Source organism: Telmatherina bonti (genome assembly GCF_933228915.1).
Source record: "Telmatherina bonti genome assembly, chromosome: 7".
NCBI classification, from domain to species: Eukaryota; Metazoa; Chordata; class Actinopteri; order Atheriniformes; family Telmatherinidae; genus Telmatherina; species Telmatherina bonti.
The window spans coordinates 30656550-30789943 of NC_136625.1; the positions used below are offsets into that span (position 1 = coordinate 30656550).

Sequence of the window (133394 nt, forward strand, 5' to 3'; positions counted from 1 at the left end):
TGTTCGCATTCTAACTCCGAACTATTTAATTCTTCTGTTGCTACCTTTACATGGGAGTTTTAATTCTTGTTTAATTCTGAATAAAAGTTCATTCCGCTTTTAACTGATATGAATAAGACAGGATATGACATGAGAGACTGGCCAAGAACAACTGAAACTAAGAGGTAAAGTGCAAAGAACACTAACCAGACACAGGTGGAATGACGGAGCTAAATGAAACCAGGTGAACTAAAGAACAGGAAAATGGGAGCTAAACAGAAAACACAAGGGAGGAAAAAGTGCATAACAGAAAACCAGAAGTAAGGACTACAAGAACTACAAACCCAACAGAAACTCAAAACTTTGACACAAGAGATTCAATCCACCAGTACTGTCATTGTAGTTCTATTTGTTCTTTAAAAGTAGAGCTGACAAGAGTTAATGTGTTCAATCAGATTAATTCATGGAATTAACACAATATTTTTTAACACATTTATACATGCAGGATGATTCATATGATAAACCTCACAATTAGCCACTCCCCAGTAATAACTCCTCCCCAGAATGGATATAAATAAAAATATTTAGGTTTCATCTGGTTTGGTTTTTGTTTTGTTTTTTTTATTTGTTTTCTAACCAGGCTGTCAAATACACAAAGTGCGTTCTTTCAACAAAGAAATCTATTGTGTTTTCTTTCAACTTGCATTAGTATTAACTTTATTGTTGCATGAAGACAAACAGGGCTGCTGTGTTAGCATTTAGCCGGGCTTGGTGTGCATGAGAAATGGTAAAAGGAAAATGGAAATTAGAAAAATGCAAAAACATGAACAATAATTTCCCATGCTCATGGTAAGTCTTTTTATCAAAGATGATTTGCAGGTGGAAGAATGGAAACAGCTTTGTTAATTGTGTCCAACGCAGCAAAAACTATGAGATTTACCAGATGCTTTTAGTGCGAATAAGCCAATCGTAAGCTCATATTAACAAGTAGAACCTTAACAAAAATTATATCTCATATGATCCCAGAGATCAAAATAACTCAGCAGGAAAATTTTTCTCCATTTTATTGAGTATTTGTTGCATTTCCATTTAGGGGGACTACTTCTATTTGATTGCAACCACAACCATTGTTGCTTAAAACAGCTTCATGTCTACCTAAAATCTGATCCAGATTAATTTTTTTTTTTACTACTTTTAAAAACATCATCTTGTGAAATAAAACCTGGTTATTCATTTCTGTTTAAGATCTGCCGTTTAGAAAAGTCAGCTGGAATCAAATTGATTAAATGTAATTAATGTCATCATCATCACTTTGTAGGAATTCTTTTTACTTTAAGTTTTAGCAGGCGAATAGACTCTTTTTTTTAGAAGTCTGTCGGAGCCAGGTATGTTTTGGAGACTGCGCCAAGCAACAGTGGCGCTGGCAGACAAGGCTGTCCACTCTCCCCCTCACTTTTTGCAATCTTTATTGAACCCTTAGCAGCTAGGATTAGACAAAACAAAGGCATTTACTGTAGAAATATGGAGCATAAGACCAGTCTTTATGCTGATGATGTATTAGTTTTCCTTCAAAACTCAAAATTATCCATCTGTCAGACAATCACACTCATCAATAAATTCTCATCAATTTCTGAATATTCCATTAACTGGTCTAAAACCACCGTTCTACCCATCAACTGCTCCTTCCATAATACTCCTGACACTGCTTTACAATCAGGAAATATTAAATACTTGGGAATAAACATCTCACCCAGACTGTCAGACCTTACAAAGCTAAATCATGTCCCTCTGCAACAGTTGAGGACGATCTCACACGGTGGAAATCTTTTCCCATATCACTAATGGGAAGAGTTGCCACTATAAAAATGAGGATTCTACCTAAAATCAATTATCTGTTTTCAATGATCCCCATTAAACCTCCATCCACCTGGTTTAAATCGCTGGATTCTCATGTCACTAGATTTCTCTGGAAAGACAAACCACTACGGATTAGTCTAAAAACACTCCAGAAGACTAAAAACAGCGGTGGCTTAGACTTGCCTAATTTCCAAAATTACTTTATAAGCAACAGACTACAATACATCTCTAAATGGCTTAAACCTAGCTATCTAGATGAACCGTGGCTTAATATAGAAGAAGCTATGTGTGAGGATATGGCAATTTCAGACCTGCCATTTATCAGTACAGCTGTCAAACGCCAAAAATGCTTTAAAAGCATTAATATCAGCTCCTCACTAATGGCCTGGTGGGAATTTCTTAAACTAACCAAGTCCTTGCTTATTCCATGCAAACTTACACCTATTTGGAACGATCCTGACATCCAGCAAAACCGGAAAATGATAAACTTCCCTCAGTGGAAGAATAAAGGAGTAAAACAATTAGAATATTTAATGGAAAATGGAAACGTTCTCCCTTTTGATATAATTACTTCACGATATGAAATCAGCAGCACAAAATTCTTAGAATACCACCAACTTAAATCTATTATAGATAAGAAATACACCCCTGATCAATTAAACTTGCAGCTACCTATTAGGATTGCAGAATTTTTAAATCTCAATGCCCTGAAACTGTCATCCAAAATAAATAGATTACTATCGAAGCTAGACGATTCCATATGTCTCTCAACTTCTAAATGGGAAGCAGACTTATCCAGTAACTTTGACCAAAATGAATGGTCACAAATCTGTTCAAATACATTTACAATGACTAAGAATTCAAACATGCAACTAATACAATTTAAAATTCTGCATAGAACTCATTATACAGGACACCGGATGTTCAGGATGGGTCTGTCACAATCAAACATCTGTCCACACTGCACTGGCAACACAATTGACAGCTACTACCATGCTTTGTGGTCTTGCCCACCTGTCCAGGAATTCTGGTTTCAGGTATGTAAAGATCTGTCAAATTGCTTCAAATGTAACATCCCTACAAACCCCAGACTGGGCCTACTGGGTCACTCGGGTGAAATTAACATAGGATTTAATCCTGCAAACTTAATTCTCACCAGTTTATGTATCGCAAAGAAAACTATCCTTCTAAACTGGAAAAGCAAACAAAGTCTGTGTATCCAGCAGTTCACAAATCTCTTATTAGATCACATCAGTATTGAGATGATGTCTGCCTCCTCAAGGGATCAGTCGGCTGAACTTCATTCCCTCTGGTCCCCTGTGATCAGCTCCATCACTTAGTATGGGGGGAGAGTGTGACCTTATTGCACTCGGGGTTGGTGGCCGGTTGGGGGTCTCTGGAGGCTGTGGGTCTGTGGTGGGCTCCTGGGTGGGGATCTTGACTGCTTCACTGCTGGGGTGGCTAGGTTTCTAGCCCTACTGTGGACCTGGATTGGCCAGCGGCTGGAGTTGCCATGCGGCGGCGGGGCGAGGTCGCTGGCGGGTGCTGGGTTGGCGGGCTTGACTCCGTAACGGGCGCCTGTGCCACCGCGGGGTGTGCTGGGCGGGCTCCGGGTTGTCCCCCGTCTCTCGGGGGTGGGGGGTCGGCTTGTGCTGGGCGGGGCTAGGCAGACCTGGACCTGCCGCTGCGGCGGCGGGCAGGTACATGCTCTGGTGCCTGGTTGCGACCCTGGGACTTGGGGAGTGGGGTGTTTGATAGTGTGGATGGGATGTGTGTGTGTGTGGAGGAGTGTGTGTAGGGGGTGTGTGTTGAGGACTGGTGGCGGTACATAGGTGTGTGGGTTGGGGAGTGTGATGATGCGTGTGTGTGGGGAGTGGCGGTGGTGCATGTATATGGGTGTGTGTGTGGGGGGGGTGATGCTTGGATGTGTGGGGGTTGGGTGTGTGTGGGAAGGAGTGTGGTGGTTGTGTATGTGTGGGGGGCAGGGGTGTATCTATGGGGGAGTGCGTGGTGCATGTGTGTGGTGGGTTGGTGGATAAGTGTATATGTGGTGGATAGGGGTGGGGGTTGGGATGGAGGATGTGCCGGGGGTAGGGGAGATTTGGATGTGATGTGGTGGTCAGGAAGATGGTTTTGAGGGTGGGCTGAATGTGTGGCTGGGTGGACCTGAATGTGTCGGGAAGTGTGTGTGTGTGGCTGTAGGTGTGTGTGCTGAGACAGTGGCGGATGTGTGTGAAAGTGCCGATGTGTGGACAAGGGGGGACTTCAAGTCCCCAGGTGGGGGTGTCCTCTGTGAGTGAGGGGGCGGTGGACCATCGGTCTGGGATTCCCCTTCTGCCGCCCCTCCTCTTGTCTGTCCTCATGCCCCCCTTCTGCGTGTGGTGAGTTGGTCCCCTCTGAGGTCGGTGGTGGCTCTCTGGTTAGAGTCGCCGAAGGCTCTGGTTTCGGGGATGGCAGCCCCTGGCTTGTCCTGGTCCTTGGGAGGCCCTGGGATGGGGGGGCATGCCTAGTGCTGCTGGCAGCTCTCCTTCTGGAGGAGGGTGAGCTTTCCTCCAGACTTAAATCCCTCGACCCCTTCCTCCCCGCTCCCCATCACACACAGACAGGGTATTGGGAGGTGTGCACGTGGCGCTGGGTGGTGAGAAAGGCCATCAAGGTGGTCTTGATCGCTGCACCCAGCCTCGGCTCACCTCCCAGTTTTAATTACACTTAGACATCAAAACACCAAAACACTGACAACTCACATGATTAGGGGGAAGAGCATGCGGTGTATGGTGGGCGGGGCTGCTTAGGTGGTCCCTCTCCCAACACCGCGTGGCACTTCCCTCAATTTTATACACAAACTAATACACACTTCACAATCATTCATAAGCGGGGTCCTCTCATGCCCCTATTCTCGAGGCTTTGCTGGGGAGGAGGGGGGGGGGGGGGGGGGGGGGGGGGGTGAAGAGTGCCATCCATTAGACCTAAGTCTAGGCTGGAGGGTTGTCACTGGCCCTGGGGGGGGTGCTGGGTCAGCTGTATCTGTGGGATGGTGGGGGCGACGCTGGGAGTGGTGAGCGGTAGTTATGGGGGCCCTGATCGGGGCCATCCTGTCCTCTGCCCCCTCTGGGTCATCCCACATGGGACATGATAGAGGGGTGAGGTGAGGATGTGTGGGAGCAGGTGTATGGGATTACAGATGGATGGTGGGATGGCTGGGGGGAGGATTAAGGTTGGGGATATAGGTGGATGGGGGGGTGAGGGGATAGGGATGTGTGCGGATGGGTAGATGTGTGTGTGTGTGTGTGTGTGTGTGTGTGTCTGTGTGTGTGTGTCTGTGTGTGTGTTTGGAGGGGTATGTTGGTGGGTGGGTTGTATGTAATGGGGTGTGCCTGTGCTGGAGGGGTGAGGGTGTTTGTGTGTGTGTGTGTGTGGGGGGGGGGGGGGGGGGGGGGGGGGGGGTTATATGCTGAGTGGGATGTGTGAGTGAGGGTGAAGTTTGGAGGGGGGGCTGTGGGTGGTGGAGGGGTGGAGGGGTGGAGGGGTGTTTGGTGGGGCATGTGTGGTTGGGTGGAAGTAGAGGGATGGGGTGGCGGGTGGGTTGGGGTTTGTGTGACTTGGTATGGGTGAGTGAGTAGAGGTGGGGTGGGGTTGTGTATGTGATGGGGGATGTGTGTGGATAGCGGAGGGGTGTGTGGATGGGGGTTGAGAGGGGAGTGCGTGTTGGGGGAGGGAGGGTGTGCATGTATATGTGTGTGTGGTTTGGTGGTGGGGCGGTGGTGTCCTGTACCCGGGTAGCGCAGCTGATGCACTGGGGGGGCGACCTGGCTGCCGCTAGGTGGCGGTCTGGGGATCCTGGTCCTCCGTCGGTGAGGGCTATGTCCTCTGCCTGCGGGGGCGGGGGGCTGCTCTCGGGCTCTTGGGGCCCTGGGGCCTGCGCTCTGTCTGCCGTGGGTGGCTGGTGCCCGGCGGGGTCGGCCCTTGCCGTCCTGGGCCTGCTTGGGCCTTTTCTCCCTGACTGCGGGGGACTCTGGTTGGGGACCTCCTTCACCACCTCCTGGGCGGATGCATGGCTGGCTCCGGAGTACGGTGGTTGGGGTCTGTGCCTGGGGGTGACTGTCGTTTGCCCGGGTCTCTGGCTTCTCCTGGCCTGCCTCTAGCCGTGGGTGGGTGGGGTCACATTGGCATGATCACTCTTCTCTGAACACGTTCCACTCTGAATGTTCTGCATGTGTCACAGTCACTGAGTCATCCAGCAAGTTTATTCATTAGCAGCAGGTAGCTCTCTTTCTGTCTTTTTAATTTAACTTGCTAGTTTCTGGTCCTCCTGACAGTCAATGGTTTTGTGTGTGTGTGTGTATGTGTGTGTGTGTGTGTGTGTGTGTGTGTGTGTGTGTGTGTGTGTGTGTGTGTGTGTGTGTGTGCTCTTTTCTGTTCTCTTTCTGCCCCTTTTCTATCCTTTCCGGTCAGGTCCAGCAGCGTAAACTCTGTAATACAAACTATTATCCAAAACAAATAGGAAAATAAAATAAGAATCAAGAAATACAAGGGGATCATTACATCTATAAAAGTTCCCCTTGGCAAAATAAATTTGCTCAGCAGAACACAGCATCCAGAACATCAGTCTGCTTGCTTAAATGCTGGACAAGACAAAAAAAAAACAAAAAAAAAAAACAGTGGCGCTGGCTCTGACAGTGGATTACAATGTGAATTATTTTTTTTTCCTGCAGCAGTGTTGAATTGATTTAGACAGCATGGCTCTAGATGTCTCCAAATTAAACCAGATCTATTCACTGCTATGATAACTAACATTACAGGTGCCCCCTCTATATGACCACTAATTTTTGTCATCATGTCATCTGATCTCATCAAAGGAAGTTAATAAAGTGCTTATTAACCAGTATAGTAGCTGGACAAAAATATGACTTTAAGTCCCAGATTGTGTGTTTAACAACACAATGTGCCATCTTTCTATGCTGCAGGCTTACAGTGTTACAAACAGTGGAAAACATGCAAGCAAGTATCTGCCTGTTGAAGTGCCCTTGAGCAACATACTGACATTCTACCAGCCACTGACCTCTCACCTTGGTGTAAGAGATTCATCCTGCAGAAATGACTAAAACACAAATACTGTTTTTCAGTTTACATTTTCCTATTCAGCATAATTGTGTAGCTTCATATTCCACCAGCATTCATATTATTTTCATCTGCAGTTCAACAAGACACATGTTTTATATTAAACTTTCACAGCAAGACTGGAGCAGAATTTCAGAGGAATTGCTTTGGTTTCAGAAACCATCCTGCTGTTTTCTCCTTTGATCCTTTTTTAGCAGCTTATTCAACCTTGTCTCTTTGCATTTGTGTATGTCTGTGTCCAGCTGTTGAACTTTTTGATACATTGCTTCCTGTGCTGAAGTCAGTTTTGAAAGTTTGCATCCAAAACTACACTTATCAGATCTTCCTATCCTAAGCCTCAGTGTGTTTGTGTTGGTGTGTACATGTGAATGGGTGTGTCCGTTTGTGTGTTGATTCATGTCTCTGTGCATGATTTGCAGCATGCATGCATGCATTTATATCTGTATGCATGTTGCTATGTGTTTATGAGGGAATGCTCTTTGGAAATTTGTCTTGGCTGTGATGCAGCTTTTCTGCAATTTCCTCTTTCCGCTGGTTTTCTGAAGCTGTAGTGATTGGACCTCTACCATTTTACTCCCAGAACTCAGCATAACCTTTTTTCCAATGAAATTCGTTGGTAACAACATGTGGACTTGACCATAAATTTGCATGATGTGTGCTAAGTCTGAAGTGTGTGTGTGTGTGTGTGTGTGTGTGTGTGTGTGTGTGTGTGTGTGTGTGTGTGTGTGTGTGTGATGCTTTGAGATAATGTCTCCCAGCTGTCTTGTCTGAACAGAAAGCACATTTAGCGAAAAAGAAGCAGAAAAATGGAGTCAGTGTTAACTTATCGAATGTTTTATTGCAGTATTTGGTTATTCTGCTGTTATGTGACTTCTTACATTCAGGACTTGGGCTGGAAAACATCACTCTCATACACAAACTGTCACAGAGAGAAAAGTGCAGCAAATAACCTTTGCAGCTGTCACTTTGTGTATCTGTACTACATGTAGATATGAACAAAGACTTGCAGCTTGAATAATTGGACAAGTATATTATTTTTACCCACTTTTGTTGTCAATTTGCCAGTCTTGGTGTTGGTTCACACACACACACTTACACACACACACGCACATACACAAGATTTTAAGCATTTTCTTTGGAACGGTAAAAAAGAGTTGCAGCTATATTTTTGGAGTTGAGCCGTTTATATTTCTGGAACTTATGGAGAATTTCCCCCAGAGACTCTAATGTGCTTTTGCTCCACATGGGAGTTTTTTGTTTTTTTTTTTTTAAAAAAAATCAGTTTTAAAAGAAACAGAATAAAAGAGGATAAGTGTCTTTTCAAGAGAAAAAGAGAGCGAAAATGGAAAACAGAGGCAGAGAAAGGAAGGTCATTCCTATTCCATGAGTCACAACTTTAAGAGAGACCAGAACAACCCCACACCCCAACCCACCCAAGCTCCCTCCACATCTCTCCATCACACATACACGCTCTACTCCTCTGTCCTTCTCTTTGTAAGGAAAAACCCTTCCCTAGCCAAAACAGAGAAAGAAGCTTCACAGTAATAACTCTGGTCAGCAGCTGGCCTTCTCTTCCTTCTCCCTTCTGTCGTAGCGCTTCTTTTCAGCCTTACATTTAGTAAAATCTCCCACCTCCACACTGAGCAGTACGACTCATTTAGATGGAGTTAAAAAGTAAGGGGTACCTATTCAAAAGTTTCACTGAATAAATGTTATAGCAGCAGGGTCTAGGGTCTGTCGACATGCTATGGGATGTTTTTTTTGTTTTTTTTAAGTCAGTTCATTAAACTAAGTTCATTCATCCTCTGTAAAATGGTGTATCATGATGGGAAAACTTGTGGCTAACATGCCTACAATTTTCTGGATTGAATAATATTCCAATGGTAGCCCAAAGCACTTAATCAGCAGTGATGAAATTAAATCAAACATGAAGGGATGTGCATGCAGATACATTAAGCCACTGTAAATCCTTATAAGGGGAGACCACCAACCATGTGCACAAATGCTTAAACACATACAAATAGGCAAACTGGAGCACTTACAAATGTATAAACATGGTGAGGAGTCATGGCCGGGCTGCAAGTGTTTACACCGGCTGTAAACTCCTCTCACTCGGCCTTCTAATTGCAAGCAGACCACCAGATATTCAACGACCAGTTCACGTGTGTCTTGGTGGGGGCTAAGTCTGCTTTATTTTACTCTGCACCTCCACATGTTCGAGATGAACTACAAATACATCCTAAATGCTGAGTGTGTCCTCAGGCCTGCCATGTGTTCCACTAAGAGCCACATCCATCAGACGGTCACATCTCCTGATGCTAAACGGACATGGGGTATAATGCGTTCTGAAAGAAAGAATAAAGCTACTCTTTTTGGCATCCTTGCGTTTTGGCGCACGCACGCGCGCACACACGCGGGCTCCAGCGGAGCCACGGCGCCTCCAAGCGGACAGAAATGCGCAATGAGGTGCGTGGAGCGCACAGAGGAGGAGGAGGGATCAGGGCTTGTCGCTTGGGCTGGACCGGGACAGGAGGGCGAACGGACGGCTCTTCTACGGGAAGGAAACGTGCATCCACGGCTTTTCTTTTGCACTCTCTCCTCCCGTAACCCCCTTTTTCTCCTGCGGCCTTTTCTCCAGTGGAAATGAGGAGATAATCAACTGAGAAGCTGCCGCTTACAGTCTTGAAGTTCTGGTAAGCTGCGCTTTTTACGCACAATAATTTTTGGAGCTATTTTAAGTTTTCTTTCCTCTGCTTAACTCATCTCTGTCTCTTCTCAGTTTTCTTTTTGTTTTGTCCCTATACACCCCCGATGTAGTCCAAACTGTTGTGTGAACAAAGTTTGGACAGGCTCCACATCTCTTAAGAAAACTTGTTGAGAATATCCACAGTGCTGTTGGTCTGCCGTCGTTGTATCTAATGCATGATATTAGCCTGTGCAGTGATGAAATGCTTTGAGGACTTCCACTGACTCTTCTGGCGTGGACAGTGGAAGAAGAGCGGGCGCTTGTGCAGGAGCGACTCCTCCGCAGCACACTGCAATGCGTCCGCTAGAGGGCGCCACAGCAAAGAGTGCGGCGGATGATACTTGGGGTGACAATCAGTTAAAATGGAAAAAGTGGTTGTGTTGAGGCTGAAAACTTTCCAAGCGGAAATATCTGGTTAAGTGTATCACGGATGCAAGGGTTCTGCCACCAGAATATTGCTCAATTTTAGGAGATAATATTTGTAGTTGAAATTATGCTATTTATCTTTATTTTTAAAAAAAAAAGTTTGTCTTCTTTTTTATTTTTATTCTCTTTGTTTCTTTTTTTATTTAGACATCATAAATTCAGTGTGCCGTACAGGGCATGATTTGCTGGTATGTGGTACTTCTCAGTTGTAAGTTGTGTTTGATGTACCATAATGGATGTAAACCATTTCCTTTTATACAGCCAGCATTTAAAGGACAAGGGTTTTGTCCATGGTGGTAGACCATTTTGAGATGCTGAAAGCTCCAACTGCAATACATATCATGAACTTAATCTAGTCAAAGTTCAAAGGTCATCAGACAGTAAGCTACAAGGCTCTCATGTCAGTTCATGTCAGTTCATGTCAGGCTAAACTCACCAGAACATGTTTGTGTTCCCATGATGTTCCCATGATGACTCAATAATTATCCAATCAGCCCCGTGTTTGAACAGATGGACAAAATAAGATTATTTAAGAAAAGAGAAGGCACATATTTTTACAAAGAACAGCCCCAGCCATGCGTGCTGTGGAGAGTAACAGTATGTCAGTGCTTCCTATAGGGTAAATCTGGTCTTGACAAGCAGTAAACACATATTTGCTGTGAGTTTGTTGAATTTTTCTTTGAAAATAATAAACTGAGGTTTTGTGAAATCTTTTAGTTTAAAGCCAAAACTTGAGACATATTAATTTTAATCAACAGCCTTTTCTTTTCTCCACACATGCAGCCAGAGTCTGTTTATTTTCATCTCACTGACCACAAAATACCTTTTCCTTTTTTTTCTATGAAGTATGAAGTGTTTTGTTGTGATAGATAACTAGTGCCATATTTCAGCCTCAAACATTTTTTTGATCAAACTCCACTGTAAGTCTGTGTTATTCTTAGTTCCAAACAAGAATTGGAAAAGGCTTATTACTTGGGCAATGTTGGTCTATATTTGCTGTATTCATTTTTAAAAAAAAATCTTTTAAGAACGTAACAAAAAGCCATGTTTGACTCCTGTCTTTGGAAACCTGTTGCATAACTGTATGGCAGCCATATTTGTCTCTGGGGAGCAAAGCTGCTTTAGTTGATGGTATTTTTTAGTTTATAACAAGTGCAAAAGATTGAAAATATATCAGCTGACATGCTATGCGGCTTTATTTCAAATATTACTTTTTGTCTCTAAAAAGACTTACTGGTGCACCTTCACCTACACCTTCATATTTTCTGTATTCAGTCTCTTTGATTTTAGAACAAGAGAAATTTGTGCCAAAAAATTCATGCAACGGTTTTGCCTCTGTGTGTCAGACAGGAGAAGAAGATGCTTGGATTTAAGGTCACTTTGCTCTGTCTTCTTTTTGGAGCCCTGACTCGTGCCCAGAAAGGAGAGTGCACCAGTGAGTGCCATTAAACTGAACTCCTCACAGCAATAGTAACACTGACACAACATCAGCATTTTATACATTTTCATACTCGACTGAGATTTAATGTTTGTTTGTGTGTCTTCCCTGCAGAGAAGAATGCATGTCCAATAGATCTGTACTTTACCATTGACACATCTGAGACCATCGCTCTGCAGGAGTCGCCCCCTGGATCGCTGGTGCAGAGCATCAAGGTTCCACATTTTTTACAATTCTATTTGCCTTTTTCAGCAGCAATCAATTTAGCTGGTCAAAGCTAAAAGAGCACAGACTATAATTCAGAATTTTAGAAGCCTTGTTCTTCAGGGTTTAGAAGGTTAGTTTTCAATTGTAAAAGCTGAGAACATTTTTTCTAACCCTGTAAAATATAATAGGTAATCCATACAAATGACTATTTTTAAGTAATTTAACTTATTGTCATTGCTTCTGATATTAAATGTCGTGACATACCGTAGTTTGTAACATTTGCTGACATGCAGCAGTCAAGTTGGAAATAGCAATCACCTCTATTCAACCCACCATAAAATAAGAAGCTAACACATGTTGTGAAAAGACTTTGGAGTCTAGCTAGGCTTAGCTTCTGCTAGCTCAGGTATGTGCTAAGTCCCAACTGCTATACTGTCCCAGTTCGACCCAGTTCAAAGTCTTGGCTGCTAGCAAGACCTCATTATTTTTGATAGTGGCCCAGTTGCTAGCTGCTAGTCCAAAAACCCACCACTAACTTCCTAGTGTTAGCGTCTCATTTCATCATTTCCTCGCACTGCACACGTAATAACACGCTCGCCTCGTCCAACTCTTCAGGATGAAATAATTGACTTTCTGACCTCATCTTTCTGTGTAGAGTCAAAGAAATTTGTTGCAATTGCATCCATGGCTGATCTTGCTCATTATGGAAAAAATACAACATATTAAGACTTTTTAACAGGGTTAGAAACTTGATTTTTATCAGAGGGGGGACTTTAAATTTAAATAATACATAAATAAATGTAATCTGTTGGATAGGACTGTGATTCTGTTCATTTATCTAAAAAATGTTTTCCTAGGTTTAGGCATTTGTATCTTGACAGCATTTTCACAGCATGCAAACAAATAAGGAGCCAGTTCACTTAGCTTAGCACAAAGTATGTAAACTAGAGAGCAAATGTCAGCATTATCATAGTCATAGTATTATAAAGGAAAGAAATTTAGCTTAAGTCTCTATAATTTACTGTTCTCAACTAAGATATTTAGGTTTTTAATGCTGATGTCATTTTTATAGCAGGCAAACAACCTTTACATTGCACGCAAAGGTTATAGCTTATTAGTGGTTACAGAAAAATTATTGATTTTATATATTTTAAAAAGTATTGATTTTATTGATAGGCAGTATAAATTAAATTAAAATAGGAAGAAAATAATTCCCCATAAAACATATAAAAACTCTGTGAATTTAGAATAAAGATTTTTCCATAGGTAGAGCAAAGTTCTTGTAATACATGAAGCAGTGAATGATTATGTTGGTGCATCACCAGTCAAACAACAAAATGGCGTGCTATCATAGTCATAGTATTATAAAGGAAAGAAATTTAGCTTAAGTCTCTATAATTTACTGTTCTCAACTAAGATATTTTGGTTTTTAACGCTGACCAATAGACTGTTGCTTAATCTTAAAGCAATACTTGTGAAACAGAAGAAATTAGTTAAACCATAAGAAAAGCGTGAATAAATAGACATTTTAAATGTTATATAATGCAATTTACAATTCTCTGAAATTACTCATTTTAGTTTTGGTGTATATTTTTTTGCAAGTAACTTGAATAAATTACATCTGTATCCGTTGTATATTGTAGTCTATTTACATGTAACTGCAACCAAACGCTGTTATACAAAGGCCAATGTGAACTAATTTAGTCTCACCTATGTTCTTATGGCCATGGGAAGTCAAAATGTGTGCTAAGAAAAGCTCTGTTACTTAAAATAGATACAGATAGCCATTTCTAAATGTAAGTTGACCATGTTGACCAAATTAACCATGATGTGTAATGTTGTGCATCTTCTTGTTGCAGGATTTCACTGCACAGTTTGTACAACGTTTGGAAGATAAAGAAATCAGAGATGTTGTAAGAATTAACTGGAACATCGGTGGACTGCATTTCTCCCAGAAACAAGAGATTATCAGCAGCATCGGACCCCGAAATGAGTTCCTCAATGTGAGTACACACACTTATGAGGCTATCCTCAAAAGTAAGCCATTGCATTTAATTAATTTAGCTTTGGACAACCTAATGCTAACATTTCAGTAAATATTTGTAAATTATGTAAACAATATGTGAGTGACTGAACACGATGTTATGTTGTCTTGGAAAAATTTGTAAACACTGTTGCTGTTAATGACATTAACTAAGTCTTTATTAATAACATCTGTGTTTGTCTACTAAGTCATGCCAAAATGACCAACTATAAAAAAAAAGAGCAAATAAGGCCCTATTTATGTTTGCACAAAGATATCCATCAATGTCACCCTCAGCATCTAAGGACTGGTATGAGCAGTCCTACAAAAAGCCGACAGCTAGATTTTGGAAAAGATGTTACACAGCAATTGATGGCTGATTAGCTGAAAGTTGCCTCAGGGTACAAAGGGACAAACAACAGCTGATTTCAGGAGAAAGAGCATGGAGTAACATGTATGATAAATCGCACAAAAGTACAAGTGAAATATAACACAGAACAGCTGTTCTGAACAGTCTTCAGTATTAAAAACCATAATTTCATTCCACCAAAATTAAGTATTTGTTCACTTTGATTTATGTCTTTTTCAAAGTACATCAAAACTTGAGCATCGCCAACAGCAGAAATGAAACTAAGAGCAATCCTTAGCTCAAGCTGTGTTTTGTTACATAAAATGGTAGTAAAACATTATAACAGATAGAAACATTTTTAAAACTCACAGAAGTTTCCTTGCGTTTTAAAAATGAGTCCACAATCTGGCAGAACAGTTGACACAACTTATGTAAGTTAAGTACATATGAAACAGGAATTAACCTGTCTGCTTATCTTAGCATGAAGACCATAATTAACTAGCAAGATAGCACTTCTAACTCTGTTCAGCTATAACAAAACCACCTAGCAGCACTTGTAAAACTGGTTTGTGTGACCCACATAAGACCTATATTGTGAAAGGTATTTATCATTGCTTTCCAGAAGGTGTTATACCTTATTAGTTTTTAGCTAGCACCTGCAGTGTCATATTATTTCTACTTGCCAATGGGAAAGCACATGGTTTCCACACCACAGTTTTTGTGCAGAATGAACATTAGTGAATTGGTTTTTGGGGCTGCACGGTGGCGCAGTGGTTAGCACTGTGGCCTCACAGCAAGAAGGTTGCTGGTTCAATCCTTGGCTGGTTTGGTCAGTGGCCTTTCTGTGTGGAGTTTGCATGTTATCCCCATGTATGCGTGGGTTCTCTCTGGGTACTCCAGCTTCCTCCCACCATCCAAAGACATGCATGATAGGTTAATTGGTCACTCTAAATTGTCCCTAGGAGTGAGTGTGAGCATGAGTGTGGTTGTTCATCTCTCTGTGTGTGGCCCTGCGATGGACTGGCGAGCTGTCCAGGGTGTACCCTGCCTGTTGCCCAAAGCCAGCTGGGATAGGCTCCAGCTTCCCCGCGACCCTGAATTGGAATAAGCGGTTCGGGAAATGAATGAATGAATTGGTTTTTGGTTGTAGGGCTTTATTAAATGCCAAAATATGAGACTGATATAAATCCTCTCCAAATCCCAAAGGGTGAGAAGTATTCTTTGTTGTTATAATCAACCCTTGATGACAACATTTTGGTTTTTACAGCGTCTCAATGCAATCCGTTACCTTGGCATGGGCACCTTCACCGACTGCGCCCTAAAAAAAACATATGAAGAAATGCTGCTTTCACCGACATACCCTTCAGCCCTCCGTTTTGCTGTGATCATCACTGATGGCCACGTGACTGGAAACCCATGCGGAGGTATTAAGGTGGCAGCAGAAGAAGCTCGTGAAAAGGGCATCCGGCTCTTCGTTGTGGCAGCATCTACAAACATTGAAGAGACGGGACTGAGAGAGATTGCAAACTCGCCAGCTTCTGTCTACAGGGATCAATTCATGGCTGTGGATCTGAGCCAGGGCCGAGCCAGAATACACACAGAGACCATAGATCGCATCATCAAGACAATGGTAACACACAGACATGCGCACAGATTAAACCATGCTTTTGACCCCCTGATTAAGCTTTGTTTCGTCTGTTTTCACAGAGCCACATAGCATATACAGAGGTAAGACTGAATATCTAAAAGAAATACCTTGAAATTGGATGTTTCTCTATCATGCATTCTTTTGCTCTGCTGTTATGTTCACTGACTTTTCCATTTCTTGCATAATACAGTGTTACAAAGTGTCCTGTCTAGAAACAGAAGGGCCTCCTGGTCCAAAAGGCCACAGAGGACAGAAAGTAAGTTTTACACATTTACAACATTAACCTGAAATGCACATGTCACGCATTTCTCACTGTTTTTATCTTTTAAACTCACTGACTGCAGGGAGCCAAAGGAGACATCGGTCTACCAGGAGATAAAGGAGAGACAGGTCGCCCAGGAGATCCGGGTATTGAGGGTCCTATCGGTCAGCCTGGTATTAAGGTACGAGGATGGGTAATTACCCATCATCCAACACAACAGAACAAACTTGGCATTGTTTGAGACTCTATTTTAACAAATTTTTCCTTTTCTTTCTTTGTAGGGAGAACCAGGCCAGAAAGGCGAGAAGGTGAGGCTTCAGCTTGCTTTTTTTGTTCAGTTTCTTCTGTTTAAATGTACAGGTGATGTTAATTAATAAGCATTTGCTGATATTTTGTGTGACTACAGGGCGAGATAGGAACTCAGGGGAAAAAGGTGAGTGGTTTCATTGTTCTTTATAAAAGTTTAATGAATACATAAATTCCTGAAAGAAATTGATCTTTGTTCTCTGTTTTCGTTGTCAGGGTGTGGCAGGTATTCCAGGACGCAATGGAACAGATGGACAGAAGGTAAAATTGGGGGGATTATTTTTGTTTTGCTCTTTTGGGAGCATCTAGTTTTCAAAATGGCAGCTGGAGTTCTTTATTAATGTGTTTTGGTTGTATGTTTTCCTTCTTTCAGGGTAAAATTGGTCGGATTGGCGCTCCAGGCTGCAAAGGAGACCCAGGCGACAGAGTACGGCATTGATCGTTATCTATATCTGTCAGAGTATCTATAATGTGCTGTGTTATTGTATACTTATGGCTTGTTTGAATTGGTTTTCAGGGTCCTGATGGTCATCCTGGAGATGTTGGGGAGCGTGGTACTCCTGGAACTGATGGAGAGAAGGTATGTTGTAACTTCACCAGTAACTCTTAACACCCAGTTCAACAATTATCTTGTCTATGGTTAAACTCTGCTTAATTATCTACAGGGTGATCCTGGACGCCCTGGAAGACCTGGACCACCTGGCCCAGCAGGAGAGGTTGGACCAAAGGTAAATCAGAAAACGGGGAGAGGGACAGCTGGTCTTTAGTGGGACAAATTAGGACCCTTAAAATGTTTTAACAATGATCAAAGTGTTGGAGGCAAATCGCTAAACTCTGGTGTTTAATCTGCAGGGAGAGAGGGGAAGTCCTGGATCACCTGGCGATCCTGGACAAAAAGGAAACCCAGTACGAAGCACCACTGCAGACAAAAACATTTAAATATACCCAAAATTTCTTGAATAAATTGATTTATCTATGCCTTTTTTTAGGGAACCCCTGGAACTCCTGGTGCCAAAGGCGAGCTAGTAAGAATGCCTGATTCTTGTAACTGAATTCGCTCACACATTTTTTGTCCGTATGGTGCCTGATGGTCTCGATGGCTGATGTTTTTCAGGGAAGAAGAGGAGACTATGGGCCAAAGGGGGCACAAGGGCCGGGAGGCATTAAAGGCGAAAAAGTATGAGTTAATGTACACCATGACACAATATTGAAATGTCTGTATTCATGTTTACACACAATTTATCTCCAGAGAGGCTTCATTGTTGTGTCAATGGGGGGCTAAAGGCTGATTTTGCTGTGTTATAGGGTGAAAGTGGACCTGAGGGCCCGAGAGGATTTTTAGGAGAAACAGGGGCCAAAGGGACAAAGGTGGAAAAAGCTATTCCATTACTATAATCAATGGTTTGAAAGACAATATAAAGTCCTTATAGCTTTAAAAATCTGTTTTTGCTCCAAAACCTCTGATGGAAACAGGGAGACAATGGTTTGCCAGGACCTAGGGGGCCCCCAGGGGCTCCAGGAGAGCCTGGGCGAAATGTAAGTTCAAAATGAACTTAGGTAATCATCATAGTCTCACAAAAAATGTTATCTCACTTGCTTTAACGCTCTTTGAACTTTAGGGTACTACAGGTGATCCTGGTGATGCTGGACCCAGAGGAGAACCTGGATCACCTGGACCAAAGGTTAGCACCTCTATGCACGGGTCTCCTTCTGGTTGCATCATTTTCAGTCCATTTCAGGTCGATGTCATTCTTTGTCTTGACTGTTGTTTTGTCTCTTCAGGGAGACCTTGGAAGACCTGGCTTTAGCTATCCAGGATCAAGGGGACCACCGGTACCAAACTCTAACTCAGCTGACACTTTCTGGCTGGAATGAAACACTTTTTTGACGCAAGTTTCCTCTGCTGATCTGTAGGGTGAAAGGGGAGAAACGGGCGATCGCGGACCTCGTGGCAGCAGAGGCGACTGTGGTCAAAAAGGCGAGCCTGGAAATAAAGGAACTCCTGGAGAACCAGTAAGTGTTTATCGATGTGTTTAGTTGCAATCTCGCCCTCATTGGAGGTTACAAGTCAGTAATTTCTTTCTTTTCAACAGGGTGAACCAGGGCCTCACGGGGAGCCTGGACCAAGAGGACAAAGAGGAGATCCTGGGCGTGATGTGAGCTCACAAAGACATACCAAATAGCAAAACAACACAGAGTGGCAGGACATTAGTTCACATTTTCTTTTCTACAGGGTGATCCTGGCCCTGAGGGAGATCCTGGCCTCACTGTGAGTACTTTTCCTCTTATCACATGTCAGTCATTTCAACAAAGCACACAGGGGATGTGATGAATTTGTCTTTTTTGAATACATGTAGGAATGTGATGTCATGAATTACATCAGAGAGACCTGTGGCTGCTGTGGTGAGTTTAATCGCCAGTCTACAACAATTCCTGATCTGACAACACTGTTAAAATGTCGGTTCCTCATAGTCTGCGTTCTTATGTCCAGATTGTGAGAAACGTTGTGGAGCCCTGGACATTGTGTTTGTTATTGACAGCTCAGAATCTGTCGGTCTCACCAACTTCACCCTAGAGAAGAACTTTGTCATCAACACCATTAACAGACTGGGATCCTTTGCCAAAGACCCCCAGTCAGAGACAGGTAGATAAACCTATCACAGTGTGTGATGTATAAACTTTCATGATGACCAACTGTGTGTCTAAATGTTTAATATAATAAGTTGTGCCTTGTGATGGACTGGCGAGTTGTCATGGGGTGTACCCTGCCTCCCACCCAAATATTGCAGGAATAGGCTCCAGCTTCCCCACAACCCTTAATTGGACTAAGTAGTTAACAAAATGAATGAATGAATGAATAACTCAGTTGCTTTTTTTTTGCAGGCACAAGAGTTGGAGTTGTTCAGTACAGCCACAGCGGGACCTTCCAGTCCATCAAGCTCAATGACCCTGAGATTGACTCACTGGCTGCATTTAAGGTCTTATGAGGACGCAGAAACAAATACACACAGATGCACAGAGAATCAAAGTTTATTTTAAGCACAGACTATTCATCTCCTTTTAGACCATGTTTCCTAATTAATCAAAGCTGATTAGGCATGTCTGTTTACATTTAGCAGCACAAAGTCGTCACTAAGTCTATGTACTGTTGACATTTATCAGCATGTACAATCCAATATGAAGATGTTTGACTCCCTATTTTACTAGATTAGAAACCAACAACATCCTAAACACTTCATTTCTTTTTAGCACTATATTTTGATGTACTTGATATTGCAGATAAAAGTATTTACCAAAGCATTAGTTTTCTAATGTATGCTAATAGTTGCCCTTTGTTGCCTTTGAGAGACATGCTTCAGAATTTGATTACTCGGGTGTTAGATTAGCTCCGTGAATAAGTGCAGTTGTACATGTTGTTCTGTCTTTCCTGTCCTCTCCACCTCAATCAGTTGAGGCAGATGGCTGCCCTCCCTGAGCCGGGTTCTGCCGGAGGTTTTCTTCCTGTTAAAAGGGAGTTTTTTCCTTCCCACTGTCTCCTCGTGCAGCTCAGGATGGGGGATTGAATTGAAGTCATGATTTGATGCAATCAGTTGGTTTCTATTATAGGATATGTATGAACTGGCTTGAAGTGATGTGTATGTAAAGTGCCCTGTGACAACATTTTTGTGAAGTGGCGGTGTACAAATATAGCTTAAATCTAATTGAATTTAATTAGACTTTAGACATAGTCAGTAAAACTGGGCTTGAGACTGACTAGCAGAAAAATTGATTGGGGATTTTTTTTATTTTTTAAGCGAACACAAAAACAGAGAGAAAACAGTCAAACAGAATTAAATGTGTAATTAGTTTAGCTAGAGTTTGTGTTTTTAGATTATTTAAATAGATGTTTCTTTTAGTCTTTCCATTTCACATTTTTTATTTGATTTTAATGAGAAATATCAATCACAGTTCTGTTGCTAAGATGAGCTAGTTATAACAAGCTAGTTATAGAAGCTCTGTGGGACCCACATGCAAAAATTGTTGTTGTTCAGGCAGAAAATCATTGTTAGAGCTTAAATTTATAATTACAAATTAGTCTGGGAAAATCAGGTCCCTGCTTTGTCCAAAAGACTAAAATTGAGTTTGAACACCCAACAAACCATGCTAGCTTGTCCACGACTTTACTGCAGTGGTTTCCTTAGAGTGTCAGGATATTTCTTGGAAGAAATATTCAGGACATCTTTCTTTTGTTTGGCACAACATATATCCATTGCTCACATCCTGCTCTCTCCGTTGTTTAGGAAAAAGTGAAGCGTTTAGAGTGGATTGCAGGAGGAACATGGACTCCATCGGCTCTGAAGTACGCCTACGACGTCCTGATCAGGGACAGCCGCAGAGCCAAAGCCAACGTCACTGTTGTCGTTATTACTGATGGACGATTTGACCCAAGAGATGATGAAAATCTGCTCAACTACCTGTGCAGGTGCGGCATTTTGAATTTTGAGGCACAACTTGGTGACAAAGAAAATGTTTTATGTCAGTGCTTGTATTTATGTTGTATATACTGGTGCATTTGAACAGTGATCCCAGTGTCGATGTGAACGCTATTGGCATCGGAGACATGTTTGCGAAAGTTGAGGAGAACGAGAGCCTGCAGAGCATCGCTTGCCAGAGGGAAGGTAGAGTGATGGGAATGAGACGCTTTGCAGACCTTGTGGCAGAGGAGTTCATTGCAAAGATAGAGACCGTACTCTGCCCAGGTAAACCCAATGAAAAGAAATATAGAAACAAACAAACTTTTTCTTTGTTCGAATTTTGTTTCTCTGACATTGTCTCTGTCTTTACTAGATCCCTTCATCGTATGTCCTGATCTGCCTTGTAAATCAGGTAAGGTTTGAATGCATTCCTCTGTTCTCTTGGTTGTTTTCTTTGTTAATGTTCAGCTTCAGTATTAAGAAAGGCTCAGTAAGCTTCAAATGAAGTGCTTCTCAAACTATATATGAATACTGGCTTCCTCTTGTCAAGACAGTTTTCAAGTCTTTGTGTAATATGTTCTCTTGGTTTTCATTACAACCGATTAAAACAGGATGAATGTCATTGAGAAGGACTTTAAACCTTGTTTGTATGAGTCAGACTGTCCTACACCTCTCCATGGCAGCAGTTTTTTGGCCATATCACAGAGGAGCCCACTCAGAAACTACAAACAGTGAACATAATGATCTGTTTGCCTACTCCTTGCAGAGTAGTTCCTTTGAAGCATATTGACGCCTTCTAACTTTGCATTCATGCTTAACCCAACAAAGTGGTAACCTCACATTTCCATTGTGACTAAATCGTGGGGATGTAAGTTATTAAAACCAAACATATTTTAAAGCATCTCGATGTGCCTCCGGCATCATAATTGGCTGTATTGATGCATCTGTGGGACTCTGCCCACAATGTTGTTCCACCCACTTGTTGCAGGAGGGGGCATCACTGAGGGTGAAGCCCCGTCCCCCTGGAAGCCACTGGCCGAAGAAGGCAGCCCCTCATTGGTTCCCACCTCCTTGGACGGTGTTGCCGTCCTGCTGAATGGGCTGAGCGAGCAGCAGTACGGGCTTGGCATTGCAACCATGGCATACACTGCCCAGAGAGCCAAACTGAGCCAGGGAGACGACAGGCAGCAGTGGACCCAGCTCTTCATCGACTCCTTCAAATATGTCTATGGAGATATAATGGGAGACCCAGAGAAAGCCCTTGGGCTTTGCTAGTGCTAACATGCTAACCATGCTACCTCGCCATTAAGGATGCCAATAATTAATAAGCTTTCTGCTGGATATAGAATATATTTTGTCAAATAATGTGCCTTTTTTGTGTTTTGTTTTTTTTTAACACTGCAGGTGCAATACTCATCTTGTTTAATGCATGAAATGAAGCTGGTTCTTTCATAAACATTTTAGAGGAGTCTCAGTTTTAAAAAAAAGAATTCTCCTCAAAAAACATTTCAGGATGTCTCAGAAAATAGTGTTAACAACACATACATATCAAATCTTCCATCTAAATGGAGGAGCGTTTTTTTTTAAATGGAAAGTGACTGTCATTCCTTAATTTGGACGCAGATTTGACTGTAGAACCAGTCATCTTACTTTTGTACAGTCGCTCTGTGATCAAGACTCATTTCCACTGTGAATCACAAACTCACTGAATTACTCTGACTTTTCTCCTTTTTTTTGCTGTTTTGCACATATCCATGGATACGGCCTGTACTTTTTTCCCTGTGAATGATTCATGATGGTTAAAAGCTATTACATGTGGAAAATATGTGGTTATAAACATACATTTCACAGTATTCTGTGTTTGAGTCAGAGGCTGGTGTACCCATGTGCATGGTTGCTTTGCTGACTTACCGTGAAGGAAATGTTGTACGTTATGATCTTGGCTGGTGCATGTTTTCCCTGTATGTGGCTTGGTTTGTAAATTAGGATGAAGAGAGAGAAATCTCCACATTCTGGCTTTAACCAGCTGTTGTGCCATCAGCTCTGTGACTGCAAATATCAGATGTGAACAATGTTATCTTGCATAAAATGTGATGTGTTTAAGTTTTTATTCAAGTCTCGAGAATAAAATAGTAAGGGAAACGTAAACGTTTTTGTCCTGATGAAACCGATGCTAATCTCAGAAGATTTAGAGGAAATCAAACATCTCAACCGCTGCATGTATGGATAACCAGTATGTTTTCTTCCTTGACTTTGACTTTTGAACATCTGTTTTCCAGCTGTAGCTCACTGAATACCACACAATGCGTTTATGTGTGTTTGTTTCAGAGCCTGCTGTGGCCAGTTGTGTTCAGCGGCCGGTTGATGTGGTGTTCCTGTTGGACGGGTCTGAGAGAATGGGTCTGGAGAATCACCGCCGGGCCAAGGAGTTCATCGAGAACGTGGCTCGCCGCCTCACCCTGGCCAGCGGCCCAACAGACGAGAGGAATGCCCGCATATCTTTGCTTCAGTATGGCAGCCCTGCAGAACAAAAGGTGGAGTTCCCGCTGACACATGACCTTGCCGTGATCTCGGACTCACTGGCAACAACGACCTACATGGATTCCTCTTCGGCTTTGGGCAGCGCCATCATCTACGCGGTCAACAATTTGGTGATCAAAGCGGTACTGTCAAGTAAATTATTTGAGGCTGTAAAGCTACATGACTGTTCTGAAACACACCACTGTTGAAGGGAATAATAATGAAATCTGTTCTTCAGCCAAATGAATGCTGGATTCTAAAGCGCGATTATCGCATCCTAACTGTTGGGAATCTGGTTTCTAGCCCATGAAAGCTTACCAATCAAAACATCATGTCACTTTTTAAAACCTTTACTGAGTTTAACTGGGTAAAACAATCCTGTATCAGTGGCTTCCTTGGTTTCTCCAGGTTCCTCATAAACCTCATTGTCTTCAGCAAATCACTTCTACTGGGAGACTGTGGATAGCATAATATTTAGATGGATTACAGCACAGGTGTCAGACTCCAGTCCTCGAGGGCCAGTATCCTGCAAGATTTTGCTCCAACACACCTGGCCAAAATTCACAAATAGATTGACAAGAGGCTGCTAGATCCATTTGATTTGTACCAGTTGTATTGGTGCAGGGAACAACAAAAACCTGCTGGATATTGGCCCTCGAGGACTGGAGTTTGACACCCCTGGATTACAGTCTGGCTATACTTCATCCTTTTCACCCAGTCTGCAGGTTGTAGCTTGATAATCTCTGTACTTTTAACAGAATAACAGTTTGTAATATATACAATATAATATATATTGTAATATACTCAGAACCAAATAACACAGAAAGCAAAAGTCCAAACTGTTTGGAAAACAGCAGGCACTCTCACTCAGTACGTGGTAGGGAAATCCAAATCAAACTCTTTCACATCCATTGAGGGGGAGAGCAAAAACATCATTTCATTTCAAGAAAAACTTTTACTGATATGCACTTCTTCATCTTCTGAAGCAGAAATACTTCCAGCTCTGATATAAACAGACTGTAGAAGCATCAATGTTATCTTGTTAAGGAGCCCAGATTATTTCCATCAAACTGAACTATTGCTTCATGTTCTTGCAGAATAGACGCTTGTCACGGCGCAACGCTGAGGTGGCCTTTGTATTCATCACTGACGGCATCACAGCCAGCGAGCAGCTGGATGAGGGTGTGACTGCCATGAAGCGAGCGGAAGGTGTTCCCACGGTGATCGCCATGGGAGGCGACACAGATGAAGATGTGCTGCACAAGGTTTCACTCGGGGACAGGTCGGCCATCTTTAGGGGAGATGACTACACCATGCTGAACAGTCCTTCATTCTTTGAGCGCTTTGTCCGCTGGATATGCTAGTGAGGAACTGTAATGCTCTACAACATAGAGTTAGAAGGCATAGAATGACCAAAGGACCAGATCCTTTCAGTGTACACGTAAACACTAACAGAGGCGCCAGACTCACCTCTGTGATTATTATCATTCCTGGATATAAGGCACTGAGATAGTCACATGTCCTGTTGTTGTGGATGAGAAATTTGTTTACTGAAGCCAAAAGAAACCCATGCAGGATCAACACAGACACATACATGCCCACACACACTCACATACATGTCTAGAGAGTCATACAGTGTCACTTATATCACTCTAAATCTATTGTCAGAATGTCGAACCAAAGATGCTCTTAAGTATCCCGAAGGAGAAGTTTATGATTACTGAATGTGTTTTGTTTTGTTGTCAGTTATACTAATAATGTTCAGTCATCAGGAAGTTATTTCTTTACATGACTCAGTCTCTCAGTCTCTCTCTCTGTTATCCACACACAGATCTTTCTCCATAAAGATAATTTTTCCTTTAATGGTGCTAAAGTAGAAAAAAGACATATGAGTCCATTCTTTTAACATCATGTTATGCTGTAATTATCAGAGCTTATTCAGGGCAGAAAACCACATAGAAGCGTCTTCTGTGAGAGAAAGACCTCACATTTAAGACCCATATTCAGCCATACAAGATTCCCAGACAGATTCACATATATGCTGTGGTTATTACACACTGATTGATACACAAACATGAAAAAACTAAATCTGTATGCAGTAAGTTCAAATAAAGCCTGAAGTTGTGACCCCCGCCCCCTCCCCACCCCTGCATCACTGTGTTTTGTGTTTGCTAGATATATACTGCATATAGACTGTAGTAGGTTTGTTTTTTGTAACTCAATAATATTAATTACAATAATAACTTTTTCAGCACATGATTTAAATGAAACCTATGTTTTTAATGTGAAAATCTGGTACCAGTTAGTTTTTTAAATGGATTATCTGAATTGAGGGTCAACTTGTCTCCCTCTGCTGGACAAAGTAGGTCAACGCAATCTAACCAGTTGGTATTTGGTTGACTCGGTGGGATAAAGACGAACTAGTCAAAAGCAGATGGCAGCCAACCATGAGGTTTTCTATTGTTTTGTCACTTTTATCTCCATAAAGTACAGAATAGAGATGTCTCTCTTACAAATGTGTGACAGGCAATGTTATCCTAACAAATCTGTACTTGATACAAGTAAAAATTTAATAAACAGTTCAACCAGAATGCAATGATTTGCAAATCTCATAAAAAAATATATTTTATTCCCAAATAACATAAATAAAAATAGATTTTGACATTGAGACATTTGAGCAATAAATGGAAATATTAGCTATTTTTTATTTAATGACAGTGATACTTAAAAAACTCTCAGACCATTGAAACAAAAAGCTAGACATGTAATTGGCATAAATACAAAACAACTGAAAGAACATGAAACAATTCAAAGTTAATTGTAAAATAGGTCAGCAACTTTATTAAAAGTATTAAAGGAGTATTTCAGAGAAGCAGAGGCTTGCTACTCTGCAACAAACTGTAAATATTGTGGATCAATATCAGAAAATGTCTTTTATTCAAAACAAACTTTATTTATAAAGCAGTTTTTGTACAGATGCATTTCAAAGTGCTTTACAACATAAAAACAATGGGGCAAAAGACCATCATTTCTTGTTAATAAAGCACTTCTCATTTAAAAAAAAAAGTAAAAGTAACAAAAAGTTGTCAGCAGTGGAGAGTTCAAAAGCCCACACCTCTCATGGTTTGGGTTTACATTAGTGCCTTTGTCAACAGCTTCATCAATGCTGAATTGTACATGTTGCGACATCTGCTCTTGCATCCATATTTGCAGGAGAGGAGTCCAGGTGGTGAACTCACTGCAGACCTTTTGCCAAACATTTAGAGCATCATGAAATAATAAATCTGGCAACAGAAGCCCAGGACAGTTGAGCAACTATGATCCTGCATCAGACCAGGACTGGACTTTTCTCTCCTAAAACTTCATCCACTGATCTCCTCACTTCATTCAGCTGTAGATTTGCTACTGTGATTGGAATCATTGTCCTTTTAGATTATCCAATTTCTTCTCTTCTGCTTTCAGGAAGATTGTCTCATAGGTCACTCTAACATGCTTTTGTGTGTGAACACCTGGGGATATTAGTACATGTCTTGAAAGTTTGCTTCTTGTGAATATTCTTAATCATTGTAGAATAATGGGCTCCAAATATTTGCTTTATAACCCTTCTCAGATTGAAATATGGAAGCCCATTCCTGCCGCTTGAAATAAAAAAAGTCTTACAAACAATCTCATAATTATGAGATTGAAAGTCACAATTATGAGATTGAAAGTCATTATTATGAGATTGAAAGTGACAATTATGAGATTGAAAGTCATTATTATGAGACTGAAAGTCATAATCATGAGATTGAAAGTTATTATGAGATTGAAAGTCATAATTATGAGATATAAAGTCATAATTACGAAATGAAAACTCATTATTATAGGATAAAAAGTCGTAATTATGAGATAAAAAGTCATAATTACGAGATAAAAAGTCATTATTATGAGATAAAAAGTCATAATTATGAGATTAAAAAGTCATAATTATGAGATTAAAAGTCATAATTACGAGATAAAAAGTCATTATTATGAGATAAAAAGTCATAATTATGAGATAAAAAGTCATAATTACGAGATAAAAAGTCATTATTATGAGATAAAAAGTCATAATTACGAGATAAAAAAGTCATTATTATGAGATAAAAAGTCATAATTATGAGATAAAAAGTCATTATTATGAGATCCCTTTGCACTTGGACACAGTCCCCTTCAGAGGCCCTAGTGTGCTGTTGTTCTTGGACGATCTTGAAGTGTTTTCGAAAAGGTCGGTGTTATAATGAAGTGTAATAACATATTTGTACAAATTATGATTGAGCGATTCAGCTTGCAATAGAGGTGACATTTCCCAATTCGGCTTCCGTATATGTGAATAAGTATCCAGGCGTATTTGTTAACTAGCTTCGTCAATTAGCATGTGAGTTGTGAGTATAATAACAGCATTTGCAGGTTCTTGGGCTTTTTGTATTCATATTCATATTCTGAGGGAAATGCCTGATTAAAGAGCAGTGATTTATGAAAGCTAACGTGAGCTGGATGCTTGTCATCAAGCCCGTTTTATTCTTCTACAATTTGCGGAGGGTTTGTAGATGTATAAACCATTGTCTGTGTAAGTGTGAATTTATATCGTTTTAAAAATAAATAAAAGGATTAGGGGCCGTGTCCATCAAGTGTCTCAGGGTGACATTTTACTCCTACGTGCTGAGAATTTGTGGATTTTAGTCTTTTTTTTTCCCAACTCAAGAATAAAAGCTATTCATCAAAGTTCCCAAACCTACGTATTACTCCTCCTCCTTCAAATATTTAGTGTCCTAAGTGGTGATGAGTTCCTGTAGAGGATGGAACCGAATATCTCTTGAATATCAAACATGAAACTAACTTTACCTACGCTGATGTTCCGGAATCTTTTGGCTTTATGTCATGACAAGCAGCTGATCAAGCTGTATCGTTTGAACAATGCGGATATGACGTAGGTTAGAGGTTTTAGGGACGTTTGTGCGACCAGTAAGGAACCGTAGAGCGTTACCCAAATAATAAGGACCTTATCTCCTCATAGCTTGATCATTTATTGTAAAAACGTGAAACGTATCACGTTCTTATTCCGATCAATTTTATTGTAAAAACATGAAACACTAAGTTCTGGATGCATGTTGTTTCGACCCAGAAGTATCGGATCAACATAATTTGTCTGGGATTAGTATTCCACTCTGATTTATTGTCCACACAGGAATGTGGATAAATATAAGCAACACGTCACCTGTCAGCAGCAGTCAGATGGCGCGTGGATGTGTGTTGCTTTTTGTTAACAATCGGTGTAGCTGTCTTCTGAAAACTAAAATTAAAATGATAAAGGTTTAATGCAGTGCTGGGACTGGGAAGACAAAACCTGTCTGGTTTATCACAGCGTCCTCCAGCATCGCTATCACAATATCACATTACAACGCAATAGTTTTATTCCAAAACATAAAACTTATCTCGTTAACATGATAAAGTCACTTTTTTTTTTTTTTATTAAGAAGACAGCTACACATCCAGTAACCATGTGCAAAATTGTACAATTATTTTTTTTAGAAGTAAAATAATTACAATAAAAAAAACATTTTTTTATTAACTGCAGACGTTTATTAAAATTTTGTTGATTTATTGTCTAAATATACACTCCTATTGTCCATTTAACAGTTCACTGAGATGTCTCTAAAAGATATTTCCATATTCATAAATAAACGTGCCAATCAGCGATTGGTCAGTTTAATGAGCTTGGAAGTAATATTTAATAAAATAAATTTTACAGCAATGGATACTGTCATAATCCTGCTCCGAGACAGATGCACAAGATTCAGTCCTACACCTTGCTAAAAGTGTGAGTGAGACGCTTGATAAGTAGCTTTTATGTGCAACTTTTTTTTTTTACTCTTCAACTCTTAGTGTTTTTTAGAATATTTCTAAAAAGTTGGATGAACTCCTGGTCAAATCAAGTCTAAATTTCCCCAAAGAAGCACAGGAATTGTTTTTTTGCATATCAGAAAATGGATAATGTGAATCGGAAGAACATTCATTATTGTGCCCAGAATTTAGTAGTGGTAATACACAGAAATGACACTTCTTGCCACTTTGTTTTTACTTTAAAAAATAAACAAAAATGAAAAATTACGTGTTTGTTGATAAGGAGTATCTAATAAATTCTAAGTTATCTAAAGCTGATAATAATTTTTTTCAAATTCATTTTCAAATTGTATTTATATTGAGCAATTAATCCAAACATATACTGTTATGAAGTTCAATGTCAAAACTTTGTTCAGTTTTCCGTACAGCACCCAAAGACATGCTTACAGACGGAGGGAATAATTCTTTAGCCTGGATGTAATTAGATGTAAATGTTTAGGAATGTTCTCACTGCATTATCCCGTGTTTTTTAGTTTTTAATCCATAAATTTAGTTTGTTTTTGTTCGTGTATAGGCTATGTATGCTATAATGGTTTATTTTCATTTCTCTTTCTTCAATAATCGCAATAAAATAAACTGCAGTGATGTAATAACTTAAACTGTTCTTGACAAGTTTTGTCGTATTAGTGAAATTTTACAATATTTGATTTTGAGATAATTCTGTTTAGCTGCAGAATCTTGACATAATGAAGAACTGTAAAGTAAGCTACATCTTATAAAAGCCTGTATTTTAATAGCCAATATTTATTAGATATTTGTGTTGAACAGGATGGATGAGCTATATGACTTCTTAAGGTCAAGACATGTTTCAGAAGAAATCATACAGCGACTGGAGAAGGATAAGGTAGTTAGCATGTTAAGGGAAATGCCAAATTTGATAAATATTCATTATGCACAAATATTATAATATGGATAAAAAGGTAATTTATTGTTTTTCTACATTCAGCTTTGACTGTTTATGATCATGTGCACTGATTGTACTAAAATGTTTATTTTGTTTCCACATATAGATTGACTCCAGTGTCATACTGCTCATGACAGATGAACAGCTAAAAGAGTATCTACCATCATATGGTGACTGTCTGGCAGTCCTTGGACATTGCAGATGGAAGAGCACTTTACTTCTCACTTTATACTTATTTCAAGAAACTGTTCAAGACTTGTTGAGTTTCAGTGTAATGACTGCATTAAAGTCAGAAAATAATAAAACACCTGTTGAATTAATCGGATTTTCTTTCTTCATAAGCCATGAATCAACATTACAATTTATTGATCATGATGCATCAAGTTACAATTGTGTTTTTATTTGCCACTACAAAAGCATTAAGTTGACGTGATTACACACCACGCTAAGCAACATTGCCAGTTATTACACAGTAAATTGAAAAGAAATCAAAAGGTAGCTTTTTGTATTGGTGACCTAACATAACCTAGTTAAAATAAATCATACTTTAATACTTTACAAGTATGACAAAAAAACAAATGTTTTGTTGATTGCTTAGAAATCAGATAATTTTTTCTCCCTAACAATGTTTCCTTCAACCAGTAAGACTCTGGCTTTGCCACAAGTTTGAAGTTAATTCAGTTAGTTTAAAGAAAAGATGCAAAGCTCAGTTTGGGTGAAAATTATCCACTGCTGCAACCAGTCACTCCAAAATACAAATGTTGAACAGTATGTCAATCTAACAGGAACTCAAATGTTTCACTTTCAAGGCTCCAGCTCCAGCTGACTGGTAATAAGATTTCTAAGTCTTATGTAAAGATCAACCCTTGCATACACATCATCTGTTACCTCCAGATTATGCTCTGAAATGAGGTCCACATATATGCTAAACACATCTTCATCACATGGGAAGTCTTTGAATACACAGTGTTCCAAGCAGATTTCAACCTTATTCACATCTACACCATGCAGATATTCTCTGGATCCATACAGCTCAGGTGCTCCATGCATGATAAATGGACGATCATGAGGGCTTTGTGAGTTGTGCACTGGGCGTATCCTGTGGTTATTCCATGCTGAAGCAACCTCGTTTAGATTTTCCTAGAAAGCAAGAAATACTCAAACTAAATGTAGACAAAAAATGAAATGATTGAATAAAACCTGCATATAAAAGCTAAACAAAAAAAGCTAGGTGCATACTAGCTCACAGGTTATGTCCAATCACATCATAGATATTCATGTATAAAAAATTAAAACGTTATCAAATATTACAGTGAATGCAAATGCTAAATGGATCCATCTGATAATAATTTTGAAACTCACCTAAACTCGGTTCATATCAAATTAATTTCAGAAAGATTCAGATTAATTTCAGCTTGAACATTTTGCGTTTTAATAAACCATGGGAAAACCAGAAAAGCCCTGGAGAACTGGTACGGCCTAAAGTATAAAGCAATTTAGTACTAAAGTGTTAAAAGTTATAAAAACATTTAAAATTTTAATTAGTTCTGTGAATTGTCTGCTATTCCGGAATGTATTCTGAAAATCATATGATCACACACCATTTGTGGCATTTATACTTTAAAGAAATGTACAACCTTGAAAATTCTGCCGTGATTTCAATAAAAGGAACAAATTCCATGTAAGTCAAATTACCCAAGCAGTTATGCTTACCTGTATTGTGTGAAGAAAACAGAACTGGACCAGTGCTTTGTCTAAGAAGGTGTCAGAGAAGTAGCCATCCGCTTTCAGTTTATCAAACAGGTCCATCCAAAATTGGATACATCCACTTCGAAGGATCAGCCACCATCTTTCAATTCGCTGATTTCCAGTGCTTGGACCAAAGGTTACACTGTCCGTTTCAGGTTGATTATCTGAAATATGCAAAAATCTTTGCATGTCAGCTACGTGAACATTTTCTGTCCCAAAATCCAGTCTTAATCTTTGAGGGCAACCCTCAGCCTTAATAACTGCATCCATGAAGTAGCTAGCAGTAATTCTCGGATCATTATTTGTTTTGTAAGCCTCAAGCCATATAATGCTCCGAGAAAAGCCATCAATACAACCGTTAATTCCAATTCCAATCTGCTACGTCTCCATCTAAGAGACGTAGCAGAACCCTAACTGTTTCCCTATCTGTTACAAAACCATTCATCCAGCATTTTTGGTGCATCCACCTATATCCGTGACACTGTCCAGAGGTTTCAAGTTGCTGTTGTATGAAAGCTGCCACTTCAGCCACATCACTCTTGTTCTTCCTGCGCCAAAGTTTCTTATTTCTTAGAATCCTTTCCAGAGTCCTCTTACTTAGAACAATCCCATGCACTTCAGCCAGTAAAGCAAGGATTTTATCATTAGTTAAGCCACGTCTGAAATACTCTTCAATGAGTTCACAATCCATTATAAAGAGAAAAAGGCACAATATTCACGTGTTAAATAAAATCAAACACTTGTTTGTCTTATCCCTAGACATATAAACATGGAACATTTCTCCTTTCTATTTCACAGTTATAACTTTTTATCTCATAATAATGACTTTTTATCTTGTAATTATGACTTTAAATCTCATAATTATGACTTTTTATCTCATAATATTGACTTTTTATCTCAGAATAATGACTTTTTTTTATCTCATAATTATGACTTTTCATCACATAATTATGACTTTAAATCTCATAATTATGAGATTTTATCTCATAATAATGAGTTTTTATCCCATAATAATGAGTTTTCATTTTGTAATTATGACTTTATATCTCATAATTATGACTTTCAATCTCATAATAATGACTTTCAATCTCATAATTATGACTTTCAATCACATAATTATGAGATTGTTTGTCTTTTTTTTTTTTATTTCAAGTGGTGGGAATGGGCTTCCATACACACAAGACAACTTTAAGTGTTTTAAATAAAATATCAAAAGCATTCATACAAAAAGCAAAAAAAAACAACAAAAAAAAACAAAAAAACCAAAGTGAGACATGAGTAATAAAACAATCTTTAAAAAAAAAAAAAAAAAGAAACAGACATGCAGTAAATTACATGTGATGCAAATACAGGAATTAATAAATCTATCCGGCCGGTCCAGGTGTCCTTTACAGGAACATTTACATAACAACATAGATAAACTATATAAAAATGATAAACACGAATGTGTTCAGGTGTTTATTAGAGCTGTTAGTTTCATCTGGTTTAGCAGAAATACAGAAACAATGTCACATGAGAGAAAACGCGTTTTTCATTGAGGATTTTTGACCCCTTGACGCCGCCGTAATAAAATCACTACAGGTATTTCCACAAGGAAACGCGTCGATCTGTCTTCTAAAGGTAAGATCCTGTTTATACTCCAGTTGTTTCTGCCTGTCGTGTGAAGCCTGTTGTGTGTTGCCATTTACTTTTGCATGCATGTTGCTGTTTCTGTATTTATCGTTACTTTTTGCAACACTAACAAGGAACTTTTCAAATCCCAAAAAAGAGTTGGCAAGGTTTAAAGGTCTGTATCACACAATCACAAGCAATGCTACACTGCACACAGCTCGGTTAAAAATGTACTTCTGTGCTTATTTGTTTAGGGAATGAATTTATACATTTGCATGATTGCTGTTGCCATTATTGCGCTGTTGTATAATGTATTGACCAAGTCATGCGCAGTAATTTAATTGCATGTGAAAAACCAGCTGTCTGTCCAAGCATATATGTGTGTAAATGTGTTGTGGTACTGTCAGTATGGAGGGGGAGCCCCTCTCAGCCCTGTGTACCCCTGCCATGGTGGTGGATGTGGACAAAGTGAAGAAAAATGCCCAGAAGATGATCGAATGCTGCCAGAAACTGGGGGTCCAGCTTCGCCCACACATGAAGACTCACAAAACCCTGTATGGACTCATACTCTCTCACACAGGCACAGTTCATGCACACAGAACGCCCTTAGGTGAGAAAAACTGATCTGTTGTTTGTTTGTGTGTGTATTTGTGTAGTGAGTGTGCTGACATAATGACGGCTGGATCTCGGAGATGCATTGTGGTCTCCACACTGGCAGAGGCCTGTTTCTATGCTGACCATGGATTTGATGACATCCTTTATGCATACTCTCTTCCCTTTGATAAGGTTCTCTCAGCTCACACTAAAGCTGTCCCCACATTGTGTTTTACGCATCAGCTCTTTTTCTACAAAGTGCTAGTTTATCCTTATTTTAGTGTAAGTAGGACGTACAAGGGGAAAGAGAAGTAACAGTGGTGGAACTGGTTATGTAAGCTAAATTGTAGGTGCAGTATCATTAATAACTTCTTTATGATTGTGTGTCATTAGGTTGAGCGTTGTGCAGCCTTGTCGGAGAGGCTGGATCTCTTCCAGGTGTTGTTGGATCATCCTCATGCTCTGCAGCAGCTCGAAAAGAGGCCTCTGAAAGATGGTCGGCAGTGGCACGTCTGGCTGAAGCTCGACTGTGGCAATGGGAGAGGTAGGCATGCTGGGAAACTATAGCTTCTTGAAAAAAATGAGTTCAGAAGAGACTGAGGATGGTTAAAGGTGGCAGTCAACAAATCACCATGATCAGAAAAGAAATGAGAAATATAAAACACAACAACCAGCCTGTGCAAATGCATTATAACATTTGTTATAATATAACTCTACATTCATCGTTCCTATGATGAGCTGAGGACTTGCTGCTTCTGTGTTTGCTCTTTGACATAGCTGGCGTTCTGCACTCTGAACCTGAGGCTCTCAGATTGGCCCAAGCCATCGCAGAGACGGACGGTGTGGAACTAACAGGGGTGTACGCCCACTGTGGAAATACCTACAGCTGCAAAGGTGTGGAGCAAATACAGACTGTTGCCCAAGAAACAACCAGTTTAACTCTGCAGTTTATGGAAAAGTAAGTCAAAAGCAACAAGACAGAATTTTATAGCTGTAATTTACTTATTTGTTGAGTATTATGTTCAAATTTAATACAGTATGTGAACTTATGGACTCAGTTGTTCATTTTAAAATGAACCTGGAAATGTGATTTTAGTAAAAGTGAAAGTTATTGGTGAGTCTGCACACTGCTTTATTAAACAAATAGATCTATATCTGATGTCTGAGTACATTTCTGAGTACATCAGAAAAGAAAAAAAGAAAGATCAGTAGACTCATAACAACAACATGCAAATAGAAATATAAATAAAAGGAATTCAGATAGTTATAAAAGATTTTTTAAAAACTAAGAAAGAAGCATAAAAAAGGCTAAATAAATTTGTTAATTACAAATAAACTTTAACAAAAGGTTTTAGGTTTGTGTATTCCCCAGCTGTCTGCTGGTTCCACAGGAGAGGAGTGGCTAGTTCCCAACAGACGCCCCTCTAATCTTGCCAGATGTCTGATTTTATTATTTATGAATGTACCGTTAGACCGGAGATTGTCTTCAAACATCTGTGTGCAAAACAGGACTTTTTTTTTTTTTTTTTTTTTAAAAGAGAACCTTGCTGCCCCTCTGAAGTTCAGATTATGTGGACAGTCCAGCAGATTATAAAACCTAACTGTTTAATGGGCAGATTTGCAAAATAAGGAAAGAGCAGGTCAGATGCTGAATTATAGAAGTGAATTCGGAAGATTCGTAATGCAGCAACACACTCTTAAGATCACGTCATGAAGGGTTTAAAAGGAATAAAGCTAATGTCTGACAATGGTATTTTTTTGTTGTGTGTTTGGCAGACTGAAGGCTGTTGGCATCAGCTGTAAATCCAGCATTGGTTCCACCCCTTCGTGCAGTCATCCAGTTAAAGACATGGCCAAGCTGAGCGAGGTGCATCCTGGAAACTACGTCTTCTACGGTGCATTTATGTGTCTTAAGTGTTTTAGTTGTTTTAAAACTGCAGTTTTGATCATAAAAAACAAACTGATGCACAACTGATTATTTTGAATGTATCTTGGTGGCGGTTAGATGTGCAGCAGTCTGGGATTGGCTCATGTTCCCTGGAGGACGTAGCTGTAAGGGTTTTGACAAGGGTCATAGGACACTGTCCACACAGGAATCAGCTGCTGATAGACTGTGGATGGAGTGGAATCAGGTTGCTTGATTGATATTTTTACTTCCAAAATGTTTAACTCAATTTCTTTATATTAAGAATCCAAACATTTTATTTAATCTGGATTATAAATATGTGGTTTAACCCTAGTTTCGCTGTCGCTTGTCCCTCCCAGTTTAGATGGAGCTGGAAAGCTTCCAACAGGATATGCAATGGTTGAAGGACATCCAAACCTCAAGTAAACCTTTTTATTTCTCTCAAAGCTGAACTTAAGTGTGACTGAGTATCTAATGAATGATGTTTCCGTCCAGGTTATTGTCTATGACTCAGGAGCATGGAAGAGTGGAGCCTATCTCAGGTCAACTGGACTACATCAAATACCCTCTCGGCACTCTGCTCACATTGATTCCCTACCATGTTAGTACCAATAAATATGACATTAAAGGGCCAGTGTATAGGATTTAGTAGGTTTCTATTAACAGAAGCCACACAATGGTTCTGTACCCTGCACACTGATCCTGCAAAAATAGCACTGTGTCAGTTGTATTGTGTGGCTGTCCTCTTGTCTTACCACCATTTTTTAATTTATTTCTACAGTCATGTGCAACAGCCATGATGCACCATGTGTACCATGTGCACTCTGGAGGTCGTCTGCTGGGAACGTGGACACCCACTCGAGGGTGGTGAACGCCTTCCAGATTGTTAGGATGGATGCTCGTGCAGTTCGACAAGAATTATTTTAGGAAGCTATCAAACCTGAATTTGGTTTTGTAAAGTGATGAAAGAAGACAATTGTAGAATATTCTTTCAAATCACATTTGGAATTTGGTATATTAGACAATGTAGAGCTGTAGAGCTATTATTATCTGAAATGGCTAAATAAATATAGTAAGTTTAAAAATCCACACATTTTATGTTGTCAAAATAAAAGAATTTGCAGAACTGTCTTGTCCAGTCATCATTTCATCGAATGATGCATTTTGTTATTTATCATTATGCTCATGGATTGCTGTTCATGCACATCCACTAAACAGCAAAATGTGTACGGTATCTAGGTCTGATACTTTAGAGATTTTTAATAATTTTTATGAGGGTAATTTCACTGTGATCATAGAGACAATCAATAGAATCCTTTGCATTTTTCTTTTTTTTTTTAAAATATTTGTTTGTAGTATAAAATATCTTTGTCTTTATTACTGATCGTCATTAGTTATTGCCACAGTAACAACTAGTCTTCCTGGGGTCCAAACACAAGAAACAACACATACATAATAATTTAGTATATCATGAAATATAACATAGTACAGAATAACACTTTAGATTTAGACCTACTAATGCACAATCAGAAGTATATTTTGTGTTATTTTTAGGTGGGACTGTAGTCACTATACAACAAACTTATTTATTTATTTATTTTATTTTTTTATTTATCTAAATCCATAATCAGATTTAATCTAAGAAGTCTCAGGTCAGAAAAGGACATCTCAAGGAATTTTACACATGTATTTCAATACCTGTCTTGTTTTCTCCATGTAATAACTATTATCATTACTTGAGGTATTACTGTTGTCGTAGAACTATTCAGACTTAATCGATCTGTAGGTTAATAATATGAAATATGAATAAAATATTTAAAAAGCGCCAATGTACAGGTTTTACGCTGTAGTTTAAAATGCATGCTGGGAAATGTAGTTTTGACTAAACCTTGCGTTTTCATTGGCCATTATTTGACCTTTCACTTATCACGTGGTTTAAAGACTTCAGCAGGATGGCGCGGAAACTTGTCACACCGTCAGCACACAACTACATTTAGTTTGTCCAAGTTTTGTTGACCTTTTTTTGTTCTTTTGATGTTGTTTTTACTCCGCTGGCTTGTGTGACATATTCAAGTAAGTTATGTGGGTTTCTACAGATTTTGTTCTCATTCTGCTTCTACACGATTAGACGCTGTGTGTTACTTCTGACTGCATACATAGCTCAGTCCAGTTAGTTATATGACTAGCATCGATCTGAATAAAACTTGTGGTAATAATGTGTCGTCAAGATGTGTTGTTATTAGACCCAGATGTGTAGCTACAGCTGACATTGTGTGTGACCCTAGATATGAGTGTGTTGGAGGTGAAGTTCATCGGGGATGATGATGTTTTGGAGCACATCGTGGACAAACAGGAGGGTATGAGCACCACTTTAACATTTATCTACTGGGTTGTTTCCTTTCTGTCTCAGTCCATGTTTATATTGTGTCTTTTCCAGGTGTGCAGAGTAAAGGTGCGTCTGCTCAGAAGATGGTTACCTTTAAGAGCTCGGCTGGACGGAGGGGGTGCAAAGAGGATGCAGAGTCTGATGTGCATGAAAATGGAGTCCATGATGAGCTGAATTACATCCAAGCTTTAGGAACAGACAACACAGATGGTAAGTGATGAAGATCTTGGAAATTTTGGCTTGCCTAAAGCTAAATCAGATGCCATAAAAAGAGCTGTTATGTATAGAGGCATTAAAATATGGAATTCACTACCGTAGCACATTAAATTAACCACTGACCTAAAAAAAACTTTAAAATATTATTAAAAGACTATTTTTCAAAATTACAGGTATCTATATAAATCATAATGATAAGGGTTTGGTTATAAAAGTATAATAAATACAAATGAATGTGTAATAGAGTAAACAAATTGATAATGTGGATAGAGGTGTACTAGAAGATTTGTATTAAAGATAATCAAATATATAGGTTGATATTCAATTATGAGTAAGTGTATTTTTGTGAATGAATAGTTTATATGATACAATGTAACATGAATGGACATGACATGCTTGCATTTAGTATGTAAAAATGGATGTAATGAGATGGATTTGAACATGTAAATAACTTGTATTCCAGGATTGAACTGAAGTGCTGATGTGCTGTGTAACTTTTTACAAGTTTTTGTTTTGATGTTATAATTGTGCCGGACCCCAGGAAGATTAGCTGTAGCTTGCTACAGCTAACGGGGATCCTAAATAAAATAAACTAAACCTTAGATGGTATTGGAGCCATTTTCTGTGGGGGTATAAAACTGTTGCAACAAAGACTTTTAGTGATTTTGAGCTTAATGATCTGTATTACTGCAATACATTGATTAGTTTCGAAGTACTTTAACTTGCATTAATATCCTTATCCATTGTAATTGTGTAAGAATTAGATTTCATGACTGTCTTGTGTAAGTTTTTTTTTGTTTTTTTTTTTACTTCTTTCACCAGTCAGTTTTTCCAGCAACCGTAGAGGCAGCTTACTTCTGGTTTGCACAATCATGATCCACAATCATGAAGCAAAAATGATCAGGACAAGTGATTGAACAATAACAGAATTGTTTTCTTGGCTTTACAGGGGATGAAGATAATTTATCAAGAGTTGCTGGCTCCTCTATTTTCACTTTCCAGAAAGTCAAACGTAGTCACAGCATGGCCCAAACTGGTGAGAAACTCCAGTTCATGTTTTTTATTCTTCGTCTTCAGCTAGACTGAGCAAATCACCACTGATTTAGTATGCCAACTGTATGTTTTGTGTTTCTGTGTACAGCAAGTGAATTGGCTCGGACGCCTGGGAAAAGTGTGAGCTTTAGTACGACTCCAAACACTGAACCCTCCACCCCCAGTCGAACGGGCCGGAGTGAGTAAAACAAACCCTTTCCAGCTTTTTGAGCTGTTTGTATCTACAATTAGATTTTAAATTATTGTTGGTTTTTTTTCTGCTGCTTCTGATTGTAGACCAGAGAAGTGATAACAGGACCCCACAGAGGGTAAGACCACAAATGGCTGTTTTATTCTCAACATCTGTTGACATGATTTGTTGTAGACTTTGTACTTTTGTATGGTTAGATATTTGACTTATATTATTTTTATTTTCCTTTAAACCAGGGTAAGAAGGTCCAGTTTGTTTCAACGACACCACACAGGCTCAGGAAGAGACTAACAGGTCAGTCTAGTCCATTAAAGTTAGTTGAATTGTTTAAATTTGATTTAATCTAAATTTGTTTGAACATTTTCAGCGCCAAGCCTTCGGTCAGACAGCGACAGCGAGCTCTCACCCTCAGACTCGGAGGAGGATGAGGTGGAGGAGGAGCAGAAGCTGAAAAAGGGAGACAAGGAGAACCTGAAAACACCAAGAACTCCTAGTAAAGGTTTATCTGCAGCTCTCTACAAGACTCCTGCCAAGAAGAGCAAGAACGTGCAAGAACTTCCGAACCAGCCAACCATGATCGAGGAATATTTTGAGGCTCATGGCAGTTCTAAAGTCTTGACATCAGACCGCACGCTGGAGCGCTTGCACACCCCTAAACTTGACAGGGTTTGTTTCCAGCTATTTTTAATGAAGGCACCACATGAACCGATTTCCTTCACATTTTCTTAAATTTTCTCATTCTTTTTTCCCATTTTTACAGGACACGTTGGTTCGTCTTTTAGAAGGAAAACCTTCCTGTTATTCAGAAGAAATCCAGCAGCTGCACACCAAACACAGAAAGCACTTTAACAAATGGATGTTACAGTTACAGTAAGTGTAGTTGGACTGCATTGACAACATTATTTATAGTGTTTAAACAAAGAAATGTTAAATCAAAGTGTCTCATTTATGTGTAGGTTGGGGTTTAGTGTTCTGGTCTACGGTTTGGGCAGTAAAAAAGCTCTGATGGAGGACTTCAGAGTGTCTCACTTATCTAAAGAGATCCACCTTGTGGTTAACGGGTTTTTCCCCTCCATTACTCTTAAATCAGTCAGTATTCCCATACAATAAAAATAAATGTATTATTTAATGGGCTCCTTATCTATTCCGTGACTACGCTGTGGTTTAATTCCAGATATTAAATGCTCTGACATGTGAGATTCTGGAGCACCAGGGAAGTTTCCGAACACCCTCAGACCAGATCCAGTTCATCGCTCAGGCTCTCAAAGACAGTAAGTGCCAAAGTGAGGAGTCAGTCTTGGACTTATGTGGGAATTCTGTGTTACACTTAACGGATGTCTCTGCAGGCCCAGATCTCCATGTATACTTGCTAATCCATAATATTGACGGTCCAATGCTGCGAGGAGAGAAGACCCAAAGCGCACTGGGGCAGCTGGCATCCCTTCCCAACCTGCACTTGGTGGCCTCTTTAGACCACATCAATGCTCCTTTAGGTGGACGAAACAGTTTTCTCTGCAGTTTTTATCGCGCTGACATGTTGTCCTGGCGCTGAATGTTCTGATGTACTTCCAGTGTGGGACCAGTTTAAGCAGAGCCAGTTTAACTGGCTGTGGTGGGAGTGTGTGACGTTCCAGCACTACGCAGAGGAGACGTCGTATGAAAACTCTCTGCTGGTGCAGCAGACCGGTGCTCTGGCTCTGTCGTCCCTCACACACGTGCTCCGCAGCTTGACACCGAATGCGAGGTAAGATGATCGTTTTCATGCGATCAGTTATCAAATCCGTCGAGTCGGAAACTCAGCGGCAGTGTTCTCTTTCTGCAGAGGAATCTTCAAACTGCTGGTGAGAGTCCAGCTGGAAAACAAAGACAACCCTTCATACACAGGTGGGAACACATTGAAGATCTGGAACGGCTAAAAATGTCTTTTTGTTTCAGTGTATGGCTTAAACATTGCAGCCTATGCGTGTGCTCTGTGCAGGACTGTCGTTCCAGGATTTCTACCAGCGTTGCAGAGAGGCTTTTCTGGTGAACTCTGATCTCACGCTGAGGACTCAGCTGACTGAGTTCAGAGACCACAAACTGATTCGGACCCGCAAAGTGAGTTTTTCCTTCAGAACTTCCAGCTCTCATCCAGAGCTAACCGTGTTGCTTATCCCGTCTCTCTCTGTGTTTATGTAACGCATCAGGGTGCAGATGGAGTGGAGTATCTGATCGTCGCCGTGGATTCGGGCACATTGATGGATTTTTTGGAAAACGAGGAAGATGACTGAGAAGACTCAACTCTGGGCTAATGGTCACTACTATTTAGTGAGATTGGAGAAATGTTTGGCGCAATTTTGTAGAAATATGGCGTTCACAATGTTTTTATGTGCTCATGTTTACAGAATACATCTATTAGTTATTAAAAGCAACACCTGAAGTCTGTTTATTGCTGGTTGTCTTTTAATTACAGAAATATATTTACATAAATAGCAAAATGTGCATTCTATTGCTCCGACAAGGCAGGTAGGCATGCAGGTATTAAAAAAAAAAAGAAAAAAGAAAAAAATGAAAGAAGTTCTTTGGCCGTGTGGGAAAACTTGGTCAAACAAAGGGAAGTGTTAACTTGGATGAGTGCATTTTGGGATTCTGATGTCTTTGTTAAACATAGAAAGCAGAGTAAGATGATGAAACCTGAATACATGCTGCGAAACACGTTATATTTGGGATTTCAGCAGTTTTCTGTCTCTGCTGTCAATCGTTGAGCATCTCCTGCGTCCAGTGTGTACGTCTGCAGCCTGTTCTGTGTAGCTGTGTGTACAATGCGAAGCTCATCTTCATCCAAATCCCCCAACAGCAGCAGAACTGCATCAAGAATATGAGTCTGAAAATGGAGTTGGGTTATTTATTGATAAATATCTACAGGTTTGAAAGGAATTTAACACTTTCAAGTTTCACAGTGTGGCTAATGAGAGGTTACCTTTTTCATTTTCAGTTTCTCTCTGGTCGATGCAGAAGAAAGAGAGGAGAACTTGTCTCTGGAGAGGGGCTTCATTCCTAACTCTTCTCTGATTTTGCTTAAAAAATAGATACATTTAGTGTGCTTTGCATTTTTTGACTAAATATTTCCATTTAATACATGTCTTGGAAAACCTACTTGGTCTCCTCCATGTTGTAGTTAAGTGGGTCATTCTCTGTCTCTGCATCAGGAAGTCCATTATTGGAAAGCTGGTTCTGGGAACTACCTGGAGGTGTGCTTACCTCTTCACCATTCACAAGAGCAAGCGCAACTTCATCCTCAGTCACCACTGCACACAAACAAAGTAGCACATATGCATTTGTAAACTGGCTTAAATAAGCTAAAGAATGGAGGTTCTTCAGCAGCTGATATATTGCTTCATTTAACAAGAGGCGTGTTAAAGACATCATGCACCCACCTTGATTGTCAAGTTTCTGAAGGCGAGGCAAGCATCGCAGAACGGTGAGCCGGTACTGGCTTGGGTCTGTTCCACAACATGGGTTCTCAGCCAACCAGAGCACTCGGAGACGAGTCAGTGAACGCAGGTAACACAGTTCAGAGAGCGTGGGAATCATGTTTCTTCTCAGGTAGAGCTCACTCAGAGACAAACAGCCGGCCAGAGGAGACAGAGATGAGATGCTGTTTGCACTGCAGATAGAAAGTATCAGTCAGAAATCAGGTTCGTCTGAATGACCTTGCAGGTGTGAATATCATCATATGTCTGCATGACTGACAGCAAAACATGTACAAACCTCAGTGTAAGCACCTCAATGTTGGGCATCTGAGAAAAGATAGAAATCTGAAAAACACAGTCATTTTTACAGTTCATGTTTTATTAAAAGATGGAGAACATATTTAAGAGCAAAGGACAAGAAAACCAATGCAACTCCAACATCATTACCACCGTTTGACTACTCACTTCAGTCAGATTGCACCCCCTGCAAAAATGGCACACCGTGCAGAGTTAATACAAATGCAAGACATAAAAGAAACAGTCTACAGTAGATTTAATCACGTTGACCAAAAGCCGACATCATTCCTAGTGTGCTAAAAGTTTATTAAAGCACTTACCAGCAGTTCAGCTTCCTCACGCTTTCCAAGTCAGAGGCCTTGGCCTTAGCAAGAACCAATTTCCGCGTAAGCTTCATGGTATATCACCAATCTTTTACTGCAAATAAGTAATATATTTAATCATACACATATTAATAAGCAAGAAAGCGACATCATTACGAGCTAAGTAGACATCACCAGCTCAGCTGCTGCTGTCGTTAACATTATAAATACGCATGCGTGTAACTACTGAAGCGTCCTTAGTTACGGAAATAATGACTAGATAACTTTATATAAAATGTACTGTTACTTGTTTTTGTCAAATACATATGTTAACAAAATATACATCTATACAGTTATCATTTTGTTTGTTTTTCTTTATTTTTAAGATATTATAACTTAAATGTAATTACTACGTCCAGCATGAACTCAAAGTCCCAAAATGCAAAGTGAGCCACTAAGTCGCGCCTGCGCGTTGTGCAATCTCTCTTTGGACCTACGTCTCCACTGAAACGATGGTGAGTCTCCGCTGTCCCTCCGATAATCCGTCTCAATCTGACGATTGTGGTGCCACAAATGAAACAATCGTATATTCAGAGGCTTTGTCAGGACCTCATTTGTCTGACCTGAGTAGTATTTATCTTAGTTTTGCTATTGTATTAAGAGTAAAGGTTATGTTTTCATGTTTGTTTCATACAAAAATGGCTGCCATCACTGCTTTACCAACGAGCCCAAGATGCGGGCGGGCTAGTCGCTTCGTTTTTTTTTCTAGCGTCGGTGGACACATATTCAGATTTCTGTACTTAGTCGGGTACTGTTTAATCGGAAACCAAGATAGGAGTGTTAATTTGCTTGGCAGCATGAATCGTGTCGCAAATTATCTATCGTGTTCAGCAGCCGGCTTCTCGGATATAGACAGAAATCCAGTTATCCATGTTCTCAGCACACCTACGAGGTGTATTTAAAGTCATTTTAATAGAAATATTGCTGATGATACACAACAGACCACTATAAGAACAGTAGTGTATGCGGTTAAAGAACTCGGCATACCAAACAATAATTTCATTTATTAAGATCCCCATTAGCCACTGAAATATCAGTAGCTATTCTTCCTGGGCTGGTCTCTATATTACATTACAATTTATATAAACAATTTTATACACCATGCACACCTACAATTACACATGAACATACAAACAAAACATAGAATACAATAGCTCAATAAAAAAGAGGAGAAAACATTAATTCACAAAAAAGCTCTAATAAAATAACTAAACATACTTAAATATTATATACCCTAGATTATTATCATGTCTGTATTGTAAACAAAAATAGTTGTTCACAGTGGCAGAGCACACCTCATCCCACTTATTTGTCTCGTGCAATAACTGAATAACTATTGAATCTGCAATATTGTTTGCTATTTTCAATAACTGTGTTTCAATGCTGTCCACAGGCCAAGCGCACCAAGAAGGTGGGGATTGTTGGTAAATATGGCACTCGTTATGGTGCATCGCTGAGGAAGATGGTGAAGAAAATTGAAATCTCCCAGCATTCAAAGTACACCTGCTCATTCTGTGGCAAGGTGAGAATTGAACTCATAACCTATGGATTGGATACACATTTCTCAGTTAAAGGGAACACAATATTAAATGAGTGATTTATGCAAATCATTTGTGTTTACAGACTAAGATGAAGAGGAGAGCTGTTGGTATCTGGCACTGTGGTTCCTGCAGGAAGACAGTGGCTGGAGGTGCCTGGACGTACAAGTATGTTGTGCTTCTGCCCTCTCTATTCTGCTCTTTTTCTCTAGTTTCATCTTCCAAAATGTCAAGTCTCAGTGGATTTGGCTCTTCAACTTGCAGTCATATTATACATATATATGGTGCAGTTCAACCTGCTTCATAGTCATGACTATGACATAAATATTAGATTATAATCAAATAAAAGTATATAAATTAAGTAGTAATTCACACAGTTCCAGTTATGGAGCTGCATGTTGCTTTATGTTTGCATCAATGCTGGTAATCCACAGTATTCAAATTCAGTGTGAACTGGTGGGTGGCCAGTTGCTTGAGAGAACTGTGATTTGTGTAGAATTGATAAGTTAGGTGATCAGACTATGTTTTCAATTTTCCTTACCAAGAAATGTTACATCAACAACCTGGAAAGTCCTCTTTTCCAATCACTGGCATATGGCACACACTTATTTATGTAATTAAGACTATCCTGATGTAGAACATCGAAGCAATTGTGCTCATACCAACCACATAGCACTTCTACTCTATGGTTGAAAAGTAGAGTTGTTGTAAGAATATGGTTTGTCTTGATGCCAAGAAGTTTTTGTAAATTTAGTCAGCAAATATGTATATGTTGGATGGCAGGCTGTGAATCAATAAATAGATAATTGCAAAATGCCAGTAAATCAATATTTATTGATATGAGTCTCAATTTATGCTTTCTTCTGAGTAAGTGTTGTTGCTTAAATTTAAAGAATTTTCCTCTCTGCTCCTTGTAACACTTATCTGACGTGCAGTAGTAGTAGGGAAAGCATCAATCAATACATGTTCCAACATGCTTTTCAGTCTTGATGAACATTTTGGATTGTCTGTGTGGGGAAAAACAAGCTAATTAGTTTTAGAAAATTGGGCTAAATCATGCATAATGCAAAAGCTGCATGTTTTTAACTTTTGAAATTAAAATAAATTGAGACAAGATTAAGACGGTGGATGTTCAAACCTTGTTACATACTCCATGAGAAGCGAGAACTTTGTTCTTGCTTTTGAGGCTGCAAGAACAAGGGGAAAAAAATCTTTTTGTCTGGTCCATTCATCCTCCACAAGAAGGTTCATCTGCAGTGGGAAGGGATCACTGCAGGTGGCGATGTTTGCTTTATGTGCAATTAAACCAGTTATTTCATATTTAACGAGAAACTTTGTCCGCGGCAGGGCGGGTTGTGCAGGCGGCCGGGTCCGTGTGTTTTAATTCATCATGTTGTAAAAATGTTTGTACTTTCTCACCACCTCGATCAGCTTTTTTTTAATCAAAACAATCTGTTTTACCTGCAACAGCAAAAACATGAAAGCTGCAACTTTTTCGCTTCATGCTTTACCATTTTAACCACGTGTACTTCAAATGTCCAACCAATCAAACGATACTTCTCAGCCTGATGTGTCCAGCTCTCTTCAAACATGTCTGCTAGAACAAAATGACGTCATTTTCTTCTCGGGGCCTCGAGAACAAGAAAAACGTCTCGCTTCTCGTGGAGGATGTAACTGAAGCCTTAATTTCTCCAGAAGTATTTGCCCTAAAATGGGAAAATAAAGTTAGACAAGCTAACAAATTTTAACTGCAATACCAGAGATTTGAGTTTATTATCGAGGTAAATAAAAAAGACTTTTTCTTCAAGAACCAGTGAGGAATAAAGAGAGTGTCATACAGAGTTTAACCTGAAATTGTTTGTTTTTGCAGCACAACGTCTGCTGTCACAGTCAAGTCCGCAATCAGGAGACTGAAGGAGTTGAAGGACCAGTAAACCAGTGCGCAGCAATAACTGGTGGATTTGGGACTTTTTCTGTTATTAAACCGACCAGGAGATGTTGTCAACCTCCAAAAATAAAGCAGTCTGGTGCAGAGTTTCTCAGTGTCTTTGTGACTTTATTTTAAATGTGAAAATCTTTGACCTGTGGAACTTCAGATAACTTCTCTGAAGAGAGTTTTACTCCTGCTCATGTTTTCCAAGGCTTTGTTTTCTTTAAGGGGTTTTTTCCTGGTCTGTACACAAATGCCTGAACCCTTTTAACTTTGCTCGCTTGACAAGTCACCTCTCACTGATAAGTTACAATATTTGGAATAACTTGGTCTGGAAACGTTCATGAGATCCATTTAGCTTTTTCCACAAGTAATATTTCCTATAGGAGTGTATTATGGCACTTTTAAGCAGTGTTTTTCAACCACTGTTCCGTTGCACACTAGTATGATTATCAGGTTTGCAATTAGACATGACCAATTTCACCTCATTGATCTAAAAAGCAGCTCTGTGTTCATCCAAACTGACCCCGGTGAAATTCCTTCTTGTGTTTATTGGGTTTCTATTCTAGAGGCTTTGACGAGATGAACTTTATATTAATATGGAGTTTTTTGTTTTTTTTTTAAAAAGAAGCAATTTGGTTTGTGGTGTGCTTTGTGATTTTTTTTCAGTGGAAAAAAAATGCCTTGGCTCGGAAAAAGGTTGAAAAACTGCTTTAAATTGAAGTCTGTCTTGGGTGCCAAACTGAAAAGGAACAGATTTTCAGAGACGATATATTAACAGTACAGATTATTGCCGGAAGGAAAAGTGGCTCGGAGTAGGGCTAGGAAGGTGACAGCCAGAAACGGCTTTAATTGCACAGATATTAAAATAATGGATATCCGCTGGGATGGGTCACCTTTCTCTAAGACTTTGCTTAATTTAACGGGCTCTTTCAATGATGGTGGAAAACCCATCTTCATCAGCTGTCCATGGTCTTCCTCAAGTTGCCTGTGGGCTGAGGCCCCTTCATTCTGAAGGGAACTTCTCCAACTCGTGCGTCTGAATAAGACCAGTGAAACACCCCCTCAGTATAAAGCCTGCTAAGAAGCTGTAAATTGACAGGTACTACTGGCCATGTGTGTGTCCTCTAATCATTAGACCAAATTTTGAGTGTATTTAAAGTAATGAGGTGACTAAAGCAAGAGGTTAATGTACTCATTTTCCATGTATTACTGTAATGCAAATCTTTTCAGATCTGCAAATTACATGGAAAATGAAAGGCAAATACACCAAAGGTGCAATTTTACTCAAGAACTAAAAGCTTGAGCACCAGTTTCTTTGTGTTGTGTATTCAGCATCCACTTTACTAGTGGATACTTTACCTTGGTATTTACTAGGTCAAATACCAAGGTTGACTTCTATTATATGGGAAACTGGCTTTATTCTGGCTGGCATAGATCCATCAAGGTGCTGGAAACATTCCCCAGAGTCATAGTTCCATGTTGACATATGGTGCCATCACAGGGGCTGCAGATATGTCCACTGCACATCTGTGATGAGAATCTCTTGTTTCATCACACCCCAAAGGAGGGCTTCTATCGAACTGAGATCTGGACTGCGGGGGCAGTCGAGTACAGTGTCGTCAAGTTCAAGAAACATGTTGGAAAGGATGTGAGTTTTGTGAAATGGTGCATCATCCTGCTTGAAGTATCCACCAGAAGATGCTACACTGTGGTCGTGAAAGGATGGACATGGTCCCTAACAACTGCTGCTCACTGGATAGTTTCTCTTTATTTAGACTATTCTCTGTCAACCTTAAAAATTGTTGTGTGAGAAAATCCCAGTAGATCATCAGTTTCTGAAATACTCCCAATCAGACCATCTGGCACCAATAATAATCATGTCTATGTCACTTAAATCTCCTTTCTTCCTGATTATTCTTATCAGTTTGAACATCAACAAGTCATCTTGACGATAAATGTAGTGATTGCTGTTATGTGATTACCTGTTTGTGGGAACACCAGTTGAACGGATGCCTGGTAAAGTAGTAAGAATACATTCATCAGTAACTAAAAAACACTGTAGCTGTTTATCTCATGTCAATTTGGTGTTTGAAATATAAAACAATTAATTTCAGTATCGATTGAATAAGTCTGTTTCTGAGAATAGCAACATTTTTAATACTGGTGGTACAAGATTTAGTTTATTTTCATGTTTTATCTGTTGCGGAGCAGAATCATAGACAGTATAAATATATATATATATATGTATATATATATATATATATATATATATATATATATATATATATATATATATATATATATATATACATACATACAGTCTGTGAGCGGAATTCATGAAGGTGACAGTAACACATCCTGCCAGCAGAGGGCGCAGTGGTCGCTGCACAGTCCACACACAAATATGGCGGTTTCTAGTGTGTTCAGACCAGGTTTGTTTCACCATAAAGTTGCGATAGTGACAGGCGGAGGGACCGGGATTGGGAAAGCTATCTCTGCAGAGCTGCTGGAGCTTGGTGAGTGAGGTTATTCTTTGAAGTTAAATCATTTTACTTCTCCGCAGCACACTTTAAATGCAGCAACACTTTACTGTCAACAATCGAGTGAAAGTGAACTTCGACACAGAAACAAGTCCACAGCTCACCAACATGTAAATGTGTGACATTGAACTATTCGGGGGCAAGATGTTAGTAAACAGCTAACAAAGCTGAGTATGAGATGTAAACAAATGCTGATTCTATGTAAGATTAAGTGGATCCTCCAATAATTACATGTTCATTGACATTCATATAAACCAGGTGGCAGCAGATTTAAGCCCATTGATCACATAACATAATCAGTGTCTCACTGATTAGTAGTTGTTCCTCATAAAGTTGTATTTGAGTTTATCGTTTCTGGAACCAACACAGTTTTTTTTATGTTTGATAAACCCACAGGCTGCAATGTGGTCATCTCCAGCAGGAAGGCTGAAAGGTTGGAAGCTGCAGCTGAGGAGATGAGAAAAAAAATCCCTCCCTCCAGTCCTGCAAGTGTTACCCCTCTTCCTTGCAACATCCGCAGCGAGGATGAGGTATGCTCATGCTCAAATGTATGTTGATGTCAGTGCATCATCACCTGATCACATCACACAGTTCCTTGTGCAACAGGTGAAGGATCTTGTGTTATCAGTGCTAAAGCAGTACGGTCGGATTGACTTCCTGGTGAACAATGGAGGAGGTCAGTTCAGCAGTCCAGCAGAGCAAATATCCTCCAAAGGCTGGAAGGCTGTGATAGACACAAATTTGACTGGAACCTTCTATTGCTGCAAGGAGGGTAAGCTAAACCTTTAAAACACTGTTTCAGTGCGTCTGCAGAGGGTCACAGTTTGACTGATGTCGCTCTCTCCACTCAGTCTACACTGCATGGATGAAGGAGCATGGAGGTGCGATCGTTAACATCATTGCTGACATGTGGAAAGGTTTCCCAGGCATGGCGTAAGAGCCTCTTCCCTCCAAATTAACAGTTCTACAAAGTATCAGACTTTTTAGTCCATCATGATGTCTGCTCTCACTAACAGCCACACAGGAGCAGCGAGGGCAGCAGTGGATAACTTAACCAAGAGTCTGGCCATCGAGTGGGCACCCTCAGGAGTCAGAGTCAATGCTGTTGCTCCTGTATGTGCAATACGCTATCAGTTTTTGGATGTTTTATTTGTTGTTGTTTTGTTGTTTTTGTTTTTTTTTTATTTAAACATGCATTTATTTTTTTTTATTTGGTTAAAGGGCACAATTTTCTCCAAAACTGCAATGGAGAACTATAAGGACTTTGGTCCTTTTCTCTTCAAGATGTCCATTCCGTTTAGTCCTGCAAAGAGACTGGGAGTGCCCGAAGAGGTGCGTATCTGTTTAATTACACCCACAATCACACATGTAAATGATTAAAGGTGAAGTTTATAGCTTCACCATTGTTTCTAATCAAGTGCCCACTTAGCATTATGACATAGTTAGTTTGCAATGTCTTTCTAGACAGCAGCAGTGAGTATCAGGATTCACATTACTGACTAACAACCCTTAACAGCAATATCAGCAGTGATACTGGTAATAATAAAGGATTAGATGCATGCTCCTGTAATACAGACATCTTTCTACATGACCCTATTTGTTTGCCAGAGCCAAGCTCCCAAACTGAGATACTGATATGTAAATTGTAACAATGGCATTAAAGATCAATAGAAATTGTTAATTTAAAAATTATTCAAGCTGCACAGTGGCCTCACAGCAAGAAGGTCGCTGGGGCTCCTGGGGCGATGCTTGGACAGTAGCACTTGCTGTGCTAGCACTCTTACAACTTCACAACACAACAACATATGCTGGGGTTATGTTGCTAAGCACAACTGCACTGTGGCCTCACAGCAAGAAGGTCGCTGGTTCGATCCTTGGCTGGGGAGGGGTTTGGTCAGTGGCCTTTCTGTGTGGAGTTTGCATGTTCTCCCCGTGTATGCGTGGGTTCTCTCCAGGTACTCTGGCTTATTCCCACCATCCAAAGGCATACATGTTAGGTTAATTGGTTACTCTAAATTGCCCATAGGAGTGAATGTGAGTGGTTGTTTATCTCTGTGTGGCCCTGCGATGGACTGGCGAGCTGTCCAGGGCATACCCTGCCTTTCACCCGAAGACTGCTGAGATAGGCTCCAGCTCCCCCGCAAACCCTTCGTCGGACTAAGCGGTTAGGATAATGAATGAGTAAATGAATGAATGAAAATGATTCAGCCTTTTGACAAAAGCAGAACAATATTTTTAAAGGTCAAATATAATGTTGTTTGTCCTGCAAGCAGGGAAGGCCTCTGCAGTGTTGCAATCTTTACTTCATGCAGTGGTGTGTCCAAAGTCTGTCCTCGAGGACAGTCCAACAGGTTTTTAGCGTTAACCTGCTCCAACACACAACTGACTCCAATACATCCACCAGCCAATGAAGTTGTGTACAAATATTCAATAATTTGAATCAGGTATGTTGGAGCAGGGACACAGAAAACTTGCAAGATTGTGGCCAATGACAACCGGAGCTTGAAACACTGGATTAATGTCCTAAAAGGCAAGAAAGTGTTCAGAATTAACATAATTGTATATCCATCAAAATTTTGATTTGTAAAAGCCATGGACAGGCTCTACACAGTACCTGAACTTCTGTTTACATTTTCCATGAGCCTCTTAACTATGAGACAATGTTATATTAGTGTATTATTGTATTATTGCATGAAGAAAATATTACAAATAGTGAAAATGAAATGAAAGCAAAATTAAATTAAATGAAAAATACTTTATTAATCCCCAAAGGGAAATTCAATATTGTAGTATATAATAATAATTAATTTGAGGAGGTCTTGTTCTGGAGGCTGATGGCAGGAATGATCTTCTTTATCTGTCAGACTTACATCGGACCTGAAGAAGCCTCTCACTGAACACACTTTGTTGTTTCATCACTGTGTTGTGGAGAGGGTGTGAAGAATCCTCCATCATCCTCATCAGCTTGTGCAGCATTCTTCTTTGTACAATCAGCTCCAGCGGCTCCAGAGTTACTCCAAGCACAGAACCAGCTTTCTTGGTCAGTTTGTTGATTCTCTTCAAGTCTCTGGTTCTGATGCTACTACCCCAGCAGATGGCTGCAAAGCTGACTGCACTCTCCACAACAGACTTATAGAAGATATGCGACATCTTGGTGCAGACGTTAAAAGATCTCAGCTTCCTAAAGAAGTACAGTCTGCTCTGACCTTTCTTGTAGATGTAGTCAGTGTTGCATTTCTAGTCCAGTTTGTTGTCCAGCTGAACTCCAAGATACTTGTATTCCTCCACCACCTCCACCTCCTCTCCCAGGATGGAAACAGTGCTTTGTTTATTCTTGTTCCTCCTGAAGTCAACAATCATCTTTGATTACATTTCTTTTGTTCAGATTTCCTCAACAGTGTGTTTCCTGCTCTCTCCTGCGGCCTCCTATATCTCTGGAGCCACACTGAAGGTTGATGCAGGACAAAGTTTGTACCACTCTGTATGGGAGATACCTGGTACGTACTCTGGTTGCACATCAGTCTTTGCAATATAAGATGCTAAGACTGAATAACTTTTGTAATCGTGTGTTTGTGTGCAGATCACAAAGCGTGGCCTGAGGCTCCAAAGGGGGAGAATCTGGATGCTCTAAATGAACTGGTCAACCCACAAAGCAAACTTTAGTCTACTTCTATTGCATGCAAGCCATGCAAAACCCTCAGCCAGTTAGTGTCATGAACAGACAGCTGTAAAGAGATCATAAGTGTTGTCACAGAGTCAAAACACTACAATTCACTGGTTAAAAGGTTGTCGTGGAATTTATTCGATGAGAAATAAATCTATTAATCAACTGTTTTCTGTTCAGATTTATTGAGCATGTACAGATGTTGGGAGCGAGAGGTCTCGAGAGCTCTGCCCCTGCTCAGAGTGTTACAGCGTTCTTTAAACAACCTCTGCCTGGCAGCACTAGTCAAAACAACTGCTAGCTTGGAGATAACAACAGTTAAAGCTGAAGCAGGCCTTGAACAGAACACTTGGTTTTATGCATGAATCTACTAAAGCAAGCTTACTGAACTACTCTAAACTATGCAGAATATAAAACTTGTACTACATAAAAGAAGCTTAATAAATGAGTAACATATTAAAACAGGATCCCACCACATTGTATATTGTATATATGGTGTTCTTTATTAATGGTTTTTAAAATTCGTAACAGAGATATACTCAAAATTTGCAGTGCCTGTGTTGTTTATTTTAACAATGAACAGATGCTATCTAAATGGAGGTCAAAATACAAAAGGCCAAAAATTGACAATAAAGAAAACAATCATATTTGGAAATTCATTTTAAACAGACTGTATAATACTTGACAAAATGCCTATTTTTTTCTTGGCCTATCTAGCAACCCTTCTGCAAGGGGGAGACTTTGATGCAAACCTACAATTTTATTTTAAAAAAGACTGATTTTCATTGTATTTACTTCAGAATAATGATCATGTCGTTCTCTGTACATTGTACGACTGTCTGATATATTATCATAAGAGAACGTTGTTAATTTTTTCTAAAATTAATGTAAAATGTTATTAAAAATACACCTTTGTAAGGCATACTGTTGAATGTCATGACTATTTTAATGACAATTAAATGGAAATTCAACAGTTAGATTTTGAAAATTAGGGGTTTCAAGCACAAGTCAATAAATTAAAGTATTTTTTAATAAAAAATTATAAATAGTCTAGTAAACGAATGACTGAAAAATCTTTTTTCATTTTGACAGTTATTTTAAACCAAAATTGGGCAAAAAAAAAAAAAATAGATTTTACATTAGTTAAATTGGGCTTTATATAACAACAAAGTGCTGCTGTCTGTACTCGACCCAAAATAACTTACTAACATTTATATCAGTGAATAAATGTGTAATTCGTGTTTTTGTGTGAGCTAATGTGAAATGTGTAAATGTCCAGCTAAAAAGCACATTTGACATTATGTCCTAGAAGCTCTGCCGTAGTGATACCGTAAAATACCAAAACCTGTCGTAATTATCGCTTCAGCTGCAGAGGTCACAACAAACGTTCAGGTACAGTGATGTGTCACATTTAATCCTAAAGTTTCTCTGTTTTGTTGTGTTCAAACGCTGTCATAAAGTTTGATTAATTTTCACCAGGGAAGCAGTGAATAAAATGAGGGCTATTTTAATAGCTATAATCCACTAACAAGTCGCTAGCTAAAACCAATGCTAACAGAAAAAAAATACTGCTCTGATTTAGAGATGTCACTTTTATGTTATTTTTCTAAATTAAAAAAAAACAAAAAACAACGTATTTCATCGTAATAAATAACCATGTGAGCGGATATAGTCGATGTTATATGCCAATCACAGGTTTGTTATATCACCATCTTGGAACAACACAGGGTAAAGAGCTTTCTAAACAGCAGATTAATATTTTGTTTACGAAACAACTAATTGTAATTCAGCGTCCAGCTGTTTTAAATTTGGTTGTAAGCGGCTTTTTTTCCTTTTTTTTTTTTTTAACCATTTGTTATTATATTTTAAGGTGTTTATTTAACCAACGTGTAAATGACAGGAAAGAAGCCGCAATGTTTTGTACACAGTTTTCCATTTATAAACAAATAAAATCTATAAACAAATTTCACTGAAGTTATATATATATATATATATATATATATATATATATATATATATATATATATATATATATATATATAACAACTATGTATATGGTGATACATAATAGAACTACAAGAAATTTGGACACAATTCCCTATTAAGTCAAATGAGAAAGTGTGTCCAAACTTTTGATTCATCTTAGATATAGAGCCTGATTTTTTTTCTTCCAGTTACTAACACAGACCAGAAAAGAATAGTTTCTTCTGAGACACATTTGAGATATTTTTGCAGACCAATGTGGATTTTAGGAGATAAGTGGATAATAACCATGGCTGCTGACTAACACATTATTTACAGTTATTTAAAAAAATATTTATATCAATCACTGGAGGAATTTTCTTCTCTTTTATTTAGTAAGCCATATTTAAAAAAAAAAAAGTTATCAGTGTTTTGATACACATCTTTTACATGAAAATTACATTCACATCCCAGTGATAAATTTCAGTTGTTCAAAGTCAAATTCACGTTGCAACCAAAAGATCAACATATCCTTGATATATGATAGGAGGGGGGTAGAAACAAAACGCCAGTTTTCAAGTTACAAACAAGTCAAAATATAAGGCAGAGCTTACATTTTCAAGTTTTCATTCTTTTCATCACTTATGCACACCCTGTATATCAAATGTCTCAAAAAAGATATTACAAAGACAATCACATTTATTAAATTTCTTCCATGTGCTCAATGGTTTTCACAAAAAAAAAAAAGCGATTCTTTTTAATAGAACCCAGAAAAGGTTTCTTCTCAAGAAAATGCACAGTGTGTATTGTGGTTCATTGAAACAAAATTCGATACATACAGTCAACAAAACTACAGGAATAATTATGGATACAGTTACCATCGTGTCATTCAATCTGTGCATGACATAAGAAATTTCTGGAGAGGGACAGTGTTGGATAAAGGGAGGAGTGGACGACCAAGAAAATCAGAAAAAAACGCTATTACTGAGGTGTATAAAATGGGACTTCTATACTTGCTCATCCTTTTGTAATAATTTCCAAAGAATCGTCTTTTCATTCATTGTTAAATTGTAAAACGGCTTTATGAACACCCTGTATTGCTATTTTTTAGGACATTGGAGAAATTGGTTTTGCTTTCTAGATATAGAAATACATACTTGACAAAGTTGTGGCTTTTCTGTGACAACGTTCAGCTCTTACAAAAGCAGGATTACCAGATTAACCAATACCCAAACACTCTGAAGTTTGATTAATATTGAAAAACAGTGCTGACCTGCTTCTACATCTATATATTCAGTATGGGAGGAGACCACGGCCACAGCAAGCTGTCCATGCCAGACTGGCGACAGTGGAAGACGGAAGGAACACCATTGGAGTTCACACAGCAGCGGCTAGCAGCCAGGGGCCTCAAAGACCCATGGGCACGGTCAGCATTTGTACAGAAATGTGATATATCTAACATTGATTTGTATCCGAGATGATGAATGACACTTTCCTCTATCTCTAACTTTCTGTTTACAGCAATGAAGCTTGGAGATATTCAGGTGGCTTTGCTCGTGCTGTGACTTTTTCAGAAGTTCTGCTGAAAGGATTTAAGTGGGGGTTTGCTGCTTTTACTGTTGCTCTGGCGATAGAGTACACCATGTTTCCTCCGAAAAAGGGTGGCCACTAAATGTCATTATTTTCCCTCAAACCTACACTGTACCTGTTGTAGTCTAATGATTATCTCTATTTTCTGTTAATTAAATGCCGTTTTGATCACCACATGAATTTACTTGTTCTTATCGTCAATTTTTACTGTAAAACTTTACACACTCAGCATTATTGTTTTACTGTTAATAGTGAGTTTGAAAATGCTTCCCATACAAACATAAGTAGTCATCGTCTTAGTCCTGCTTTCTCTTCCTGCCAACTTTCTGGAAACATACTTTCATGCATTTTATCAGCATTATTACAAAAACCAACACAACAGCAGCCAGTAGTGCTATTACATCCAGACAGAAGTACTGGAACCAGTTAAGGCCATGGACAGCAGCTTTCAGGTGCTTTGCCCCTTTGTGTCGCATCACAAACTCTGTCCAGTACACTGAAAGATCAAGTGGATCAACAGGCCGGTCTTTATGAAGAGATGACAGCTTCTGCACGTTCTCCTTGTACCTGCATGTACACAGATGGATAGGAAGAGCTCAGACACATTTGAATTGATCGAGAATGGTGCAAAGAACATATTAGATGAACAGAATCCATATTCTGATAGTCTTTCCGACTCCTCACCTGGTGTCATTAATGATTTGATTCAGTCCTTGAATTATTATTTTTGTGGTGACGGATGTTATGTCCAGCACGATTCCTGCTCCTCTGCTTGCTATTTTCTCTGCATTATCAGGTTGGTCCCAACTAATTGGCAACATCAACATGGGAATACCATGACACAATCCCTCAAACAGACCATGTGAGCCAGCATGAGTGATGAAAGCTTGTGCACCAGGATGGGCTAACACACAACATGTAGAAACAAACAGATGTGACATGTGAGACATCACCAGTTCTGACTCGCATGTTTTTTAAAGATTTGCAGCACTTTACACACCTAGTAGGTCATTTTGAGGTACCCATTTCATCATCTTCACGTTATCTGGGATGTTGTCAGGAACCTTCCCAGTGTACCTCCATATCACCTGTCAGGAACTGATGTTTTAATTTATGACTTGAGATTTATTATCACAGACGTTCATACATGTTTTGTACCTTCTGTGGAATCTGTCTGAAAGCTTCTATAAAAATGGAGGTGAGATCTTCTGGCATATCTGACACCACAGTGCCCAGAGTGAAGACTACAAAACCGTGCTGTCCTGAAACCCACGACTCCAAACCCTATAAAAAAAAGCACACATGGTCACACTTTGCATTTATTAGTCCCCATTCATTCATCTGGAATATTTAATAGATTAATAGAAAAATTTAAATTCATGTCTTACTTGAGGAAGAGGATTTCTCATGTTGCAGTTTATTCCTCCAACAAGGATTATATTAGGCATGAGTGGATGGGGGAACTCCAGTGTGAAGTCAATCCTTATGAAAACAGCATCACATGACAGGAAGACTCATAAGAAAAAAATCTTCCAAACAAATAAATAATATTCTTTGTATGTGTTACCTTTTTTTTTTTTTTTTATTGTCCAGCATTTAAGCAAGCAGAATGATTTTCTGAATGCTGTGTACTGATGGGCAAATTTACTTTGCCAAGGGAAGCATTATAGATATAATGCTCCCCTTGATATTCTTGATACTTGTTTTATTTTTCTATTTATTTTATATAATTGTTTGTGTTACAAAGTTTGTATTGCTGGACCAGATCGGAGAGGATACAAAAGGGACAGAAAGAAAACTTTCTGTTGTTAGTAAATAAATCTGCAGGCAACTCAGCGACTGTGTCACATGCAGAATATATAGAGTGGAATGTGTTCCGAAAAGAGTGATCATGCTAATGTGACCCCGCCCACACAAAGGCGAGAGGAAAGCCAGGAGAATATTGAGACACAGCAGCCATCCCCAAGCACAGATCCCAACCACCCCACTAAGGAGCCAGCCATGCACCCACCCAGGAGGTGGCAGAGGGAAGGTCCCAGCCAGAGCCCCTCACGGTCAGGGGGAACAGGCCCCAGTGGGCCTGGACCGGCAAAGCCTGGCCCCGTCGGGCACCGGCCATCCAGGGCAGACAGAGCGCAGGCCCCAGGGCCCCAAGTGCCCAAAGGCAATCCCCCACCCCTGCAGGAGGAGGGTCCAGTACACACCAATGGAGAGCCAGGACACCCAGACTGCCACCAAGTGCCAGCCAGGCCGCAACCCAGTGCACCGGCCGCGCTCCCCAGGCACCAAGACACCCCCTCCCCTTCAACCACACACACACACACACACACACACACAACACACAAACGGACACACGAATATCCACACACGCATGTGTTACCTCTCCAGCCAGATATCAGATTCTGACAGTACTTCTGCTATTCCCACCTCTTCTTCCAGGAACTGATAGGCCATATTGTCATATTGCCAGTACAGCACTCGACAGACAAGTGGCTCCACTAAATGTACCTGTGTGCCACAAAAATGAAAATATACTCAGGAAGGTAGGTGCCTGGTCTGAAATAATAACTGAACAAAATTAGCCATCCTTTTTGTGCATGTCTGGATTTAAGCACTCACCAAAGTGTTGATAACTCTCTCCTTGAAATTCATTCTGTCTGTATATCCAGTGAAAAACCGAGGCACATATGAGTTTGGGGAGGGGCATCCTGCTGCCTTCATATCCAGACCACATGGAATCCCCCTCAGCAAATTAACAGTGGGGATGCCTGAAAGTTTTAAGCATTGATTGGTCAGAACATATACAGGTGCACTGAAATGCCAGAAGAACCTAACTTTGGGGCAACTCACCTAATTTCCAAGCTATTAATGAACCTGTAGGGACCACAGGGTCTGTCAAAATGGCATCAAACTTCTATCAAGTAAAAGAAAGAGATGTTGAAAAGAAAAAGGTTAATTTCCATCCTGTTTGAGCCTGAGGTTTTGTAAGAAGTGGAGCAGTGTGGAAAACATTCTGGTGAGATGAATTTAAACAAACCCCTCCACCTTATCGTGGTGGAGGGGTTTGTGCGTCCCGAAGATCCTAGCAGCTATGTTGTCGGGGGCTTTATGCCCCTGGTAGGGTCACCCATGGCAAACAGGTGTCTAGGGGAGGGACCAGACCAAGCACGGCTCATAGACCCCTATGATGACGACTAACCTGGGCATGAATGTTCCCTTGCCCGGACGCGGGTTACCGGGACCCCCCTCTGGAGCCAGGCCTGGAGGCGGGGTACGATAGCGAGCGTCTGGTGGCCGGGCCTTCGCCCATGGGGCCCGGTCGGGCTCAGCCCGAAAGGGTTACATGGGCCCCACCTACCGTGGGCTCACCATCTGCGGGAGGAGCCGTAGGGGTCCGGTGCAATGTGAGCTGGGCGGCAGCAAGGGGCGGGGACCCTGGCGGTCCGATCCCCGGCTGCAGAAGCTGGCTCTAGGGACGTGGAACGTCACCTCTCTGGTGGGGAAGGAGCCTGAGCTTGTGCGCGAGGTTGAGCGGTTCCGACTAGATATAGTTGGACTCACCTCGACGCATGGCTTGGGCTCTGGAACCAGTACCCTCGAGAGGGGCTGGACCTTCTTCCACTCTGGAGTTACTCATGGTGAGAGGCGCCGAGCAGGTGTGGGCATTCTCATCAGCCCCCAGCTTGGTGCCTGCACGTTGGGGTTTACCCCGGTGGATGAAAGGGTAGTTTCCCTCCGCCTCCGGGTGGGGGGACGGGTCCTGACTGTTGTCTGTGCTTATGCACCTAACAGCAGTTCAGAGTACCCACCCTTTCTGGAGTCCTTGGAGGGAGTGCTGGAGGGTGCTCCTTCTGGGGACTCCATTGTTCTGCTGGGGGACTTCAATGCTCACGTGGGCAATGACAGTGAGACCTGGAGGGGAGTGATTGGGAGGCATGGTCCCCCCCCTCTGAACCCAAATGGTGTTTTGTTATTGGACTTCTGTGCTCGTCATGGATTGTCTATAACGAACACCATGTTCCAGCATAAGAGTGTCCATATGTACACCTGGCATCAGGATTCCCTGGGCCGCAGTTCAATGATCGACTTTGTAGTCGTATCGTCGGACCTGCGGCCACATGCCTTGGACACTCGGGTGAAGAGGGGGGCGGAGCTGTCAACTGATCACCACCTGGTGGTGAGTTGGCTCAGATGGTGGGGGAGGAAGCCGGTCAGAGCTGGCAGGCCCAAATGTGTTGTGAGGGTCTGCTGGGAACGTCTGGCTGAGTCCCCTGTTAGAGCGAGCTTCAACTCCCACCTTCAGCAGAGCTTCGAACATGTCCCGAGTGAGGCGGGGGACATTGAGTCCGAATGGGCTGTGTTCCGTGCCTCTATTGCTGAGGCGGCCGGCCGGAGCTGTGGCTGTAAGGTAGTTGGTGCCTGTCGTGGCGGTAATCCCAGGACTCGGTGGACACCAGCAGTGAGGGATGCCGTCAAGCTGAAGAAGGAGTCCTATGGAGCCTTCTTGGCCTGTGGGACTCTGGAGGCAGCTTATGGGTACCGGCGGGCTAAGCGGCATGCGGCTTCGGCTGTTGCCGAGGCAAAAATTCGGGCATGGGAGGAGTTCGGCGAGGCCATGGAGAAAGACTTCCGGACGGCTTCGAGGAGATTCTGGTCCACCATCCGGCGGCTCAGGAGGGGGAAGCAGTGCTCCATCAATACTGTGTACAGTGGAGGTGGGGAGCTGCTGACCTCAACTCGGGACGTTGTGGGTCGGTGGAGGGAATACTTCGAAGACCTCCTCAATCCTACCAACACGTCTTCCCATGAGGGAGCAGAGCTGGTGGACTCAGGGGTGGACTCTCCTATCTCTGGGGCTGAAGTCGCTGAGGTGGTCAAAAAGCTCCTTGGCGGCAAGGCCCCGGGGGTGGATGAGATCTGCCCGGAGTTCCTTAAGGCTCTGGATGCTGTGGGGCTGTCCTGGCTGACACGCCTCTGCAGCATCGCGTGGACATCGGGGGCAGTACCGCTGGATTGGCAGACTGGGGTGGTGGTCCCCCTTTTTAAGAAGGGGGACCGGAGGGTGTGTTCCAATTACAGGGGAATCACACTCCTCAGCCTCCCTGGTAAGGTCTATTCAGGGGTCCTGCAGAGGAGGGTCCGCCGGATAGTCGAATCCCGGATTGAGGAGGAGCAATGTGGTTTTCATCCTGGTCGCGGAACAGTGGACCAGCTCTATACCCTCTCTGGGGTCCTGGGGGGGGCATGGGAGTTTGCCCAACCAGTCTACATGTGCTTTGTGGACCTGGAGAAGGCATTCGACCATGTCCCCCGGGGGCTCCTGTGGGGGGTACTCCGGGAGTATGGGGTACCGGACCCCCTTGTACGAGCTGTCCGGTCCCTGTACGACAGGTGTCAGAGCTTGGTCCGCATTGCCGGTAGTAAGTCGGATCCGTTTCCGGTGAGGGTTGGACTCCGCCAAGGCTGCCCTTTATCACCGATTCTGTTCATAACTTATATGGACAGAATTTCTAGGCGCAGCCGAGGTGTTGAGGGGATCCGACTTGGTGGCCTCAGGATTGGGTCCCTGCTTTTTGCGGATGACGTGGTCCTGTTGGCTTCATCTGGTCGTGATCTCCAGCTCTCGCTTGAGCGATTCGCGGCCGAGTGTGAAGCGGCTGGGATGAGAATCAGCACCTCAAAATCTGAGACCATGGTCCTCAGCCGGAATAGGGTGGATTGCCCTCTCCAGGTCGGGGGTCAGGTCCTGCCTCAAGTGGAGGAGTTTAAATATCTCGGGGTCTTGTTCACGAGTGAGGAAGGATGGAGCGCGAGATTGACAGACGGATCGGTGCGGCGTCTGCAGTAATGCGGACTCTGCGCCGGTCTGTCGTGGTGAAGAAGGAGCTGAGCCAGAAGGCGAAGCTCTCGATTTACCAGTCGATCTACGTTCCTACCCTCACCTATGGTCATGAGCTGTGGGTCGTGACTGAATGAACGAGATCTCGTATACAGGCGGCTGAAATGAGTTTCCTCCGCAGGGTGGCCGGGCTCTCCCTTAGAGATAGGGTGAGGAGCTCGGTCATCCGGGAGGGGCTCAGAGTAGAGCCGCTGCTCCTTCGCATCGAGAGGAACCAATTGAGGTGGCTCGGGCATCTGGTCAGGATGCCTCCTGGATGCCTCCCTGGTGAGGTGTTCCAGGCACGTCCCTCTGGGAGGAGACCCCGGGGAAGACCCAGGACACGCTGGAGGGATTACATCTCTCGGCTGGCCTGGGAACGCCTCGGGATCCCCCCCGGCAGAGTTGGCAAATGTGGCTGGGGAGAGGGAAGTCTGGGCTTCCCTGCTTAGGCTGCTGCCCCCGCGACCCGACCCCGGATAAGCGGCAGAAGATGGATGGATGGATGGATGGATTTTATTTTGAAAAGTTGCAACATTAGATGCTACATCAACATGAACAACATATGTCATCCAAACAAGTTCTTCTTGGTAAGCCTTGCAGCCTTCCTTTCTCTCTCTCTCTGTCTCTCTCTCTGTCTCTGTCACTCACACACATGTAGCAGATCTGGCAACAATGGCTGCTTTTTCCTTTTGTCTGATATTCATGACAATAGTTTTTCACCAATGACCCATCATAAAAATATTTCAACATTACTGTATTTTCACTATTATTTAATTTATATGTATACAGAATGAGGATAATTCCTTTATGACAGGATTCCTTTATTTTTAAAAGGAGTTTAAATTATAACTCAAACATACATACAAACCAACAAAGCAAACAAAGTTAAAAGCTCACACAAAGTGACACTGGAAAATTTAAAAAAAAAAAAGAAACCAACCAAAGAGCAATCCTAATCTTCAAAAAGGAGTTGAAAGAAGTGGAAAACTTCTAAGATTCTCTCTGATAATGGTGTCAAAAATAAAAAGTGCTCTTCTGGGTCAACTTGCCCCAAGTTGGGGGAAGTTGAACCAAGTCAGTAGGTAAAGTGATCCATCTGGGAGTCAACTGACCAAATTGGTTTTATAATGTGAACCTGAGCATATTGCACCAGCAAACATCTTGAAGGGTTTAAATTTGTCAGAACAAACCAGCAATTATCTTTTAAACCATTTAGCCATTTAGGTACAGCCACTATTCAATATTCCAACTTAAAGGGGTGCTATTATGGTATTTCAAGTTTTCTGAGCTTTCTACAGTGTTACAGTGTTGAATCCTCATCAGACATGTGAACGGCACCGTTTTTCACCTAAACCCATGTTTGAGTTTGAGTTCCAGCATGCTCTCCTTCGGTTTCCATGGCGACGAAAAATGTGTCGTTTTAGAGAGTTTTTACGTCATAAGGATTTCCAAGTAAAATCCTTGTGACGTCCCAGGGGATAAGGTTTGGTGATTGGTTACCTCCTACTGGTTAACTAGGGCATGTACAAATACATGAGGCGGGTGGAAAACGTCGGATAAAGTTATTTCCAACGATAGCTGGTGAGTTTACCAAAGAGAGACATCCTGCTGCATTCGTTGCTGTGGGTTGCTGTTTTCCACTTCGTTTTCAGGGTCTGATTCAGGTTCCAACATGTAGGGCTGTATGCTATGTGTTGACATTGTATTTTGTATTTTTTATTGAGTTCATATTAGCCTAATCCATCTGTTTATGAGATGTTACAATGACTGCGAAAGCAGGTGCGGTGCGCGCTCCTGATGTAGCGCAGTGGCGAGAGGCGGGGCTTAATGCGGAAGAGTCTCAATCCACCCGTTTTGCCCACAGGCTGATCTGACAGCCTGCGGAGAGGGTTGGTCTGAAGTAAATAAAGCAATTTGTGAAAATAACTCGATCAATCCCAGCCCTTCTGGTCTCAGAAATAAAAATAAATTAGCCTGAAATGAACATAATAGTTCCACTTTAAGGTTGAGGTAGCCTCTTCAGCACATCACTCCATGGGAAGAGGCCTCATCCTTTTCCTTGAATGCAAAGGTGGGTTTTTTACCGCAAGTGATCCCAGGATTCTTCCCAGCTCATTCTCCACCTCCTTTGAGAATACCTTCTTTGGTTCTGTAATCAACTGTTTTCATTTACTTTGCCTCCCTCTTTTTCATGTTTCTCTCGAAGGTTCATCTGTCAATATTTCTCTCATTTGCAACTGATCTGATGGACTTTCCACCCTTAGAAATTCAAGCTAATCTTAAGGGAAGAGAGTCACATGATTTTATGCTCTAGCAGAGAAAAAATATATATGATATATAATTTTATACCTGAATAAATTTGCTATGGCACAACAGTCATCAGCCCCTCCCAGAGCCACCACATTATCATGGTGGAGAGGTTTATGTGTCCTGAAGATCCTAGTAGGCATGTTGTCTGAGGCTTTATGGCCCTGGTAGGATCACCCATGGCAAAGAGATGTCTAAGGGAGGGACCAGACTTAATTGTGGCTCAAAGACCCGTATGATGATGACGACAATTGGCAATAAATGTTCCCTTGCACGAATGCCGGGCCCCCCTCTGAAGCAAGGCCATGGGGTGGGGCATGAGGAGCATCTGGTGGCCTATTGGGCCCAGTCGGGCTCAGCCTGAAAGGATTATATGGGCCCCACCTCCTGTGGTGTAATGTGAGTTGGGCGGCAACAAGAGGCGGGGACCCTGGTGGTCCAATCCTCGGCTGCAGAAACTGGCTCCAGGGATGTGGAATGTCACCTCTCTGGTGGGGAAGGAGCCTGAGCTTGTGCACAAGGTTGAGCAGTTTAGGCTAGATATAGTTGGACTCACCTCAATGTATGACTTGGGCTCTGGATGGTGTGCGGCTGTCCTGGCTGACATGCCTCTGCAGTATCGCGTGGACATTGGGGACAGTGCCTCTGAACTGGCAGACTGGGGTAGTGGTCCCCCTTTTTTTAAGAAGGGGGACCAGAGGGTGAGCTCCAACTACAGGGGATTCATAATCTTCAGCCTCCCTGGTAAGGCCTATTTAGAGCTCTTGGAGAGGAGGGTCTATTAGATAGTCAAATCTCAAATTGAGGAAGAGCAGTGCGGTTTTCACCCTGGTCGTAGTTCTATACCCTTTTCGGTTTCCTTTCTCAAAGACATGGAGGAGCTGCATTTAGCTGTTAAGCTGCAAACAAGTGGAACATTTTACCAGTGGAGATTAAGTTCTCACCAAATGTAGACACTTTTAAATCCAGGTTTCTTTTCTCATGCGCCTTTGCATGACATCAGCACAGCACTTTTTAATTGATCTTGCTTTTAATTATTTTAATATAATTTATGATTTTATTGTGATTTTGCTTTTTGTGTTATCTTTTATGCTTTTTACACCATCTGTAATGCTTTTAATGTGTCATGTAAAGCATTCTGAATGGTCTTTTACATGAATGAAATCAACTACATGAAATCAACTTCCCTTGCCTATCACCGATCCTGTTTATAACTTATGAACCGAATTTGGTGGCCTCAGGAGTGGGTCTCTACTTTTTGCGGATGATGTGGTTCTGCTGCCTTCATCTGGTCATAATCTCCACCTCTTGCTTGAGTGATTTGCAGCCAAGTTTGAAGCGGCTGGGATGAAAATCAGCACTTCCAAATCCGAGACCATGGTGCTCAGTCGGAATAGGGTGGATTGTCCTTCCTGGGTTGGGAGTGACATCCTGTCCTAAGTGGAGGAGTTCAAATATCAGGGTCTTGTTCACGAGTGAGGGAAGGGTGGAGCGTGAATTCGACATGTGGATCTGTGCGGCGTCCGCAGTAATGCAGACTCTGCGCCAGCCTGTTGTGGTGAAGCCAGTGAATCTATGTTCCTACCCATACCTATGTTCATGAGCTGTGGGTAGTGACCGAAAGAACGGGATCACGCATACAGGCAGCTGAAATGAGTTCCAGGCCAGGCTCTCCCTTAGAGACAGGGTGAGAACCTCAGTTATCCAGGAGGGGCTCAGAGTAGGGACACTGCTCCTCTGCATTGAGAGGAGCCAGTTGAGATGGCTGCATCACAGCATGATGAATAAATGGGTACTTCCTGAATTTATGGTCACATGACAGAACATGTGCAAGGTTTTTTTAGATACAATGGGTGGGTCAACTGACATAGTGGCTCATCTTATCCCACTCTCCTCTAAAACATACCCTTCAATCCCGATGTAAGTATATGAGCAGCTACAGATGTCCCAACCATCCATGTTAACTTCGTCCCCTTTATAGAGCATACAAGATATGCATGAGAATACATAAGGTGACCTATGCATATTCACAAATACCAATATTCTTGTATATTTGCCACAATTCACAATCCATCTGTGCCTATCTGCTTTCACATAATCCGCAAGTACAAACACATCTGTGTGCATTCTTCTAAATGCAATCAAATGTCATATCACTATGCACAACATAACTGGTTAGTACAGTAACGCATACAGTCATATTCTAACTATGTATGTCAAGCCCGCTCACTCCCACACCTCATGAATATATTCTGTTTATATATTTTCTTAAATAGGTTGATTTTTTTAAACATTGAATGTTAAGTATAAACAATCTATTCCAGAGTTAATTTACAAAAAGAATCTACTAAGATGAACTGTGGAAAACAACAAAACACCATCCTGTCTACAGAGATCTCAACATTTGATTTGCAGATGATCTCATCAAAAAAGACAGAAAGAAGAAAAGCTGTATGGCCAAAAGTTGATCAAGCAAGGAAAAACAGATTTAAGACCAATTTCTTAGGTCATTTTGCATTCATAAACGGACAGAGAATCGCACCATAAACTACTCTGTAGGATTGAATAGTAAGTTATATGAGGTAATTATATACTCAGGCTTTTGCTACCATAAAGTTCTCAACTGGTAACGCTATCCCCCCCATCTCAGAATTTTATACAGTATTTTATACAGCATGTAATGCACTCCCCAAGAATTTATAATTCTGATCAGAAACATAATGATACATCAAACGATCTGATACCCTCTGTGGGGATTTGCTCTGTTTTGGAACTGCATTTTTTGGCTGTACAGGCTTCACTTTTAACCACTGGATAAATTCTCTCTTTTTTTTTTTTTTTTTTTTTTTTTTTTAATTTACTCAAGCAGACCAGTCAGTGCCATTTAAAGCCCAGGCCACCAGGAATGGTCCCAGACCAGTCTGGCTTAAGTCTTCCCCTTACATTTACACTCACCTGCTGTGCCAGATGTGAGATGAGACTGGTGTTGAACAGGAAGCTCTCTGCAGTGGTGTGAAAAAAATTAAAAATGCTTTGGATTTGAGAGAATTTAGACTTTATCCTCTCCAAAAAAGGTTCTGTAGATTTCTTCAATAGGTTCTTGTTCAGAGACATCAGATGGTCGATGAAAGCCTGGTCATAAGGGACAGGATAGGTGATGGTGGTGTAGTGTTTTCCTGGGCCCATCCTCATGCTAAATTCTGGGATCACCACAGTAACCCGGTGTCCACGCCGACCCATTTCCTGAGCAATGGCTTTGATGCCAATCCAGTGGCTTCCATCCATGGGCACCACCAGCAGGTTACCTACAAAAGGTGATGAAATGCTGTTGCTGGCAGGAACAGGGTCAGCTTCTTCAGTTTCTTTTGTCCTCTGTGGTTTGGGCTTTTGTTTCTCAGTCTTATGTGCAGCAGGACTCACCTCCACAGTCACACAGAGTAAAAACAAAAACACGATTACTGCTTTAATCATTGTAATTTCTGTCTTTCTAGCTTTTGTGTCTTCTCAGAATCCAACAGGGACAACTGTACAATTTTAGGAAAAAATGGATTTGGAGAGCATCTCTTTCCTGTAACTTAAATGCTCCAGAGAAACATTTGTTTCCCTTGGGATTACTGAAATCCCTCTGCGAGTTAGCAGAGCTTTGTGTGTTCAAAGTCCTCTCTGGAAGTGGGTTTTTATCTCAGTCCTCGGCAGTCAGTAAAGGGGCAGGGTCTGTTACTGAGCTATTAAATTTACTGCTGTCCACACACGAAAGAAAATTCACCACATACTTGTAGAAGTAAAGAAAAAGTTCAGTAGGTGAAATTGCCATGAGAAATGCGCCACAACGCAGACAGACGGTCTTTGACCCCGCTGGAACAGCTTCGACCACTGCTTCTAATGCCCGGTGTCAGATCCTGCAAACCCAAAATGAGAGTCTCTAAACACCACAGCACTAAGGAGACTAACTAAAATCAAGTGAGGACAGGGCTATCATAATAGTGGTCCTGTATCCTCGTGAATGGGTCAAAGCAAGAAAGAGTGTACGCTCCTTAGCCCAATAAAGAGGTGAAGCGAACTTCACCCCTTCCGTGTTTGCTTCGGCATCCTCTCTCGTCTTTCCCCGGTCAACTTTCCCATCCAGTCCGACGAGACGTCCTCGGTGTCTCCGGTATGGCAAGCCAAAGTAGTCATAATTCGCCACTTAAATAGCGCATTTGCATTACAACGCCATAAAATACGCAGTTTTTCTTCTCAAAACGGTGTTAAAAGCGTCATTTTTTATGGCTAAAACGCCGTAAAATTAAGGTTGCTCGATTATGGCAAAAATGATAATCAGAATTAGTTTGACTGAAATTGAGATCTCAATTATTTAACACAATTATCCATTATCTTGAACAACATGAATATAGTTAATAAACCGTGACTTTTAAACCATGTCTTTAGGATTCCACAAATTTTAGAAAACAGACAAATAACATGAAGCTTTGTCTTGGCAAAGTGTAAATACTGATGAAAACTGATTAGATAAATAAATGTAAGGATTAAAAAATGTTGTGCGTCGTGGTGTTGTCAACTTGGCGTCGGGGCATTGTAACCGTCTAATGCGCATTGTTCAATCCGCTTATACCATAAACATTTAATAACAAATTTGTATTTATTTTTTACAACATTGGCTAAATATGCTAAATTATACAAACAATTTCATGTTGGCCTGGATGTAGTTTTTATCCCAAACAACTGCTGACTGGCTTCAGCGCGTTTCTCTGATTCACCTGTTAAAAGACAGCTGATCTGAATCAGCTGATTAATGCATTGCTGACGCTCCATGACAGTGAGATATTAGAGGGATTTAACTTGCCGAACTATGTGTGCGTTTATACAAAAATAATACAGCCAGTTTTAACCATGGTATAACCTATGTTGTCCACAATCGTACTGCAATTATTCTACATTGACCTGAAGCTGGAGCCTACTGAGACTGGCCACCTGGGAGTGCTTTAGGACGGGGAGAGGCTCCCGATGTTCGTTCGTTACAGTAACTGCTGAACAATATGTGCTTTCAAGTCAGTGTCCAAAACACCAGAAAAGTCTGTAATAAGTCCAGTAAAAGTCGCTAGATTTGTCACTAGTCGCTTTTAATAAAAAAAATAAAATTGCCAGGGCTTTGGACATTTAATCAGCAAAATTACAGCTGATGATTATTTTGAAAAAGGCTATCAAGGGCCAAATTTATCGGCCAGCTGATATATTGGTCAGGCTTTTGTTAACATAAGTTTCTAATGTTTTGAATGCATAACTTAACACATTAAAGGTAGAGTATGTAAGATTTTCAATATTTTCAAAATAAACTAAAAAAATAACGACAATCATAATTAGTTTTTTTTTAAACATGTAGGTTCCAGTCTGTCCATATTTGATGCGTTATTCAATTACAAGTTTAATTAATGACAAAGATCCTTCTTGAATGTTTTCTGACCAGTCAAAAAAAACAAAACAAAAAAAACCCAACTTTTTTTTTTCCACCAGTAGGGTGAGTATAAGCCCATTTATTGGAGAGTGGCTCTGAGCTACAGCTCACAAGCGATTCCTGCCCTCATTGGAGCTTGCAAGGAGGAGGGGTGAGGAGCGAGTTTTGCTCATTACTGCCAACCTGTGGTCGTTTGTGGAGGTAGCAGTTTTGTGGTTTTACTCACGACCTGGTGTTTGCCACCTGGTGGTGGAAAGAATCGCCTTGAAATTTTACATACTCTGCCTTTAAAGGCTGAGAACACCTGCCAAAATTACCTGTAAAACGTGTGATTTTAGAAAGAGCCCTGAAGACTGAAATTTTCCTGGAAATTAAATGTATAAAAAAGACGACAACAAAATATTTTATTTCACATCCTCTATCACAAATATAGGAAATTCAAAGCTTTCTCTTCTTTAATGAGATAAAGAAATACTTTTCATACTCGTCATTCACCTCCACATGACGGACCCTCCCCAACAGATGTCGACATTGTTAGTTGACTTGCTGCAAAGAAGGTATTGTAATATTCCTGCACTTAGGCAGAGGTCCCGGCAGAATGAATAAGGAGGCAAAAAAGGTAATACGAACACAACCTTTATTTTGTATAGTTCATAAGGCAACCAGTCTCAGACCTGTATGGGATTCGATAGATAGCAGTTCGATAGCAGTTTGTATTTGAGCCAGTCACTTGCTCCCTTTAGTGCACGGCCACAGTGGGAGGAGCCACAAGGCAACGCCTCAAACCCACCCACTCCACAACACAGCACTCCAACCACTTTTACACCCACACAGCAGACTCACCAATACGGAGGGAACTCTTAGGACCCACCCATCCCTGGTCTCACCGTAGGGCAAACCGCGGCAGCATCCAACTCCTAATCTAACAACTCCTACACGGTCCAATACTGGGTGCAAGCAACACCATTAAAACTTTCCTACACTCACACCGCACATTCATACAATGTATAGAATTAAAAAGACTACTTAGCTTTCCCCTGGGTCGAGACCCTCCCACGGGGTCTGAGCTTTGGCGCTGGTCCGACGCAATTAGCTGTCACAGGCAGATGCTGGCCCAGCGCAATGAGGCCTCCACTGACGGCAGGACTACCTCTCCTCTGGCTGGGGAGTGGAAGAGCGTGCTCCTATATATTTCCCTGACTCCTCCTATCCCTGCCTGGATGGTGAACTCCCCCTACAGTCCCCCTAACTGTCTTCGCCGCCGGCAGCCCTACACAGCTGCGATCGGCACCCTCCCACCAGGCCCACTGAGCACTAGACGGTTGCTTGGCTGGGTAACCACCCGATAACTATCACCAAGCTCCTCTCCCCAGAACACCTCACACACGCTGACTCAGTCCTTTTGTCACCTCTGCTTGCTCTACCCCAGGTGCTGCCACTCGCCTAATCAACAGAGCTGCTCTCACTCACCTAATCACCAGAGCAGCTCCCGCTCACTACAGTATTGTCACTAAATGTAACTTTGAGGGCAGCTTTCTGCTTTTCTCCTCTCTGTTCACTTTATAGCATCACTGTGAGATAACTCTTTTTCATCTCTTATTTGTTTTTGCCTCATGCCATTTGTTTTAATATGGTTTGTTGTCCTTTCTGCAGATGTGTAGTACAATGGACTGATTCAATATAGTGGAGAATGAAGGGGGGCCCCCCGAGACACACAATATAATAAGCATTCTGCTGGCAGTTTAGCGAATGCATTTTAATCAAAAACATGTTAGTAATAAGTAACTAAGTAATAAATAACCATAAGTGTATGACCAGTTTCATTGGGCCCTAAAAAACTGGGGGCCCTCGGCAACAGCCTAGTTTGCCTAATGGTAAGTCCGACCCTGTGAATAAGTATATTGGTATTAACTAAATTAAAAGGAATTTATATCCTTATCCCAAATGAAAATTTCCATCTGAATTTGAAATTTTAAAATTCCATTTAAACTTAAATGGGAATGTGTGTCCCGACATTTGATTGCTAATGACAGCCTGGTCACTGTTCATATGTGTTATAGCCTCACTAACCATCTTTCTGAATTTTCAATTAAAATTCACAGCCCCACTTGTTTGCCAGAGCAAAGCTTCTAAAGCAGGGGAGGGCAACTCCAACTCTCAAGGGAATCCTGGAAGTGGTGTTAGTTTCCCTGTTGCAACCCACCTGACACACATCACACTTAATTAGCAGACTTGTGCAGAAATTGACATCAAACTGCTAATTACTCATTGATTTGAGTAAGGTATGTTGCAGCAGGCAAACTCTCAACACTTGCACTTTTTCAGACCTTGATTTGTTGTCAGTTTCTTTGACCAACATTTAAATGACAAGAAAGAAGCGCAAATTTTTATATGCAGTTTTTCTGTTTATTGGCTTCTAAATATTTTTTTCCTGTATTCGATCATTCAATTACATCATATCTAAATATAAACAAATAAACATACACGCACACACACTTGTGTATGTATATGTAACAGAGGTAGAGAGATTTCTTCACCCCGAATGAACCAATAACCAGTTCTTCCGAGGAGCAAACTGCCAGTCAGCACACAGGGTCCTTACAGTAAAATGGGCACACAGTTTATTAAAAGCCAGAAGGTTAAAAAGGGGAGTCCGAGTTCTTTTCCTTCTCTGGGTCTCATCGATGCGAGAGGGTATGCTCCTTTGGTGGTCGGCTGTCCGGATCCCTCTAGGGCTGTGACCACTCCTCCAAATGCCCAACATCGGATCAACTGCAACCAAGGGAGAAAGTCTAAGCCCGATGTCACAACAAATAAAAACTATGCAATAAACCAGGCATTTGGACTCGTGGTCATCCACCCTTCAAGCGAGTTGAATAGGAGAGAGTACTTAGCTTAGCGGAGGGGTGTAGTGTCACCCCTCCCGTGTTGGCCAAGGCGTCCTCTCTCTTTCCCGTAGCGTCCCCGTCTCTGCCGCGTTCTTTTCGTGTCCTTTTCCTGTAGTTGGCCTACTCCATCCCTGCCGTCAGAGTTGGCCTCCCCGGCCTTCACTCTCGGCTTCCACCTCTCCCAGGAGCTCTCTGTCGTGCTCTATGGCAAGATGGCCATTAAAATTAGGCTCGTTGGGGAATGCTGTTCATTCCAGGCAGATTAGCAGAGTTCATTCACCTACTGATCGCTTGTCCCTCATACAGGTCCCTTCATATAAAATGCTCCCCTTAGTCCTTGAATTCTTTGATGGGGAGCGAAACAGGAAATCTTGGCATTAGAAAGAACTGACAGACACATCCAAAATGATTTTTGACTTGCTCTCTGAACTGTATGGAGGCAATACACTTCTCCACTTTAGAACTCAATTTCTTAATTGCAGACAAGAGTCTAATCAGTCATTGAGAGCTTTTTCCTTAAGATTACGTGAACTGTTTTCTAGGTAAATGTAGAAAGACACCATGGGTTTGGAACAAGGAGATTTCGTTTTAAGGAACCAGTTTGTGATGGACTTAAAGAAGGGCCCCATCTGTCGAGAGCTCAGGCGGCAGGTGTGTAAACGACCACAGCTTACTTTTGAGGAAGTAAAAATGAAGGCTCTGGCCCTGGAGGAGGAACAGGCAGAACCCTGGTTTCTATATGACTGTTTAGCAATTGGTAGAAAATCACTTTCAGGCCTGAAGTTAGCAACCGACTGGAAGAAACAGTTCTGTGCTGAAATTATGAATGACGTGAAAGAACAAATGTCTGCTATGACAAAGACTATTTTAGAAGAATTAAGAAGAGCCCCTCTTAACTCCTCTGATGTCCCTCAGCACCCGAATCAAAACCCCAGACCTAGGACGCCTTGTAACAACTTCAAGTTTAAGTGGGCCCTATATGCAGCTTTTGAATATGAACAAATTGGTCACATCAGTTGCAGATGCCCCTCCAAGACCTCTGGTCAGGATTTTTAGAAATCCTGGCCACTATGGGTCAAGTGTCCGGACCCCTTCCCAGCGACCCAACTGATTGCAGCCTTAAAGCTAGGCTAACTGGAGATTGTCCCCTGGTAGATGTGGTAAATGTTAAGTGCTTAGTAGACACAGGATCTCAGGTTACTCTGTTTAGCGAGAGTGTTTGCAGGAGCCTCCTTGGGAGTAATCAAGTTAAAGATTGTATGAAATTGCCCTGGCTTAAATGGAAAGCTGCAAATGGACTTGGTGGTACATGGTGACAGACTTTGTGGCCCATGGGGTACTGGTGGCAGCGTGTGGCATTGTGGTGGCTAAAGATGATTGCATTGGAGCTGATAATGAATGTAATTGCTGACTGCTGGGAAGAACGTTTTTGCAAATATAAGGTGTCCTGAGAAGATTCAAGGTCCCTGCTTAGTAAAGAATGAAATTCTGTTTTTATAGTCTGTCAATGCATTCGGGTTGCCTTTGCTGCAAACCAGTGGCAAGTTACGGCAAGATTAGCCAGTCATTTCCCCATAATTGTAGCTGCACAGAGTGAAGTGATTCTGTGGGCTAAAATCCCAGTGCCTGCTCGGAACCAGGCGTGTGATGCACTGGTTTAGACCCTTGGAGAAAATGGGGGGGGGGGGTTGAAGTAGCTCGAGCCCTGGTAAATGTGGGACAGGGGCGTATTCAGGTAAGAGTCAGGAATGTGTGTCCCTATGCTATTACTCTTGGCAGGTCCCAGAGGTTGGCAACTGTTTCTGCAGTGGACTCCAGAAGTATCCGGGATGGTAAAGACCTGACCTATTTGGACCCACAACCTTTCTAAACTGTGGATGTTGATGGTTTCAGGAGTTTTGTAAAGAAATTTGACCCCAATTACATTCTCCCATCCAGAAATACACTGAAATTATGCTGAAGACCATAATTCCACACTGACATCTCTAGAAACTAAAATAAAGTTACAACAGACCAAACACATCAGGACATAGAAAAACGTTCCATTTTATTGAGTTCAATAATTTGAAATGCTTTTTTTTGCCACTAGGTATCACTGTGGTAACAAGTTCTGAATGTTCCAAAAGATCAAATCTTTTATTGGAACAATTGTTCCAAACGATTCAATCTTGCAAACATTCCATTTCTGCCATCACTACAAAATAGAACTACTCAGTGCCTATTAGATCTGAACTTTTGTGGTGCGGTGAGTGTAGATGATCCTCAGGGCTCAGAAAAAAATGTATTGTACTCAAAGATTTTCTTTTTTTTTGGTTTTCTTCTTGGCAAACATACGTTTTTCAACCCTCATAAAAGCAACAAGACACTCTCTTGACCATTGAACAAATGTATAAAACACAAACTACCATCAGCTCATTGAGCTCCCTGTTCACCACCTGAATCACAGCTCACCAAGAAGCAAAAAGTTAGTGCAGGCTGCATGGAAAGGTTGGCTGATGGGTTTGGTTTTGTTTACAAAGTTCTGTAACTTTGAGAGGGCTTAAGAAAATGTATGGTATCTGATTAAAGTAGGAAAAATGAGTGAAAAGGGTGACATTTGTTAGGAATTTATTTTAGTTTCCATTTACACCATTGAAAAGAAAACTGATGGTTTATAGACAAACAAAAATGTAGCAATAAAAATGGTGTGAAGTGAGAGTATTTAAGTATGAAGTGTAAATAGAATTATTCCATAAAATAAAATTATCATAAAGTAAGTAACAATAATTATTAAAACTTGGGATATTTGAAGAAGCTGATTACATGAAAATCTTGTTAATTGGAATAATTCTGGCTCATCAAAATAAGAATTAAGTTCCATTGTCGTGGTTAAATGCATCCCTGCCAAATTAGCATGGTAACTTTAGCTGGAGAACAACAGAGAACAATTTAATCCAATAAAATATCAGTCCCCTCTTTATTTCCAAAATTAATATAAATCTTCATATTTTGATGAAGGTTTGTGTGTAAAAAATGTCTGATTTTAACATCAAATAAAAAATTTAAAAAAAATTTAAAATGAAACTATGGGTCTAAAAGAATGAGGTCTGAGGTCCATTAATATTTAAGGAATACAAAGTGAGACCAACACATTCCTGGAGATTCCCACAGAAAGACAGAGCACAACAAACTTTTGTTCTAAGTTTGTCTTGAATGAGTTTAGATCCATAATGGCTGAATGAAACATCTTAAATCTCAATTAAGAGATGGTGATGGTTTGAGTCAGACTTCTTCAGCTGGACTTCTTTCTTAAGAAACTATCATGGCCAACCCTTATGAAGTTCTAATCAGCACATGACTACAATGTAGTTACCTACAATGTAAAATTGTATATATATTTATAATGATATATTTGCAGAAAAATCCTGTGCAGCTTCTATTTTGTGTGGACATGCATGTGTCCTTTCAATGCACTCTGCCACCTAAATAACTTACCACAGACCTCACAGGGAAATGGTCTTGCTCCTGTGTGGATCTTCATGTGCTGATTTAAGTTTGAGTTATGACTAAATCTTTGTCCACATTCATCACAGCTGAATGGTTTTGCTCCTGTGTGGATTCTCATGTGTTGATTTAAGTGTGTCTTTCGAATAAATCTTTGTCCACATTCATCACAGCTGAATGGTCTTGCTCTTGTGTGGATTCTCATGTGTTTGCTTAAGTCTGACTTTTGACTAAATCTTTGTCCACATTCATCGCAGCTGAATGGTTTGTCTCTTGTATGGATTCTTATGTGTAGGTTTAAGTTTGACTTATGACTAAAGCTTTTTCCACATTCATCACAGCTGAATGGTTCGTCTCCTGTGTGGATTCTTATGTGCCGGTTTAAGTTTGACCTATGATTAAAGCTTTTTCCACATTCATCACAGCTAAATGGTTTGTCTCCTGTGTGGATTCTCATGTGTTGGTTAAAGGTTGTCTTGCGACTAAATCTTTGTCCACATTCATCACAGCTGAATGGTTTGTCACCAGTGTGGATTTTCATGTGTCTGTATAAGTTTGACTTATGAATAAATTTTTTTTCACATTCATCACAGCTGAATGGTTTGTCTCCTGTGTGGATTTTCATGTGCATTCTAAGATTCCCTTCATGAAGACAGGTTTCACCACAGATCTCACATTTGACATCATTTTTGCCTGAGTGGACTCTTTTTTGCAAAGTGACACATTGTAAAGTTTTTAAACATTTCTTACTGTTCAAACAACTGAAAGATCTTTTTGTGAAGTGTCTCTGATGAGATCTTTGGGAGTGAAACTCTTCACCACATTCAGAGCCGAGTGATTTTGTGGCAGCGTTACACTTCACATCACTGTTTACATCTGACCCATGTGTCTTGCAGTCATTCCAGTCTTTATTATCACCCTCCATTTCAGTTCCAATTTCTGACAAACGTATTTTTCTCTAAAGAGCCTTAAACCTTTTTGGCACCACTAGGTTGTAAATAAGTGCTTGGGTCTGGATTACTGGTTAATTATAGTCCTCTTCATCAGGTTCTGAACTAATCTGTTCAGCAGGGTTGTGGATCAGAGCCTCTACCTCTGTGTTGCCATTAGTTTGGGTTTGATGAAGGTGAGCTGGTTACGACCAAATTTTTTTCACAAGGAGCCATCATCCTTGGTAAACCAGCCCATCATGAACTGCTCTCCATCTGGCTGGCCATAGTTCCTCTGTAATCACCAACTGCTGCTGCACATCTTCAGGGAACCCTAAAATAAAAAGACAGATAAAGCTGGATTTCAAGACCACACAGCAGAAATACGTCCCCAAAAAACATTTCCACAACTGACCATCTCATCCAAAGTTGTAGCTTATTTGTAAAACTGAAATAGTGGAGGCGTAGGGTGGACTGTATAGGAAAGATGATATGTTTGGGGGTGTGTCGGCCAGAACACAAGGAAGGTAGGTTCATACAAGTTCATGAAGTCCAGTGCTTTACTTCACACACTAAGGCTTATTAAAACACCGCAGCACAATAGATTAAATTAATATTCACATCCACTTCGTTATGGTATGCATATGTGTGCAGTCTGAAATTAAATAAAGAATAATATTTGCATGAATAACAAACACAAATTTCTGGCCTTTCATAGAGCACTGGTGTAGCTAATTGAAATAATGGTGTAGGACTGTAACTTCATTATGATATGACTGTTTTGGTATGTAGAAAGCACAACATAACCTTATCACCACTATTGTATGGTGAATAAACCAGCTTGTACATAAAGCATCTCCTTCTGACACTGCAGCAGCACATTCTTCCAGCTAGCAGATGTGCAGTATCATTTGCAATCTGATAAAGTATTAAATAAATCAAAATAATGAAAAAAGGAAGTGATGAAAAATTTTGCATAATGAGCTGAAAACAGCTTCGATGCGGGTTACAGAGCTCTGCACCGGTTTGCAGTGTCCGGTTTGTCTCGGTCCCAGTCTCCATTGTTTTTCTTGCAAAATCTTTGAAATCTTTGAATCCTCCTATACTTCAACCATTCAAGTATCAAACTCTTTAGCCCAGTCAGGAGATATGTGCTATGACTTTTGGTCTTTCTAACATGTAAACTTTTCAAGTTATTCACATTTTTGCCAAATGTTAAAGTCCTCTCCAGCGATTGGACAAAACGAAAATCAGCTCAGCAATTGGTCCATTTTGTGCACCGGTACACAGGTACACATATAGGGCACGGGTTCAAATGCAGCATTTAACATATAGCTCCATTGTCGTTTGTTGGCTGTTGCTTGTGTGATGGCATGCAGTTCTGCAGGCTGCTCACCGTGAACTATTGGTCTCAGCTGCGCACTTCAAGGAGCAAAGGAAATTATTTGCAAATGTCACAGTTAAATATGAAGGATTTGTTCCAGCACTGCTCCCTGCAACATTTCAACACTTTGATAAAACTTAAACACATTAAAAAAAAGTTTTTCACATGAAACAAATCTTTCACACCTTCACTGGAGTTTAGTTCAACCTTGCATATGTTTTTGCAATCCCGCTAATTACACCCTGCTGGAAGTGAAAAAAAAAGACATTCCCCTCCCAATGGAAAACATTTGAAGGCTTTTTTCAAGGTGCAACTAAGAGTACTACTGGCATCATGAGTAAGTCAGTGTGCTTCAATACAGAAGTTCATGGGTTCAATCCCGCTGTGGGGCGATAAGAACAATAAGTATCAGTTGTGCTATTTTTTTTCCCAATTTCTTTTACTTGTGCAATTTTATTTCAATCATTCAGCATAGTTCAATAAATGGGAATTCACAGTTGCTATTATTTCAATAATAGCTTTTTCTAGTTTTCCTTTGTGATTAAATTACAAACGTGGAGGAGGTGCTTTCGATGAGTTCTCCTCTGGCTGATAGCTCATCCTTGTTAGACACATATACAGTCGTCCTCATATGTATTCATGCCCTCCCATTTAAGACGGAGAATAACAGCTGCCTGGGAAATAAGCTAAAATGCACCAAAGTTATGATAAATAAAAGTTTTATGAAAATCATGACATTATTTTCTAATTCTGGTTCAATAGAAAGATTTTTTTAAAGCAAACCAATTTGATAAAATAATATGTTACATCACTCATAAACTATATTTTTAAAAAAATCCTTTGATGTTTCCACTCCAGTCAGATGTTTTCTGTTCCTCCCAGTTTGTTCTTTAACTCAAATACATTACAGTGTCTTATATCACTGAATATTAATTTGGAACATTTCTAAATATTGCTCCTTATTTCAGTCTCCAATTATCTGAATGACTGTAATAAATTCAGCCTTTTTATTATGAAAGGGGACGAAAGCATCTGAGGACGACTGGAATGAAATTAATTTGAGGTTATTGGACCCAACGCCGCTGTCCTCCCAGCTTGTCTGCTGGGACAATTATGTATGTGTATATACATCAAAATAAACAAACAGTCTGGCTGGTGTGGTACCTACACTGGCTCTCTGCTGCTCATTCTTTTCTATCAGAGCACAATGAATTCAAGGATAGGAGAGCACACTTAGGATACATCTCTTGTATCCTATGTTTTAAACTAATCTGGAGCCAAACGAAGTGTGGATTTGAAGGGTGGACTCGAAGGAGCCTTTGAATTGGGACAGCACTTGGGGCGCCACTATGACGCATGCAGTCGACATAGTGTGCAGACCCTGAATTGAGAAACATCCTGTGAATGCCCCTATGAGGCTATGGGCATTCACAAGGTGTGAAATGCCCCGATGGACATTCACAGTAACCAGGCTGAATTTATTTTTACAAAATGCTAAATATCTCAAAAACTACAAAGATTTAAAATAACAACAGTCGTAGCACACATCTCCTGAAGGTGCTGCAGGGTTTAAGATCTGAATGATTGAAGTGGCATGCAGGAGGAGTAGTGTGCCCAACTTTGGCAGAATAATAAATAATAATTTTAAAGAACAGGATCTCAATACTGTGAATGGGCATCACAGTCATTTAAAATAAAATGGCATTTTTCAGGTAATTAAAAAAAAATCTATTCTGTTTACATAGTAATTCTTCTTCCATTCTGTAATACGTCCTGTCGGACATTACAGCATTTTCATTTCACTCTCTTTAGGGGAACTTTATCAGTTTAGTCTCACAGAGAAAGCAACGCCACAAAGTCTCCGTTTTGCCCCACCAACAACTTAACCTCACTAAGCACCAAACATCACAACCACATAATTCCCTATAATACGGCCACTTACTTATTAAACCAAACGTATCACACCAAGAGATGCAAAGTCTCACCTGCTCTCCTGACGAGGTTCCCTCGATTAAAAACGTCTTTATCTGAGCCTTCTGTGGCGTAATTTCTACCCAGCGAGCTGGTCTCTGCAGAGGGCAGATTACGAACATTAGTCAGTATAAAAGGTACTTTGGACTCACCAGCGGTAGTTTAAAGTAGGCTATCAATTAAATAATGGTGCAGAAAATACCTTGCGAGGAAATTAAACAAATCCTCGAGATCTTTATTCACTAATAAACAAGGCTGTGGCGTTCATCTTCTTCTGCTTCTTCTTCGTTTCCGGTGTTACAACTAAATCTGTGACCTATCAGAATTTGTGACTGCAGCAGGGCGAACATAGACATCATAAATACATAGACGCCTCATTGAGCACTGGCGAATGAAAGAGCGGCACCGCCATATTGGATGGGTCACTGCTTTCGAGTCTTGCTGCAGATTCAACGTAGTTTCCCCACATAACTGTTTTCTGTGGAACAACGCGAATATATTACACACAAACAAAACACCTTTCTACATAATTGGTTAATAAATAATGTTAACACAATGAATAATCTACTAAATATGGGGTTCCGCTTGTGTAAAAAAAAAAAGTATATGTAATATGTGTACATGTTGTTGGTTTATGTCGTTCCAATGTGTCTTTGGTACATGTCTATGGCCTAATGTTTTTGACAAGTGTTGTTGCTTTTTGTATGTGTCAATATTGCGTATGTATTTCTTGCATATGTACATGTTGTACATGTACATGTTGTATATGTACATGTATCTGTTGCATATCTATTTATTGCACAGATACATGTACATGTTGTATATGTACATGTATCTGTTGCATATCTATTTATTGCACATATAAATGTTGGATCATGTAAATGTTGTACATGTATGTTGTTGCATTTGTGTTTGCTGCATATGTAGACTTTGTATTTCGCTGCACGTCTTTACCTTCTGATTGGCTAATGTCGTTGCTTTCTGTTGTTGGTCAATGCTGTTGGTTTATGTCGGTCTCTGCCGTTGTTGCCTTTGTCACAAATAAATGCTGAAATAGGCCATGTCTGGTCTAAGTGTTTATTAGACATTACAAAAAATGTTAGAATTTTAAGAAATACATATTTTTAAAAGCTTTCAAAATATCTCCATTATAGCATTTTTTCCCTTCAGGCGGTAATTCGGACAGCAAATGGGTCCTAATGCAAATAGCGCCGGGATAATGATGTTGGCTACTTTTAATTTTAATAACCTAAAAAAAATATCTAAGAATATCTTCTTGGAGTTTGGGTTATTTACTGTGTATGATTGTGCGGCCGCATTGGCTGGACTCGGACTACTCTGCATGCTAGCGAGTGTCTGGGCCACCGGACTATTCTGTCGTTCAACTGGTTCCAACTTTATTGGGAGAGCAGGGGGCGTATTTGCTCAATGAACGCTAATCTTTATTTCTTCAATGAGGGTTATTTTATTATTTAAATTGAGAATATTAACGTATTCTTTGAAGATATTGTCACATTTCACAATGCTATTTGTGCCTTTATTCACAGGCTCTGAGGACTCACTACAAAGTTTTGCATCCCTAAAAGTGGGAATCATTGCCTAAAATGTTGGGTTGATCTATCTACTTTGATAGAACGCCTCGGGATCCCCCCCACAGAGTTGGCAAATGTGGCTGGGGAGAGGGAAGTCTGGACTTCCCTGCTTAAGCTGCTGCCCCCGCGACCCGACCCCGGATAAGCGGCAGAAGATGGATGGATGGATGGATATATATCTATCTATATCTATCTATATCTATCTATCTCTATATCTATCTATCTATATATATATATATATATATATATATCTATCTCTATCTCTATATCTATATCTATATATATATATATATATATATATATATATATATATATCCATCCATCCATCCATCTTCTGCCGCTTATCCGGGGTCGGGTCACGGGGGCAGCAGCTTAAGCAGGGAAGTCCTGACTTCCCTCTCCCCAGCCACATTTGCCAACTCTGCGGGGGGGATCCCGAGGCGTTCCCAGGCCAGCCGAGAGATATAATCCCTCCAGCGTGTCCTGGGTCTTCCCTGGGGCCTCCTCCCAGAGGGACGTGCCTAGAACACCTCACCAGGGAGGGGTCCAGGAGGCATCCTGACCAGATGCCCGAGCCACCTTAACTGGTTCCTCTCGATGCGGAGGAGCAGCGGCTCTACTCTGAGCCCCTCCCAGATGACCGAGCTCCTCACCCTATCTCTAAGGGTGAGCCCGGCCACCCTGCGGAGGAAACCCATTTCAGCCGCCTGTATACGAGATCTCGTACTTTCGGTCACGACCCACCGCTCATGACCATAGGTGAGGGTAGGAACGTAGATCGACTGGTAAATTGAGAGCTTCGCCTTCTGGCTCAGCTCCTTCTTCACCACGACAGACCGGCGCAGAGCCCGCATTACTGCAGATGCCGCACCGATCCGTCTGTCGATCTCGCGCTCCATCCTTCCCCCTCACTTGTGAACAAGACCCCGAGATATTTAAACTCCTCCACTTGAGGCAGGACCTCACTCCCGACCCGGAGAGGGCAATCCACCCTATTCCGGCTGAGGACCATGGTCTCAGATTTGGAGGTGCTGATTCCCATCCCAGCCGCTTCACACTCGGCCGCGAATCGCTCAAGCGAGAGCTGGAGATCACGACCAGATGAAGCCAACAGGACCACGTCATACGCTAAAAGCAGGGACCCAATCCTGAGGCCACCAAGTCGGATCCCCTTAACACCTCAGCTGCACCTAAAAATTCTGTCCATATAAGTTATGAACAGAATCGGTGATAAAGGGCAGCCTTGGCAGAGTCCAACCCTCACCGGAAGCGAATCCGACTTACTACCGGCAATGTGGACCAAGCTCTGACACCTGTCGTACAGGGACCGGACAGCCCGTACAAGGGGTCCGGTACCCCATACTCCCAGAGTACCCCCCACAGGAGCCCCCGGGGGACACGGTCGAATGCCTTCTCCAGGTCCACAAAACACATGTAGACTGGTTGGGCAAACTCCCATGCCCCCTCCAGGACCCCAGAGAGGGTATAGAGCTGGTCCACTGTTCTGCGACCAGGACGAAAACCACACTGCTCCTCCTCAATCCGGGATTCGACTATCCGGCGGACCCTCCTCTCCAGGACCCCTGAATAGACTTTACCAGGGAGGCTGAGGAGTGTGATTCCCCTGTAATTGGAACACACCCTCCGGTCCCCCTTCTTAAAAAGGGGGACCACCACCCCAGTCTCCCAATCCAGTGGTACTGCCCCCGATGTCCACGCAATGATGCAGAGGCATGTCAGCCAGGACAGCCCCACAGCATCCAGAGCCTTAATGAACTCCGGGAGGATCTCATCCACCCCCGGGGCGTTGCCGCCAAGGAGCTTTTTGACCACCTCAGCAACTTCAGCCCCAGAGATAGGAGAGTCCACCCGAGTCCACCAGCTCTGCTTCCTCATCGGAAGACGTGTTGGTAGGATTGAGGAGGTCTTCGAAGTATTTCTTCCACCGACCCACTACATCCCGAGTTGAGGTCAGCAGCTCCCCATCTCCACTGTACACAGCATTGATGGAGCACTGCTTCCCCCTCCTGAGCCGCCAGATGGTGGACCAGAATCTCCTCGAAGCCGTCCAGAAGTCTTTCTCCATGGCCTCGCCGAACTCCTCCCATGCCCGAGTTTTTGCCTCGGCAACAGCCGAAGCCGCATGCTGCTTAGCCCGCCGGTACCCATCAGCTGCCTCCAGAGTCCCACAGGCCAAGAAGGCCCGATAGGACTCCTTCTCCACCAACGACCTTACAGCCACAGCTCCGGCCGGCCACCTCAGCAACAAAGGCACGGAACACAGCCCGTTCGGACTCAATGTCCCCCGCCTCACTCGGGACATGTTCGAACCTCTGCTGAAGGTGGGAGTTGAAGCTCACTCTGACAGGGGACTCAGCCAGACGTTCCCAACAGACCCTCACAACACGTTTGGGCCTGCCAGATCTGACCGGCTTCCTCCCCGACCATCTGAGCCAACTCACCACCAGGTGGTGATCAGTTGACAGCTCCGCCCCCCTCTTCACCCGAGTGTCCAAGGCATGTGGCCGCAGGTCCAACGATACAACTACAAAATCGATCATCGAACTGCGGCCCAGGGAAACCTGATGCCAGGTGTACATATGGACACTCTTATGTTGGAACATGGTGTTCGTTATGGACAATCCATGACGAGCACAGAAGTCCAATAACAAAACACCATTTGGGTTCAGAGGGGGGGGACCATGCCTCTCAATCACTCCCCTCCAGGTCTCACTGTCATTGCCCACGTGAGCATTGAAGTCCCCCAGCAGAACAATGGAGTCCCCAGAAGGAGCACCCTCCAGCACTCCTTCCAAGGACTCCAGAAAGGGTGGGTACTCTGAACTGCTGTTCGGCGCATAAGCACAGACAACAGTCAGGACCCGTTCCCCCACCCGGAGGTGGAGGGAAACTACCCTTTCATCCACCAGGGTAAACCCCAACGTGCAGGCACCAAGCTGGGGACTGATGAGAATGCCCACACCTGCTCGGCGCCTCCCACCATGAGCAACTCCAGAGTGGAAGAAAGTCCAGCCCCTTTCGAGGGTACTGGTTCCAGAGCCCAAGCCATGCGTCGAGGTGAGTCCAACTATATCTAGCCGGAACCGCTCAACCTCGCGCACAAGTTCAGGCTCCTTCCCCACCAGAGAGGTGACGTTCCACATCCCTAGAGCCAGCTTCTGCAGCCGGGGATCGGACCGCCAGGGTCCCTGCCCCTTGCTGCCGCCCAGCTCACATTGCACCCGACCCCTACGGCTTCTCCCGCAGATGGTGAGCCCACGGTAGGTGGGGCCCATGTAACCCTTTCGGGCTGAGCCAGACCGGGCCCCATGGGCGAAGGCTCGGCCACCAGACGCTCGTTCTCGTACCCCACCTCCAGGCCTGGCTCCAGAGGGGGGTCCCGGTAACCCGCGTCCGGGCAAGGGAACATTCATGCCCAGGTTGCTCGTCATCATAGAGGTCGATGACTGGCATATATATATATGTATATGTGAATATATATATGTGAATATATATATATATATATATATATATATATATATATATATAAATATATAAAAAACTATGTGGAGCCGGCACTAGGCCTCTAGATCAGTGAACTGTGGAAGGGCCTCAACAGCCGGATAGCCATTATTATTAGGCTTTTTGGGGAATGCTGTTCATTCCAGGCAGATTAGCAGAGTTCATTCACCTACTGATCGCCTGTCCCTCATACAGGAGAGTGTTTGCAGGAGCCTCCTTGGGAGTAATCAAGTTAAAGATTGTATGAAATTGCCCTGGCTTAAATGGAAAGCTGCAAATGGACTTAACATCCTGTTGGTGAGGTACATGGTGACAGACTTTGTGGCCCATGGGGTACTGGTGGCAGCGTGTGGCATTGTGGTGGCTAAAGATGATTGCATTGGAGCTGATAATGAATGTAATTGCTGACTGCTGGGAAGAACGTTTTTGCAAATATAAGGTGTCCTGAGAAGATTCAAGGTCCCTGTTTAGTAAAGAATGAAATTCTGTTTTTATAGACTGCCAATGCATTCGGGTTGCCTTTGCTGCAAACCAGTGGCAAGTTGCGGCTAGATTAGCCAGTCATTTCCCCATAATTGTAGCTGCACAGATTGAAGTGATTCTGTGGGCTAAAATCCCAGTGTCTGCTCGGAACCAGGCGTGTGATGCACTGGTTTAGCCTCTTGGGGAAAATGGAGAGGGGGGGGTAAGGTAGCTTGATCCCTGGTAAATGTGGGACAGGGTTGTCCCTATGCTATTACTATTGGCAGGTCCCAGAGGTTAGCAACAGTTTCTGCAGTGGACTCCAGAAGTATCAGGGATGGTAAAGAGCTTACCTAATTGGACCCACAACCCTTTTTAATTGTGGATGTTGATGGTTTCAGGAGTTTTGTAAAGAAATTCGACCCCAATTACATTCTCCAATCCAGAAATACACTGAAGAGATGCTGAAGACCATAATTCCACATTGACATCTCTAGAAAGTAAATGGAAGTTACAACAGACCAAACACATCAGGACACAGAAAAACGTTCCATTTTATTGAGTTCAATAATTTGAAATTATGCTTTTTTTTGGCCACGAGGTATCATTGTGGTAATGGGTTCTGAATGTTCCAAAAGATCAAATCTTTTACAATTGTTCCAAACGATCCAGTCTCGCAAACGTTCCATTTCTGCCATCACTACAAAATAGAACTACTCAGTGCCTATTAGATCTGAACTTTTGTGGTGCATGGAAAGGTTGGCTGATGGGTTTGGTTTTGTTGACAAAGTTCTGTAATTTTGAGATGGCTTAAGAAAATGGATGGTATCTGATTAAAGAAGGAAAAAATTAGTGAAAAGGGCGACATTTGTGTCAGAAATTTTTTTTAGTTTCCATTTACACCATTGAAAAGAAAACTGAGAACAATTCAATCCAATATATCAGTCCTCTTTATTTCCAAAATTAATATAAAGCTTCATATTTTGATGAAAGTTTGTATGTAAAAATATGTGCGATTTTATACTTAAATAAAAAGTCAAATATAAAGTTATACAAGAAATTTTAAAATGAAACTTTGGGTCCAAAAGAATGAAGGTCCTAGGTCCATTAATATTTAAGGAATACAAATTGAGACCAACACATTCCTGGAGATTCCCACAGCAACCAGAGCACAACAAACTTTTGTTCAAGTCTGTCTTGAATGAGTCGAGATCAAAAAAGGCTGATTGGAACGTCTTAAAGTCTCAATTAGGAGATGGTGATGGTTTGAGTCAGACTTCTTCAGCTGGATTTCTTTTTTAAGAAACGATCATGGCCAACCCTTATGAAGTTTTAACCAGCACATGACTACAATGTAATTAACTACAATGTAAAATTGTATATATATTTGTAATGATATATTTGCAGAAAAATCCTGCATCTGTACAGCTTCTATTTTGTGTGGACATGCATGTGTCCTTTCAACGCACTCCGCCACCGAAATAACTTACCACAGACCTCACAGGGAAATGGTCTTGCTCGTGTGTGGATACTCATGTGTAGGTCTAAGCTTGTCTTGTGACTAAATAATTTGCCACAAACCTCACAGGGAAATGGTTTTGCTCCCGTGTGGATACTCATGTGTTGATTTAAGTTTGAGTTATGACTAAATCTTTGTCCACATTCATCACAGCTGAATGGTTTGTCTCCTGTGTGGATTCTCATGTGTTGATTTAAGTGTGTCTTTCGAATAAAACTTTGTCCACATTCATCACAGCTGAATGGTCTTGCTCTTGTGTGGATTCTCATGTGTTTGCTTAAGTCTGACTTTTGACTAAATCTTCGACCACATTCATCACAGCTAAATGGTTTGTCTCCTGTGTGGATTCTCATGTGTTGGTTTAAGCTTGACCTCTGACTAAATCTTTGTCCACATTCATCACAGCTGAATGGTTTGTCTCCTGTGTGGGTTCTCATGTGTTTGTTTAAGTCTGACTTATAACTAAATCTTTTTCCACATTCATCACAGCTGAATGGTTTGTCACCTGTGTGGATTCTCATGTGTTTACTTAAGTTTGACTTATGATTAAATCTTTGTCCACATTCATCACAGCTGAATGGTTTGTCTCCCGTGTGGGTTCTCATGTGTTTGTTTAAGTCCGACTTATAACTAAATCTTTTTCCACATTCATCACAGCTGAATGGTTTGTCTCCTGTGTGGATTTTCATGTGCATTCTAAGATTCCCTTCATGAAGACAGGTTTCACCACAGATCTCACATTTGACATCATTTTTGCCTGAGTGGACTCTTTTTTGCAAAGTGACACATTGTAAAGTTTTTAAACATTTCTTACTGTTCAAACAACTGAAAGATCTTTTTGTGAAGTGTCTCTGATGAGATCTTTGGGAGTGAAACTCTTCACCACATTCAGAGCCGAGTGATTTTGTGGCAGCGTTACACTTCACATCACTGTTTACATCTGACCCATGTGTCTTGCAGTCATTCCAGTCTTTATTATCACCCTCCATTTCAGTTCCAATTTCTGACAAACGTATTTTTCTCTAAAGAGCCTTAAACCTTTTTGGCACCACTAGGTTGTAAATAAGTGCTTGGGTCTGGATTACTGGTTAATTATAGTCCTCTTTATCAGGTTCTGAACTAATCTGTTCAGCAGGATTGTTGATCAGAGCCTCTACCTCTGTGTTGGCTTTGGTTTGGGTTTGATAAAAGTGGCTAAATTTTTCATCATCTTCACAGGAGCCATCATCCTTGGTAAACCAGCCCATCATGAACTGCTCTCCATCTGGCTGGCCATAGTTCCTCTGTAATCACCAACTGCTGCTGCACATCTTCAGGGAACCCTAAAATAAAAAGACAGATGATGTTAGATTTCAAGACCCTGCAGATAAAACTACCCATAAGACATTTCCTTATTAAACTTCATCTAATCATAGAATTATTATGTTTGAATATTGCCTCAACCATCTGCCACTATTTAACTTTAGCTACAGCAAAGACAGACCTGTTGATCTACTAAAAAACACCACAGACTAAAGATAATGCAGTTTTTTGGGTCTTAGAGTACCATCTAGTGGCAATTTAAGGGAGCACCTTTCACTAGAAAGTTTGCTCTTCTTGCAGAGAAGCAACTGTGAATTAGGGCTGGGCGATATATCGAATATACTCGATATATCGTTGCTAGTTCCCTGTGCGAATATAGAAAATGCCTATATTTGTCATATTCGAGTATCCTGTTGTCACGCAGTTGTTTTAGCTGTGGGCGGGGTTTTCTCACTCCTCGACTCTGCACCGCTTTGCAGCGAGTTAAAGCAAGCGCACCTAGTTACATACATAATGTGAGCTACATGCTACGTCATGAGAGGCAGCGTGTAGCCACTTTCTCGCTAAATTTGGCGACTTTTTGTGAAAAGCGACTAGCGACAAATCTAGCAACTTTTACAGGAGTTATTGGAGACTTTCCTGGTGTTTTGGCGACTGACTTTAAAGCGCATATTGTAATGTTATTGTCAGAACGAGAGTCTCTCCCCGTCCTAAAGCACTCTGTCGCTCCGGCTGCAGCTGCAGCCAGTCAGAGGAGCAGAGAGGACACCTGCACGACTCCACCTACAGTCACAATGAACAGCCAAATCCGCCACTGATCCCGCTCTGGATTACAGAGTGGGACGTAAATTTTAAAGTTTTTCACGTCGCGCAAAAATAATTCATTATATTTGATTACATTCACAACCTCTGTCACTTACTCACCTCATCCACTGTGTGACACAAGCATATTTATCTAGCTCGTCATGTCTCTAGAAAGGACAGAAAGGAGTGGGAATCAAATCCTGAATTAAAAGCTGGCTGAAGCCGTTTATTGGAGACGATACGAGGACATTCTGCCTGGATTATAAGACTGATTTCTACGTTAAACTCTGCGATTAAAAAAAATACACGACAACTCAAAAACGTATCCATAAAGCAAAGCCTTATAATAGTTCATCATTTGAAAAGTCCCCCCCTAGAGCACGTATTTTCATACGTTGCATTTATTACATCATGCAAAGGCAATTTATTTTGTTTTAAAATTACATGTTTCTGCCACTGCTTTAACTGTTCAATAAATGTGGTTTTGATCAGTTTGCTTTGTTACAATTTCATCCTTTTGGCATGAATGTTTAAAATCAGCATATCTTAATGCAGTATGAACAATTATGTTTTAATGGAGAGACAAAATCATCTTACTGATGTGATTGTATGCACCAAAGCATTAATTCAAGGCTAAGGTAAATATTGAGATATATATCGTATATTGTGACATGGCATAAAAATATCGGGATATTACTAAAAGGTCATATCGCCCAGCCCTACTGTGAATGCCCTTTTATGTTGACTAATTATTAAGCAAATTGCATAACCATCTGGAGAAGAAGCAAAACTATCCACCTTGATTTACCAAGGTACTGCAGAGGGATTCAAACCCACAAAAATCTGAACTCAAGCTGAACTTGATTTCTGTAACCACTACACAGGCACAGTTTTTAGCTGCACCCTAGCAGAAGCGTCAAATTCCTATTACCAATAGAATAGGAATGTTTTTTTAAATTTTCCTGCAGTGTGTAATTGGCAAAAGAGCTTAACATTTAAATGTGTGAAGTAGCACACAAGAATCCTTAGCTTGCTTTTGTTAGCATATGAAAAGAAATGAATCACAATTCATCTTACCACAATACCACAACAGCCTACGCTGAGAAAGGCAAGCTAATAAATCATTAGTGCTTCTTCACACATTTGAATTTTAGGTTCAACCACTGATTACACACTGCTGCAAGTTAAAAAAAAAAAAAACCCATTCCCATAAAAGATTTCATGCCAGGGTGCAGCCGAGAGCTGTGCTGGTGTAGTGGTTAAAGGAACAGGCTCTTGTTTACATTTTTGTGAGTTCAAATCCCAATGCAGTATGTTAAACAAGTTGGATGGTTGTGCTTCTTCTCCAAATGCTTCAGCCCATTCAGGAGATATGTGCTGTGACTTTTGGTCTTTGTAACATTTAAACTTTTCAAGTTATTCAAGTTTTTGTCAATTTTTAAAATTCCTTTCCCTTGATTAGACAAAACAGAAAATGCAGTTGAACAATAAAGTCTTTAACTGATTACACAGGCAATTTTAAATGCTTTTCTGCAATGATTTTCTTCAATGATTAATGCAGTTTAACTACTGTCTTCAGAATTGTAGTTGTTCCTACAAACTACTTAAAACTTTAACTTCTTGACAGCAATTCAACCTTTCACATCTTTTTGCAATACTGTTGATTACGGGGCATCAGCCAAAGCTGTGGTGGTGTAGTGGTAAAGTGAATTCCCCATCATTCAGAAGGTTATGAGTCAAGCCCTGGAAATGGATCTTGATAAATCTTATCAGATGGCTGTACATCTCCTAATGCTTATGGTGACAAAAACTAACTTGTGTGCTACATCACATTTTTAGTCTTAAGCTCTTTTGCCAATTCCACACTGCAGGAAGTTTAAAAAAAACAAAACAAAACAAAACATTGGCATTCCAATGGTGAAAGATTTTTACGCTTCTGCAAGATGAAGCTTAGAGCTGTGCTGGTGTAGTTGTTAAACGAGCAGGCTCTCGTTCAGATGTTCCTTGGTTCAAATCCCAATTCGGTAACATGATAAATCATGCTGGATAGTTGTGCTGCTTCACCAAATAGTTTTGTGATTGCTTATCAATCATTCAGCCTAATAGGGCATTTACAGTGGCTCTTCTGCAAGAAGAATGTTCTTCTAGTCTAACTACTGATCCCATTCTTCCACAAAAAGGCACAAAAATATTTTTAAAATGACAGAAAATGGTACCAGTAATTTAATTTATCTTCATTTTCCTTTGTGATTAAATTACAAATGTGGAGGAGGTGGTTTCAACGAGTTCTCCTCTGGCTGATAGCTCATCCTTGTTAGACACATATACAGTCGTCCTCATATGTATTCATACCCTCCCATTTAAGACGGAGAATAACGGTTACCCGGGTCTCTGGGTTCTCCTGGCCTTCCTCTAGCTGTAGGCGGGCGGGGTCACATTGGCATGATCACTCTTCTCTAAACACGTTCCACTCTGAATGTTCTGCATGAATGTTCTGCATGTGTCACAGTCACTGAGTCATCCAGCAAGTTTATTCACTAACAGCAGGTAGCTCTCTTTCTGTCTTTTTGACTTAACTTGCTAGTTTCTGGTCCTCATGATTGTCAACGGTTTTGTTCTCCACGAATCTAGAGTTGGCTTGTGTGGGTGTATATATTTATGTGTGTGGGTGGGTATGTGTGTGTACTTATGTGTATGTGTATGTATGCATGTGTATGGATATGTATATATGTATGCATATGTGTGAGTGTATGTGTATGTATGTATATGTATGTGTATGTGTGTGTATGTGTATGTATGTGAGTATGTATATGTGTATATATGTATATATATATATATATATATATATATATATATATATATATATATATATATATATATATATATATATATATGTGTGTGTGTGTATGTATGTGTATATGTATGTATGTATATATGTATATATATAATGTATGTGCGAGTGTATATACATATATATGTAGGTGGGTATGTATGTGCATATACATGTATGCATTGATCTCTTTCTTTTGTTTTTTTTTTGTTTTTTTTATGTTCTCTTTTCTGTTCTCTTTCTGCCCCTTTCCTGTCCTTTCCGGTCGGGTCCAGCAGCATAAACTCTGTAATACAAGCTATTATCCAAAACAAATTGAAAAATAAAATAAGAATCAAGAAATACAAGGGGATCATTACATCTACAAAAGTTCCCCTTGGCAAAATAAATTTGCTCAGCAGAACACAGCATCCAGAACATCAGTCTGCTTGCTTAAATGCTGGACAAGACAAAAAAAAATAAAAAAAATAAAAAAAAATAAGACGGAGAATAACAGCTGCCTGGGAAATAAGCTAAAATAGACAGAAGTATTAATAAATAAAACTTTTATGAAAATCATGGCATTATTTTCGAATTCTGGTTCAAAAGAAAGATTTTTTTTAAAAAAGCAAACCAATTTGATAAAATAATATATGTTACATCACTCATAAACTATATTTTTAAAACAAAATCCTTTGATGTTTCCACTCCAGTCAGATGTTTTCTGTTCCTCCCAGTTTGTTCTTTAACTCAAATACATTACAGTGTCTTATATCACTGAATATTAATTTGGAACATTTCTAAATATTGCTCCTTATTTCAGTCTCCAATTATCTGAATGACTGTAATAAATTCAGCCTTTTTATTATGAAAGGGGACGAAAGCATCTGAGGACGACTGGAATGAAATTAATTTGAGGTTATTGGACCCAACGCCGCTGTCCTCCCAGCTTGTCTGCTGGGACCATTATGTATGTGTATATACATCAAAATAAATAAACAGTCTGGCTGGTGTGGTACCTACACTGGCTCTCTGCTGCTCATTCTTTTCTATCAGAGCACAATGAATTCAGGGATAGGAGAGCACACTTAGGATACATGTCTTGTATCCTTCGTTTTAAACTAATCTGGAGCCAAACGAAGTGTAGATTTGAAGGGTGGACTCGAAGGAGCCTTTGAATTGGGACAGCACTTGGGGCGCCACTATGGCGCATGCAGTCGACATAGTGTGCAGACCCTGAATTGAGAAACATCCTGTGAATGCCCCTATGAGGCTATGGGCATTCACAAGGTGTGAAATGCCCCGATGGACATTCACAGTAACCAGGCTGAATTTATTTTTACAAAATGCTAAATATCTCAAAAACTACAAAGATTTAAAATAACAACAGTCGAAGCACACATCTCCTGAAGGTGCTGCAGGGTTTAAGATCTGAATGATTGAAGTGGCATGCAGGAGGAGTAGTGTGCCCAACTTTGGCAGAATAATAAATAATAATTTTAAAGAACAGGATCTCAATACTGTGAATGGGCATCACAGTCATTTAAAATAAAATGGCATTTTTCAGGTAATTAAAAAAAAATCTATTCTGTTTACATAGTAATTCTTCTTCCATTCTGTAGTACGTCCTGTCGGACATTACAGCATTTTCATTTCACTCTCTTTAGGGGAACTTTATCAGTTTAGTCTCACAGAGAAAGCAACGCCACAAAGTCTCCGTTTTGCCCCACCAACAACTTAACCTCACTAAGCACCAAACATCACAACCACATAATTCCCTATAATACGGCCACTTACTTATTAAACCAAACGTATCACACCAAGAGATGCAAAGTCTCACCTGCTCTCCTGACGAGGTTCCCTCGATTAAAAACGTCTTTATCTGAGCCTTCTGTGGCGTAATTTCTACCCAGCGAGCTGGTCTCTGCAGAGGGCAGATTACGAACATTAGTCAGTATAAAAAGTACATCGGACTCACCAGCGGTTGTTTAAAGTAGGCTATCAATTAAATAATGGTGCAGAAAATACCTTGCGAGGAAATTAAACAAACCCTGTGTGTAAGCAATGCTGTGGCGTTCTTCTTCTGCTTCTTCGTTTCCGGCAGGCTGCCTCTCACAGTCAAGCTGACGTCTCATCGCGCCGCCATCTTGGATGGGTCTCCTATGCGCCTCCAATGCATTTATTTGTCAAGTATACAGTCTATGGTCCAACCACAATAATTTCACGAATTTTTTACCAAATTTTTCTCACAGTTTAGTTTGTGACAAAGGTCAGTGACGTTATGATACAGATCACTGTAAAACATTAAAAACGACATGCTTTATGCTTGGGAGTGACCCATGGAAATCAACTATACAAGTTCAAGTACCTAGTAGACAAGTTCCACTCAAAATAAATTTAAATGAAAATAAAAACAACTAAAATCAGGGTGGTTTGACTGGCTGGTGATGGAATAGGCAGAAGTGGCGTCTCAAAAATAAAAAAGATCACCCCACCAGAACATCACTCCATGCGATTGAAAGACTGGTGAGGGTTGCATGCACATAGCACTTGCAAAGGAGACGCTTCACCAAAACGGCCTGTCCACCACCAGCAACAAGTGGTAAATCTAGAAAAATAAAAGAATGTCAATAAAAAATAGTTTGGTTAAAATAATACTAAAACATAACAGTATAAAACTCTGATGTTTCAAAGCTTAAAAGCAAACTGTCCTTTGCAGCATTCGGTGCAGTCAGAACAGCTTATCATCAAAGCGAAGCAGCTCGTGGATCTGTGGACTGAGACAGGGCAGCAGTGTGCTTGGGTCAACTTCCAGTGTCAGCAGCATTGGAATTCATCTAGGTCAGGGGTCGGCAATCCTAGAGCCGCATGCAGCTCTTTAGCGCTGCCCTAGTGGCTCCCTGGAGCTTTTTCAAAAATGTTTTTTTTAAAAAAAATGGAAAAAGATGTATATTTTTGTTTTGATCTGGTTCTGTAGGAGAACAAACATGACACAAACATTCTTAACGTTTTCCAATGCTGTAAAAATGTGTAGAATAAATATTAAATTTCAACATTTCTGTCAAGGAAGATTTGCGTCATAGCCTGCGACAAAAAAGAGAAAAATAACCGAGGAGAACAGAGGATTCAACGTTTCTTGGACCGAATCATTTGCATTAATCGCCAATGCGGAAGGATTGCCTGAATGTTTGTTCTGTAGCGAGAAGTTGTCAAATAACAAAAAGAGTAATGTGGAAAGACATTTCCAGGGAGAGCATGCTGCATTTGCAGCCAGTACCCAGTTGGGAGTGACACAAAAAGTGCAATTGCATTACTTCTGGTGAAATTAGAGAAAAATAAATTTAAGTGGATTGCATCTCCAAACTCCACTTCTGCTGCAAGTTTTGTTGCAACCCGGGAGATAATAAAGCGTAGAAAACCGTTCACAGATGGTGACTACATGAAGGACTCAGTCATCAACATATCAGGACACGTATTTGCTAATTTCAAAAACAAAACCGAGATAATACAGAAAATCAAAGACATGCCCCTCTTAGCTAAGACAGTGAAGGAAAGGACCATTTAAATGACAGGCAACATTACCGATCAGCAAATCAAGGACATTAATTCAGCACAAGTTACATCTTACATGCCCGATGTTGAGAAGCTGACCAGTGATGTCCGAAAACAGAAGTCACATTAAACGGGTAAGAACATAATCCTTCATAGACACATATTGAGTAACAAAGTAGATGTTTTTATAAAATGATTTCTGATTTTTGTCAGTATATATTTGGAATGACACTTGGTAATGGTGTTCAGGTCGGAGGATAGCTGTGTTGGTTGCGTGTCTAAAGAGAAGAGGATGCTGCAGCGTTTTACCCTTGCACTGACTTGCTTGGCATTTGCACAGAAATCAAACTGTATTAATTTGATTTATTGGTTTATTTTTTATAAATGTAGACAGCGTTTTATTGCGTTCTGTTTGTTGCCCAGATAAGGAGCGCGTTATGCATATTCCATTTTGTTGTTTTTTTTCGAATCCTCAAAATAAAAATGACATAAAAAAAATCGGATTTCTATATTGCATTTTTTTTTTATTTCATCAAAGCAACGAAACACAACTCATTAATATAGTAATGAAGTTAAACAAGAGACGGCATCGTACAACAGAGTAGTCACGTGGTGCGTTATTCTCTACAGGATGCGCAGCGGGGAAAATAAACATTTTATCATTAAGGCTCATTATGTATTTGTAGCCATCTTAGTCATTTTGATAGTAGGCTAATATAACTAATATAGATACATAAAGCATGTGTTGCCTTCATGATAAGGCTTATATTAGGCTTTTATTTTTTTTTGCGGCTCCAGACATATTTGTTTTTTGTTTTGTTTGGTCCAATATGGCTCTTTCAACATTTTTGGTTGCCGACCCCTGATCTAGGTCCTCTGTGTCGACCAGCAGGTTCCCACCTAGGTAAATCCTTTTATCATCACTCTGGAAACCGTTACCAGTCCAGCCAGGGCTTCAGGGCATTAAACAGGGAGTTCAACTCTTACAAGAGTTCCTCTGTAGCACTGAGTGCAGAAAGGAGATCAGTTTTAACCTGGCTTACTCACCGCTACTGCTTTTATGCCATGGCCACCAATATTGGCCGCTGTTGTTGAGCCGCTGATGAAAAAATCTGGCCTTGACCCAATGGATGTAGCACATTATCGCCCTATCTCTAAACTACCACTGGTCTCTAAGATATTGGAGAAATGTGTCCTTGCTCAACTGCAACCGTTTTTAGACACAAATGGTATTTTAGACCCGTTTCAGTCAGGCTACAAAGCTTTTATAGCACTGAGTCTGCACTTCTTAAAGTTTGTAATGACCTACTTTTAATGAATGATTCTGGTAGCTCTGCCATTTTTGTGCTTTTAGACCTGACAGCTGCTTTTGATACGGTAGACCACACAACTCTTTTATCTCGTTTGGAGAACTGTGTGGGTGACAGGTGTGTGGTTTCAATTTTACCTGAGTGGGAGGTCATTTTTGGTCAGACTGGGGGAATCCTCCTCAAATTCTGCTCCTCTGCACTGTGGAGTCCCCCAGGGTTCTATTCTAGGACCAATTCTTTTTGCCATATATCTCCTCCCATTCAGGGAAATCTTCAAAAAGCATGGTATGTCATATCACTTTTATGCTGATGACTGCCAAATGTACATGCCAATCTCCAAAAGCAATTGCTGCCTCCTGACACCCTTACTCAATTGTCTTGATGACGTCAAGGCCTGGTTAGCTCAAAACTTTTTGAAATTAAATGAGGAAAAGACTAAATCCTGCTGTTGGGAAACTCCCCTGTTGACTTGGGGCCGCTTCAAAATTTTGTGCGTCCCAAGGACACCAGCCTTGGCTTCACAATGGACGGCGATTTTAAGCTTCACAAACAGGTCAATGCGATTTTAAAATCAAGTTTTTATCACCTTCTTCTTTTATCAAAAGTGATACCTATTTCATTATTCATGTTCTGGAACAAGTTGTGCACGCTTTTATTTCTTCTCGACTGAACTACTGCAATGGTCTTTATTGAAGCAATTAGAGGGATGCAACTCCAAGCTGTTCTTATTTACCTTATTTGCTTTGTGTTGAATTATATTTATATTTATTTGCACAAATGTTGGTTGCATTTATTCTATTTTGTGTAGGAAACCACACACATACTTTATCCCATACATCCCCACCTTTCCTGAAATAGAGAGAAGAGGAAAGATCTGATCAGCCTCCAGCCCGTTTTTCATGTTATACTCTGATTGGCCTTAAGAAGTGCTCTGGCCGGCACCCCCAGTGTGAACCTTTGGGCGACAGGCAGGGTACACCCTGGACAGCTTGCCAGTCCATCGCAGGGCCACACAGAGAGACGAACAACCTAGTGAACAACACATTCACTCCTAGGGGCAATTTAGAGGAACCAATTAACCTATCATGCATGTCTTTGGATGGTGGGAGGAAGCCGGAGAACCTGGAGAGAACCCATGCATACACGGGAGAACATGCAAACTCCACACAGAAAGGCCACTGACCAAACCAGCCAAGGATCGAACCAGCAACCTTCTTGCTGTGAGGCCACAGTGCTAACCACTGCGCCACCGTGAAACTTCACCCAAAAGCTGAATATCCCTAACTTTTTGTGAATAGTATACATATATATATATATATATATTTATATATATATATATATATATATATGTATATGTAGATGATGACTTTTATACACTTTTATACACATTTTATACACCTGTGTGTGTGTGTGTGTGTATATATATATATATATATATATATATATATATATATATATATATATATATATATATATATATATATATACATATATACAGGTGTATAAAATGGGAAAAAAATGTCTTAAATATCTGCTCCTGCTTTTGTAATAATTTCTAGAGAATTATCTTTCCATTTGCTCTGTTATTAAATTTGTTAAATTGTAAAGAGACTTAATGAAAATCCTGCATTTTTATTTCTTTCAGGACATTGGAGAAATTGGTTTTGCTTTCTGAATAACATACTTGACAAAGTTGTAGTTTTCTGCCATTGTTAAGTGTAATTGAAAATTAATTTATAAATGGACAATATAAGAAGCAGAATAAGGATTATCAGATTAACCAATACCCCAATACCCTGATAATTCATTTATCATAGAAAAAAAACAGTGCTTACTTGTTTCTGCATCTAAGTATTCAGTATGGGAGGGGATCACAGCCACAGCAAGCTGTCCATGCCAGACTGGCGACAGTGGAAGAAGGAAGGAACTCCATTGGAGTTCACACAGCAGCGGCTAGCAGCCAGGGGCTTCAAAAACCCATGGGCACAGATGTGTGGTATATCTAACATTCCTTTCTATCTCAGATGACTCCTGTCATATCCTTCTATCTGTTACTTTCTGTTTACAGCAATGAAGCTTGGAGATGTTCATGTGGCTTTGCTCGTGCTGTGACTCTTTTAATTAAAAGCCGTTTTGATCACCACATTAATTTGCTTCTTATCGTCAAAATTTTCTGTAACACTTGACACTTTACACACGGGAGTAGTCATCGTCTTAGTCCTGCTTTCTCTTTCTGCCAACTTTCTGGAAACATACTTTCATGCATTTTATCAGCATTATTACAAAAACCAGCACCACAGCAGCCAGTAGCGCTATTACATCCAGACAGAAGTACTGGAACCAGTTAAGGCCATGGACAGCAGCTTTCAGGTGCTTTGCCCCTTTGTGTCGCATCACAAACTCTGTCCAGTACACTGAAAGATCAAGTGGATCAACAGGCCGGTCTTTATGAAGAGATGACAGCTTCTGCACGTTCTCCTTGTACCTGCATGTACACAGATGGATAGGAAGAGCTCAGACACATTTGACTTGATCCAGAATGATGCAAAGAACATATTAGGTCAACAGAATCCATATTCTGATTGTCTTTCTGACTCCTCACCTGGTGTCATTGATGATTTGATTCAGTCCTTGAATTATTATTTCTGTGGTGACGGATGTTATGTCCAGCACGATTCCTGCTCCTCTGCTTGCTATTTTCTCTGCATTATCAGGTTGGTCCCCACCAATGGGCAACATCAACATGGGAATACCATGACACAATCCCTCAAACAGACCATGTGAGCCAGCATGAGTGATGAAAGCTTGTGCACCAGGATGGGCTAATACACAACATGTAAAACAAACAGATGTGACATGTGAGACATCACCAGTTCTGACTGACATGTTTTTTAAAGATTTGCAGCACTTTACACACCTAGAAGGTCATTTTGAGGTACCCATTTCATCATCTTCACGTTATCTGGGATGTTGTCAGGAACCTTCCCAGTGTACCTCCATATCACCTGTCAGGAACTGATGTTTTAATTTATGATTTGAGATTTATTATCATAGATCACGTAAATATTTTGTACCTTCTGTGGAATCTGTCTGAAAGCTTCTATAAAAATGGAGGTGAGATCTTCTGGCATATCTGACACCATGGTGCCCAGAGTGAAGACTACAGAACCGTGCTGTCCTGAAACCCACGACTCCAAATCCTGCAAAAATGCCCACGATTGCACTTTGAAATTATTAGTCCCCATTCCTTAATCTTTTTGAGTATTTGGAAGATTAACAGGAACCCATCTTGGAATCTTGTCTTACTTGAGGAAGAGGATTTCTCACGTTGCAGTTTATTCCACCAACTAGGATTATATTAGGCATGAGAGGACGGGGGAACTCCAGTGTGAAGTCAATCCTTATGAAAACAGAATCATACGACAGGAAGACTTGTAAGAAAAAAAAATCTTCCAAACACAAATAAATAATGATCTTTGCATGTGTTACCTCTGCAGCCATATGTCAGATTCTGACAGTACTTCTGCTATTCCCACCTCTTCTTCCAGGAACTGATAGGCCATATAGTCAAACTGCCAGTACAGCACTCGACAGAAAAGTGGCTCCACTAAATGTACCTGTGTGAAGAATATACTCAGAAAGGTAATGGTGCCTGGTCTGAAATAACAACTGGACAAAATTAGCCATTGTGCATGCCTGGATTTAAGCACTCACCAAAGTGTTGATAACTCTCTCCTTGAAATTCATTCTGTCTGTGTATCCAGTGAAAAACCGAGGCACATATGAGTTTGGGGAGGGGCAACCAGCTGCCTTCATATCCAGACCACATGGAATCCCCCTCAGCAAATTAACAGTAGGGATGCCTGAAAGTTTTAAGCATTGATTGGTTAGAACATATACAGGTGCACTGAAATGTCAAAAGAACCTAACTTTGGGGCAACTCACCTAATTTCCAAGCTATTAATGAACCTGTAGGGACCACAGGGTCTGTCAAAATGGCATCAAACTTCTATCAAGTAAAAGAAAGAGAGATGTTGAAAAGAAAAAGGTTCATTTCCATCCTGTTTGAGCCTGAGGTTTTGTAAGAAGTGGAGCAGTGTGGAAAACATTCTGGTGAGATGAATTTAAATTTGGATTTTATTTTGAAAAGTTGCAACATTAGATGCTACATCTGTCAAAATGGCATCAAACTTCTATCAAAGTAAGAGAAAGAGAGATGTTAAAGCGGAAATATTAAAGGATTGTTCAACAAAATATTAGTTTATATGTGATGTAATATGTAATAAATTATCTTATTCGTTTACTTTTTAAAAAAAATATTTCTTTTGAACCAGAAACCAGAAAATTTTCATCAAATTTTTATTCATTATTACTTTAGTCAATTTCAGCTTATATTGTATGCAGCTGTTTTTTCCTTCTTTCATGAAAGGATATGAATGAATTTTAAGCACAACTGTATTCATTCTTTTGACCGGTTGACATATATATATATATATATATATATATATATATATATATATATATATATATATATATATATATATATATATATATATATATATATATATATATATATATATATATGTCAACCGGTCAAAAGTTTGGACTCACTCTCCCATTAAATCCAATTGATTGATTTGATTTGTACTGTACCTCAGTCATACTCAGGCCATCCTAATTCATAAATTGCATATATGTGCTCGCATTTGTGAAGTGTGTCATTGACAGATAAGGCTTTTGAAAAGTTCACTTTTACGATGCTAAAATAAGGACCTATTTATTCATTGTTAAAAAAAATTGGAATATAGGATACTTTTTCATTCAAGGAAAAAAAGACCAAATTAAGAGATTTTAATGTTTTTCCAGTCTTATAAAAAGTCATTTGGAGCGACCATGATTTACCTGAAAATAACACATTTCTTTAACACTATCACTAGTTTAACAAGTATCAGTAATTAAATTGACAGTTTAAGCAGTAAAAGCTTGTTAGCTCTTTCATTTTGGGTAAAATATGATTTTATACATTTATTTGATATTGGCAGGGTCTCACTCGTAATGTGCAAATGATAGTACTTACATAACCATGGGATACCACTGATTAATACTTTAACTAAAAAAGATGGGTTTTCTTTCTTTTACTTTTGGACATTTGTTACCAATCTCTGGTTACCCTGCATTACAGATGGCCATCCCAAATGATGAGAAAACTACAAGCCATCTTTTAAAAATGTCCACAATACAATTTAGACAAAAGAAAACTGAACAGACTTTTTATTCAAATAACATTTCAACAGTTCAGCATTCAAATATTACAAATAATGAAAAAAATAAACATTTAAAATGTTGAAGTGCAACACACATTAAAGGTCAGGAACTCTCATTGGACATGGATGAACAATCTCAGTCAAGAAAATAAATCAATCCATAGAATAAGATTTCACAAATGACTTCAAATATGGAAATTTTGGTTTCTTCTCTGGTAACTGAAACACCATAGAGCTGTCCATCATGACAAGATAAACATTTATGCCTGTTCTATTTCTCCCCAATTATTTTCCCTAGTGGACTACTCCTTTAAGTTCAAAATATTACATTAGGGGTGGTCCTCAGTCCTTGAGTCCGGCTGTAATGCAGATTTTAAATGTATCCCTGTTTCAACATACATTCAACATCTCCCTGTTACAACTTCCATTAAATGGATCCAACAGCCAATGAAGTTTTGCACAATGACTGATTAGGTTAAGTCAGGTGTGTTGGAGCAGGGATGCATAAAAACCTGCAAAATTGCGGCCCTCGAGGACCAGAGCTGGGTACCCCTGCATCACATAAAAATGATTACTAAAGGAACAGTTTGAAACACAATTTTAAGATATACATCATGCTACCTAAAGTTATTTTATACTTCCATTTTTTCCTAGCAAGATATTCTGCTCTTGCTGCAGGATCTGCGTTGTTCTACTGTCTGTATTGAGCCGTATTTACTTTGCTTGTTAATGGTGCCATCTAGAAAAAAAGTTAAACTTGTTAATTATGATTAATGCCAAACAGTTTTTTCATTTGCCTCTTAGACCAATAATACAAGTACAAGAACAATCATAAAGAATAAATATTTGTTCCTTAACGTGAATGGAAAATGACAGAATTTAGAAAAATATATGTTAAAGTATTACTTAGCTTCGTTTAAACAATTTATGTTTACACTTTATGTTGATAAATCATTTATGAATGATAAGTATAAACAAACTATGAATACAGAAAAAATATTTATCCTGTGAAACACTCAGCAGTGGTCATCACACATGATACTTGGTCGCCCCAGATGATGTTTTTTAATTCATTCAAATTTTACTGGCTAACAATTAAAACATTAAAACATTTTAAAGCACATTACCATCAAATTTATCATCAAAATATAGATTTTCAGATAAAACTTATAAAAACAGTTTAATGATGGTCAATCCACATTATATCCAAAAGTGGTGAGTACATAACAGCAATAAAAAAAAAAACAACTTATGTATTAAATGTAAGAGCGACTTACTAACCTCCCAGATGATCTTCTGTGATCCTCAGAAGTGTCTGGCTGATGCAGGATCCTGTCCTTGAGGTGGTTTCAAAATAAAAGTCCAAAATAGTGTTTTTCTTGATGGTGATCCTGGATGATTCATTCATTATCCTAACCGCTTAGTCCGATGAAAGGTTGCGGGCATCCTGGATGATTTTTCATAGAATTAACATGTTTGGAAAAAATTTATTTGAATGTTATGATGGAAATATATGTGCAAATGTTTAATAATTTTGAAAATGAATATAAAATATGTTAGTAATTATGCAAAATAGGGCAAGGTGCATATTTAAATTGATGATTGTAAACCAATTACCCAGACGGTTGCCCCACGTGATGGTTTGACACTTCAGAAAGCAGAAAAATGACCAATAACTAAAATGTTTGGAAACAAAATTAGGTGGGTATATGGTAAAAGCAAGAGATAAACATGTTCAAATATGTTGTCCTTTTATGTATTTTTAGTTGTTTCTTTTATGGAAAAAAATGGATTGGACAGAAAAACTAGGCATTACGTCATTGACCCAAGTCTACATGCAGACACGTATGAGCTAAGCAATCAACTGACGTAAAGAGTAGTGATTTTTTTAAATGTATTTTTTCATTCATTGGTTCTTTTTTAATTTACACAAGCAGACCAGTCAGGCCATTTAAGGTCTGAGACACCGGGAATTGCCCTGCTCCTCCTGTGGGCCAGTCTGGGCCTGCAGAGGGTCAAGTTTTCCGTTGCATTTACACTCACCTGCTGTGCCAGATGTGAGATGAGACTGGTGTTGAACAGGAAGCTCTCTGCAGTGGTGTGAAAAAAATTGAAAATGCGTTGAAATTGTGAGAATTTAGACTTTATCCTCTCCATAAAAGGTTCTGTAGATTTCTTCAATGCAATTTTGTTCAGAGACATCAGATGGTCGATGAAAGCCTGGTCATAAGGGACAGGATAGGTGATGGTGGTGTAGTGTTTTCCTGGGCCCATCCTCATGCTAAATTCTGGGATCACCACAGTGACCCGGTGTCCACGCCGACCCATTTCCTGAGCAATGGCTTTGATGCCAATCCAGTGGCTTCCATCCATGGGCACCACCAGCAGGTTACCTACAAAAGGTGATGAAATGCTGTTGCTGGCAGGAACAGAGTCAGCTTCTTTGGTTTTGTTTGTTTTCTGTGGTTTGGGGTTTTGTTCCTCAGATCCCCTCGTCTTATCTGCAGCACGACTCACGTCCACAGCCACACAGAGGAGTAAAAACAAAAACACGATTACTACTTTCCTCATTGTAATTTCTGTCTTTCTAGCTTTTGTGTCTGCTCAGAATCCAACAGCAGCCACAGTACAATTTCAGGAAAAAATGGATTTAGACGGCACCCCTTTCCTTTAATCTAAATGCTGTGAAATGTTTCCTTCTCTTCACGCTCCTCTGTCCGGATTACTGAAATTCCTCTGCAAGTTAGCAGAGTTGTGTGTGTTCAAAGTCCTCTCTGGAAGTGGGTTTTTATCTCAGTCCTCTGCAGTCAGTGAAGGGGCAGTGTCTGTTATTGAGTTATTTCATTTACTGCCATCCACAAACAAAAGGGGAAATGCACCATCATAGTTGGAGAACTGAAGTAAAGCTCAGTGGGTGAAACTGCCATCCTTACGCTAAACAATGTTATCTGCCATCAATAAAGAAACTAAGAGCTGTGTAAAACAAACAGTTTATTTGTTTTTTTTTCACAAGTTTTGGTTCTGGCATAACAGGGCATGCTATGAAGACAAGACTATTGGTTCCAATTATGGTTGCATTGTGACTTGGGTGCAGTTTTCAGGCTTACCACGTGAGGGCGCGGTCGTTTGTGAGTTAAAATGTTCAATAAATGTTCTCGTATGGGCTCAATATACGGCCATTGAGATTTTGGGAATGAAAATGAATGTTTGCATTTAATTTCAAATTTTGCATTTGTAAATCAAGTTTTGCCATCCCGAATAAAAAAAATTTAAAAAAAAGAATCTGCCCAAAAATATAAGTCTTCAAATTCACAGGGAGAGATTTGCATGACTGCAAGAAGAATTTGCATTTGAGGCAAAAAATGAATGTTCTTATGCAAACATGAAGTTGCATAGAAACTTCATGCTTGCCCACAAAGCTGTGGGTAAGACTCTGAGCTTGTGGTTGCAAATTTTGTCCTCATCTTTACAACTATATCTGATTGACAAACACAACTGTCCAATTGAAAGCAGACGACTTCCTGTCCTCCAGCACAGCAACAGACTCTTAGGCTGTGTCCCAATTCAGGGACTGCACACTTTTTTTTTTTTTATTAAGACTTTATTGGCAATAGGACATCACAAGATATAAAAGTGGTACAAAACATGAACAGAGATAGAGATAGGGGATCAGAGAATATGAAGTACAGAATAGTAAATGCTTTTTGATAAATGTTGAATAGCAGACATAAATCAGTGGTTTTAACAACTTTCTAATTTTTAGACTGTTTTATTGTTTTGAGGTATTGTTTGAGTTCTTTTGTAAAGATTAAAAATGAGGGTTTTTATTTGAGAATTTACATGAATGGATGTGGTATTCAAAGATACTCAAATATTTTCTTTTTGACTTTTTTTCTTCTTAGCAAACATGCTTTTTTCAACCATCATAGAAGCAACAAGATACTCTTGTGACCAATAAACAAATATATCAACACAAACTACCATCAGCTCCTTGGGCTGCCTGTTCACCACCTGAATTACAGCTCACCAAGAAGTGAAAAGTTAGTGCAGGCTGCATGGAGAGGTTGGCTGATGGGTTTTGTTTTGTTTACAATGTTCTGTAAGATAGCTTAATAAAGTGTTTGGTATCTGATTGTTGGGCCTGTACCCTGCCACAAAGCCTCAGGCCGCATGGCTCAGAAAACAAATCCCAGCATACCCAGCCATTCACACCTAAGTGTAAAAAGAGGGGTGTAAGACAATGGCACCTCTAATTGGCCGAGGGCCCACTTTTACTGTAGGGTCTCTCACTGACATCACTGAGACTTTAAAAGCCCCAGTCACAAAGACCACCTCGCCTTTCCACTGCTTCTTGCATCGGAGACATGTTGCAACTGTTATCTGCCTTTCCTCGCTGGACGAGTCAAGGCCCCATTGGATCCAACAAAGATTTGTCTGTGTATCTGGCAATTCTTCACAAGGGTTAGCTGTTTGTGTACCCAGTCACCCTTTGAGGTACCTGACACCATCAATTTAACTGGTTCTACCAGAGGGATCATCCCTACAGAACCAAGGCCTGCGGCAGGACCCAGTCTGCAAGGGTCTCCAGACCAGAACTACAGAGGATTAAAGAGATTTTTCTGCATACTTTTGGCTCTCTGAAGACATGTTATGATCAATCTCCATGGCAACGAAAGACTTGTGTACATTTGTAATATATTTGCAGAAAAATCCTGCATCTGGGCAGCTTCTATTCTGTGTGGACATGCAAGTGCCTTTTTAACACATTACGCTGCCTAAATAACTTGCCACAAACCTCACAGAAAAATGGTTTCGCTCCTGTGTGGATACTCATGTGTAGATCTAAGTTTGTCTTTCTCATGTGTTTGTTTAAATCTGACTTTTGACTAAATCTTTGTCCACATTCATCACAGCTGAATGGTTTGTCACCTGTGTGGATTCTTTTGAGCCGGTTTAAGTTTGACCTATGATTAAAGCTTTTTCCACATTCATCACAGCTGAATGGTTTGTCTCCTGTGTGGATTTTCCTGTGCATTCTAAGATTCACTTTATGAAGAGAGGATTCACTACATATCTCACATTTGACTTTTTTTTTTTTGCCTGAGTGGACTCTTTTCTTCAGAGTGACACATTGCAAATTTTTTAAACATTTCTTACTCTTCAAACAGCTGAAAGATCTTTTCGCAGAGTTTCTCTGATGAGATCTTTGAGAGTGAAACTCTTCACCACATTCAGAGCTGAGTGGTTTTGTGGCAGCGTTACACTCCACATCACTGTTTACATCTGACCCATGTGTCTTGCAGTCATTCCAGTCTTTATTATCACCCTCCATTTCAGTTCAAATTTCTGACAAATGTTTTTTTTTTTTTTCTGTAAAGAGCCTTAAGCTTTTTTGTCACCATTTGGTTATAAGTAAGTTCTTGTGTCTGGATTACTAGTTAATTTTGGTCCTCTTCATCGGGTTCTGATCTAATCTGTTCAGCAGGGTTATTGATCAGAGCTTCTACCTCTGTGTTGCCTTTAGTTTGGGTTTGAACAAGGTGAGCTGGTTATGACCAATGCTGAGATTATTTTTCATCATCTTCACAGGAGCGATCATCCTTGGTAAACCAGCCCGTCATCAACTGCTCTCCATCCTGGCTGGCCATACTTCCTCTGGTTCCTTTATTTTGAGATGGGACTCAGGGTCCTGCTTGTCCAGACTAAATTTACAAGGAACTCCTTCTGTAATCACCAAATGCTGCTGCACATTTTCAGGGAACCCTAAAATAAAAAGACAGATAAAGCTTGATTTCAAGACCACACAGCAGATAAAAATCCCCAAAAGACATTTCCACAACTGACCATCTCATCCATAGTTGTTGCTTATTTGTTTAACTGTTAAATAGTGGAGCCATAGGGTGGACTGTATAGGAAAGATACGTTGTGAGTGTGTCGGTCAGAACACAAGGAAGGTTCATGCAGGTTCATCAAGTCCAGTGGTTTACTTCACACACTCAGGCTTATTACAACACAGCAGCACAATGAATTCAAATAATATCCACACATCCACTTTGTTGTGGTATGCACATGTGCACTATCTGAAGTGAAATAAAGAACAAATAATATTTGCATGCATAACAAATAAAATTAGTTGAGCTGAATTTTTTCAGTGTCATTCCGCATTTGGTTTGCAGGGCTTTCATCTAGTCACATATTATTTTTTACAAAATGCTAAATATCTCAAAAACTACAAAGGTTTGCCATGCCTTAAGTCATAGCACAATTCTCCTGAATGTACTGAATAGTTTAATATTTGAATGGCTGAAGTGGTACAAACTGTTAAAGAGGAGTTAAGAGCAGAAATTTGGTGGGATACTATAAAGAAAATTTGCTCTTCTTGCAGAACAGCAACTGTAAATGCCCTATAATGCTGAATCATTGATGTGCAATTGCCTAACCATTTGGAGAAGAAGCACAGCTATCCAACTTAATCAATGTACCGCATTGGGATTTGAACATCTGAACAATAACTCCTTCATTTAACCACTACACCAACACAGCTCTCAGTTACATCGTGCCATAAACCTGGCATATTTTTACTACTGGAAAAGGAATGCTTTTTTGAAACTTCCAGCACTGTGTACTCAGCAGAAGAGCTTAAGATTTAAATGGGTGAAGTAGCACACAAGATCTATTTGCTTGCTTTTCTCAGCATAAGCATTAGGAGAAGAAACACAACCATCTGACACAATTTATAAGAAAAACAACCTTCTGAAAGAAAGGCACTTCATTTTACCACTCGCCACAACAGCCCTTACACCTTGGCAGAAGCGTTAACATTTTTTTCCATTGGTATAGGAATGCCATTTCCATCAGTGTCTAATCAGCAGAATTGCAAAATGATGTGAAAAGTTTGGCAACTATCTTTAGAAGCTAAAGATAGTTTTGAATAGATTGTAAAATCAACAGAAATGATGAAGTCAGATGTTAAAACACATTAATCATTGAAGAAAATTATTACAGAAAACTATTTAAAGTTGCCTGTGTAATCAGTTTAAACTTTATTGTTCAACATGAACAACTTTGTTTCATTTGATGCATTGTAATGACAAAAATGTAATATTGAACTGTAATTTCTCTACTGTTTGTTTTCTAATTTGAAAAAAAAAACCCACTTTGTATTATTTGTACAACTTTTGACAGAGCAAAATTTCTAGTTTATTCTTCCGCCAAACTTCGACGTGCTACTCCTCCTACAGCATTCAAGTCACTTCAACCATTCACATCTTAAACCCTGCAGCTCCTTCAGGAGATGTGTACGTTAGTCATTTAAAATCTTTGTATTTTTTTAGATATTAGCATTTTGTAAAAATAAATTCAGCCTTGTGATTGGATGAAAGTCCTTCAAACCAAATGCGGACTGGACGTTGAAAAAAATCAGCTCGGCGATTAGTCGGTTTTTGCATGATGAGCTGAAAACAGCTTCAACAGGGGTTCAGAGCTCTGCACTGGTTTTCAGAGTCCGGTTCATCTCGGTCCCGGTCTCCACTCCATTGTCTTTCCTGCAAAATGTTTGAAACGCTTTTCCTCCTATACCTTTTGTCTCATTTCAACCATTCAAATATCAAACACTTCAGCCCATTCAGGAGATATGTACTATGACTTTTGGTCTTTGTAACATTTAAACTTTTCAAGTTATTCAATTTTTTGTCCATTTTTTTTTCAAATCTGTTCCTGTGATTGGACGAAGCAGAATTCAGCACACCGATTGGTTCATTTTCTATTGGTGGTTTCACAAAACATTTGCCACAACCTTCCCAGTGGCACACATGAAAGAGCTTCAACAATTCTCCAATTGACACAGTACTTTTTCTATATGGTGAGATATTTTCTTCTTCATCATCACTGATGCTCTGATCCTCATCCCTGATGCTCACCACTCAACTCAAAATCATCCTCATTGTCACCATCCATAATGCTTCCATTCTACATCAGACTCTTCACAGCTCTCACTGCTCAAATCGAGATCCTGTTGAAATGGCAACTCTCCAGCCAGGGAGATGTCTTCAACAGGTGTACTGTATTAGGTTGGCCTGTACTGTAGGTTGGCCTGGGCTGGGTGGCCGGGTTGCTGTTGTGCAGGCTGCGTTGGGGGCCGGGGCCCCCGGGTTTTGGGGCTGCCTCCCTCTGGGATGGGGAGGCCTGGCCTGGGGGGCCTTGGTCACCTGGAGCATGCCCTCGGGGTCGTGCTGCTATGGTACCTGGTGGGTTCCCTGGGGATTATGATGTGTCCGTAGAGGGAAGGGATTTGGTGCAGGTTGGTAGGGAGAGGGGAGAGGGAGGGGAGGGGGTGGGGGGAAGGGTTGGCAGCAGAGGAGGGGGTGGACGGAAGGGGGGGCGGGGGGGGCATAGGAGGGAGAGGGATGGTTGGGAATGGGTGGGATTTCGGGTTCTTTCCAAGGTGGATGCGGAAGATAGGTTAGTCGGCAGGCAGACAAGCGGGGAGGTAAAACTGGCGGACAGAGAGGCGGGCAGGCAGGCGGGCAGGCAGGCAGGCAGGCAAGCGGTAGGGCAGCAATCGGGCATGCAGGCAGGATCTCTGACGGGAAAAAACACACAGGTGATCGATCAGTGATTCACACAGGGAAGAATCTTTCAGGCCGAGAGTTGTACCGCAGGGCGTTCAACAATCTGGCGATGAACAGCAGGCTGGGCAGGTCTTAAATAGTGCTGCTGCTGATTGCCAAGATGAAGATCAGGTGCTGATCCAGGTGCCAGGATGCCAGACACGCCCACCAGGGAACAGGATCACAACAGTACCCCCCCCTCAACGGGAGCCACCAGGTGACCGAAACCGGTCAGGATGAGCCCGGCGAAAGTCACGAACCAGGGAGGCATCCAAAATGAAAGAGCGAGGGACCCAGGCACGCTCCTCAGGACCATACCCCTCCCAGTCAACCAGGAATTGAAAACCCCGACCACGACGGCGCACGTCCAGGAGACGTCGGACCGTGTAGGCCGGGCGTCCAGCCACAAGCCGGGCGGGAGGAGGGGGCCTGGAAGGAGGGACCAGAGGACTGGATGAAACAGGTTTAAGTTGGGAGACGTGGAAGGAGGGATGAACCCGCATGGAACGGGGGAGCTTAAGTCGAACCACAGTAGGGTTGATGAGCCGTTGGATTTCAAAGGGGCCCAAGTAACGAGGAGTCAGCTTCCTGGCATCGGTACGCAAAGGAATGTTCCTGGACGAAAGCCAAACCTTCTGACCAGGGGAATAACCGGGCGCAGGAGTCCGGTGACGATCCGCCTGGCGCCGATTCCGTTCCCCAGTTCGGAGAAGCGCAGCCCGAGCCTTCTGCCAAACCCGTCGACAGCGGCGGATGTGAAGCTGGACAGATGGCACAGAAACCTCACCCTCCTGGGCGGGGAATAGTGGTGGCTGGTACCCTAGGGAGCACTCAAAAGGGGACAATCCAGAGGCTGAGGAGGTGAGAGAATTGTGCGCATACTCAACCCAGTCCAGATGTTCACTCCAAGAGGATGGGTTAGCTTCTGCCACACACCGGAGGGCAGTCTCCAAGTCCTGATTAGTCCTTTCAGCCTGACCATTGGTTTGGGGGTGAAATCCTGACGACAGACTCAGGGTGGCTCCAATAGACTGACAAAAGGCTCGCCATACCTGTGACGTGAATTGGGGCCCCCTGTCAGACACGATGTCCGCGGGCAGTCCGTGGAGCCGAAAAACGTGATGAACCAGTAGGTCAGCCGTCTCCTTGGCCGAGGGGAGTTTGGGGAGTGCAACAAAATGCACGGCCATGGAAAAGCGGTCAACAATGGTTAAGATAGTATCTTTACCTTTGGAGATGGGTAGGCCGGTGACGAAGTCCAGGGCAATGTGGGACCATGGCCGGCTGGGAACAGGCAAGGGTCGTAGAAGACCGGCTGGCGGTCTATGTGAGGCCTTACTCCGGGCACAGGTGGTGCAGGCAGCTACATACTCCCGAGCATCCTTCTCCATTGTGGGCCACCAAAACCTACGCCTAATGAGGGATAGGGTGCGTGTGGATCCAGGGTGGCAAGCCAGACGAGACGAGTGACCCCACTGGAGGACCAAGGAACGGACGGCATCTGGAACAAATAGGCGGTTAGGAGGACCTGTACCTGGGTCAGGTTGCTGTTGCTGGGCTGCGAGGACCCTATCCTCTACTTCCCAGGTAACTGCTGCAACAATGCAGGTGGCAGGCAGGATTGTGTCTGTGGAGGAAGTGGATCCTGAAGTGAACTGGCGGGAAAGGGAGTCTGGCTTCTGGTTCTTGGACCCAGGTCGGTACGACAAAGTGAAGTTGAAGCGGTTAAAGAAAAGGGACCAACGGGCTTGACGGGGATTTAGCTGTTTGGCTGACTGCAGGTATTCCAAGTTCTTATGGTCTGTCCAAATGAGGAATGGCTCCCTAGGGCCCTCCAGCCAGTGACGCCACTGTTCGAGAGCCAATTTAATGGCTAGGAGCTCGCGATCTCCGACGTGGTAATTTTGTTCAGCTGGGGTGAGGCGTCGAGAGAAATAAGCACAGGGATGGAGTTTCTGAGTCCTAGATGATCGCTGAGACAGCACAGCTCCAACTCCCTTGTCTGAGGCATCGACCTCAACCACAAATTGACAACTGGGATCAGGGTGGAGGAGAACAGGGGCTGTGGTGAATAGATCCTTCAGTCTACGGAAAGCCTGATCTGCAGGTTCAGACCAGGTAAAGGGAATTGATGGAGAGGTAAGACGAGTGAGAGGGGCTGCAATCTGGCTATAGTTACGGATGAAACGGCGGTAAAAATTAGCAAATCCCAGGAAGCGTTGCAGTTCTTTCACAGAGGTGGGAGTAGGCCAATCTACCACCGCCTTGACCTTCTCCGGGTCTGCTCGGACTTGCCCAGTCTCAAAGATGTAGCCGAGGAACGATACAGTACTCTTATGAAACTCACACTTCTCAGCCTTGACAAATAAGCGGTTCTCCAAAAGTCTCTGTAGGACCAGTCGGACGTGTTGGATGTGCTCAGACTCGTTCTGGGAGAAAATGAGGATGTCGTCTAGATAGACAAAGACGAAGCGGTTAAGGAGATCTCGTAATACGTCATTAACCAGGGCCTGAAACACGGCAGGAGCATTACATAGGCCAAACGGCATAACTCGGTACTCAAAATGGCCCAAGGGTGTCCTAAACGCTGTTTTCCATTCGTCTCCCTCTTTTATCCTGACCAAGTGGTATGCGTTGCGAGGGTCGAGCTTTGTGAAGATTGTGGAGCCATGAAGGGAATTGAAAACTGACTCCAGTAGGGGTAAAGGGTACTTGTTTTTAATGGTGATTGCATTTAAGCCCCGGTAGTCAATGCAGGGTCTAAGTGAGCCATCCTTCTTGGAGACAAAGAAGAATCCAGCTCCTAGGGGTGAAGATGAGGGCCTAATTAATCCAGCTGCTAGGGAATCTGAGATGTACCCCTCCAAGGCCTCCATCTCAGGTCGGGATATGTTGTATAGTCGGCTGGTAGGTAGCGGGGCACCTGGGAGCAAATCAATGGCGCAATCATAAGGTCGATGAGGTGGCAGTGCTAAAGCCTTGTCCTTGCTGAAAACCTCCATTAGGTCGTGATATACTGTAGGTACTGCAGACAGGTCTGGGGCAACGGGTTGAAGACCAGAAACGGATGAGGTCGAGGGAATAGCCGACTGAAGACAGGTGGCATGACAAAAGGAGCTCCAATTGATAATTCTCCCAGTACGCCAATCTAGGTGCGGGTTATGTAATGACAGCCAGGGGTGACCCAAGACCAGTGGAGACTTAGGTGAGTCAACAATGAAGAAAGGTATGTATTCTTGGTGGTTACCAGAGACTATCAGTCTAACGGGGATGGACTGTCGGGTTATGGAATAAAGATGGCTACCATCCAGAGCCTGTGCTGATACAGCGGAAGAAAGAGCCTCCAGACATAACCCAAGAGTGGTGGCCAAAGTCTCGTCCAGAAAATTGGCCTCAGCTCCGGAATCCACTAAGGCCTCAACAGAATGGGGGGTCTTATCTACGAACAGGGTTGCAGGGATAAGTGTCTTGGTGTGGGGGATCTCATTGGAAGATGTGGTCATCAGTACTCCCACCGCTACTGACGACCCTGGTCTTTTGCCCGGTTGGGACATAGAGATATCCAGTGTCCAGATCTTCCGCAGTAATAGCAATCTCCAGAGTCCCTTCTCCTCTGCCACTCCTCTGGGGAGAGGTGAGCCCTGCCCAGTTGCATGGGCTCCTCCGTAGGTGGGGTAGTGTGAGGCAGAGGGGAAGAGGTCGATCCCGAGAGAGTCCCAGAGTCTCGGCTGGATCTGGATTGCCGTTCCCTGTCCCTCTCCCGTAGCCGGTTATCTATTCGTATGGCAAGGGAAATTAGTTCGTCCAGAGAGCCCGGTGTGTCTCGGGTTGCCAACTCATCCTTTAGCCGACTGCTTAACCCGTTGGCGAAGATGTCTCGGAGAGCCTCGTTGTTCCAGCCTGAATCAGCAGCTGCTGTCCTGAAATCAATCGCAAAGTCCGCTACACACCGATCTCCCTGACGGAGATTAAGGAGACGCTTGACTGATTCTCCGCCCCTTACTGGGTGATCAAAAACTTTCTTCATCTCCTCGACAAATGAGGAATAGGATGAGTGTCTAAAACCCTGCTGTTCATATGCCGCTTCCGCCCACGCCAGTGCCTTTCCTTCCAGAAGTCCAATTACATATGAAACCTTGGATCTATCATTAGCATAGGTGAGTGGCTTCTGGTCAAAAACAATGGAGCATTGGAGGAGGAATCCCCTACATTTTCCCAAATCCCCAGCGTAGGGCTTGGGATCTGGGATGTGTGTCTCTCTTACTGTGACTGCTCGGCCGGGTTGAAGTGCGGGTGCGTCGGGAACCGGCAGCTGGGAAGGTGCAGGAGGGATCAATCCAGCAACATGTGTGGTAAGTTGGGCCAGCTGAGAGAGTATGGTATGGTAATTGTGATCCAGAGTCAACATCATCTGCTCATGTCGAGCGAGGCGAGCATTCTGACCTGAGAGGGCTTGTTGTAGTGGGTCCGAGGCGACTTCCGGGTTTGAGCCCGCTGAATCCATTTGTGGCCAGATTGTTCTGTTAGGTTGACGTTAAGTGCGTGGCATTCACATGCGGACTCGGCTCGGAGTTCCAAACAATACTTTATTTGCTTCCTTCTGATTTCGGGTTCTTTCCAAGGTGGATGCGGAAGATAGGTTAGTTGGCAGGCAGACAAGCGGGGAGGTAAACCTGGCGGACAGAGAGGCGGGCAGGCAGGCGGGCAGGCAGGCAGGCAAGCGGTAGGGCAGCAATCGGGCATGCAGGCAGGATCTCTGACGGGAAAAAACACACAGGTTATCGATCAGTGATTCACACAGGGAAGAATCTTTCAGGCCGAGAGTTGTACCGCAGGGCGTTCAACAATCTGGCGATGAACAGCAGGCTGGGCAGGTCTTAAATAGTGCTGCTGCTGATTGCCAAGATGAAGGTCAGGTGCTGATCCAGGTGCCAGGATGCCAGACACGCCCACCAGGGAACAGGATCACAACAAGGGGAGGAGTCCTTCTCCCCTGGTTGTGCCCCTCCCCACGCCCCCCATCTTCTTCCACCACCTGACATCATACATATAGCATATAGGGCACGGTGAGGCGGGTGAAGTCGGTGGTCCCGGGAACCCTAAGGGGCATTTTCCGATGGACCCCTGCGGCCACCTGCCTCACTAAATTTTAATTGCAACATAGACACCAATATACATTTAGGGTTTCGAAGGGGAAAGGCGCCTTGGCCGTGCGGGGTGGACAGGAGCTACAGCAGTGGCCCTTGCCCATCCCCTCCCATTGAGGCCTTTCTCCCCCTGATTTTACTTACAGCTTAGACACTATTACATTTACACAAGCAGCACACACACTTAACACACACACAGACACTCACATAAACAAGGGAATACTGAGGAGGGTGTGTCTGGCTGCTTGGCTGCAGCTGGTCCCACCACCCCATGGCCGCCCCTTTTTTACTTGCACTACAACCACGACCCACCCATGCACACACTACAGAGGCGGGCGGGTGGGGGGGCGAGGGTCTTCCTATGCCCCCTCTTCATGGGGTGCACTCGGGGTGCAGAGGGCGGGCCTGGTGCTGGCCTGGGGGTTGGGGATGGGGTGCTGCGGGGGACCCTCTGTCCTGGGCGATGCCTGGGGTGCATGAGGGGGGCGGCTCTGGTAGCAAGCTCTCTGTGTGGCCCGCACTTCGGCACCTGGCAGGGTGGCGCCTGCCTGGAGGCTTCCACTGCTCTGGGCTAGGGGAACGGCGGCTCTCTCTGCTTTGCCTGTCTGGGTTCTGTGTGCGGTATGCTTGCTGGGCCCTGGGGGCCTTGGGCTCCTCCCCAACGCCTCGGGTCGTGATCATGCTCCCCTACAAGCACTCAGCTGATATTTGATTGCATGATCACAGGTTGAACACTCACACGTACACGCCCACATAGCGCTCATCTTCCCATCTGCTTCCTACTAAATGTTGCTGATGACTCTCTGTAGGTATGTTTGATAACGATTGGTATTGTAATTGTTATTAATTCATTTACTTTTATTTACGTTTTTTTTGTCTGTTTTTGAATATTGTCACTATTCTACTTATGTCTTGTTTTATTTTTTTAGTACTTTATATTGTTTTGCAAATACTGTAGCCACGCCTTTCTTTTCTCTCTCTCTCTTTTTCTCCCTTCATTTTCTCTTTTTTCCTCTTCCCCTGCCAGGTCCAGCTCGGCCATATCAAGATTGACTATGATTGCAAAATGAAAAAAGAAAAAAAAAATTATCATTATAACAAAAATATTCAGATTATCAAGGGCAGCTATATACATGAGATGTCTCCCTTGACAGAGCAAATCTGTCTAGCAAAAATATAGCACGCAGATTGCTGTTCTGTATGCTGAGATGCTGGACAGGACAGGTTAAAAGAAAAAAAAAAACAAAATAAAAACAGGTGTACTGTATGAATGGTCATTTTTCATTAAGTGGTAAGTACATATGCCACCTGTCAAAGTAGCTGTGCATGTGTACTCTTTATTGTTGCTCTCTCCTTTATTCCTGTTGAAGGGGTTGTGGGTGATTGTTTAGTAATCCAACCTGTGCTTTCTGAATCACTAATATTAGCTTTTATGCAGTGTTTTGACATCATATGGCAAACATAAATGAACAGGATGTTTGATGATTGGCACCCGCGTTTTGTCCGCCAACCTGGCCTATGGATTACAGCATGCACGTTCCACTCACCTTCCCACACCTGCACCAACTAGCCCATCCCCCACCGATTGATGTCCCCCAGGTCCCTGTTCCTATGTTTTTAGTTCCACCTCTGGCACATATAATGTTGGACTTGGACCTTCTGTTCTTATTAATAATCATCCAATCCCTGTAATCATTGCTCAAAGATATAAAACCAGATTCCATCATAGTTCCTCTGCTAACCTTAATAATCTCAGAACTCTTCCAAAGCATCAACAATTCAACCCTACAGTCCTTAAGTCACCTGTCACTGTAAACATGGCACTTTTAAATGTATGTTCCCTTTTTAACAAGTCTTTTATTATCAATGACCTGATTTTAGATAATAAGGTTGATTGCTTATTTTGAACAAACATGGCTGGGTACAGATGCACCAGTTATTCTCACTGAGGCCTCACCACCAAATTTAAATTTTTTATTCTCCTTTAGAAGAAACAAGAAAGTAGGGCAAAAAATATAATCATGATTATTTTGACTGAAATTAAGATCTCAATTATTTAACACAATTATCGAGTATTTTTAAACAACACTGCGTGTTGTGGTGTTGAGAGGAGATAAATAACATTGGTAAAATTCGTGTCGTTATCTAAGACACAAGTAAAAAGCATTGAACAGTCTTATTGAGGTGGGCAGGAATAATTTCCTGTAACGGTCTGTGTGACAGCGAAGCTCTAATAACATGGCGTGGGTCCTGTCTCCCCGGACCCAGGTGGCCCCCATGGTGATGGCCTGGGTGGTCGTGGTTGAGGGTAGCCCTTTGTGTAGATGCACCCTGAGAATATCGTTTCCTTATCTGGTGCACATCTGGTACAAATGTACCTGACCATTCATCTTCTTTTAACTGTTATAGGGCTAATAGGGCATGGGTGAGGGTGGTTGTGGGTGGGTGAAAGGGGACTATGGGTGTATGTGTGTTTTATCTATTTTGATGTAAATTGTTTTATAATGTAAAGCACTTTGTATTGTTTTTAAGCACGAAAAGTGCTAGACAAATAAAGTTTGATTTGATTTGATTGTCAGATGTAAAAAACTTTCGGTCTGAATAAAACTTCTTTTAGAAGCTGATGTTTTATTCTTTTATTATCTAAAGTATCGATGTTCAAATCTTACAATAACAGATAATCATACCTTACAATATCAGCATTAACCACCTGACCCACACTCATGTACAATGTAAAAGAAAAGAACACTGACTACCTAGCCTGGCACATAGCATAGTTATGGATATATTTCTATGTTCAATTATTGTTTTAATTACACTTTGCTTTTGGAATTAGTCAAGTACTACATCTTTTGTATGTTTTGTTTTTTAATAGATAAAGTGTGCTAGTCATCTAAGATTGATTATGAATTGATGGAATCTCAAATATACTATCTGCTGGGCTGTCAGGGTCAGAGGCCTAGCCAATCAGTTGCAGAGTAGGGCGGGTCTTAGCAGAGCACAGAGTTCAAAAGTCAAGGTAACCCATGTGACCAAAAGCCAGGCCTTACTCAGCTAATGACAACTGGCATTTGTGGTAGCAGTTTTTTTTTTTTAAATTATTTGTCACCTCACACAGAGACGTGTTGATGCTTTTACAAATAAAGGAATTCTGTATGCTTTATCAAACACATTACAAGAATACAGGGTGCAGAGAGATGGTGAGGGAAATTCCAGGATTTAGGAGGACCTGATGAACTGCTGTGAAAAACAGGACGTTGTGGAAAGAAATTGATTTATTTGACTGGAGCTTTGCAGCAGCTGTGATGACCTCTGGCTAAGGGACAATTTAAAAATGTGAATTTGCTTGAGTTTTAAGACAGGGGTGATTTTTAGTTGTAGTTTATAAAGTTTTTGACAGTCGTTTCAGACCAACCCTGTGTTACAGAGTTGTTCCTTAGGCTGTTTGAGCAGAAAGGCATGTTTAATTAGGGATGGAGTTGGAGCTACGTTCCAGTGATGGGTGTTCGTTTATACGGTTTGTTTTGGCTTTGTAACTCCCTAACATTACCTGTCTCTTCTCTGCCTGTCTGGCGCGATTTTGCGCCCTGTCCTTGTGGTAAACTGTAGCCGCTGTTAAGAGCGTATTGGTCAGTCAGTGGAGCTCAGATCATAGGCTGTGAAATTGAAAATACTCGGAGCAGCTTCAGACTTTAGTCTTTTGGTCCGATGGACCACTAGCTTGCCAGACTCAAAGGTTTTCTGCTCTATGTAATCGTCCCCCAGAAAATGGTCACTACAGACCCTAGACTTGGGGCCCTTCAGAGGGTTTCTTCCTCTTCAGTGCCGCCAACCAGGGCAGAAGCACAGTTCTTCGTTATAGTGGAAGTTTGTGAAAATGAACTGTTTTGCCTTCAGCCCGAACTCCGTAAAACTCTTTCTTACACCCAGGGGCAATGCAGAAGTGCCCCCCTTCTGTATCCTCTTCTCTTTTGGTTCAAAAGTCTCCATTGTTCACTCTGTTGTCTCTCTTAATTTGATGGGGACAATAGGACTCTCATCAGGACCGCAAAGCCGCAATGTTACCGTTTACAGTACTGCTAAATGGCGGTGCTCTTGCTACGAAAGATGAAAACCTAACTACAGTTTTCTTGTATATGTAAATATTTGTCACGTTTGGAATGTTATCATTGATAAGATTATGACTTAATCTAGTAAATAATGTTAGTTTGCTTGACTGTTTCATTTCCAATTTAAGGGAACTTTATCAGTTTAGTCTCATAGAAAAAGTAGAATAGAAAAAAAAAAACAAAGCCTCCATTCTGCCCCACCAACAACTTAACTTCACTAAGCACCAAACATCACAACCAGATAATTTCCTATAATAAGGCCACTTACTTCCTAAACCAAACGTATCACATCAAAGTCTCATCTGCTCTCCTGACATGGCTTCCCTCGATTAAAAAACGCCTTTATCTGATTCTTCTGTGGCGTAATTTCTACCCATTTTTATACATTAGTCAGTATAAAACGTACATCGGTCTCACCGGCTGTAGTTTAAAGCAAGCTACCAATAAATAATGTTGCAGAAAATACCTTGCGAGGAAATGAGGAGTTCTTCTTCTTATTCTGCTGCTTCTGCTTCGTCTTCTTTTCCGGCAGGCTAAACCATAGACATCATATACATAGACATCATATATGGAGGTGGACGCCTCCTTGTGTGCTGGAGAAAACCAGTCAACCAGCGTCGTCGCCATATTGTATGGGTCTCCGCTTTCAAGTTTTGCAGCAGAGTCAAAACTTGAAAGCGTTGTTTCTGTGAAACAACGCTTTTATATTACACACAAACTTTTCTACATAATCGGTTTATAAATAATGTTAACACTGTGAATTCTATTCTATTCTATTCTATTCTATTCTATTCTACAGTCATTTAGCAGACGCTTTTATCCAAAGCGACTTACATATGAGTGAGAACAACACAAGCACGAAATCAAACATTAGAGGACATCGTAGGAAGATGCTGGTGGACTGTCCAGTTGGACGCAAGTCCTTACATGAAGTGCTACAGTTTCTTTCTTTTTTTTTTTTTTTTTTTTTTTTTTTTTTTTTTGTCGTTGTTCTTTAATCCTATCCCACCCAATAACATCACCTATGTTATAATACAAAGAATTAATACCATAATGTGTGTTGCAAAGAACTGGGCTAAGTTCTCCAACTTTCCACTAAATATAGCTATACTAAGTGTTGTAGTGCTCCACGAAGAGCTGAGTCTTCAGCTTGGTCTTAAAAGTAGACAGGGACTCTGCAGAGCGGACAGAGTTTGGGAGGTCATTCCACTATCGTGGCAAAACAGAGGATAATCTACTAAATGCAAATGATAAATTTTACTCCTATGAGGTATTCATGGAAATATATATTGATGATTCACAAAGAGAGTTTTACATGGTAGACTAATTACCTCCAAGGAGGCTATGTTTTTACTGGTGTTAAATCAAAGTTTTTTTTGCCACTGTTTTACCTGATATCACCACTCCCACCATTACTGTTAGCCAATAGGATCAACCAGGAAGTTATAAAACCCAACCAGTAAAATTAGTCCAGTCTTTTCCCTCCAAACCCAAGACCACAAAGGAAATGCTGTGAGTTAACAAGCAGACTGTTTCATTGATTTACCTTTCCTTGATGTTTTATTGCGTTTGATATTTATTTGTGTTTGTATGCTCAGTTTATATTTTGATTCTCTGATGACCAAATCTAGCCTATGTGGATACATTAATGAAGAAGGTTATCTTTGTTTACTTTCTATTTGTTAATGTAAATATGTCACTTGATATGTTGTTTTTAATTTATTTGTGAATTCATTTCAGGCAAAATCATCCACCAAGTCATAATCTTCCTATCACAAATAGGATGGTAGAATCCTGTGTCTAAATGTGCACACTGCATAAGATGTTCAACAAACCATACTTGCTCAGGAGTTGCGTAGGTTTTTTCAACCGGCTTTATGTTTGTCTGTTCAAGATAACTTAAAAAGTTATGGATGGATTTTCATAAAATTTTCTGGACATGTTGGAAACTTGAAAAGAAAGAACTGATTTAATTTTGGTAGTGGTCTGGATCACCGTTTGGATCCAGGAACTTTTAAAAGGCCTTTGCGGAGGTTTGCACTCTCCGGGTGTTTTTCTAGTTAACTTTTGAATTGCACAATTTTGATACAATACTTTATTTTCAGACTTAGTACAACTGTATCTCCATATTGATAAACTAATATGAAAAAAAAGTCAACCGTAGTCAATAGAAAGCCCGCAACTATTCCCATATTTTCTTCAGCATGGTTGCAAAATATTGAAAGCAGATCGTGTGGAATTACATTTCACAAGGTTGAATATTAATTTGCTATTTCACCAGATAAAAATAAATAGATCAACTTTAATTTATACATTTATATTGTAGCTACCTTATGTTTTTGTAAAATAGCATTAAATAGCATTTCTATTGGCATGGCGCTGTGTATACAGCTGCCTTTCCAGTAGCTCTCCAACTTTCAGCTCTTTTAAACATTTTCAAACGTCTCATCATATATGTCAACAACTGCTGTTGTAACCCAGGACGTGTCTCTGTAAAGACAGTTTCGTGCTGCAAGGACCTCGAACTGCTGGTCGTTAGCCTGCGACTATATTATCTACCAAGGCTAGGGGATAATCTACTGATTATCTGATCAGGCGGGCCGGCTCTGTGGTCGGCATGAAGCTGGACTCTCTAGTGACGGTGGCAGAGCTGAGGACTCTGGACAAACTGCTGGATATTATGGACAATGCCAGCCACCCTCTGCACACTGTCAATAGCAACCAGAGGAGCCTGTTCAGTGATAGACTGCTGCTTCCAAAGTGTAGGATCAACAGGCCCAAAACTTTGTCCTTCATGCCATCGCACTCTACAACTCCTCTCTTGGAGGGCAGAGGACATAGAGAACATAGATGCTGTAAAAACTGGGAGTGGGGAGGAAGTTGAGCACACACCCAGCCAGTTGTTTGTACATTTTCTTATTTTCTTACTATTTATTGGGGTTTTTTTTTTTTTTTTTTTTTTTTTACTCTTTACTCATTTGTTTTTTCATGTGCATGCTACTTTTCCTTTTTTTGCTGCTCGAGATTTTAATTTACCTGGGGGAGTCATCCAAAAGGGATCAATAAAATCTAGCCTAAGTCTAAGTTGATAAACTAAATATATTAGCATGAAGTTTTTTTTAGTTTTTTTTAAAAAAAATGACCTATATCATAACAATATCTCTTCCCTTTGTAACAAACCAAACTATGAGAAAAATCAGGTAAAAATTGGTGAAGGTATTGTTGTGATTGGGCCTACACCTTACAATCATAGATGTCTGACTATGATTAAAACATATATATATGTATATATACACCTATTATTACTGATCTTGTAATAAAGCCTTACTTCCTTTAATTTAATAACACGGCACAATGAAAATCGTTTCTTTTGAGGCAAATTTGAGATATTTTGGAATTTGACAACCAAGTGCAGTTACTCTGTTGTTGTTTCAAAGCAACATTTTAAGTACTGTGGAGATTAGATTGCTTTATAAATGGATAATAACCATGGCTGCTGACTAACACATTATTTCCCTTTTATTCAGTAAGTCATGTCAAAAGAAATACAAAAGTAATAGTGCTTGGATACACAGCTTTTACATGAAAATTACATTTACACCCCAGTGGTAAATTTCACTCATTGTTCAACTCTAAATCAAGTTGAGACAAGAAACATCAATCCACTCTGTTAAACTCTGTTAAAAAAAATGGTCAGAAACAAAATGTCCAAGTTTTCAAGTTACAAACAATTCAGAATACAAGGTGGAGCTTACATTTTCAAGTTTTCATTGCATTCAGAGTTTAACAATCACATTGTGATTTTATTTGATATAAAGGCTGTCCATAAAACCTATTAAAAGTATAACACACAAATTATGACATCTTGGTCAAATTTCTTCCATGAACTTAATGGTTATCAAAGTTTTAAGTAATATTTCACTGGCATTTTTCAGGTACCCTTTTAAAGAAAGCCCTTCTGTTTAACAGAATCCTCAAAAAATGGCTGCTCCTGTAGAAAATGTGTATTGTGGTTCATTAAAACAAAGTTGGATAAACGGTCAACAAAGTTAAATGAATAACTGCTTAGAACTGCAACCTCACTGCAAGAAGGTTGCTGGTTTGAACCTTGGCTTGGCTGGGGGAGGTTTGAACAGCAGCCTTTTTGTGCAGTTTCCCTGTTCTTCCTGTGTACGTGTGGGTTCCTGCCACCATCCAAAGACATGTAAGTTAGGTTTATTGATTACTCTAAATTCTCCGTTTCAGTGGTTGTTTGTCCTGCTGTGTTGGCACTGTGATGGACTGGTGACCTGTCTAGGGTGTGCCCTACCTCTCGCCCAATGACTGCTGGAATAGGCTCCAGCTTCCCCGCGACACTTAATTGAAATAAGCGGTAAAAAAAGATTAATGAACATTTACTATCACGTCATCAACTTTGTGCATGGCATAAGAAATTTATAGAGAGGGACAGTGTTGGATAAAGGGAGGAGAGGAAGATCAAGATCATGAGAAGAAAACAGATATACAGATGTATAAAATGGGACAGAAAAATGTCTTAAATATCTGCTCCTCCTTTTGTGATAGTTTCTAAAGAATTATCTTTCCATTTGCTTTGTTATTAAATTTGTTAAATTGTAAAGAGACTTGATGAAAATCCTGCATTTTTTGGATTATCAAATTAACCAATACCCCAATACCCTGATAATTCATTCATCACAAAAAAAAAAAAAAAAAACAGTGCTGACCTGTTTCTACATCTAAGTATTCAGTATGGGAGGGGATCACAGCCACTGCAAGCTGTCCATGCCAGACTGGCGACAGTGGAAGAAGGAAGGAACGCCATTGGAGTTCACACAGCAGCGGCTAGCAGCCAGGGGCTTCAAAAACCCATGGGCACAGATGTGTGGTATATCTAACATTCCTTTCTATCTCAGATGACTCCTGTCATATCCTTCTATCTGTTACTTTCTGTTTACAGCAATGAAGCTTGGAGATGTTCATGTGGCTTTGCTCGTGCTGTGACTCTTTTAATTAAAAGCCGTTTTGATCACCACATTAATTTGCTTGTTCTTATCGTCAATTTTTTCTGTAAAACTTGACACTTTACACAACTTTACACACGGGAGTAGTCATCGTCTTAGTCCTGCTTTCTCTTTCTGCCAACTTTCTGGAAACATACTTTCATGCATTGTTTCAGCATTATTACAAAAACCAACACAACAGCAGCCAGTAGTGCTATTACATCCAGACAGAAGTACTGGAACCAGTTAAGGCCATGGACAGCAGCTTTCAGGTGCTTTGCCCCTTTGTGTCGCATCACAAACTCTGTCCAGTACACTGAAAGATCAAGTGGATCAACAGGCCGGTCTTTATGAAGAGATGACAGCTTCTGCACGTTCTCCTTGTACCTGCATGTGCACAGATGGATAGGAAGAGCTCAGACACATTTGACTTGATCCAGAATGATTGATAGAACAGATTAGACCAACAGAATCCATATTCTGATTGTCTTTCTGACTCCTCACCTGGTGTCATTGATGATTTGATTCAGTCCTTGAATTATTATTTCTGTGGTGACGGATGTTATGTCCAGCACGATTCCTGCTCCTCTGCTTGCTATTTTCTCTGCATTATCAGGTTGGTCCCCACTAACAGGCAACATCAACATGGGAATACCATGACACAATCCCTCAAACAGACCATGTGAGCCAGCATGAGTGATGAAAGCTTGTGCACCAGGATGGGCTAATACACAACATGTAAAACAAACAGATGTGACATGTGAGACATCATCAGTTCTGACTCACATGTTTTTTAAAGATTTGCAGCACTTTACACACCTAGTAGGTCATTTTGAGGTACCCATTTCATCATCTTCACGTTATCTGGGATGTTGTCAGGAACCTTCCCAGTGTACCTCCATATCACCTGTCAGGAACTGATGTTTTAATTTATGATTTGAGATTTATTATCACAGATCACGTAAATATTTTGTACCTTCTGTGGAATCTGTCTGAAAGCTTCTATAAAAATGGAGGTGAGATCTTCTGGCATATCTGACACCATGGTGCCCAGAGTGAAGACTACAAAACCGTGCTGTCCTGAAACCCACGACTCCAAATCCTGTAAAAATGCATACAATTGCACTTTGCATTTATTAATCTGATTGATATTCAGAATAATAATAGGAACCTAAAATCCATGTCTTACTTGAGGAAGAGGATTTCTCACGTTGCAGTTTATTCCACCAACTAGGATTATATTAGGCATGAGAGGACGGGGGAACTCCAGTGTGAAGTCAATCCTTATGAAAACAGAATCATACGACAGGAAGACTTGTAAGAAAAAAAAAAAATCTTCCAAACACAAATAAATAATGATCTTTGCATGTGTTACCTCTGCAGCCATATGTCAGATTCTGACAGTACTTCTGCTATTCCCACCTCTTCTTCCAGGAACTGATAGGCCATATAGTCAAACTGCCAGTACAGCACTCGACAGAAAAGTGGCTCCACTAAATGTACCTGTGTGAAGAATATACTCAGAAAGGTAATGGTGCCTGGTCTGAAACAATAACTTGAAAAAAAAATTAGCCATCCTTTTTGTGCATGTCTGGATTTAAGCACTCACCAAAGTGTTGATAACTCTCTCCTTGAAATTCATTCTGTCTGTGTATCCAGTGAAAAACCGAGGCACATATGAGTTTGGGGAGGGGCAACCAGCTGCCTTCATATCCAGACCACATGGAATCCCCCTCAGCAAATTAACAGTAGGGATGCCTGAAAGTTTTAAGCATTGATTGGTCAGAACATATACAGGTGCACTGAAATGCCAAAAGAACCTAACTTTGGGGCAACTCACCAAATTTCCGAGCTATTAATGAACCTGTAGGCACCATAGGGTCTGTCAAAACGGCATCAAACTTCTATCAAAGTAAAAGAAAAAGAGATGTTGAAAAGAAAAAGGTTCATTTCCATCTTGTTTGAGACTGAGCTTGTGTAAGAAGAAGTGGAGCAGTGTGGAAAACATCCTGATAGGGGGATGAATCCAGACTTAGATTTCATTTTTGAAAGTCACGGATGCAACATCCACCAGTTTTAAGGAGTGAGGTTTATAATCAGTGTATTGTTCAAAACTCTGCCGTCATGATGGTATAGTAGTGTTTGTCCACATCAATAGTTACCTGTATATCTATATAAACAACAACATATGACACCCAAATGAGTTCTTCATGTAAAGCCTTCAGTCTGTTCCTTTAAACTTTGGTGCTCTCTGAAGCTAAAAACATGATGAAGCAAGTCTGACCCACAAGAACAGCTGAAATACATTAATAAGAAAGAAAATTGAACTTTCTCACCAGCAATAGCTGTCAAACAGTGCTTTAAAAAAGTAATAAAACCAGATCCTGGCTTTCTTGCAGATTCCCTGAAACATGTTACCATTGCTAATACTATTTTTAACTAAATAGTTATTTCTAGTTTTTATTCCTGGTTTGGTAAAGGGTTTGTAAAAATAATGGAAACAAAGAGGAAGAAAAGCACAGTAGAGTTTTCTGTGTTTTCTCATTAAACTGCATCCCAGTACAGGAATGAAGCATCACTTCAGTACACTCATTAAACATCTGTAGCCTACTTAATAAGTAATGTTTTCTGGTGGTTTTTTGTCTAATTTATCAAAAATAAATTTCATAAATTACTTTTTAATAATGTAACATTTCTCCCCCACACACATAATATGCATGTATACATATAAAAAGCATATCCTGCAGAACTGACAGCAAAAGCTGCTTTTTCCTTTTCACAGATATGCATGACCATGCATTTTCATTAATAACCCATCACAAAAACATTTTGACATTACTGTATTTGTAAGATTAATGCACTTTCATTCAGTATCCTCTATGAAAACTTTCTACAGAGGGCTAAGCTGAAATAGCTAACTATGCCCTCCCCCAAAATGTAATTTGAAAATGTCAAATTGTAAATTGTGTTCTCCCCTTGCATTTACACTCACCTGCTGTGCCAGATGTGAGATGAGACTGGTGTTGAACAGGAAGCTCTCTGCAGTGGTGTGAATAAAATTGGAAATGCGATGGATTTGAGAGAATTTAGACTGTATCCTCTCCATAAAAGGCTTCGTAGATTTCTTCAATAGGTTCTTGTTGAGAGACATCAGATGGTCGATGAAAGCCTGGTCATAAGGGACAGGATAGGTGATGGTGGTGTAGTGTTTTCCTGGGCCCATCTTCATGCTAAATTCTGGGATCACCACAGTAACCCGGTGTCCACGCCGACCCATTTCCTGAGCAATGGCTTTGATGCCAATCCAGTGGCTTCCATCCATGGGCACCACCAGCAGGTTACCTACAAAAGGTGATGAAAGCCTGTCGCTGGCACGAACAGGGTCAGCTTCTTCGGTTTTGTTTGTTTTCTGTGGTTTGGGGTTTTGTTTCTCAGATCCCCTCGTCTTATCTGCAGCACGACTCACGTCCACAGCCACACAGAGGAGTAAAAACAAAAACACGATTACTACTTTCCTCATTGTATTTTCCGTCTTTCTTTGTAACTTTTGTGTCTTCTCAGAATCCAACAAGGACACCGTACAATTTCAGGAAAATAGATCCGGAGAGAATCACTTTCCTTTAATCAAAATGCTCCGGTGAAACGTTTCCTTCCCTTCTGGTTCCTCTGTCCGGATTACTGAAATTCCTGTGAGTTAACGGAGTTGTGTGTGTGTGTGTGTGTGTGTGTGTGTGTGTGTGTGTGTGTGTGTGTGTGTGTGTGTGTGCGTTCAAAGTCCTCCATGGAAGTTGGTTTTTTTTATCTTAGTCCTCTGCAGTCAGTAAGTGGGCAGTGTCTGTTACTGAGTTATTTCATTTACTGCTGCTCACACACAAAAGGAAATGCACCGTTATAGTTGGAGGACTGGAGAAGAGTTACGAGGGTGACATTGCCATACTTATGCTGAACAATGTTAAGATTTGAAGGCTTTGTAATCTGACTGTTAAATAGTGTACCTAATTTGTCTTGGTTTGCACAAATGTGCATTCTGGTTTGCAGCCACAATAATTATTTTCAATAGATCTTCCCTCATATATTTGTTATTCTCACACAGTCCTGCATAATTAGATGTTTTTCTTTTTGTCATCAAGCTCTGCAGTAACATCTTGTTTTCTTTTTTATACGAATCAGTTGTATGTAAGTAAGGCAAAGGCAAGGCAAGTTTATTTTTATAGCACAATTCAACAACAGGGTGAATCAAAGTGCTTTAGAGAGACAATAAAAACTTAGAAAATAAGAAGCATAAGTTCAAATTAAAACAATAAAATAAGGAAAGGGAAATAACATTAGATAAAAAAGAATTGAAATCATGATAAATTCCAGCTAATAAGAAACAGGTGGATTTGGACTTAAAATAAACTTAAAATAGCTTTGAATAAAAACTACTGAAGTCCATCTGAAAACGGGTGTTTTAGCTGATCTGAGGCTTTCTGGGTGTTCCAGACATGTGGAGCATAGAAGCTGAATCAGCTTCTCCATGTCTTGTTCTGACTCTGGAAACTAATAGAAGACCTTATCCAAGATGACCTGATAGGTTCATAATGGGATAGGAAGTCTCTGATGTACTTTGTTCCTTAACCATTCATAGCAGCCAGTGTAAAGACCTCAGAGTTAGACTGTTGTGGTTCACTTTCTTGGTTTCAGTGAGGACTCAAGTGGCAGCATTCTGAATTAATGGCAGTTGTCTAATTGTTTTTTTAGGAAGACCTGTGAAGACACAGCAATAGTAATCAAGCCAACTGAAAATAAAAGCATGGACTGGTGTGACATCTGATCTTTTATCCTTGATATGTTCTTAAGGTGATAGTAAGCTTACTTTGTTATTCCCTTAATGTGTTTTTTTTAAATTTTGGTCTGAGTCCATCACTACTCCTAGATTTCTGGTCTTGTTGGTGGTTTTTAGGTGATTAGAATAAAACTCTACAGTGACCTTTAGATGTTTCTCCTTGACATGTGTCGTGGTGTTTAAACTGGTTTTAAGTGAACACATGTTTTCTGCAAAGACAGCTGGGATAGGCTCCAGCTTCCCCGCGACCCTGAGTTGGATTAAGCGGTTTGGAAAATGAATGAAAGGATGAATGAATTAACATATTTTCTGAACCTTCTGACGCTGAACTAACTGCTTGTCTGATATTCTAGATTTAATCTGTGAACAATTTGGCAAACTTATTGTAGGTCTTAGTTCAATAAAGTTCATGTTTGTCAGCCTGTTTGCTGTAGCAAATCAGGCCTGAGCATTGTGACAAGTTTGTTAGTAATGTCAAAGAAATAGGACTTTCTTGCATTCCTCAATTGTAAATTATAAGAGCACAGTTTCTCTTTATACATTTCATGTTGAACCTGTAGACTCGTTTTTTTTTTTTTTTTGTTTTGTTTTTTTTTTAGTCTGATGTCCCTGAACCCTCTCACAGGGCAGATATTAACAAAAGACCTGGTTAAACATCTAAATCATGTTTTCAGCGAAACACCGTTTTGTCGATTACCTCAATGGAAACATTTGTGAACAGGGATCCTACTCTTTAAAGGTAGAGTATGTAAGATTTTCAATATTTTCAACACAAATTAACTAAAAAAACAACTACAATCATAATTAGATAGTTTTTTAAACATGTAGGTTCCAGTCTGTCCATATTTGATGCGTTATCAAATTACAAGTTTAATTAATGACAAAGACCCTTCTTGAATGTTTTCTGACCAGTAAAAAAAAGAGTACTTTTTTTCCACCAGTAGGGTGAGTATAAGCCCATTTATTGCAGAGCGGCTCTGAGCTACAGCTCACAAGCAATTCCTGCCCTCATTGGAGCTGACAAGGAGGAGGGGCGAGGGGTGAGTTTTGCTCATTACTGCCAACCTGTGGTCGTTTGTGGAAGTAGCAGTTTTGTGGTTTTGCTCACGACCTGGTGTTTGCCACCTGGTGGTGGAAAGAATCGTCTTGAAATCTTACATACTCTGCCTTTAAGAAAACACTGTAACAATCAGAGAGGCCCACATCACACACATAAATTTTTAGAAATGTCTAAACCCTTTGAAATTCGCAAATCCAAAGTGTGTTCTATAATGTGTGTTGACGCTGTTATATGTTGACAAAGTTGTCTAGACTGTTATGCACGTATTTAGCTTCTTTGTCCTGAGGCTTGTCTCAAAGGAATGTTAAAATCACCAATAATAATTATGCAGACCAAATCAACATAGATGTTAGACATCACCATCACAAACCATCACAAAATGCTACACAGCATCCAGGAGGACTGTAAATATTTAGAAACATAACTTGATGAGGCCTTCAGCTGAAGAGCCACATACTTCTGTAAATATATTTAAACATTCAAACAGTTTGATGTTTATTCACTTTTATAGTTATTTCCTGATTTACTCATAAAATTGTGTGTTAGAATATTAAAGAGTGCAGGTAATTAAGAGTGTGGGTCATGGTGACCCTTATCTTGCCGCCGGTGGATACAAAAAGAATGGGAGTAACTAGGGGAGGAAATCTGTGTCTGATGCATGAGAGAGGAATGAGTGCGGATACCAGAAAATAATTAACTGTTCTGACGGGTATAAATAAGAGGGAAATGGATAATATTTTCAGACTGTTGCTGACTTGGTTCTGCTAAGAGAGTCTCTATCTGCGGAGAATTGCTCAAAGTAATATTTTGTTTTTCATTTGTGTTTTAAAACTTTACTCTGTTTCTCATCTCATTCCAATCAACGGACCTGCCGAGATCGAGGGGAATCCCATCACTTCCAAGAGATAACTGCTCACACTTCCCCCTCTAAATATGCAGGACTGGGCATCATGGATTTTGACTTAGAATGCAAATGCAACTAAAAAATTACTAGCACTTTTTGTTGATTTT

At 41.0% G+C, this 133394-nt stretch overlaps 10 protein-coding genes and 2 long non-coding RNA genes across 15 annotated transcripts; 6 read left to right on the forward strand and 6 right to left on the reverse strand.

Annotated features, from left to right (window-relative positions):
* Positions 1–9454: 9454 nt before the first annotated feature.
* On the forward strand, positions 9455–25587 carry col6a2 (collagen, type VI, alpha 2). Of its 2 annotated transcripts, XM_079243597.1 has the most exons (32): positions 9455–9647; positions 11473–11561; positions 11679–11779; positions 13631–13774; positions 15411–15773; positions 15851–15871; positions 15982–16047; positions 16136–16234; positions 16335–16361; positions 16460–16486; positions 16576–16620; positions 16733–16786; positions 16877–16939; positions 17025–17087; positions 17212–17265; positions 17349–17384; positions 17474–17536; positions 17665–17727; positions 17833–17895; positions 17979–18041; positions 18142–18192; positions 18274–18372; positions 18453–18515; positions 18593–18628; positions 18717–18762; positions 18851–19003; positions 19243–19337; positions 20640–20821; positions 20920–21098; positions 21187–21225; positions 23142–23476; positions 24431–25587. In XM_079243597.1, exons 2-32 carry the CDS (start codon positions 11486–11488, stop codon positions 24695–24697), a joined length of 3036 nt encoding a protein of 1011 aa, XP_079099723.1. In that variant the 5' UTR covers positions 9455–9647; positions 11473–11485; the 3' UTR covers positions 24698–25587. The 2 variants fall into 2 exon arrangements, with proteins under 2 accessions (XP_079099723.1, XP_079099724.1); XM_079243598.1 differs by lacking the exons at positions 23142–23476; positions 24431–25587 and adding an exon at positions 21802–23115.
* Positions 25588–33478: 7891 nt separating this feature from the next.
* Positions 33479–37101, forward strand: LOC306758071 (D-serine dehydratase). The gene is made up of 10 exons (XM_079243287.1): positions 33479–33528; positions 33927–34073; positions 34176–34305; positions 34507–34657; positions 34891–35071; positions 35890–36008; positions 36119–36245; positions 36379–36441; positions 36515–36620; positions 36801–37101. Exons 2-10 carry the CDS (start codon positions 33928–33930, stop codon positions 36888–36890), a joined length of 1113 nt encoding a protein of 370 aa, XP_079099413.1. The 5' UTR covers positions 33479–33528; position 33927; the 3' UTR covers positions 36891–37101.
* An 858-nt stretch (positions 37102–37959) lies between these two features.
* On the forward strand, positions 37960–42172 carry orc2 (origin recognition complex, subunit 2). The gene is made up of 16 exons (XM_079244375.1): positions 37960–38092; positions 38305–38376; positions 38457–38615; positions 39571–39657; positions 39763–39852; positions 39951–39982; positions 40101–40158; positions 40232–40530; positions 40625–40734; positions 40821–40953; positions 41039–41135; positions 41211–41357; positions 41437–41608; positions 41687–41748; positions 41843–41961; positions 42051–42172. The coding sequence occupies exons 2-16, from the start codon at positions 38307–38309 to the stop codon at positions 42132–42134; spliced, it is 1719 nt and encodes a 572-aa protein (XP_079100501.1). The 5' UTR covers positions 37960–38092; positions 38305–38306; the 3' UTR covers positions 42135–42172.
* Positions 42173–42426: 254 nt separating this feature from the next.
* cfap410 (cilia and flagella associated protein 410) lies at positions 42427–44128 on the reverse strand. 3 transcript variants are annotated; one of them, XM_079244077.1, is made up of 7 exons: positions 43934–44128; positions 43782–43800; positions 43615–43643; positions 43281–43510; positions 43001–43151; positions 42824–42920; positions 42427–42727 (listed from the first exon to the last, which is right to left on the reverse strand). In XM_079244077.1, the coding sequence occupies exons 1-7, from the start codon at positions 44008–44010 to the stop codon at positions 42575–42577; spliced, it is 756 nt and encodes a 251-aa protein (XP_079100203.1). In that variant the 5' UTR covers positions 44011–44128; the 3' UTR covers positions 42427–42574. The 3 variants fall into 3 exon arrangements, with proteins under 3 accessions (XP_079100203.1, XP_079100202.1, XP_079100204.1); XM_079244076.1 differs by having other exon boundaries at positions 43615–43661; XM_079244078.1 differs by lacking the exon at positions 43782–43800 and having other exon boundaries at positions 43615–43661; positions 43934–44003.
* Positions 44129–44410: 282 nt separating this feature from the next.
* Positions 44411–47550, forward strand: rpl37a (ribosomal protein L37a). The gene is made up of 4 exons (XM_079243424.1): positions 44411–44430; positions 45369–45497; positions 45599–45681; positions 47384–47550. The coding sequence occupies exons 1-4, from the start codon at positions 44428–44430 to the stop codon at positions 47445–47447; spliced, it is 279 nt and encodes a 92-aa protein (XP_079099550.1). The 5' UTR covers positions 44411–44427; the 3' UTR covers positions 47448–47550.
* A 2286-nt stretch (positions 47551–49836) lies between these two features.
* pecr (peroxisomal trans-2-enoyl-CoA reductase) lies at positions 49837–54044 on the forward strand. The gene is made up of 8 exons (XM_079243217.1): positions 49837–49962; positions 50383–50516; positions 50593–50758; positions 50838–50919; positions 51003–51099; positions 51208–51318; positions 53372–53483; positions 53567–54044. The coding sequence occupies exons 1-8, from the start codon at positions 49851–49853 to the stop codon at positions 53647–53649; spliced, it is 897 nt and encodes a 298-aa protein (XP_079099343.1). The 5' UTR covers positions 49837–49850; the 3' UTR covers positions 53650–54044.
* Positions 54045–54980: 936 nt separating this feature from the next.
* ndufb3 (NADH:ubiquinone oxidoreductase subunit B3) lies at positions 54981–57382 on the forward strand. Its single transcript, XM_079243127.1, has 3 exons — positions 54981–55042; positions 56910–57038; positions 57134–57382. Exons 2-3 carry the CDS (start codon positions 56911–56913, stop codon positions 57282–57284), a joined length of 279 nt encoding a protein of 92 aa, XP_079099253.1. The 5' UTR covers positions 54981–55042; position 56910; the 3' UTR covers positions 57285–57382.
* A 116-nt stretch (positions 57383–57498) lies between these two features.
* Positions 57499–68861, reverse strand: LOC306758525 (UDP-glucuronosyltransferase 1A1-like; the record flags this gene model as incomplete). The annotated part of the gene is made up of 9 exons (XM_079243852.1): positions 57499–57769; positions 57887–58106; positions 58203–58290; positions 58361–58486; positions 58591–58684; positions 59583–59710; positions 59822–59970; positions 60053–60116; positions 68346–68861. 9 exons carry the CDS (start codon positions 68859–68861, stop codon positions 57499–57501), a joined length of 1656 nt encoding a protein of 551 aa, XP_079099978.1.
* Positions 68862–75923: 7062 nt separating this feature from the next.
* On the reverse strand, positions 75924–81796 carry LOC306758892. Its single transcript, XR_013771406.1, has 3 exons — positions 81700–81796; positions 81512–81595; positions 75924–78476 (listed from the first exon to the last, which is right to left on the reverse strand). It is a non-coding gene; the product is annotated as an uncharacterized lncRNA (long non-coding RNA).
* Positions 81797–87772: 5976 nt separating this feature from the next.
* On the reverse strand, positions 87773–95586 carry LOC306758649. The gene is made up of 3 exons (XR_013771387.1): positions 95536–95586; positions 95348–95431; positions 87773–89914 (listed from the first exon to the last, which is right to left on the reverse strand). It is a non-coding gene; the product is annotated as an uncharacterized lncRNA (long non-coding RNA).
* A 4997-nt stretch (positions 95587–100583) lies between these two features.
* LOC306758527 (UDP-glucuronosyltransferase 1A1-like) lies at positions 100584–106204 on the reverse strand (the record flags this gene model as incomplete). Its single annotated transcript, XM_079243854.1, has 9 exons — positions 100584–100854; positions 100972–101191; positions 101287–101374; positions 101444–101569; positions 101676–101769; positions 101859–101986; positions 102084–102232; positions 102315–102378; positions 105677–106204. 9 exons carry the CDS (start codon positions 106202–106204, stop codon positions 100584–100586), a joined length of 1668 nt encoding a protein of 555 aa, XP_079099980.1.
* A 20294-nt stretch (positions 106205–126498) lies between these two features.
* On the reverse strand, positions 126499–130018 carry LOC306758528 (UDP-glucuronosyltransferase 1A1-like; the record flags this gene model as incomplete). Its single annotated transcript, XM_079243855.1, has 9 exons — positions 126499–126885; positions 127003–127222; positions 127318–127405; positions 127475–127600; positions 127688–127781; positions 127874–128001; positions 128108–128256; positions 128339–128402; positions 129491–130018. The coding sequence occupies 9 exons, from the start codon at positions 130016–130018 to the stop codon at positions 126615–126617; spliced, it is 1668 nt and encodes a 555-aa protein (XP_079099981.1). The 3' UTR covers positions 126499–126614.
* Positions 130019–133394: the final 3376 nt, after the last annotated feature.

What these genes read in the sequence shown, in the direction of transcription:
- col6a2 (XM_079243597.1), top strand. Translation starts at nt 11,486, where the DNA reads ATGCTTGGATTTAAGGTCACTTTGCTCTGTCTTCTTTTTGGAGCCCTG. An exon ending in CCCGAAATGAGTTCCTCAAT is followed by an intron (nt 13,775 to 15,410) that starts GTGAGTACACAC and finishes TGGTTTTTACAG; the next exon opens with CGTCTCAATGCAATCCGTTA. An exon ending in ATGGAACAGATGGACAGAAG is followed by an intron (nt 16,621 to 16,732) that starts GTAAAATTGGGG and finishes TCCTTCTTTCAG; the next exon opens with GGTAAAATTGGTCGGATTGG.
- LOC306758071 (XM_079243287.1), top strand. Translation starts at nt 33,928, where the DNA reads ATGGAGGGGGAGCCCCTCTCAGCCCTGTGTACCCCTGCCATGGTGGTG. An exon ending in ATGAAGACTCACAAAACCCT is followed by an intron (nt 34,074 to 34,175) that starts GTATGGACTCAT and finishes GTATTTGTGTAG; the next exon opens with TGAGTGTGCTGACATAATGA. An exon ending in GAAGGACATCCAAACCTCAA is followed by an intron (nt 36,442 to 36,514) that starts GTAAACCTTTTT and finishes GTTTCCGTCCAG; the next exon opens with GTTATTGTCTATGACTCAGG.
- orc2 (XM_079244375.1), top strand. Translation starts at nt 38,307, where the DNA reads ATGAGTGTGTTGGAGGTGAAGTTCATCGGGGATGATGATGTTTTGGAG. An exon ending in AGGAACAGACAACACAGATG is followed by an intron (nt 38,616 to 39,570) that starts GTAAGTGATGAA and finishes TTGGCTTTACAG; the next exon opens with GGGATGAAGATAATTTATCA. An exon ending in CCACATCAATGCTCCTTTAG is followed by an intron (nt 41,358 to 41,436) that starts GTGGACGAAACA and finishes ATGTACTTCCAG; the next exon opens with TGTGGGACCAGTTTAAGCAG.
- cfap410 (XM_079244076.1), bottom strand. Translation starts at nt 44,010, where the DNA reads ATGAAGCTTACGCGGAAATTGGTTCTTGCTAAGGCCAAGGCCTCTGAC. An exon ending in ATTGAGGTGCTTACACTGAG is followed by an intron (nt 43,511 to 43,614) that starts GTTTGTACATGT and finishes TTCTATCTGCAG; the next exon opens with TGCAAACAGCATCTCATCTC. An exon ending in TACAACATGGAGGAGACCAA is followed by an intron (nt 42,921 to 43,000) that starts GTAGGTTTTCCA and finishes CTATTTTTTAAG; the next exon opens with CAAAATCAGAGAAGAGTTAG.
- rpl37a (XM_079243424.1), top strand. An exon ending in CCTGCTCATTCTGTGGCAAG is followed by an intron (nt 45,498 to 45,598) that starts GTGAGAATTGAA and finishes TTGTGTTTACAG; the next exon opens with ACTAAGATGAAGAGGAGAGC. An exon ending in GGAGGTGCCTGGACGTACAA is followed by an intron (nt 45,682 to 47,383) that starts GTATGTTGTGCT and finishes TTGTTTTTGCAG; the next exon opens with CACAACGTCTGCTGTCACAG.
- pecr (XM_079243217.1), top strand. Translation starts at nt 49,851, where the DNA reads ATGGCGGTTTCTAGTGTGTTCAGACCAGGTTTGTTTCACCATAAAGTT. An exon ending in ACATCCGCAGCGAGGATGAG is followed by an intron (nt 50,517 to 50,592) that starts GTATGCTCATGC and finishes CTTGTGCAACAG; the next exon opens with GTGAAGGATCTTGTGTTATC. An exon ending in CTCTGTATGGGAGATACCTG is followed by an intron (nt 53,484 to 53,566) that starts GTACGTACTCTG and finishes GTTTGTGTGCAG; the next exon opens with ATCACAAAGCGTGGCCTGAG.
- ndufb3 (XM_079243127.1), top strand. Translation starts at nt 56,911, where the DNA reads ATGGGAGGAGACCACGGCCACAGCAAGCTGTCCATGCCAGACTGGCGA. An exon ending in CTCAAAGACCCATGGGCACG is followed by an intron (nt 57,039 to 57,133) that starts GTCAGCATTTGT and finishes TTCTGTTTACAG; the next exon opens with CAATGAAGCTTGGAGATATT.